The 143,006-nt window shown below is 42.9% G+C and overlaps 11 protein-coding genes, 1 long non-coding RNA gene and 1 pseudogene across 21 annotated transcripts in view; 6 read left to right on the top strand and 7 right to left on the bottom strand.

Annotated features, from left to right (window-relative positions):
* LOC311102437 (proline-rich membrane anchor 1-like) overlaps positions 1-10,550 on the bottom strand; it is a gene marked incomplete at both ends in the record, with an annotated part of 11,330 nt that extends 780 nt beyond the window's left edge. The window contains 3 exons of the mRNA XM_084143793.1: positions 4,368-4,494; positions 9,224-9,365; positions 10,368-10,550. Of these exons, the coding sequence (XP_083999919.1) occupies positions 4,368-4,494; positions 9,224-9,365; positions 10,368-10,550 (452 nt within the window). The remainder of the gene's footprint in view (positions 1-4,367; positions 4,495-9,223; positions 9,366-10,367) is intronic.
* A 16,586-nt stretch (positions 10,551-27,136) lies between these two features.
* Positions 27,137-27,970, top strand: LOC311102428 (protein FAM181A-like; the record flags this gene model as incomplete). Its single annotated transcript, XM_084143781.1, has 1 exon — positions 27,137-27,970. One exon carries the CDS (start codon positions 27,137-27,139, stop codon positions 27,968-27,970), a length of 834 nt encoding a protein of 277 aa, XP_083999907.1.
* A 565-nt stretch (positions 27,971-28,535) lies between these two features.
* Positions 28,536-32,554, bottom strand: LOC311102640 (ankyrin repeat and SOCS box protein 2-like). The gene is made up of 8 exons (XM_084144005.1): positions 32,345-32,554; positions 31,343-31,512; positions 31,049-31,204; positions 30,684-30,929; positions 30,316-30,487; positions 29,632-30,232; positions 29,358-29,511; positions 28,536-29,283 (listed from the first exon to the last, which is right to left on the bottom strand). The coding sequence occupies exons 1-8, from the start codon at positions 32,476-32,478 to the stop codon at positions 29,120-29,122; spliced, it is 1,797 nt and encodes a 598-aa protein (XP_084000131.1). The 5' UTR covers positions 32,479-32,554; the 3' UTR covers positions 28,536-29,119.
* A 2,462-nt stretch (positions 32,555-35,016) lies between these two features.
* Positions 35,017-43,130, top strand: ccdc197 (coiled-coil domain containing 197; the record flags this gene model as incomplete). Its single annotated transcript, XM_084144004.1, has 9 exons — positions 35,017-35,117; positions 35,398-35,440; positions 35,548-35,724; positions 36,325-36,482; positions 36,576-36,658; positions 36,866-37,038; positions 42,456-42,566; positions 42,644-42,754; positions 42,960-43,130. The coding sequence occupies 9 exons, from the start codon at positions 35,017-35,019 to the stop codon at positions 43,128-43,130; spliced, it is 1,128 nt and encodes a 375-aa protein (XP_084000130.1).
* Positions 43,131-43,803: 673 nt separating this feature from the next.
* LOC311102432 (ubiquitin thioesterase OTUB2-like) lies at positions 43,804-46,092 on the top strand. Its single transcript, XM_084143785.1, has 6 exons — positions 43,804-44,077; positions 44,201-44,278; positions 44,711-44,829; positions 44,966-45,050; positions 45,189-45,380; positions 45,706-46,092. Exons 1-6 carry the CDS (start codon positions 44,075-44,077, stop codon positions 45,913-45,915), a joined length of 687 nt encoding a protein of 228 aa, XP_083999911.1. The 5' UTR covers positions 43,804-44,074; the 3' UTR covers positions 45,916-46,092.
* A 1,537-nt stretch (positions 46,093-47,629) lies between these two features.
* ddx24 (DEAD (Asp-Glu-Ala-Asp) box helicase 24) lies at positions 47,630-52,120 on the bottom strand. Of its 2 annotated transcripts, none has more exons than XM_084143730.1 (8): positions 52,003-52,120; positions 49,969-51,428; positions 49,659-49,812; positions 48,838-49,350; positions 48,613-48,688; positions 48,335-48,523; positions 48,083-48,212; positions 47,630-47,972 (listed from the first exon to the last, which is right to left on the bottom strand). In XM_084143730.1, the coding sequence occupies exons 1-8, from the start codon at positions 52,023-52,025 to the stop codon at positions 47,740-47,742; spliced, it is 2,778 nt and encodes a 925-aa protein (XP_083999856.1). In that variant the 5' UTR covers positions 52,026-52,120; the 3' UTR covers positions 47,630-47,739. The 2 variants fall into 2 exon arrangements, with proteins under 2 accessions (XP_083999856.1, XP_083999857.1); XM_084143731.1 differs by having other exon boundaries at positions 51,941-52,052.
* A 198-nt stretch (positions 52,121-52,318) lies between these two features.
* Positions 52,319-54,447, bottom strand: serpina10b (serpin peptidase inhibitor, clade A (alpha-1 antiproteinase, antitrypsin), member 10b). Its single transcript, XM_084143783.1, has 5 exons — positions 54,385-54,447; positions 53,463-54,106; positions 52,969-53,245; positions 52,720-52,867; positions 52,319-52,597 (listed from the first exon to the last, which is right to left on the bottom strand). The coding sequence occupies exons 2-5, from the start codon at positions 54,055-54,057 to the stop codon at positions 52,406-52,408; spliced, it is 1,212 nt and encodes a 403-aa protein (XP_083999909.1). The 5' UTR covers positions 54,058-54,106; positions 54,385-54,447; the 3' UTR covers positions 52,319-52,405.
* Positions 54,448-54,617: 170 nt separating this feature from the next.
* atxn3 (ataxin 3) lies at positions 54,618-59,748 on the bottom strand (the record flags this gene model as incomplete). 7 transcript variants are annotated; one of them, XM_084143760.1, is made up of 11 exons in its annotated part: positions 59,517-59,748; positions 58,455-58,619; positions 58,310-58,354; positions 57,621-57,706; positions 57,431-57,497; positions 57,226-57,313; positions 56,995-57,130; positions 56,643-56,827; positions 56,295-56,451; positions 56,113-56,168; positions 54,618-55,998 (listed from the first exon to the last, which is right to left on the bottom strand). In XM_084143760.1, the coding sequence occupies exons 1-11, from the start codon at positions 59,604-59,606 to the stop codon at positions 55,946-55,948; spliced, it is 1,128 nt and encodes a 375-aa protein (XP_083999886.1). In that variant the 5' UTR covers positions 59,607-59,748. The 7 variants fall into 7 exon arrangements, with proteins under 7 accessions (XP_083999886.1, XP_083999887.1, XP_083999888.1 ...); XM_084143761.1 differs by having other exon boundaries at positions 56,295-56,445; XM_084143762.1 differs by having other exon boundaries at positions 56,658-56,827.
* Positions 59,749-59,782: 34 nt separating this feature from the next.
* LOC311102440 lies at positions 59,783-67,963 on the top strand. The gene is made up of 4 exons (XR_014610008.1): positions 59,783-59,860; positions 64,435-64,670; positions 66,861-66,939; positions 67,096-67,963. It is a non-coding gene; the product is annotated as an uncharacterized lncRNA (long non-coding RNA).
* A 7,156-nt stretch (positions 67,964-75,119) lies between these two features.
* On the top strand, positions 75,120-92,961 carry LOC311102637 (E3 ubiquitin-protein ligase UBR1-like; annotated as a pseudogene). Its single transcript has 24 exons — positions 75,120-75,149; positions 75,720-75,818; positions 75,914-75,960; positions 76,110-76,220; positions 80,622-80,721; positions 85,052-85,180; positions 85,604-85,757; positions 85,895-85,956; positions 86,135-86,245; positions 86,384-86,452; positions 86,870-86,971; positions 87,059-87,119; positions 87,881-88,005; positions 88,108-88,160; positions 89,871-89,957; positions 90,066-90,114; positions 90,243-90,397; positions 90,562-90,665; positions 90,818-90,957; positions 91,057-91,165; positions 91,317-91,373; positions 91,484-91,561; positions 91,667-91,837; positions 92,922-92,961. The product of its transcript is annotated as an E3 ubiquitin-protein ligase UBR1-like (transcript).
* Positions 92,962-97,295: 4,334 nt separating this feature from the next.
* Positions 97,296-99,063, bottom strand: LOC311102421 (photoreceptor outer segment membrane glycoprotein 2-like; the record flags this gene model as incomplete). Its single annotated transcript, XM_084143772.1, has 3 exons — positions 97,296-97,562; positions 98,066-98,312; positions 98,483-99,063. The coding sequence occupies 3 exons, from the start codon at positions 99,061-99,063 to the stop codon at positions 97,296-97,298; spliced, it is 1,095 nt and encodes a 364-aa protein (XP_083999898.1).
* A 30,741-nt stretch (positions 99,064-129,804) lies between these two features.
* On the top strand, positions 129,805-135,715 carry LOC311102436 (transmembrane protein 179-like). The gene is made up of 5 exons (XM_084143792.1): positions 129,805-130,133; positions 132,832-133,461; positions 134,289-134,426; positions 134,526-134,604; positions 134,775-135,715. The coding sequence occupies exons 2-5, from the start codon at positions 133,160-133,162 to the stop codon at positions 134,955-134,957; spliced, it is 702 nt and encodes a 233-aa protein (XP_083999918.1). The 5' UTR covers positions 129,805-130,133; positions 132,832-133,159; the 3' UTR covers positions 134,958-135,715.
* Positions 135,716-136,965: 1,250 nt separating this feature from the next.
* The window catches only part of LOC311102414 (uncharacterized protein), a 15,741-nt gene continuing 9,700 nt past the window's right edge, over positions 136,966-143,006 (bottom strand). For both annotated transcript variants that reach the window (XM_084143748.1, XM_084143749.1), the window contains 4 exons: positions 141,471-141,610; positions 140,096-140,277; positions 139,861-139,987; positions 136,966-138,538 (listed from right to left, as the gene is read on the bottom strand). In XM_084143748.1, the coding sequence (XP_083999874.1) occupies positions 138,333-138,538; positions 139,861-139,987; positions 140,096-140,277; positions 141,471-141,610 (655 nt within the window). In that variant the 3' untranslated portion in view covers positions 136,966-138,332. The remainder of the gene's footprint in view (positions 138,539-139,860; positions 139,988-140,095; positions 140,278-141,470; positions 141,611-143,006) is intronic.

The raw sequence follows: 143,006 nt of genomic DNA, 5'->3' as shown, positions 1-143,006 counted from the left end.
GAAAAACAAGCAGAAGCACATGATCCTCCACTGTTATTGGTCTGTGAAAAGCAGTATCCTTCAATGCAAGCCCCTTTCATGCATCCCTCAGTGCTTTTGTGGTTATTATATTTGTCCAGTGTACTGTGTCTTCTGTGCCGACCCCTTCAGCTGCTCTCCTCTACCCAGGCTTATGTAACCCAGAGACAGATCTGAATACAGTCAGTACAGTCATTGTCCCACTCATTACTGTACACTGCCTTCAGTGGCACAGAGGACCCTTAAGCTACATCTTAGCTCAGTTTCTCCTTCCCTCTCCTCCTAAAGCCACATCTGGCCAGTCTCACCTGATGGACAGTCATTCTCAGTCTAATCCACAAATGCTATGTCCACAACAAACCATTTTTGTACTTATGTATTGTATATTGTTTTTTTGTGGTTTGGCTTTTATATAAGCCCTTGGGCTTCCAACCACACCTGCACACTGTGTTTTATTACATTTTTTATCTGATTTGTTGTTTATCACTTATTTTCTTTGGTGCAAATAAACTTAAACTAAACAAATCATCATCCACAAATACTATGTCTTCTTGTAAAAAGATAATATTTAATCTCCATGGATTATACAAGCCATAACTGTATTGTATGAGTGATAGAAACTGTGTTAATGTCTCTGAACCCATTCACTCTTTCCAGTACTAACTTAGAGACACTTAACTTGGAGTATCTCATTAGTATAACTGAATAGTCACTAATGAGTACTCCGTAGCTTCCTTACTAGCTTCCTGTCTGGGGGTGACAGTTGGCTTCCTAAGTCTCAGGCAAGGTTACCCATCACACGAGACAGTGACAGTGACTCAGTGCACTTCCTATGTTTTGTTTTCTGTAAATGCCATCTGTAGGAGTGTGTCCTGTAGTGCCGGACTGTGGTGGTGGTGATGGCTACCCACAGACAGACGCCAGCCCTGCTGATAAACAGATGCTGTGTTCTCCCTCTGGGACCTGGGACAACCTGCCTGGGAGAGGAAACTGCCGGGCCCAAGGGTACCAACACATCCTGCTGGGACATGATTGGCTAGTGCTGGGGTATATGTGTATGTGTGTGTGTGCGTGCATGTGTTCATGATTGGAGGTAGCTAGGGGAGTTGGGATACACCAGACTTCCCCACTGCAGTCTCCACAGACCACTAAAGAGGTGTTTTAACATTCTCCAAAGGCACTGACCTAGTCTCTAGTCAATGATCATCAATGTTTTTCCAGCAGACCACCATAGAGGGCAGGGTGTTTGGGCCTCACAGCGACCTCTACCCAGGCCTTCAATAATAGATGTCATGCTGTTGACACGTGGCAGGTGGCTACACAACACTTCACAGGTCAGATTAATATTTCATATCAAAGCTGTGCAATCGCAGTACATGCCCCTGTTTGAAGTTTGGGGAAGGGATAATGTTGAGGTTGGGACATGTGTTGAGCTGTTTACAGTTACTCTCATCCCATCTGGACATTAGAGGAACAAGCTACTGTTCAGAGACCCCTCATATAGTGGTTTTCACTTTTCACTGTTTTGAAAGTGGTTGTGGTAATGAAATATCATAAAACCAGAATTGATAACATACTATGTAATATATTTATTACCACAACCACTTTCAAAACAGTGAAAAGTGAAAACCACTATATGAGGGTAGCTTCCTCGTGAAATCTTTCCCTAACTGAATGGTTATGGTGGATTTACCCTGAACACAAACTGTCCTGATTTGTCCTGTCCTGATTTGTCCAGATATCCCTGAGGAGCAAGTAGTTGAGGAAAAACCAGCACAGATTCATTAGTATGTTATCTTGTTTTGTTGTGGTGTTTAGACTCCCTGCATTGCTGACAGCATGGACTGCAGCATCATGTCTGTGGTTTGGATAGCACAGCACTGTCACGCAGCGTGTCTGAATCTTCCTCTCTATGCTCACTAACAGCAGCTCCCCTGATGCTATGAACCTAATTGAATTGAATTGGATGGAATGGGTTTCGTCCAACCTCATTCCCTCTGACAGACGACTGGCGGAATAAGATTACGAGACAAAAAAACAAAAGGTCAAATGTGTGCAGCCCGAGCTAAGGGACGGCCTGGGCTTGCAGAGATAGCTCATCTAGTGTCTGTGCTGCTGGGGCCTTGGCCACACTCCAGTGGATTTTCATTGGGAAAGCCCTGACCACTGAGGGGCTGGAAGGGCTATATATAACAGGCTCTGTTTTTCTCACTGACAAACCCTCTCTCACATTGTTATTGACAAAGACATCCAATTACTACGGTTTCACAGCTTTGGTAGACAACATCCTTATCTGTCCCTGTATCATTCATTTCTCTGGCTGTTTCTCTCGCACACTCAGTCAGAGAGGATGCATGATTATAGCGCCCATGACAAAGTTTCCTCAGACTGATTTCTCATTGGCTCAGGACTAATGAGTGTTCAATGTGGGCAGTCAGACTGGACCTTAAGAGTTTCTCCCTCCTCCCTCAGTCAGAGGGGATGGAGGCTTGGTGTGGCACAGAGTCTGCAGTCACAGAGCCCACTTCCATCAGAGTCTGCAGTCACAGAGCCCACTTCCATCAGAGTCTGCAGTCACAGAGCCCACTTCCATCAGATTCTGCAGTCACAGAGCCCACTTCCATCAGATTCTGCAGTCACAGAGCCCACTTCCATCAGATTCTGCAGTCACAGAGCCCACTTCCATCAGAGCTTCAGGACACGACCTGCTTGCATGTATAAAAGATGTGGCCTGCGACTGAATGACTGCGCAAATTAATTCATAAATAATGACTTGGGTTTGGGGCTACAGCGGCCCGTATTGCAACAACACTTCCCTGCCATCGCTGCATTAAATAAGGTGCCCCTTGGCTACAGAGGGGGCTGGAGAATTGCCATAATGAATTCCTGAGCCAACCGCCTATTAGTTCCACTGCCTGAACTTGCCTGTTTGACGTTTGAGAAAAGGAGAAATATTATCCTACTGAGGAAAGCCATATGTAGCATCCACTCTTTATACAGTTTTATGAATAACAATTTGATGTATTCAAATAATGTGCAGAAACGTGTCAACAGCTGTGTCTGTATGCATTTCTTTGCGCACATTTATATTTTCTTTAGTCACACTGTGCCTGTTAGCATGTGTTTATCATGCGTGTCTATGTCCAGCACCGTGCACAGTATGTGTGTGTTTAAGTGTCTGAACGCATGTGTCTGAGTGACACTCTGTGCTGCCTGAATGTCAGACAGGGAATTGGGTCTTGGTTGTGCTGCAGGCTAAAACCCCACATGGCCTTTCCTTTGATGAACCAATCCAAACAGTGGGAAACAGTATACATCATCACTACGACGAGAGGGACAGGTTCATGGCGTTCTCCGGTAACCCATATTGCCTTTACTTTCACAACCATTCAGCTGGTAACCTAAAAAGCTCTGAACAATTACACAATTCAAAATCAGCCCACTCCGAGAAATAGAACAGGGAATGTACAAAGTATTTCAACGTCTCGAACACTGCTGATAGAGACAGCTAACTATAGCACAGGTCTTTCAGATCAGTGGGTTATTCCCTGTAATATTATATATATTCATTTCAATCTAACTTGCTTTATTGTGATAGCTGCAATGCGTAACGCTATATATGATATACAGTACAGTATTAATGAGTGACAGTGTAATGACATTGCTCTAGGTGAATAAGTAAGTAAGTCGCTTGTGAGAGCCGGAACGGCTCATAGGAGTCAAATCAAATGAAATGTTATTTGCCACATGCGCCGAATACAACAGGTGTAGACATTACCGTGAAATGCTTACTTACAGCCCTTAACCAACAAGGCATTCATTTTTTTTTTATAAAAAAGTAAAATAAAACAACAACAAAAAAGTGTTGAGAAAAAAGAGCAGAAGTAAAATAAAATAACAGTAGGGAGGCTATATATACAGGGGGGTACCGGAGCCTATCTCCTGTTTCTCTAGCATGAGGTAGCTTGATGTACAAGTACACCCCTTGGACAGGACGCTAGTCTATCGCAGGGCCTTACCCCCAATCTATCTCTTTAATGCTGAATGCTGATCATTGAGTTATTCCTTGTAAGATTATATATATTCATTTCAATCTAACTTCCTTTATGGTGATAGCTGTATTGTGTAATATTATGTATGACATACAGTACAGTATTGATGAGTGCCAGTGTAATGACTCTTACAGTGTAAATTACAGTGTAATGATCTATTCCATTTCCCTGACCTTTGAACTCCCTTTGACCCAAAATACTTTTTTTGTGTATTCTGAATGGATGTAGGCTATAAGAATGTCACCACACAGTCTCTTCCATGCCAATCACATTGACATTGACAGCTAAACAACATACCTCTTTATGGCCTTGTAGCAGATGATCATGGCTGAAAGGAGGAAAACAACTGAGGCACAGCCCACCGTCCCAAGCACTATGATTTCCATCCACCATGGCCTCAACAGGGGCAGAGGGGACTCAACCACTGGGAGGGAAGGGGAGAAGGGGAGGGTAGGAGGTAGAGAGAGAGGGGAGGGTAGGTGGTAGAGAGAGAGGGGAGGGTAGGGGGTAGAGAGAGGGGGAGGGTCGGGGGTAGAGAGAGAGGGGAGGGTAGGGGGTAGAGAGAGGGGGAGGGTCGGGGGTAGAGAGAGGGGAAGGGTAGGGGGTAGAGAGAGGGGGAGAGTAGGGGTAGAGAGAGGGGGAGGGTAGGGGGTAGAGAGAGGGGGAGGGTAGGGGGTAGAGAGAGGGGAAGGTTAGGGGGTAGAGAGAGGGGGAGGGTAGGGGGTAGAGAGAGGGGGAGGGTAGGTGGTAGAGAGAGGGGGAGGGTAGGGGGTAGAGAGAGGGGGAGGGTGGGTAGAGGGTAGAGAGAGAGGGAGGGAGGGTAGGGGGTAGAGAGAGAGGGGGAGGGTATGGTAGGGAGAGGGGGAGGGTAGGGGGTAGAGAGAGGGGAAGGGTAGGGGGTAGAGAGAGGGGAAGGTTAGGGGGTAGAGAGAGGGGGAGGTTAGGGGGTAGAGAGAGAGAGGGAGGGAGGGTAGGGGGTAGAGAGAGAGGGGGAGGGGAGGGGTAGAGAGAGAGGGAGGGTAGGGGGTAGAGAGGGGGAAGGGTAGGTGGTAGAGAGAGGGGGAGGGTAGGGGGTAGAGAGAGGGGGAGGGTGGGTAGAGGGTAGAGAGAGAGAGGGAGGGAGGGTAGGGGGTAGAGAGAGGGAGGGTAGGGTAGGGAGAGGGGGAGGGTAGGGGGTAGAGAGAGGGGAAGGGTAGGGGTAGAGAGAGGGGGAGGGGAGGGGGTAGAGAGAGGGGAGGGTAGGGGGTAGAGAGAGGGGGAGGGTAGGGGGTATAGAGAGGGGGAGGGTAGGGGGTAGAGAGAGAGGGAGGGTAAGGGGTAGAGAGAGAGGGAGGGGAGGGGTAGAGAGAGGGGGGGGGGGGGGAGAGAGAGGGGAAGGGGAGGGGGAAGAGGGAGGGGAGGGGGAAGAGAGAGAGGGAGGGTAGGGGTTAGAGAGAGAGGGAGCGTGGACAAAGAGAGAAAAGACAAGTAGTTTCATTTTTCAAACAGCATTAGCATTCTAACAGCCTTAGCACTTGGCCGCTTATCGAGATTAGGTTATCATGCAAACTGATTTAGCCTAGATACTGTGTTTGTCCTATGTATTACATCATAAATGCTTCATAGACAGCCATCCTGTCTTAGGATAACATGATGAAAGCTCATCATTCATGCAGCCCAACCCCAGTCCATGTTGTAAATCAATTTGCTGATAAATTTTGTATTGATTCTCCGCAACATTATTATACCATTCCACCATAAAGCTCTGGGTCTGATTCGTCTCCTAAATCTGGGTAGCAGGGTGGTGCTCACCTGTTCTAAGGTTCAATGTTCAGAGATATCTAACCCTGCTCCATGAATCATTTAAAATGCAGTCAGTCTTTATTACAAAAGCACTCTGTGTCCAAACTGATTTCACCTGCAGGAGCACCATGTTCTGGTCACATTATGTCTGACTGAGGGTAGAACCATGTACAAGTACACATGCCAGGGACATTGTATTACACTCAGTGCAGCTTACAGTATCAAGAGCGCTCTCTCTCTCTCTCCCTCTCACTCTCTCTCTCTCACTCTCTCTCTCTTTAAAATCTATGTGGCACTGAAAATACTGCTCAGTTTGACAGGGGGGAGGTCCCCAGCAATAAGCATGTCTCATTCTGTCAGAGAGGGAATCCATTTTATTATATCTAAGTATGAAAACATGAACTGAACATACTGTAGCTCCCCAACCAACTGCTAAGAGTGTAGTGATGACTGTATTCTGGGTATAATAATCTAGATCAGGGATGGGCAACTTCATTTAAATTTGTAGGAACTCAGTCTCAACTTACTGTTCAGAGTTTGAATAGTAGAATACACGATATTTGGTAGTGCATTAGCAGTTTTTATCTTGTTATGTCAGTCACTGACACTCAATTAGCCCATGCAAAAAAAATATATATTGGTAAATTAGTCTAGCCAGCTATCTAAATTTGTAGTAATCATGGTCAAATTACTGACCGTGGGGCCCCCATTGATTTTGTTAATCACTCTCACTCAGATATCATATTAAAAACTGCAAACATTTCTCTCCACCTTATGGCAAAATGTATAGAATTGCAGGAAGTTAACTCTAAAACGTATATTTATTCTCTCCGCTGTCAAGAAGGCGGCCACTAAAATGTTTTGTTCACAAGGTGGGCCCAGCCCCCCCAACAAAATGTCACTTAGGGCCCCCAAAAGGTTACTGCATGTGTGGGTATGGATGTGGGTACGCAGACCCGCAAGCCACTTGCGGCCGTTCATGATGAGCTCAGATTTTTTGTGGCTCCACCTCCATCAAAGTTGCCCATCCCTGATCTAGTAACAGAGAGAAATGCAATAATCACATACATATGCATTTGGATTATAGTTATGTTGTGAACGAGAGGGAGGAATTGACTCCATGGTAACACATAACCCTTAGTAATGCTGTGGAATATTCCAACACTGCAGATTTATCCAGAGCAAATGACAAGGCATGTTTCTCCCCAGTACACCACGTCATGAGTCACTATGAATGTAAAATCTCCTCTGAGCCCAACTTCCGTTTTAATCCTACATTTTGTCAACGGCTGTAGGATTTAATTCAGTCGGGGTAAGGATCTACTTCATTGTGATAAAGATCTCTCATTTGAAGGGAATTCTGAGCCATTTTTAGAGCACAGACTCTTATTCAACACTGCCAATTTGCCTCATTTGAAACTTTTTGTAGATACAGTCTCTCTCATTGTCCCACTTTCATGCATACTTCATGCATATTCATGTTTTATTTTGGAATCAGCTCCCTTATGCATCTGGCACATACAAAAACACACAGATTTTACAGCAGCAATGATTACAGTTAAACCATTTAGAAAAGGAGTAGGCCTCTTATTTATTCACAAAACTCTCACTAAGGCCAGATTATACATGTTTTGCCTCCCTCCCAATACATAAATATAAATAAGTGCCTCCTTCCCAACCTACCATAGGCTATTATAAAAAGCTGCTATTTTCACATTTTACTCTAAGAAATACATATTTTTTTTGCTGGGGCCAAGAGGTTTTGCTTTGCAATTGTAATGGTTCTCTTCTTTTCAAACCACATAACAAATACAGAATGCCATGCTGCAATGTACAGTCAGAGAATCTCATAAAATGATTCAGAGAATCTACCATGCCAGCAGTCACACACAGAGGTATATAACCAAAGAAATAGAATAACATACATACAGACTGTGCATAACTCTCTAGATTCATAAACAGAGAATTACAATATGGTGAGAAGATACACAGCCAATACTAGACTGCAGACCAAGTTTGCACAAAAGACCCGGTGGAAGAGTCCTGTGTTCATGATGGACATCGTGGACTTGTAAATCAACAGGTGGCAGATAGGTTAGCTAAGTTAGAGACACAGTGGTCAATGAAAGCCCTATCTATCTATTCATAGATGCCTCACGTGGTGATGCAGGAGGAAAAGAGGCCCATCTGAGTTGACCAAACAGAGGAAATCATTTAAGCTGATTGATTGAACCCTTTCCACGGCTGTCTGTCGAGCATTTGATGATAGAGTGCTCCTCCATACTCTCAGCATGAAGTGTTCTGGCTGACTGATTTTCAACATTCTCAGTTGTGACCTGGGATGAGTGCACCATCAGCAATGCCTGTCCCATATTTCATAACTTCTCATTACAGTATTCATGACAACATACAAATCATATCAACTGTCATATTGACAAACTATCCTCCTTCCACCATTGCGATATCATATACTGATTCATATAGTTGATATAACTACTTTGTCAATGACAAGAATGTCACAGTTTCAGATCGGATACATATCTGATCATTAGTTAAGCACTGAAATATGTTGAAGGAGACATGGAAACCAGTAAGGCAAGAAAACTGCATGACAACAGACACACACACACGCACACACACGCACACACACACACACACACACACACACACACACACACACACACACACACACACACACACACACACACACACACACACACACACACACACACACACACACACACACACATACATACACATACATACACATACACATACACATACATACACACTCAGTGCCACCGGCTCGACTTTAAAACACAGAAGGAACTGCCGGGCCAGTTCATTAGCCCCCTTATCTGTATCAAAACCCTAATTTAATTAACTCATCTGCTTTTTATATCAGGGGGTCCCTCCAGGGGAAACCCAACCACTGAGCCCAGCAGGCAGATATTTCACAGGAAACTGGGAACTCCCCAAGGTCAAGCCAAGCATAAATTAGCCCTCTGTTCAGCTGTCAACATTCTGCCAGCTCTATCACACACTCGTAGTCTTCTCAGAAAAAAGCCTTTCTACATCAACACACAACACACTCTTCCACTACCTGGTTTTAAATTCTGCTCCCCCTAAGCCCCTGGCTCTTTTCTGAGAAGAAATACACTTTATTCCACTATAGATGCTCTGGTATAAGGCCACTGTACTGCAAAGTGCTAGCAAGACATTTAAAGTGAAAAGGTTTAGGTAGATACAGGCACTGGAAGTGAGGCAGTTGTGAGTGAAACAGGTGACAGTGAGACAGGATAGTGAGACAGGAGCGTGAAACAGCAGAGGCTGGTTGATGTGGTGTGATACAGGTGTGAGTTGAGCCTTACCTGTGGCCAACAGTAGCCGTGGGGGAGGTGGGGGAGGAGGTGGGGGAGGAAGGGGAGGGTAGCTTCTACACTGGCATGCCAGCTGGCAGTGTTCGCTCACTTTCTCAGTTACAGTCTGCGAGCATGACCTCTGGAGTTCACCCTTATGGACAAAGAGAAAGAGAGACAGAAAATAGATAAATAGTTTCACTATTCATTATGCATTCAAAAATATTAACTTTTATTATCCACCCTCAAATGGCATATTTCAGAATGTCTGCTTTTTTATCATTAAAAAAGGAGCGTGAGATGAGAGCGTAGAATGTTAATATACTGTAGTGTAGCCTACCTGCTACAATATGCACTGAGTAATTGTATCAGTGTATATAATGTCCTGCACCATCAGTGCTAGGGCATCAGCAAACTAGATCATCATGGTTTGTGGTTTGGAAACAGTAGTACACAAGATCATATCTCTCTACTATATTGCTTCTCTAGAAGCTGCATTCATAGACATACAGGATGGTATCATGTCTACGGATGCAACCCTCTCCCTCAGAGAAACCACCCACCACCAGAGTGGGCAGCAGGCTGCCCCTGAGGAGTGTGTGTGGGTGTACTTGGAAACTCGAGCAAATCATATTACACATGAACCCTGGCAACATCCCGCGCCTGCATAGCGACTCACTGTTCTCTGTAGGCAGTAGCATGGGCCAGGGGTTAGAATACTCATCCTCAACATCATATTCCAGATGGGAATCTATAGCTCACTATGTGCTACTTTCCAGGAGTCTACCGCTATCTGCCTGCGTGCGTGCGTGCGTGCGTATGTGTGTTCCAATCACCAATAGCCTACTTCACATGAAAACATTGCATCAATTGACTGGGAACTACAGCTGCTTACCACTAAAAACGTATCATAGTTGATGCAATTGTGTGAGAGTGCAGAAAGGCCACAGGCACCTCAATAAACATGGCATTGTGTGTTTAAAAAAATATATATATATTTGATATTACGTTACAAAAAGGTGACAAGAGCAGTTCACTCAACCAGGATCAATAGCCAGTATTATCAAAAACACAATACAGCCCCACTTAGATGTGTAATAACTCGCCATGCGTAAAATTACAAGAGTGTGTAGGCGCGCACGAACACCATACCTACCTGGCATGAGAGTAAAACCAACGAGAGAATGCAATGACCGAAGAGAAGAGGCCAAAAACTTAAAGTAAATGGTATTAGATCTTGGACCAGCATTCCTCCTGCGCTCTTCTCGAAGACACTAGACAGTGTAGCGAGTAAACAAGCACGGTATGCATAGGATTGGACCGTTTGGGAAATTCTCATCCACCCTATCCAAGTCGGCAGCGATATCTGTGACCGGCGTCTCCAGAAATAGTTTATGCCATATTCATTTTGCGCTTGAATTTCCGTTGTCGGTGGCATATGACAGACAAAGAAAGCAGGTGACCAAGCAATCCCAATATATAAAGTTATTTATCTGGGCACTCAAACGCAATCCGAATCACAGCGCTATAGGTCGATGTCCAGCGCTGCGAATCCAACCGATGCTCCCTTGCTCCGTGATGTGAGAACCGTAGACGGGCCATAGGCTACCTTACATTCTTGCTTGTCAACATGCATGAGTGAAAATACTCAAGCCATCGAAGTTGAAGCAAACGAAGAAGAAATATCATTAGAATGATTGTCCAACACAACTCCCCAAAATAGCTGCAGCCCCGTCACACATTTCCTCAACTTATTTACTAAATATTACTTAAAGGCTATTTACAAATATGTGCAACTCTTGAGAGCAGAGCAAAGGGTTAAACCGATGCATCCCTCTGCCTAAAGACTATAGATTAGGCGGGGAGCCTCACCGTACCATCGCGCATCCAGTGGAGTGCCCTTCCTTCCAGCGCAGTCATACTTGACTGCGAGTAGGCTATTCTCGAATCGCACGAACGGTAGGAAAAGTTGAACAGACGAGAGACGTTTACGGAGACATGTAGGTCGAAATGCCCAGTATGCAAGACGTATTATGTGTTACTAAAATCCGTGCCACTCGATTTAGTATATGTTACATTACGTTAGGTTACATTATTTGACCCGTTTAGTATGATATATTACGTTCGATAAGACAGTAGGTTACTTAAACTGACCATTAGCCTAACTCCAAACTCTAACCTTAACCCAACTAGTGTTAGCGACCTAGCTAATGTTAGCATTAGCGACCTAGCCACCTAGCTAATGTTATCCACAACAAATTGGAATTCATACCACATCATATGTATTGCAAAATGTAACATATTGTACGAATTCAATCAAATCAAATTTTATTGGTCACATTCTTTGTAAACAACAGGTGTAGACTAACTGAAATTATTATGGCCCTTCCCAACAATGCAGAGAGAGAGAAAAATAGAAATAATAGACAAATAAAAACAGAAGGAATACATACAACGATAACTGGGCTATATACACAGGGTACCAAGTCGATTTACAGGGGGGACGAGGTAATTGAGGTAGATATGTACATATCGGTAAGGATAAAGTGACTAGGCAACAGGATACTGTAATAAACAGTAGCAGCAGCTATGTGATGAGTCAAAAGAGTTAGTGCAAAAAGTGTCAATGTCCGGGTAGCTATTTGGTTAACAATTTCACTAACTATTTAGCAGTCTTATGGCTTGGGGGTAGAAGCTGTTCAGGGCCCTGTTGGTTCCAGATTAGGTGCATCGGTATCACTTGCCGTGCGGTAGCAGAGAGAACAGTCTATGACTTGGGTGGCTGTAGTCTTTGACCATTTTTAGGGCTTTCCTCTGACCACCTGGTATAGAGGTCCTGGATGGCAGAGAGCTCTGCCCCAGTGATGTACTGGGCAGTACGCATTACCCTCTGTAGCACTTTGCGGTCGGATGCCAAGCAGTTGCCATACCAAGCAGTCATGCAGCCAGTCAAGATGCTCTCAATGGTCCAGCTCTATAACTTTTTGAGAATCTGAGGGCCCATGCCTGATTATTTTCAGCCTCCTGAGGGGGAAGAGGCATTGCCGTGCCTTCTTCACGACTGTGTTGGTGTGTGTGGACCATGATAATTCCTTAGTGATGTGGACACCGGGGAACTTGAAGCTCTCGACCCGCTCCACTACATCACCGTCAATGTGGATGGGGGCGTGCTTAGCCCTCTGTCTCCTGTAGTCCACAATCAGCTCCTTGGTCTTGCTGATGTAGAGGGAGAGGTTGTTGTCCTGGCACCACACTGCCAGGTCACTGACCTCCTCCCTTATAGGTTGTCTCATCATCGTCGATGATCAGGCCAACCCCCGTCATGTCGTCAGCAAACTTAATGATAGTGTTGGAGTCGTGCGCGGCAACGCAGTCGTGGTTGAACAGGGAGTACAGGAGGAGACTAAGCACGCACACCTGAGGGGCCCCTGTGTTGAGGGTCAGCGTGGCGGATGTGTTATTGCCTACCCTCACCACCTGGGATAACCTGTACATGATATAAAGGATACATAAACTAAAAAGACTAAAACAGTTTCATGAGTTTCTGGGTTTGCCGTTAAGTAATTATAGCAATTTCAAAGTAACTCCAGTTGCAGAGGGAGGTGTTCAGTACCAGGGTCCTGAGCTTAGTGATGAGCTTAGAGGGCACTATGGTGTTGAACGCTGAGCTATAGTCAATGAACAGCATTCTCACATAGGTGTTCCTCTTGTCCAGGTGGGAGAGGGCAGTGTGGAGTGCAAAAGAGATTGCCTCACCTGTGTATCTGTTGGGGTGGTATGCAAATTGGAGTCGGTCCAGGTGTTGATGTGAGCCACATATGTGAGTGCTACGGGGCGAGTCATTTAGACAACATATCATACGAATTGTAATTCGTAAAATACCATACGTCCTACAATTCGTATTATATTGTACGACTGCTATTACATTGGTAGGCCAATGTAATGTAACCTAACATAATGTAACAAGTGATATTAAATGGAGTGGCATGGATTTTAGTAAAAAATAACATGTTTTGCTCTGAGACCAGGTTGGCCAATTGCAGACCCTACAGAGGGAACAGTAGGAGAGGAAAGTTGCATAACAATTTGAATGTGCATGCAGTCTTCTGTAAATAACAGGACACCGTTATCCATTGAGTCTATGTTTACAGTGTCTCTCTCGCGACCTCAGTGGACAAGCAAATGTGGTGCTCTCATTACATGCAGGTCTCTCCATATAATTCTCATCCTCTTCGCTTATCTCCCTGATCAGCACAGAGTGGAGATGATTTATGCAGACTAAAGGTCAATTACTTCTTCTAATTAGACAAGTCTACTCTAAACACTCTGCAGGGGAAAACACTGGCTAGCCTGATGTCAATTAACTCTTTAATATGATGTCTAGTCTACTTTCCTCACATCAGTACCCATTCATGTGCTAACTAAACATGATGGGGACAAGACTATGTATGGAGAGTAATAAAGGAATTTTGACTTTAATTTTTGGACCATGAATATAGGTATGACTACAGTGGGGGAAAAAAGTATTTAGTCAGCCACCAATTGTGCAAGTTCTCCCACATAAAAAGATGAGATAGGCCTGTAATTTTCATCATAGGTACACATCAACTATGACAGACAAAATGATAATTTTTATTTGCAAATGATGGTGGAAAATAAGTATTTGGTCAATAACAAAAGTTTCTCAATACTTTGTTATATACCCTTTGTTGGCAATGACACAGGTCAAACGTTTTCTGTAAGTCTTCACAAGGTTTTCACACACTGTTGCTGGTATTTTGGCCTATTCCTCCATGCAGATCTCCTCTAGAGCAGTGATGTTTTGGGGCTGTTGCTGGGCAACACGCACTTTCAACTCCCTCCAAAGATTTTCTATGGGGTTGAGAAAAAAAAGTATTTAGTCAGCCACCAATTGTGCAAGTTCTTCCACTTAAAAAGATGAGAGGCCTGTAATTTTCATCTTAGGTACACGTCAACTATGACAGACAAATAGAGAAAAAAAAATCCAGAAAATCACATTGTAGGATTTTTAATGAATTTATTTGCAAATTATGGTAGAAAATGAGTATTTGGTCACCTACAAACAAGCAAGATTTCTGGCTCTCACAGACCTGTAACTTCTTCTTTAAGAGGCTCCTCTGTCCTGCACTCGTTACCTGTATTAATGGCACCTGTTTGAACTTGTTATCAGTATAAAAGACACCTGTCCACAACCTCAAACAGTCACACTCCAAACTCCACTATGGCCAAGACCAAAGAGCTGTCAAAGGACACCAGAAACAAAATTGTAGACCTGCACCAGGCTGGGAAGACTGAATCTGCAATAGGTAAGCAGCTTGGTTTGAAGAAATCAACTGTGGAAGCAATTATTAGGAAATGGAAGACATACAAGACCACTGATAATCTCCCTCGATCTGGGGCTCCACGCAAGATCTCACCCCGTGGGGTCAAAATGATCACAAGAACGGTGAGCAAAAATCCCAGAACCACACGGGGGGACCTAGTGAATGACCTGCAGAGAGCTGGGACCAAAGTAACAAAGCCTACCATCAGTAACACACTACGCCGCCAGGGACTCAAATCCTGCAGTGCCAGACTGCTTAAGGCAGTACATGTCCAGGCCCATCTGAAGTTTGCTAGAGTGCATTTGGATGATCCAGAAGAGGATTGGGAGAATGTCATATGGTCAGATGAAACCAAAATATAACTTTTTGGTAAAAACTAAACTCGTCGTGTTTGGAGGACAAAGAATGCTGAGTTGCATCCAAAGAACACCATACCTACTGTGAAGCATGGGGGTGGAAACATCATGCTTTGGGGCTGTTTTTCTGCAAAGGGACCAGGACGACTGATCCGTGTAAAGGAAAGAATGAATGGGGCCATGTATCGTGAGATTTTGAGTGAAAACCTCCTTCCATCAGCAAGGGCATTGAAGATGAAACGTGGCTGGGTCTTTCAGCATGACAATGATCCCAAACACACCGCCCGGGCAACGAAGGAGTGGCTTCGTAAGAAGCATTTCAAGGTCCTGGAGTGGCCTAGCCAGTCTCCAGATCTCAACCCCATAGAAAATCTTTGGAGGGAGTTGAATGTCCGTGTTGCCCAGTGACAGCCCCAAAACATCACTGCTCTAGAGGAGATCTGCATGGAGGAATGGGCCAAAATACCAGCAACAGTGTGTGAAAACTTTGTGAAGACTTACAGAAAACGTTTGACCTGTGTCATTGCCAACAAAGGGTATATAGCAAAGTATTGAGAAACTTTTGTTATTGACCAAATACTTATTTTCCACCATCATTTGCAAATAAATTCATAAAAAATCCTACAATGTGATTTTCTGGAGAACATTTTTCTCAATTTGTCTGTCATAGTTGACGTGTACCTATGATGAAAATTACAGGCCTCTCATCTTTTTAAGTGGGAGAAATTGCACAATTGGTGGCTGTTACGGATACAGGTATCCTGTGTCTTTTTGTGTTTTTCCTCTCCTTCTGCCCTAATCACAGGTGTCCTGTATGTTCCTGATTGGTGGTCGTTGGGGTGTCTGCTGATTGCTGAGGTGGACCAATCAGTGGACATTCCTCTGCATTGCACCACCTGTTTCTGGTTTTTCAATCACACATCCCATTGTTTAAAAGCCGGTCAGTTGTGTTTGTTGTTAGAAGACTATTTTCCGTATGTGAGTATGGATACTGTGGTGTCCTGTGTTTTGTGTACTCACTAATTTGCTGGTTACTCTGTTTGGTAACTTTGTGTGTTTCTGGGAAAAGGGGAAGTTAAGCAAGCTGCCCTTGGGCATACATTACCCGTAGAAAGAAAACTGTCTATAAACACTAGTTAGATCTGAGCGGACCACCCACTGTATTTTGGTATGATTAGCAGTAGTTTAGCGGTTCTTGAGGCAGGCAAGATCAGTTTAGGGGTGTTTTACACTATTGTTTCATTTCTTGGGTCCTGCTCAGCCCTTTTTCCCAAACCTTTACCGTGTGTTCACAAATAAACATTTTATGTTTGACGGTAGTTTATGGTTGTCGTGTAGTTTTTGTTCTCCCTGTTCCATGTCACGATTCTAATTTGCATGATTTATGTTACGGGTCTCTTCTCCATCCACCCTAGACGTTTAAAGCCACGGGGTTCGTAACATAAAGTGGGGGCTCATCCGGGATCATTCTCATTGATACCCGTGCTACTCATGCAAATTAGTTAGTGTCTGGTTCAGTGTTGAGTTTGGCAGCTGTAACTAACTGGTTTTGTGTTCAGTATTCGACGGCTCGTGTTGCTAGTTTAGGATGGCTACTTTTGAGTTGGATGCATTTTTGGAAAACCCTACGTGGGAGGTTTTTGAGAATTGCCGTAGAGTGGATCTACAGGTTTTGGCTGACCACTTTTCTGTACCCATACCGAGGGGTTTAGTGAAAGCAGAAGTTAGGGAAGTAGTGTTAGAGATATTATTGAACGAGCGAGTGCTTGAATTACCGCCGCCTGCTGCTCCTGTAGGGGATGTGGTTGCTGCTCCTGTAAGCCCGTCGGTGTCTGAGGACGAGGCTAAGGCTCCAGCCACATTGCCCCGTTTTGACCCACTGTCCGACAGTGATGCTAGGATGGATGTCCGCTCGACACGGCTCCAAATGGAGGCGGAAGAGCGGGCACAAATCAGGCAAGACAAGCAGGAGACGCGTAAGATGGAACAGGAGACGCATAGGCTAGAGGCAGAACAGGAGACGCGTAAGATGGAACTGGAGATGCGTAAAATGGAACTGGAGGCAGAAACAGCGAGGTTAGTCTCTGCTCGTACTATGCCTACTAGTGAGCCATCCTCACCAGCTGTGTCGTCTGCTACGTTTGATATTAGTTGACAGATCACCTTGGTACCTGTGTTCAGGGAGTCAGAGGTTGATTCCTATTTCAGTGTTTTTGAACGTATTGCGGTAGCATTGAAATGGCCCGAAGAGGTATGGTGCCTATTACTGCAGTGTAAATTAAAAGGTAAAGCCCAAGAGGTTCTGTCAGCGCTACCTCTTGAAGACAGCTTGAATTATGACGTGGTCAAAGCTACTGTTCTTCGTGCCTATGAGCTTGTTCCTGAGGCATATCGACAGAGATTTAGGTCTCATAAAAAGTATCCTACTCAGACTTATGTGGAGTTTGCTAGAGACAAAGGAAATCTGTTTGACAAATGGCACAGTGCTAGTAAGGTAACTGATTTTAACTCTCTACGGGAGTTAATCTTGTTAGAAGAGTTTAAAAATTGCTTGCCCGAACGCATTGTAGTTTATCTGAACGAACAGAAAGTATCCTCACTGTCAGAAGCGTCTGTATTGGCAGACGAGTTTGTGTTGACGCATAAGAGCGTGTTTTCGGCTCGTACGGAGAGCAGGGCCGCGGACTTGCTAACTTTTAGTCCTAGTCGACCAGCAGTACATCCAGCACGCCAAAAAGATGTGCGTCACTGTTTCTATTGTCATAAGGTGGGACATTTGGTTAATGATTGCTTTCTGCTAAAACGCAAACAGGGGATGCCTCAGCACGCCAGGCCGCCAACGGGTGTTGGGCTGATTCGTACGGTTGTAGGGCCGGAATCAAGACAGAGACCTCATAGTGAATGTGGTTTGAAAGTCCCTGTCCCAGTCCCAGATCCCAGTTATGAACCGTTCATTTTTGAGGGGTTTGTTTCCATATCAGATCATATATGTTGCCAGTAAAAGGTGTGACATTTATAATGGGCAACGATATTGGCGGAGGAAAGGTGATACCCATATTGGAGGTATTGGATAAAAGTGACCAGTCTCTCTCCGACGAGCTGGCACAGGGTTATCCAGATGTGTTCCCCGCTTGTGCTGTCACACGTGCTCAAGCACGACAAGTGGGTGAAGTGATAGATTTGTCGAACACGATTCTATTCAGAGAGTGTGACCCAGAGGATAGTTCGGGTGCTACCTCTGGTAAGCTGGTGCAGTCTGACCAACAGCCCAGAGAAAGGAAGAAGGATGTGGAACTTGTTCCTGAGGCAATACAGTTACCAGTCACTCGTGAGCAGCTGATCGCAAACCAAAAGGTTGACATTAGCCTAGCTAAATGTTTTTCTAATGTTGTCTCAGAGGAGGAGCTAAAGAAGAAAAACATGGCATACTTCATTGATGGTAATCTCCTCATGCGTAAATGGACATCCCATGTTGACGCTGGCGGAGATTGGAATGCTGTTTACCAAATAGTGATTCCTACAGCCTTTCGACAAAATGTTTTATCCCTCGCTCATGATCACCCGTGGTCCGGACATCTGGGAGTCACCAAGACTTATGATCGAGTTTTGCGACATTTCTTTTGGCCTGGTTTAAAACAAGATGTGGCTCAGTTCTGTCGGACTTGCCACACCTGTCAAGTAAGTGGGAAACCGAACCAGGTTATTCCTCCCGCGCCTCTTTGTCCCATACCTGCCCTAGGTGAACCATTCGAACATGTGATGGTTGATTGTGTTGGACCATTACCAAAAACAAAATCTGGTAACCAGTTTATGTTGACGATTATGTGTGTGGCCACCAGGTACCCAGAGGCCATTCCTCTGCGAAGGATTACTGCTCCGGTGGTGAGTAAAGCGTTGATCAAATTCTTCTCAACTTTTGGGTTACCTAAGGTGATACAAACTGATCAGGGTACGAATTTCCTTTCTAAACCTTTCAAACAAGTGTTAAAATCCTTGTCAGTTACACACCGTGTGTCAAGCGCATATCACACAGAGTCTCAGGGTGCGCTTGAACGTTGGCATCAGACACTGAAGTCTATGCTCCGTAAATATTGCTTGGAATCTGAGAAGGATTGGGATGAGGGAGTTCCTCTAGTTTTGTTTGCTGTCCGTGAGACAGTACAGGAATCCTTAGGGTTCAGCCCAGCTGAACTGGTGTTTGGACACACCATGAGAGGACCTATGAAAGTCCTTAAGGATCAGTTTTTATCACAAGAGTTGTGTGTGAAAGAAAATGTGTTGGACTACGTTAGTCGCTTTCGTGAGCGCCTACATGGTGCCTGTGCTCTAGCAAAGGAAGCGCTGTCTTCCTCACAGAGACGGATGAAACGGCACTATGACACCCAGGCTGTTTCTCGTTCACTGCAGCCAGGTGACCAAGTTCTTGTATTGTTGCCGGTGCCAGGAGCGTCATTGTCAGCACGTTTCTCTGGTCCTTATGTAATTGAAAATAAACTAAGTGAAACTGACTACGTGATACAGACTCCTGATAGAAAATGCCAATCTCGTGTGTGCCACGTTAACATGTTGAAAACATACCACACCAGACCCGTCACTCAGATAGACAGTCCAGAGAAACTGGCCGAGTCGGCTGTCTCTATTGCTGCTACGGCTGTAGTGGGAGGTCATGTTAATGATGTGGACGGAGATGGTTTGGAGTTGCGCAATACTCAGCAGCAGTGTGCTAGATTGCCCAATTCAGAGATGCTGCTGTCTCTCCCGTCAAGCCTGATTCATTTAACGGACGGACAGTCAGATGATATTGTGAGACTATTACATGCACAAATGTGTTAGAACATGACATTAATGTTGGAAACGCTGCACCTATCAAGCAACATGCTTATCGTGTCAACGTCTCTAAAAGAAAGATAATGAGGGATGAGGTCGGTTATTTGCTAGAGAATAACCTGGCTATGCCAAGTTCAAGTCCTTGGAGTTCTCCGTGTATTCTGGTTCCTAAACCTGATGGGACATCCAGACTATGTACGGACTATCGGAAGGTAAATGCTGTCACAGTGCCCGACTCGTTTCCGTTACCCAGACTGGATGACTGTATTGATACTGTTGGTGCTTCTACTTATGTAACCAAACTAGATCTTCTAAAAGGTTACTGGCAGGTGCCGTTAACCTCACGTGCCTCCGACATCTCTGCCTTTGTGACCCCAGATCACTTTCTACAATATGCTGTCATGGCATTTGGGATGCGGAACGCACCAGCCACTTTCCAACGCCTGGTTAACACAGTATTGGCTGGAGTTCCTAATTGTAGTGCTTACCTTGATGATCTGGTAATTTATTCAACTGAGTGGTCTGATCATGTTAACACTCTAAGGGTAGTGTGTGAACGTCTAGCAGCCGCTTCTCTAACCCTGAACTTAGCAAAGTGCGAGTTTGGGAAGGCCACTGTTACTTATCTCGGTAAACAGGTCGGCCATGGTCAGGTGCGCCCTGTAGATGCCAAGGTCTCAGCTATAAATGCATTTCCCGCACCTACCACCAGAAGAGAGCTACGCCGCTTTTTAGGGATGGTTGGCTACTACTATCGTAGTTTCTGTAAAAATTTCTCTGCGGTAGTTGCTCTATTAACGGATTTGCTCAGTCCGGCGAGAAAATTTGTATGGTCTGAAGATTGTCGTACTGCTTTCAACACTGCTAAAGCACTCTTATGTAGAACTCCTGTTCTTGCTGCGCCAGATTTTAAACGACCGTTTAAACTGGAGGTAGATGCAAGTGCCAGAGGTGCTGGTGCTGTTCTACTGCAGCCGGACCAGAGTGGAGTGGACCATCCTGTCTGTTATTTTTCACGGAAATTTAACAAATGTCAGACAAACTATTCCACCATTGAACAAGAAGCTCTAGCTTTGTTGTTAGCTCTGCAGTACTTTGAAGTTTATGTTGGTTCCAGTGCATTACCAGTGATAGTGTATACTGACCATAACCCCTTAGTTTTTCTCCACCGGATGTACAACCAGAACCAACGCCTTATGCGTTGGGCACTTGTAGTGCAAAATTATAATTTGGAGATCCGCCACAAAAAGGGGTCGGATAATGTGTTGGCAGATGCTTTGTCTCGTGTTTAAAGAACTAGGTTTTTTTGTTTTGTTTGTTATCCCGTCAGGATGCTGTTGATCTTTTGAATTTTGTGTGTGTGTGATGGTACGTGTGTCGCAAACCATTGTGGTTTGCTCTTTTAAGGGTGGGAGTGTTACGGATACAGGTATCCTGTGTCTTTTTGTGTTTTTCCTCTCCTTCTGCCCTAATCACAGGTGTCCTGTATGTTCCTGATTGGTGGTCGTTGGGGTGTCTGCTGATTGCTGAGGTGGACCAATCAGTGGACATTCCTCTGCATTGCACCACCTGTTTCTGGTTTTTCAATCACACATCCCATTGTTTAAAAGCCGGTCAGTTGTGTTTGTTGTTAGAAGACTATTTTCCGTATGTGAGTATGGATACTGTGGTGTTTTGTGTACTCACTAATTTGCTGGTTACTCTGTTTGGTAACTTTGTGTGTTTCTGGGAAAAGGGGAAGTTAAGCAAGCTGCCCTTGGGCATACATTACCCGTAGAAAGAAAACTGTCTATAAACACTAGTTAGACCTGAGCGGACCACCCACTGTATTTTGGTATGATTAGCAGTAGTTTAGCGGTTCTTGAGGCAGGCAAGATCAGTTTAGGAGTGTTTTACACTATTGTTTCATTTCTTGGGTCCTGCTCAGCCCTTTTTCCCAAACCTTTACCGTGTGTTCACAAATAAACATTTTATGTTTGACGGTAGTTTATGGTTGTCGTGTAGTTTTTGTTCTCCCTGTTCCATGTCACGATTCTAATTTGCATGATTTATGTTACGGGTCTCTTCTCCATCCACCCTAGACGTTTAAAGCCACGGGGTTCGTAACAGTGGCTGACTAAATACTTTTTTCCCCCACTGTATATACACACACACACACACACACACACACACACACACACACACACATATATATATATACACACACACACACACAAATAACATATAAATATATATACATACACATATATATATACATATATACAGTGAGGGAAAAAAGTATTTGATCCCCTGCTGATTTTGTACGTTTGCCCACTGACAAAGAAATGATCAGTCTATCATTTTAATGGTAGGTTTATTTGAACAGTGAGAGACAGAATAACAACAACAAAATCCAGAAAAACGCATGTCAAAATTTTTTATAAATTGATTTGCATTTTAATGAGGGAAATACGTATTTGACCCCTCTGCAAAACATGACTTAGTACTTGGTGGCAAAACACTTGTTGGCAATCACAGAGGTCAGACGTTTCTTGTAGTTGGCCACCAGATTTGCACACATCTCAGGAGGGATTTTGTCCCACTCCTCTTTGCAGATCTTCTCCAAGTCATTAAGGTTTCGAGGATGACGTTTGGCAACTCAAACCTTCAGCTCCCTCCACAGATTTTCTATGGGATTAAGGTCTGGAGACTGGCTAGGCCACTCCAGGACCTTAATGTGCTTCTTCTTGAGCCACTACTTTGTTGCCTTGGCCATGTGTTTTGGGTCATTGTCATGCTGGAATACCCATCCACAACCCATTTTCTATGCCTTGGCTGAGGGAAGGAGGTTCTCACCCAAGATTTGACGGTACATGGCCCCGTCCATCGTCCCTTTGATGCGGTTAAGTTGTCCTGTCCCCTTAGCAGAAAAACATCCCCAAAGCATAATGTTTCCACCTCCATGTTTGACGGTGGGGATGGTGTTCTTGGGGTCATAGGCAGCATTCCTCCTCCTCCAAACACGGCGAGTTGAGTTGATGCCAAAGAGCTCCATTTTGGTCTCATCTGACCACAATACTTTCACCCAGTTCTCCTCTGAATCATTCAGATGTTCATTGGCAAACTTCAGACGGGCATGTATACGTGCTTTCTTGAGCAGGGGGACATTGCGGGCGCTGCAGGATTTCAGTCCTTCACGGCGTAGTGTGTTACCAATTGTTTTCTTGGTGACTATGGTCCCAGCTGCCTTGAGATCATTGACAAGATCCTCCCGTGTAGTTCTGGGCTGATTCCTCACCGTTTTCATGATCATTGCAACTCCACGATGTGAGATCTTGCATGGAGCCCCAGGCCGAGGGAGATTGACAGTTATTTTGTGTTTCTTCCATTTGCGAATAATCGCACCAATATACATCTGATTGATTGATTGCTTCTGTGGACAGGTGTCTTTTATACAGGTAACAAACTGAGATTAGGATTACTCCCTTTAAGAATGTTCTCCTAATCTCAGCTCGTTACCTGTATAAAAGACACCTGGGAGCCAGAAATCTTTCTGATTGAGAGGGGGTCAAATACTTATTTCCCTCATTAAAATGCAAATCAATTTATAACATTTTTTAGATGCATTTTTCTGGATTTGTTTGTGGTTATTCTGTCTCTCACTGTTCAAATAAACCTACCATTAAAATTATAGATTGATCATGTCTTTGTCAGTGGGCAAATGTACAAAATCAGCAGGGGATCAAATACTTTGTTCCCTCACTGTATATATAAATCTAATCAAGTCAAAGCACCGTTGTTATATGCCTATATGACAAGCAATCTGCTCATTATAAGGAGGAGGCCAGAGGGGAGGGTTGGCATTTAAGGATCTACTGACTAGTGCAGTATAAATTACAGAGCTCGCAGCCCTTTCTGTCATGAGATAAGTTGGACAAGACCTGGCATTTAAGAACGCTGTCGGCACCCAATCCAATTATCCAAGTTATTTTTGATGAAGATCAATTCAGTCAACAAGTATCCTGCAGCAATGCAATGCATTCTGTCTTGTGGGAAACAAAACATTTGTATTTTTCAAATGTTAGCCTTTTATAAAGCCTACAGTATATGTAACTGTATTTTGCTGCTATCAAATGAGCACGTCCAGAGAGGATTGCATTAAAGCTGATTACACATTGATGAATATTGGCACGAAAGTAAAAATACCTTTTCAGAGTCTGAAGTCTGAAGTGTTGGCATACACATGTCTTCTCTAGATGGTTTGAGTTCTCCTGAGGGAGCGGTTTAGTGGTTTTGCTCCTCCATCCTCTACTCCAGTCTATCCCTGCATTGATTAACTGACAAGAAAGAAGCTCTACATCATCCACTTCCTGTCTTGCTGACTCAATTTGATTCCAGCAACCACAGAACACCTGCCAGTGCCACAACACCATCCTTCATCCTTCACATCCACACGCTCCATAGAAACAAACATCACACAGAATTCAGGATAAGACCCTCTTGCTGTCTTTTGCTAATCAAGATAGATTGGTTATGTTTACCTTATTACAGTACCATACAGTATAGTATACAGTGTAGACTATAGAATGAAGTACTCATACCCACTAAAGACTTGCCATCTTGTGACAGGTCTTTCTTGTAAAATAGATGTTTTAAACCATTGGGATAACCTGTACATGATATAAAGGATACATAAACTAAAAAGACTAAAATGGTTTCATGAGTTTCTGGGTTTGCCCTTAAGTAATTATATCAATTTCAAAGTAACTACTGATATTTAATAATGTTCAATAACATCAAAATATGGTCCCTCAGTGTTATTATTTTAAACAAAGCTTTATACAGCGCTGACTTGTTTGTCCTCATTACTGCATTCTAGACTGTAGAGGTGTATTGCCATCTAGTGGCAGAGTTGATAATGTAAGAATAATGTGATTTACCCAAATACTGCATATTATTACTTGTGCATCAACACATGACAATTAGGGAGTTAAGTGGTTTGGGGGTTAAGTGGTTATAGAATTATACTAAAAACACCATGTAATATCATACAATATGTGTCAGGATATGATATCATTAACATAAATAACAAATGAATACAATGTTGATACTAAAGTAATTACAGCATTACTACATGTACAAATGTCATAATGTAAAGTGTTTGTTAGTGATGCTGGAGTGTGGAAGTACATCAGGCTGGAGTGTGTGAAGTGGATGTACCATATGCTAATGAGGGGGCTGGTGTAAGGCCCAGAGAGCAGGGCTGGCTGGGGATCAGAGGGCAAAGTGGAGTATTGTGCTGTCAACACAGTGACCGATTGGCAACCAAGAACCAGGGAGGTTGTTGTGGTTACGACGGTGATTGTGGTGTGTGTGTGTTTACAATCTGATCTGTCTACTAACATCAACACAAAGTTACAAGAGTACCGGTAATAAGTGTTATTACACAAGGATAAGAGCAAAAGTGTTTTACAGTGATTGACTTTGATTTGATTAGTGCTTCCTTTCCAGTCATATTTCTGATGAGATTCAGCACATTATTATTCTATAATCTACCCTGGCCTGTGTCCCATAACATACAATCTGAAATGGCTGACAAACCTCTCTTCCATCCATCTTACTCAAAATGGCATGAGGACAGGTACACATAGTGGGATTTATTGTTTACTGGTGCCACTATACTTCCTCTTTCTCGCTCTCAGTCACTTCAAAAGCACAGGAGTAGGGCGACAGGGGAGGGGTGCACCATTGTTAATTGGCCCTTTAAGAGGAACAGAGAGGTGAACAAAGAAGAAGAGAGGGGGACAGTAGGGTCCTGTTGCCTCTCCAAGGGTGAACAGCCCGAGCAGAGGACTAGTCAAGATACAGTATATGTGATTCACACATTATGGAGGTTATATATCCTGAGAGAAATAACAAGTTAGTATAGTATTAGTCATAAAACATGACATGCCTATAGAGCCATTGCATTGCAGGTGCAAACATTAAAATATATTCACTTTTAATATGACTCTGAGAAGTCAGTAAATATGAATATCACATGCCCTGCAGTCAGGGCTGAGGGCAGCAGAGCAGTATTGTGGTTATAGTCATGGGGTGTAGGTTACTTACCAGAAAAACTGTTGCCTCACATCTCATGCCACACTGATGCAAGAGATGGTGGTTCAATGGAACGATAGGTACTCTTTTTTTCTTCAATGAGGGGATGGACCTAAATTAGCATTTCACAAGTCCCCTTTTCCTCCTCTATTGCAACCTTCCCCGCAGAGCCCTTGCTTTCCCCGGGGATTGTCCTGTTTTTGGCACTTGTTGCCGTTGGCAGGGTGACAGTATTCGAGTGTGCAAACTTGTGCTATTGTCCGCGGGCCAGAAGGAGCCATGGAGACCCACTAATATGACACAGGAAAATGTTTGCTGATGGCAATTCTATGGGCTTTGTCTAACTCTTTCTCCTTCATGACGACTCGATTTAAGTCTCTAAATGTTTGACTACAAATGCAGGAGTGCTATCCAGCTCCTTTCCTTTTGTCCCGCGAGGTTTGAATGAGTAATTCAGCTTTTGTGTTGCTCGATTGAGGGGGCAAACAGAAAGACAAGATTCTTGAGCGCTCAAGCCCCCTTTCCATGGATATGTGCTCTTAAGATCCCCCTCCCCACCAAATCCTACATCTGACACCACTCTGGAAGGGGGGGGGGGGGGGGGGGGGTCTAGATCACAACAGTTGAAAGTAGCCAAACTAAAATTGTCTCACAGTGATGAAGCATGCCCATACCATTAACAGCCTATGTCAGACTAATCATGCACGGTAGTTCTTGGAGCATATTTAGAAGTTTGGATAAACTATTGTAAGGGTGTTCCATGAGCGCGCGGAAGACCGGGCAGAAATATTGCATCTATTAGCTGCTTTTCTTGGAGGATCTCCGTGACAACAATTTGCGATGGCAAAGAATTCAATACCGGGGGCTTGGAGGCTGATTGGGGTGCATTGTGAGGGGACTGAGGTCGCTGATTGGTTCAAGGAAAGCACCAACACTACACGCAGTTTATATTCATTCAACTTGTTGAAGCACTCAGACTGCTTCTGGGAGAGAGACAGGAATGAGAATCCTCAACAGGGGACATGGTAAGTTGTATTTGTGGTTATGAATGGATAACTTGCAACCTACGTGTTGTTAGGCTATGCGTAATTGTGTAATTACTGTTTTATTAGGCCATATGCGTAATTGTGTGATTATTGTGGTATTCCTCATGAACAACGAATAATGTGAGTATATTGAGTTCTAAATATTTTTATTACATTTCTTATAACTTATGATGCCATTTATTTTTTTTCTCAGATTTTAAAGATGAAGAATAATATAATTTGCATGGACTTTTTTGGTAGTAGGCCTATGGATTAAAATATTTGCACTGTAAAATGGCAAGTGCAGACAGTGAGGTGAAAACGTTACTGAACTTTGTAAACTTGGCATCCAGTGACATCAAGGCGGCTCTGGACAAATCAGCCCCTTGCAGGCGCTCTGTGGACCACAGGAAATACCTGCAGAAACAGCTCAAGCGTTTTTCTCAGAAATACGCTCGGATGCCCAGATGCCACACACACAGGTCCACGGAGTCTGGCATTGCCAAAGCCGTGGTGGACAAGTCCAGCGCGTATTCCTTGGAGACAATTCACCCGAGCATGACGTGCATCAATGAAAAAGGGGGTTCGGATGCGCAAGACGTGGAGAACGCAAGGATGGCTCAGAACCCAACTGTAGATAGTGATAACAGTAAGCAAGATCAGGTTCCCATGAGGAAACGTCAACTCCCTGCATCATTTTGGGAGGAACCCCGATTAGCCCAAACCAACGTAGACTCTTTGCAGTATGGATGGAAAAAGAGCCAAGGTGTGACAGGAATCAACGAGGTTGAAAAAAGAAAAAAAGCTCACGAGGAACCAACACCGACCTTGTTTCTCTCCAATCGACGCGGCTCTGTCGAGAAAGAACCGCTCAAACTGGACTTGGCCTCTCACAACGTCAATGTGTGCGGTTGCTGTCCGTTTCAGTACCACGGACACCACGTCTTCCAGAGTCACATAGTTGTTCCACAATCGGCTGTGGGACTCTGGGGGAAAGCCACAGTGGCTGAAACGGAAACACCGGACATGGCACACCGACATAAGAACTACACGCATGTCGTGGTCAAACCCATACCGACTAAACCCACGGTCCCGCCATCCATTTTCAGTGTGTTTGGGTTCATTTAAACACAATTACGGACGTATAAACATAGGTTAATAATTGCCTAAGCAATAATGAAGATGTAAATATGAAGTTGTTTAGTTCGCTATGCCGGTTATTTCTTATTTTAAACTTGGCATTTCTCTTTTTTTAAAGGGTAGTCAAAAGCACTTACTTTTCTTTCAAATTTCAGACCAAACATTTCTGCTTGGAATACTTGCACCTTTACCACTTGGGTTCCATAAAGTCTAATAGGAATTTATTATAAAATCATAGCACCGTCTCAAACTGAAAAATTTAGACTACTTCATCTTTCTAATTTTTAAAATGGAAGGGAACTTGTGTTGATATAGGAATGGAGTGACATTCGAGGTTGTCCATTCTTTTATTAATTGTGATAATCTATGCTAAAGGAGAGGTATACGGGTGTGTTGATTACCTCATGGTGTATATATTTCTTAAATACACTGGTTTAAAAATGAATTGATCGAAATTACTTGTAGTTCACTGGTGTTTGTCAACAAACGGTAAACACAGATATTTAGATTTTTTTTAGTTGGTTCCAACACCTTTTTCAATAGCCTACAGGATTCATACATTTTGGCACTGACATTTACAATATGTTACAACAACAACTCGACTATAATATACACTCATTACACTAGGTCTGTTGAAAACACACTTTCAAAACATATTACAAAATCAGTGCTGAATATCAACAAGTAAATTCCATCCAAGCAAGTACACTTCATAAAACATGACATTTTAGTCATTTAGCAGAAGCTCTTATCCAGAGCGACTTACAGTTAGTGAGTGCATACATTTTCCATACTGGCCCCCCAACATCACATTGATTGTCTCCCTTTGTTCGCTTGGGCCTAAACATCTGAATGACAGGTATTTTAAAAGCTTACTTTGAGTTCATTTGAGCTCAGTTTTGCTGCACTTCTTCAGGGGACTATCAACTGCTGTGCCTTTATCTATCATAATTCGTCAGGCCATCCACTCAGAACTGCAGCTCACTTCCACTCTATGTGCACACAACACACATTATTCTATGTGCACACGACACACACATTCTCCCCAATCATCACTACCCCATAAATACAGTAAAAAATAATCCTGTAAACTGGTAATATACTATAAGGCACAACACACAGGAACACTGACAAGCCTTATTTGCCATCAGGGCAGAAGTCATCAAAGCTGTGTCTGGTCAGGCTGAGGTACTGCAGCAGTCTATCTGGGAGGGGTAGGCTGTCCAGAGACCTGAGTCTGGACACACCCATCTGCTCACGGATCCTTAGCCTGCACAGGTGCATCAGTGGACGGGCTGACACTGAGGAAACAGTAGGGGACGCTGTGTTAGATTGTCCCACCTGTTTGTGTGTGTGTGTTCATTGATGTACTCACATGACTTGGTCTTGATGCTGGGCCATTCCTGCCGTCCATCCAGGAGCTTGGTGAGTCTGGCACACAGTTGAACATTACCAACGTAGTCCAGCAGTAAGTCTACGATGGGCCCTGCCCAGTTACGCACAGATGGTGATGAGATCAACTCACAAAACTAAGGGATATAAGAATGAACAGAAAGAAAAGATAATGAGCATCATGCCAAGAAGAAAAAAAGCTATTTATCAAGGTCCCAGAATAATCCTAATCACAACAGGAGCCTACTTTGCCTTACCTGTACTTTACTGGCAACAGGTCCTGTGCAGGTTAAAAGAGACATGTCATTGGTGGGCAGTACAGTGTTGATGTCGATGACTATGCTGCCCATGCTGTCCTGGGCTGGGTGTGGGCTGCAACCATAAGCACATCTGAAGTAGGCCCATGCATCACAGCCATTATCCAAAAGGCACTTGAGAAGAGGTAGGTTATTCATACAGAGTATGATAGCACCAGGGAAGGTGGTAGGACAGGATGGGATGCTGGTGTTAACGTCAGCCCCATGCTCCAGCAGTAGAGAGACAGTCCTGGTACAACCCTGTCTTACAGCTGCTAGTAGAGGGTTGACTGGGTCCAGGCTCAGATCAGCACCAGCTTTCAGTAACATTTCTACTGTCTTAGTGCTGCCATTGGAAATGGCAAAGTAGAGTGCTGTGGCGCAGTGATCCGAATACTGCATGGAGCGATTGTGGGATAGTGTGGCGTTGACATCGGCACCTGTCTTGAGCAGTATGGCTGTGACCATGTCCCGGTTGTGCTCTGCAGCCAGGTGGAGGGGGCTGATCCCGCTGTGGCGAACTCTGGCCCGACTGGTGACTGGGACAAGCAGGGACACAATACTGGAACAAGGGGACATTAGTACTGTACATAAGAGTAATACAAGAGAGACACGACAGGAGGAATATAGTGCACTCGTACATACTCATGGTGTCCATACTGAGCAGCAACGTGTAGAGGTAGGAGTCCTGTCTTGGTGGGTTTGTTGGCATCTGGGTTGTGAGAGAGTAGCAGCTCCACTATCTCCCTGTGGCCATTTTTACTGGCCTCATACAGGGCTGTAGCACCATCACACGTCTGCATGTTGATGTCAGCACCTGAGGAAAAAGAACACACCGTCAGTGACTTTGCAGAAAACTGAATGACTGTAATAAGAATGAATGTATCACCTCATTATTAGGAGTTTTCATTGTCTGTGTGAATAAGGTGATTACAGTAAAAAGCCATATAGCAGGGGTGTATTATAGGGCCAACCATGTCATCTGTTACAGCATTACACACACTGTAACCTACCTTTCCTAATGAGGTATCGCATGGCCTCTACACATCCTTGCTGGGCTGCTACTATGAGTGCTGTGATGCTGTAGGTATTGGGAGGGTTAATGGTGGCTCCTGCCCTAACTAGCATCTCACAGATCTCTACGTTGTCCCTGCACACTGCCTCGTGGAGGGCTGTCCAGCCCCGGTTACACCTCTGGTTCACTGTGGCACCGTATGACAGGATGAGGCTCACCATGTCCACGTTCTCCCACTCACACGCTGGAAGGCATCAAAGGACATTGGGTTAGACAGACTGGCAGAAGACACCATGCTTCAGTATAGGCCTACATATTCCTCAAAACCACTATCTCATGTTATAGCCACGTGGGGAGCTGTACCTTTGTATAGGGGAGTCTCTTTGTTCTTGCTGCTGATGTCAGGGTCTGCCCCTGCCTGTAGAAGGCATTGCACACAGGACAGTCGCTGACTGGAAACTGACAGGATTAGAGCAGTCTGTTCCTGGAGGGTGCGCTTGTCAACTGATCCTGGTTGGGCTGGAGTGGAAATAATATACACATAAACAAAATGCTTTAACATCCAGTCTATAATTCAACCCCAATTTAAGTTAGCGCCATTAACATAGGCAAGGGTTTGCATTTCAAGACTGTAAAAATGATGCTCTCAATGTGTACCTTTCAGCAGTGCCTTTATGCATTCAGCTTGGCCACAATGTGCAGCCTCATGCAAAGGTATCCATCCTTCTTTGTTCTCTTTCATCAGGCTGAGTGGTGCAGCCACTGACAGCTCTTTCACAGCTTGAGCATCTCCTCTCTGGATGGCAAACACTATTGGATCTACATCCCTACAATGAAGAGGGAAGGCAAATGACTTGAAGAGAATGCAGAATGTAGGTTAATAGATGCAGGTTTATGATACCGAGTTCTCTCATAAATCTAGTTGTTAATATTTTTAAATAAAGAGTAGGCAAATCCGTGATTTTATTTTCCATAGTTTAGATATAATGGCAATAATGTATGGTCCTTGTAAATCAATAAATATTATAATTTATTATATAAAATATAAAAAAATTATAGACTGAAACAGGGATAGCCAGGGTTCAGCGGTGCTTTGAGATTATTTTAGGACGATATTGACATGTGAAGATATTGACATGTGAAGGCATCATCCGCCCAAACAGGCAAATTGCATCAGGATACTTTGGGCATCTGTTCTCCATCACCCCGTTAGTTTTTATTATAACATTTGCCAACTGGCAGGTGTTTTTATATTTTGGTACACTTCAAATAGGTGTTATATTAATTTGAATGGAATTTTCAATAACTTTAATGTAAAAAATGCCCATGGTTATTTTAACAAAATTATTAACCCAACTCCATTCGTAAAAAAGTGAAATGATGGCTTCTTCACCATACAGTATTTGTGCAAACATGCTGACAGCATGGAAATCTTAACACTATGAGCATAAGTGCCTATTGCCTAAGCCTTGAAAACTACATCTTTATAATAGCCTACCACATAATGATGCTCTTCAGAGAGTTTGATGCCTATGGCTACTGTATATCCCACCATATAGTGAGTGATAGGGGCTCAGAAGTTTATTTAAATTATCTTGGTTGAAACTATATTAAATAAAATGAATACATACAGGACATATCTTCTTTGTAAGGACTCACCTTAAGATCTTGATGGATGAAGGGATTGTAGGCAGAGTCTGATAGTTAGCTATGTCTGCGTTATCTTCAATATTTAGTCTATGGCATAGTGTTATGGACAGGCTGGCTGGGATGGTCACATTGGTGGTCACCATATTGCCCTAAACAACTAGGTTACCCAGCACTTCCCTGTTGTCCTCATAGCCCAGTGATGAGCATGTTGGTCCTCGAGTTGCAACACATGGACCTGGAAGGAAGTTGACAGGATGAATGAATTCATCATAAAACTAAATATTCCTCTCAGTCATCAAACATAGAATTGAGAATTTCCATTTAAAATCCTGCAGTCATGAAATAAGAAGGGAGAGATGATTAATGAAAGAGGTGGCATGCAAAATCAAAGGCAGCAAATGGTAAATCCTGGAACAAATGATGTACACATACAGTCATATAAGTTTTCCGCATGTGGAGTAACCTAAGAGCCAGGCACTCCTTTTGCGAGAGAGAACAGCTATCTGTGCTGCCAGACTAGGGAGCAAGCAGCCCCAGCAGTGGTGATGCCTTTTAAGGGCATGTTTAGCTTTGTTTGGTTCCACTTGATTCCGCTGCTATTATTAAAGGCCTCTCTGGCTTGAGGGCTTACATGGCTATGGCAGAGGTTATGAAGGAGTATTACAATCATACACACAACAGCTTGAATTACAGTCCCTGGTGATAACATCTGTAAAACTTTTGTGACACATAAGATAAATCACTCAGTGAAAATAAAATAAACAGTCAACATCCAGAAATAACAAGATTAGCTCTACAAAAACGAAATTTTCAAATCTATTGGGGGGAGTAAATAGCCTTCTCCAGTATATAAAAAATGATTTCAGACAAAGGCTAGAACATATTTATAGATAAACTATAATAAAATATTATGCAGTAAATGCTGAACTTCTCTATCTTTGAATTCCCAAAGCTCTATCTGACAGTCTCAGAATAGCATTCCTACTCAAGAGCACCCAAAAGCATATCTCCAATATCTGTTAGTAGACAATAACACTGGTTGAGGCTGTGGGTTCATTGGGACTGATTGCTATTTCCTGTCTAACTGTCAAGTCTTGACAGTCAAGTAAATGTGTCTTGGTCTGGTTAAGATCCAATGTCATACCATTACATCTTATAACATGACACCACCACTGTAACCAGCATAATGTTTACTTCTGAAGAGTGAGAAAATCCTGGTTTTAAGTTGTAAGACATGTAACTATTACTGCCTTTCTGAACAACAGGTTTATCAACATATCTCCTTAAAACAGGCTTAGCAACTTGCTAAATTATATTTTCAGAAAATTGCAGCGAATCAGCTGTTGACAGTTAAAATAAAATAAATACGCCATTTAGCAGACGCTTTTATCCAAAGCGACTTACAGTCATGCGTGCATACATTTTTGTGTATGGGTGGTCCCGGGGATCGAACCCACTACCTTGGCGTTACAAGCGCCGTGCTCTACCAGCTGAGCTACAGTTAGACACTGTTGGAAACGTTTGAGGTGCAGATTATAAACTACCCATTTCAACCCAAAATGGTATTAATTTGACACTTTGTTTAATTGAAACTGTAGCCTACGGACTTGGCTGAAATAAAATATTTCATTTTTGGTGTCAAATGAACTCAGCCTGGTCTCAGACTAGACAACATAGTAAACATAAATCCCAAAACACTAAAATCATTAGTATGATATGTTACCTTTAGTATGGTTATATATGACAGATAGTTACTTAAAGCAAAAATGAAAGGAGGGTGGTTGGTCGGGTGGGTTTATAATGCGAACGTCTAGCAACCCAAAGGTTGCGAGTTTGAATCTCATCACAGACAACTTTAGCATTTTAGGTAATTAGCAACTTTTCAACTACTTAGCAGGTTAGCTAATCTAACTCTAACCCTTTTAGCTAACCATTCCCCTAACCTTAACCCCTAGCCTAGCTAACGTTAGCCACCTAGCTAGAATTCGTAACATATTGTACGTTTTGCAAATTCGTAACATATAATACGAAATGGGTGATGGACATCCACAAATTAATCCACACCATACGAAATGTAACATACCATACTAAATGGAGTCTCGGATTTACATACAGAATAATACGAAATGCTCTGAGACCAGGTTGATGAACTAGATCCAGTCCTACTCATCTGCAAAATTATCTGAAGTCGATACAGAATCAAGAAAAATGCTGGCGCCAATCAAGTAGGCTGGATACCTTACAATTACTGACAATTCATGCAGATATCTATATATTTAAAATGAAATGTGTAAGAATTGTTCTATTTAGATTGAGACAAAGTTTATGATCTGTTTGCAATGTCAGTCTTAATAATTTATAAAGGCTACTGCCTTTTGTGGAGTACCTTTCACTTGCTTTCCATCTGTGAAATAGAATGCCTCCCGGGCAGTTGCTATGACAACCGAGAAACGAATCCGCTCGCATTCCCTCTCGCCTCCCCCCTGGTTGCTCGGCAACATTTAACACAAGTTCAGGAGAACACCCAATCCGGAAGACCTTTGTTGCTCTCTTGTTCGTGTGCACGGAACAATTCTTTCAGGAACACAACAACTGCTGCGTTTTATAATATTATTGGAGTTCTGTTTCTCTCTCAAGGATCATACCTATTTTATAAAATAAAAGTTGCAACGCCTAAAAATATGGAGACTCTTCCTTGTATAAATAAAGATGATCCTCGTCTAAGGCTGAAAGTGGAGAATAGAATGAAAAACATTTTCGTAACGCAATTTGAGGAAACTAGGTATGTTACAAACAACATTTATAATTTTATGCATTATGAACGATAATTATAGCACATCTGTTCACCTTCTGTTTTGCAAATCTTTTGGGCCACAATCATTATGTCTTGATACATTTTAATCGAATAATCATATCGTAGGTCCATGACAATTGGATGCATCATGATTTGCATTTTAAATATATTGCACAATTATGCAGCTCAAGTTTAGTTTGCAATGGACTACCAATTTCAGCACTACATTGCCATTAAACGCTTGAATTATATATTTCCCCTGACATAGAGAAGAATATGAAAATGTCAATCACATACCGGTTATAACAGAGGTAAGTAGTCCTAATTATATTTTATTTGAACACAAAACATAGGCCAGTGTCTTGGTGTAGATACATTTGATGTGCATCATTCTTATGACCAGTGATTTCCCATGTAGACCGCTAGCAGAGTCCTGGAGACAGGAGTGAACACATTACAGAGAACCCTTGTCCTGAAGAAGCAGGTGGAGGTGGATGAAGTGGATAGGCAGCTGACACAGAAACGGCAGGAATTCAAAGGCCGCATGCAGGCCCTTGCACAGAGGAGGGCAGAGCTAGAGCTAAAACAGCAGGCGGTAAGTTACATTTAAGCAATAAGGCCTGAGAGGGTGTGGTATATGGCCAATATACCACGGCTAAGGGCTGTTCTTATTCACGACGCAACGCGGCGTGCTAGGACACAGCCCTTATCCGTGGTATATTGGCCATATATCACAAACCCCCGAGGTGCCTTATTGCTATTATAAACTGGTTACCAATGTAATTAGAGCAGTAAAAATAAATGTTTTGTCATACTAGACAAGTCAGTTAAGAACAAATTCTTATTTACAATGACGGCCTACACCGGCCAAACCCGGACGACGCTGGGCCAATGGTGCGCCGCCCAAGGGACTCCCAATCACGGCCGGTTGTGGAATCGAACCAGGGTGTCTGTAGTGATGCCTTAAGCACTGAGATGCAGTACCTTAGACCGCTGCGCCACTCAGCGTTCAAGGCTCGAACGACCCAGTTTATAATACACAATTCCCGATGAGCTAAGGCATTTCAATACCATGGACAGGTGAAATGATACAGATACTGTATAGGTTTAACATAGAACCAAGATATACAGTAGTGACCTGCTTATGTGTACATCATCTCTTGACTCTTTTCCTTGGGTTTATGATTTCATCCAGACTAAAGACAGAGCTAAGAAATTTGAGAAGTTTGTTGAGGACAATGAAGTGAAGCGCCGTCGGGCCCTGAAGAAGTACCAGGTAGCGAGGACGCAGAACGATCTGAAGCAGAACGAGAAAGAGGAGCTCACTGAACAGCTGGAAAAACTGCAGGCCAGGTGAATGGGAGCTGGATTTTGGATTGGGAAACTTCTTGCCCAAATACTTGTTGGTCACACTTCACCTGATATATTTTTTCCCAATCCTTACAGGCAGCAGTATTTAAAGGACAGGGTGACCATGTATAAAATGTACGAAGACTACATGATGAAAATGTTAGATTTCCTCCCGGAGAGTAAGTTCATGTTTCTCTTAGTTGAATATATTTTCTTAGTTAATTCTCTTAGTTGAATCAATACCTGGATCTAGAAAACTATTGTTTGGTCGAAATGTTGAGAAATTGTATTTTTGCCTCCAACAAATAAACATAAAATGACATAGTGTTGGTTGTGAGGTACAATACAATAAGGAAGTTTGTTTCTTAACCTGGCTGTGAATGTAGATTACCTGGAGTATGGGGCAGACTCCCTGGTGATGCCCATCATCCGGCGCCATGAGACCCTGTCCCTCACCCATCAGGACCTGGTGGAGCGCCTGGGCCAGCTGGTGGAGGAGCTGGAGCAGGGCCAGCGTAGCCTGGACAGCCTGAAGCAGGAGCACAACACCAACAAGCTGGTCAGACATACACATACATGCTTAGAAATACATGAACAGTACTTTCAGAAAATATTCATACCTCTTGACTTTTTCCACAGTTTGTTGTGTTACAGTCTGAATATAACATTGATTAAATTGAGATTTTGTGTCACTGGCCTACACACAGTACCCCGTAATGTCAAAGTGGAAATGTATTAAAAATGAAAAGCTGAAATGTCTTGAGTCAATAAGTATTCAATCCCTTTGTTATGGCAAGCCTCAATAAATTCAGAAGTAAATATTCGCTTAACAAGCCACATATTAAGTTGCATGGACTATAATAGTGTTTAACATGATTCTTGAATGACTACCTCATCTCTGTACCCCACACATACAATTATCTGTAAAGTCCCTCAGATGACAGAGTGAAAAGAAGGAAGCCTGTACAGAATAAAAATATTCCTAAAAATGCATCCTGTTTGCAATAAGGCACTAAAGTAAAACTGCAAAAATAAATTAACTTTATGTCCTGAATAAAAGGGTTATGTTTGGGGCAAATCACAGAGATTGAACAGTCGCTGAGATTATATGATGTATTTGGTAATCAATGCAAAATAGGCTACTTTGATGAATAGCCTATATAGCCTATAGATCAGATCAAGGACCCAAGCGACAACACTTCCCCCACGGCTGCGGAAGGAATGATACGGCATGTCTCAATTTTCAGATATAAGTACACTACATGACCAAAGGTATGTGGACACCTGCTCGTCGAACATCTCATTCCAAAATCATGGGCATTAATATGGAGTTGGTCCCACCTTTTCTGATATAACAGCCTCCACTCTTCTGGGAAGGCTTTCCACTAGATGTTGGAACATTGTTGCGGGGACTTGCTTCTATTCAGCCACAAGAGCATTAGTGAGGTCGGGCACTGATGTTGGGCAATTAGGCCTGGCACTCAGTCGGCGTTCCAATTCATCAGGTGTTTGATGGGGTTGAGGTCAGGGCTCTGTGCAGGCATGTCAAGTTATTCCACACCAATCTCGACAAACTACTTCTGTATGGAACTCGCTTTGTGCACTGGGGCGTTGTCATGCTGAAACAGGAAAGGGCCTTCCCCAAACTGTTGCCACAAAGTTGGAAGCACAGAATCATCTATAATATAATTGTATGCTGTAGCATTAAGATTTCCCTTCACTGGAACTAAGGGAACTGGCCCGAACCATGAAAAACAGCCCCAGACCATTATTCCTCCTCCACCAAACTTTACAGTTGGCACTATACATTGGGGCAGGTAGCATTCTCCTGGCATCTGCCAAACCCAGATTCGTCCGTTGGACTGCCAGATGGTGAAGCGTGATTCATCACTCCAGAGAACGCGTTTCCACTGCTCCAGAGTCCAAAATTCTAAAATGTGACAAAAAATCAAAATTTAATCCATTTAAAATTCAGTCTGTAACACAACAAAATGTGGAAAAAGTCAAGGGGTGTGAATACTTTCGGAAGGCACTGTAATTGACTATACACTGAGTATACCAAATATTAGGAACGCCTGCCTAACGCTTCGATCACACCGACTGCTTAATTGCATTTTGGTACACCAGAAGTACATTAATTTCCAATGGAACGCTGCGTTTTCCTTGCAGCATTGCGTTGCAGAGGCAGTTGCAGTGCGTTCTATGTGGTGCATACGTTGTTGACAGATATGGTAGCAGAAGGTGAATGTTGAACTTTTGTTGCACACGTATCTAGATGATGCTGCATGCTATTTTGTGCAATGACGCAGTCGGTGTGTTCAAAGCGTAATATTGAGTTGCACTCCCCCTTTTGCCCTCAGAACAGCTTCAATTCCTCAGGGCATGGACTCTACAAGGTGTCGAAAGCGTTCAACAGGGATGCTGGCCCATGTTGACGCCAATGCTTCCCACAGTTGTGTCAAATTGGCTGGATGTCCTTTGGGTGGTGGACCATTCTTGATACACATGGGAAACTATTGAGCGTGAAAAACCCAGCAGCGTTGCAGTTCTTGACTCAAACCAATGCGCCTGGCGCCTACTACCATACCCCTTCAAAGGCACTTCAATCTTTTGTCTTTCCCATTCACCCTCTGAATGGCACACATACACAATCCATGTCTCAAGGCTTAAAAATCCTTCTTTAACCAGTCTCCTCTTCATCTACACTGATTGAAGTGGATTTAACAAGTGACATCAATAAGGGATCATAGCTTTCACCTGGATTCACCTGGTCAGTCTGTCATGGAAAGAGCAGGTGTTCTTAATGTTTTGTATACAATGTATAAGGCCTCTGACATTGTTTAATTTATGTATTTTTCTTAAAACCTGTGTTCCTGGCTATGAACTTTGCTAAATATGCATTTTAAATGTATAATCCAACTTCCGTATATGTTTGCACAATTTTAAAAGTACAAAAATATATATATCATAATTTGTGTCTGTGTAGAGCTTGTAGTAAGCTTTATCCAGGTCTGTGCCCAAACAGTTTGAGCTTCTACTTCTAAAAATCCACCTTTCCAGAAATAAGTCTCTCACTGTTGCCACTTGCTACAGACCCCCCTCAGCCCCGAGCTGTGCCCTGGACACCATATGGGAAATGATTGCCCCTCATCTATCTTCTTTGTTCATACTGCTTGGTGACCTAAACTGGGATAGGCCAACCTACAATCTAAACTAGATGCCCTCAAACTCACACAAATGATCAACGAACCTACCAGGTACAACCCTAAATCTGTAAACATGGGCACCCTCATAGATATTATCCTGACAAATTGACCCTCTAAATACAACTCCGCTGTCTTCAACCAGGATCTCAGCGATCACTGCCTGCGTCCGTAATGGGTCCGTGGTCAAACGACCACCCCTCATCACTGTCAAACGCTCCCTAAAACACTTTAGCGAGCAAGCCTTTCTAATTGACCTGGCCCGGGTATCCTGGATGGATATTGACCTCATTCCGTCAGTAGAGGATGCCTGGTTGTTCTTTAAAAATGCTTTCCTCTCAATCTTAAATAAGCATGCCCCATTCAAAAAATTCAGAACTAAGAACAGATATAGCCCCTGGTTCTCCTCAGACTTGACTGCCCTTGACCAGCACAAAAACATCCTGTGGCATACTGCATTAGCATCGAACAGCACCCGCGGTATCCAACTTTTCAGGGAAGTCAGGAACCAATATACACAATCAGTTAAGGAAAGCAAAGGCTAGCTTTTTCAAACAGAATTTTTGCATCCTGTAGCACTAACTCCAAAAGGTTTTGGGACACTGTAAAGTCCATGGAGAATAAGAGCACCTCCTCCCAACTGCCCACTGCACTGAGGCTAGGAAACACTGTCACCACCGATACATCTATAATAATCGAGAATTTCAACATGCATTTTGCTACGGCTGGCCATGCTTTCCACCTGGCTACCACTACCCCGGCCACCGGCTCTGCACCCTCCGCTGCAACTTGCCCATGCCCCCCCCCCCCCCCGCTTCTCCTTCACACAAATTCAGACAGCTGATGTTCTGAAAGAGCTGAAAAATCTGGACCCCTACAAATCAGCTGGGCTAGACAATCTGGACCCTTTCTTTCTAAAATTAGCCACCAAAATTGTCGCAACCCCTATTACTAGCATCTGAGATCCCCAGAGATTGGAAAGCTGCTGCGGTCATCCCCCTCTTCAAAGAGGGTGACACTCTAGATCCAAACTGTTACAGCCCTATATCAATCCTGCCCTGCCTTTCGAAAGTATTTGAAAGCCAAGTTAACAAACAGATCACCGACCATTTTGAATCCCACCGTACCTTCTCCGCTATGCAATCCGGTTTCCGAGCTGGTCATGGGTGCATCATTTAGGACCTCAAGGTCCTAAATTATATTATAACCGCGATCGATAAAATACAGTACTGCGCAGCCGTCTTCATCTACCTGGCCAAAGCTTTCGACTCTGTCAACCACCGCATTCTTATTGGCAGACTAAATAGCCTTGGTTTCTCAAATGACTGCCTCGCCTGGTTCACCAACTACTTCTCAGATAGAGTTCAATGTGTCAAATCGGAGGGCCTGTTGTCTGGACCTCTGGCAGTCTCTATGGGGGTGCCACAGGGTTCAATTCTCAGACCGACTCTATTCTCTGTGTATATCAATGATGTCGCTCTTGCTGCTGGTGACGCCCGGATCCACCTCTATGCGGACGACACCATTTTGTATACATCTGGCCCTTCATTGGACACTGTGTTAACAAACCTCCAAAAGAGCTTCAACGCCATACAACACTCCTTCCGTAGCCTCCAACTGCTCTTAAACACTAGTAAAACTAAATGCATGCTCTTCAACCGAACGCTGCTTGCACCCGCCCACCCGACTAGAATCACTACTCTCTGCGGGTCTGACCTAGAGTATGTGGACAACTACAAATACCTAGGTGTCTGGTTAGACTGTAAACTCTCCTTCCAGACTCACATTAAGCATCTCCAATCAAAAGTTAGACCTAGAATCGGCTTCCTATTTCGCAACAAAGCCTCCTTCACTCATGCTGCCAAACATGCCCTCGTAAAACTGACTATCCTACCGATCCTTGACTTCGGCGATGTCATTTACAAAATAGCCTCCAACACTCTACTCAGAAAATTGGATGTAGTCTATCACAGTGCCATCCGTTTTGTCACCAAAGCCCAATATTCTACTCACCATTGTGACCTGTACGCTCTTGTTGGCTGGCCCTCACTACATATTCGTCGCCAAACCCACTGGCTCCAGGTCATCTATAAATCACTGCTAGGCAAATCCCTGCCTTATCTTAGCTCACTGGTCACCATAGCAACACCCACCCGTAGTCTGCGCTCCAGCAGGTATATCTCACTGGTCATCCCCAAAGCCAACACCTCCTTTGGCCGCCATTCCTTCCAGTTCTCTGCTGCCAATGACTGGAACGAACTGCAAAAATCTCTGAAGCTGGAGACTCTTATCTCCCTCACTAACTTTAAGCATCAGTTGTCAGAGCAGCTTACCGATCACTGCACCAGTACACTGAAAATCTGAAATTCGCCCACCCAACTACCTCATCCCCATATTGTTATTTATTTTGCTAATTTGCACCCCAGTATCTCTATTTGCACATCATCTTTTGCACATCTATCATTCCAGTGTTAATACGAAATTGTAACTATTTTGCACTATGGCCTATTTATTGCCTTACCTCCATAATTTACTACATTCGCACACACTGTATATATATATATATTTTCTGTTTTATTTTTGACTTTATGTTTTGTTTACCCCATATGTAACTCTGTGTTGTTGTTTTTAATCGCACTGCTTTGCTTTATCTTGGCCAGGTCGCAGTTGTAAATGAGAACTTGTTCTCAACTGGCTTACCTGGTTAAATAAAGGTTAAATAAAATAAATAAAAATAAAATAGACTGTGTTCTCTTCTCTCCCTCGGAGGCAGATGATGAACAGGGAGCTGTCTGAACTGCAGACCCAATGGGACAGAGCCAAGGAGAAGAACAACCAGACTGAGATGAAACTGATGATGCACCAAGGCCAGTCCAGAGACCAGGTCTGAGCACCACCACCATTTTACATTAATAACCAATAATAACGCCATAATAAACTCCCCTCCACCTCTCTTGTCAGGTTGAGGAAGTAGGTAGCCTGCTGATAGCTGTGAAGAACCTTGCAGAGCAGTGCTACTTACACCACTATGGGCCTCTGGAAGAGATAGACATGCTGACGATGATGGATATGGTAAAGGTAATGTCTAATTGCATTGTTATTAGTAATTACCTTGAATGAGTTCCCATTTGTTCTCATTTATAAAGTATACTTAGTTTATTTAGAATTTCTTATCCAGGATTTCTTCTGAAATCCAAATGTTGTATAGTGTAATCATATCAATTCCCCAAGCAAGATTGCAACTACAAATTCATTTTATTACTTACCATATTTACAGGAATACATTCTTGAGAGGGCAGACATCGTGATGAGAGCAACACGACTGATAGACTCAGGCTCTGCATTGACGAGTGCCACAGAGCACAGAGGATCACTGAAAAACATTAACAGTAAAACACAACTGAAGAGCACCAGCAAAACCAGTGGGAGGAGTGGACTGTCTAGTTGATCAATGCCGAATAGACCTTTTACGAGTTTGTGGAGAAACACACGAATACAACCATGCAAGTGTACGCACGCACGCACGCACATGCATACGGACAGAGTAAAGGGTGTGAGTGCAATATAAGGTACTTCCAACTTGTTGTTGTAATAGTGTTACAATAGTATCATTCTTTGTGGTGAAGTTAAAGTTGCTTATGAAGGAAATTGCTGTGGTTGTAATTCATTTGTACATGAATTTCTCATAAAGCCTAATATAAGATTGATGATTGAAAATTGTTAGGATGAATTCAAATATTCATTTTTTTTATTCCTTGATTTATTTAAAAATATTTTTTATAATGTTCATCTGACAAAATCTCTTTGAAATTATGAATAAAAACAGTTGAAGATGGGTTGTGGTTGTTGTTTTTAAACAATAAGATTGTTGAGTTCAATAGAAAAACATTTACCAAGTTGAGGGAAGTTCATATGATGGTCCTAATCCACCGAAGTTTGAAAATACTACAATGTACAAAGTAGGCCTACACAGACAAATCTAGGCCCACTTATGGATATTTCGGGGGGGGGTTCCTCTGTAACAAAAATAATCAATGTACCAAAGATACTGGTAACTAACCCTTTTGTCTGTGAATGTACTGTCCCTTTAAATACAAAGCACGTGGCAGTTCTAAATATCCGGTTGTTAGGTCATTGTTGTTGTTACTGTTGCTCGAAAATGAAAGAATTCTAGAATGTCTTTCGATGGTATATTTCATTCCACTGTTTGTTGCGTACAACAGAAGTATTTTGCCACGCGCTTATTAGCCTGCGAGACAGGAGGACAATTTGTGGAAACATTTAAATCAGTGTTTCTACTTAGCTATCCATGTTTATCTTAGTAGCATGCTAACCTAGCCTTTATGAAGGTGGACAGAAAATTATTTGACTACTCTTTGAGACGCCTCAAGTATGGTAATGTTATCTTTTAGCAACAAAACATTTTGAACGTAGGAATTAACAAAGCATTACTTTTTACTATTGTCAGTACACTATTTACAGACTTATATTAATTTAGCAAATGACTGTTCTTCACAGACGGACGCACGACAGTTTGTTTCAAGTAGAGAAGAAATATCTACATATCTGCTGGAGGTGGAAGCTGCAAAGTATCGGGTAATAATGCCAATTCATATAGCTAGATAGCCATTGCAAAAGGCTGACAAGAAAGAACATAATGTGAATGATGCTACCTACATACATAAAGCTTTACTTGTCTGCTGTGAGGTCTCTGACTTCTTTGGATAGATATTCCTTGGATATCCTGAAACAAATGTAATGAAATGACACTAAATCAGGAAACTGTAAAAAAGAAAGTGTTACCATTACATTTACATTTAAGTCATTTAGCAGACGCTCTTATCCAGAGCGACTTACAGGAGCAATTAGGGTTAAGTGCCTTGCTCAAGGCATACATTATATGGACTAATTAGTTAGTCAAATCAGATGTATTAAATAAAACATAAGACAGGCTGGTGAAATTAAATTACTTGTTACTGTTTTTGAATTTGTCAAATTCACAGACATCTCTTCTCTTCTGTTTTGAAGGACATTTGCAGCCAGTATAAGTACATGCGAAAAATCAGGGGAGATGGCAATTGCTTTTACAGAGCCCTATGCTTTGGACATCTGGAATCATTGTTACAAAATGACAGAGCTTTGCAAAGGTAAATTCCTTCCTATGCATAGCCTTCGCCATGTGCATTCGTAGAATGTTTTGGATTCCAAAATGTGCCTTTGCCTGTGTGTGGCTTTTCCACTTCCAAATAATGGAGGAATATGTATAATTTCTCTATTTCTCAGATTCAAAGAAACAGTGATACAAAGTGGCAGAGAGTTATTGGCTGCAGGCTTTGATGAGAGCTCTTTCAAAGACTTGCTCGACATGGTAAATTTACATTTATCTACCTTGGTACTATTTTCTAAAATCAAATATTGCATTTTCACAATAATAACCATCAGACTCATGTAATTGAAGCCTGTTGATTAATTACAAGGGTTAGTTATCGAACAGTTCATCTTTTAGTTTTTAGGTGTTCTGGAACAATGTGAAGCTGATGAGCATGGTGACACATTGCTCCAGCTCTTTAATGAGCAAACTACCTCTGACAGTATGGTGCAATACCTCAGGCTGCTCACCTCAGCCTACCTGCAAAACCATGCCGACTTCTTCAGCCACTTTGTGGAGGCACCCAGTCTCAAGGTTTACTGCACTCAGGTCAGTATGAGTTGCGCTCAATACCATATTGATGTCATCTCCTGTTTAATATGCTATGTAAGTGTGCCTGGTGCTGCTGATTTTCTCTGTAGACAATCAGACCTAGTCTCAAGGAGTTTCGCCACTCAAAACTAGTGTCTGAAAGTGTTTTGCTGCTCTCTAGTGGTGGTGCAATACATTGAAAGGAAATGGGGTGTATAGGGACCACTCATTGACATCACAATTTTTGGTAACTGATCAACCAATCAACATTTGTACTGACCACACAGCATTCTGTTTCTGCATGGGTAGATACTTACATAATGTCCATTCTTGACTTATCCAGGAAGTGGAAACCATGGCAATGGAGTGTGACCACGTAGATATCCTGGCTCTGTCGGAGGCCTTAGGAGTTAGCATCCACATTGCTTCCGTGGAGGGGGGAGACGGACAGCGTCTGGCCCACCACACCATTCCAGAGGGAACCGAGCCCTCCCTACACCTCCTCTACAAAACAGCCCACTATGACATTCTCTACCCACATCATTGCCATTGAGGGGGCTGATAAAGGACTCCACTTATCTCAGGTTTACAGGTAGTTTAGTGTTAAAATACATTATTAAGAAGAGTTTCTCAAACAAAACTGTTTTTAGCATTGTTTTGTAATATAAAGTGCATTCGGAAAGTATTCAGACCCCTTGACCTTTTCCACATTGTTACATTACAGCCTTATTCTAAAATTGATTAAATTAATGTCTCAATCTACATACAACATACAATACCCCATAATGACAAAGCGAAAACAGGTTTAGAAATGTTTGCAAACGTATTAAAAAAACTAAACAAATACTTTATTTATTCTGACGCTTTGCTATGGGACTCAAAATTGAGCTCAGGTGCATCCTGTTTCCATTGATCATCCTTGAGATGTTTCTACAACTTAATTGGAGTCCACCTGTGGTAAACTCAATTGATTGGACATGATTTGGAAAGGCACACACCTGTCTATATAAGGTCCCACATGACAGTGCATGGCAGAGCAAAAACCAAGCCGAGGTCAAAGGAATTGTCCGTAGAACTCCAAGACAGGATTGTGTTGAGGCACACATCTGGGGAAGGGTACCAAAAAATGTCTGCAACACAGTGGCCTCCATCATTCTTAAATGGAAGACGTTTGGAAACACCAAGACTCTTCCTAGAGCTGGCCGCCCGGCCAAACTGAGCAATCAGGGGGAAAAGGGCAATGGTCAGGGAGGTGACCAAGAACCCAATGGTCACTTTGACAGAGCTCCAGAGTTCCTCTATGGAGATGGGAAAACCTTCCAGAAGGACAACCATCTCTGCAACACTCCACCAATCAGGCCTTTATGGTAGAGTGGCCGGACGGAAGCCACTCTTCAGTAAAAGGCACATGACAGCCCGCTTGGAGTTTGCCAAAAGGCAGCTAAAGGACTCTCAGACCATGAAAAACAATATTCTCTGGTCTGATGAAACCAAGATTGAACTCATTGGCCTGAATGCCAAGCGTCACGTCTGGAGGAAACCTGGCACCATCCCTACGGTGAAGTATGGTGGTGGCAGGGAGACTAGTCAGGATTGAGGGAAAGATGAACGGAGCAGATCCTTGATGAAAACCTGCTCCAGAGCGCTCAGGACCTCAGACTGGGGAGAAGGTTCACCTTCCAACAGGACAACAACCCTAAGCACACAGCCAAGACAACGCAGGAGTGGCTTCGGGACAAGTCTCTGAATGTCCTTGAGTGGCCCAGCCAGAGCCCGGACTTGAACCCGATCGAACATCTCTAGAGAGACCTGAAAATAGCTGTGTAGCGACGCTCCCCATCCAACCTGACAGAGCTTGAGAGGATCTGTAGAGAATGGGAGAAACTCCCCAAATACAGGTGTGCCAAGCTTGTAGCGTCATACCCAAGAAGACTCGAGGCTGTAATCGCTGCCAAAGGTGCTTCAACAAAGTACTGAGTAAAGGGTCTGAATACTTATGTAAATGTAAATGTAATATTTCAGCTTTTTATAAATTTGATAACATTTCTAAAAACCTGTTTTTGCTTTATCATTGAGGTATTGTGTGTAGATTGATGAGGAAAACAACCAATTTAATCCATTTTAGAATGAGGCTGTAACGTAACAAAATGTGGAAAAAGTCAAGGGGTCTGAATACTTTCCGAATGCACTGTACAGTAAACTCACGCGGTAGACTCCGCTCCACTTTCTTGAATGCCCCCCCCCCAAAAAAAACAACACAACTGATATCTCTTAAAATCATTTTATGTGAAATGTTTACAATAATTGCACTGTATCTCAATTTATAAAAATTCAATCTCAGACATTCTAATTGAGACGACACTAATTTTTAACACTTCTACTGCTGTTTCTTTTGTTTCTGTATTTTCTTCTGATTGGAGACACTGGTCAAGGCCGTTTCCAAACCATGTAGGGGCATGTTGGGCAGGGAGAGCTTACCCATCTGTGTGGGGTACTTGGTCTTCATCACATTCTTGAATACAGGCTGAGAAATCAGGTGTTTCAGGTGCTTCTTCATGCCCTTCACCATCTTCTGCTGCTGCCTGTCGTCTTCCTCATCCTTCCTCCCCCCTGAAAAAACAAAATGTCACTGATCTATTGATGGAAGTCCCTTTTATGTCTGGGTTTCTCATGAGGCAACCTCCCACTCCTAGATAACTCATTTAATTATGTAGTCTTACCAAGCAAAACATCATCATCAAGATCCACCTCCAGAGCTTCTGCTGCTTGCTTAAACCAAGAGTTGTGCTGCTTCTCTCTGCTATTGTGGAATTCAATCTTCTCTATCTTCCTGGCCATGTTGACTCGCTCCTGTCAAGGCAGACAAAACATTGTACCATATTTCATATTATGAAAAATAAGTAAATATGTGCAGCTCCTAGCTCAGATTGACCATCATGTGATCAAATACAGGTGCCTGGCTAGGTGCCTACCTTGATGGCAGCCATGCACTTGCTCTGTATGGGAAACATGGGAACCTCCTCATCCTTTCCCAGAGCTCTGTAGATTTTCTTGAAGTTCATCATGTCATCTGGCCCAACCAGGAGCAAACTGAGACCCTCTTTGGTGGCTCGTGCTGTCCTACCACTGCGGTGGACATAAGTCTCTGACGTCCTTGGAACCTGGGACACACAAGAATGTTCTTAATTTAAGGAATAACTGTTAGAGACAAAGTATGACAGGAAGCCACCAAAGGTGTCAAAAGGCATACCTGGTAATGAATGACGTGTTGAACATTTGGAATGTCAAGCCCTCTTGCCGCCACATCAGTTGTCAGGAGCACACAGCTGTAAATATCAATGTGTACTATAGTTAAAATAGTTTATGGTACAGATGTATTTGCTGACCCACTCAAGGCTAATCCAATTCATAACTCAAAACCGATATGGATAATAACTAGCCTGCAGCATTTCCATGTACTTTTTCTACGCCTCACCTCTCCCTCTCAGCGAACCTCTCAAGGTTCTTTAGGCGCTGCTTCTGGTGCATGTTGGCATGCAGTGGCAGTGGAGTACGGTCCAAGATGACCAGCAGAGAGTTAAGCCGCTTGATGCAGTCAATACTGTTGGCAAACACCATAGTCCGGCCTGGATACTGGAGCAAGAAGTAGTACAGGAAGAAATCCTTCTCTTCCTTTTCACAGTGTATCCGTCTCTCAGTCAGGGTCTCGACTGTAGCCTCCTTCCGGGTCAGATCAATGACTTTAGGCTTGGACCTGATCCCCACTTTCTCCATAAGGACCTCCAGCTTGCTCCTCTGGTCCACCTTCTTGCCCTTCTTCTGTAGGACACGGGTGGGCAAGCTGTGGGCCATGGTCAGGGTGGCGGAGAACACAAATGTCTGCCTCTTTGGGTTGAACTGGACAGTGTTCAGCATCTCCAGCAGACTTTCCAGCTCAGCAAAATGGCCTCTTTCCACCATGCGGTCTGCTTCGTCAATGACTAGGCACCTATGAAGAAACATTTTTTTTTACTGATGCTTTACAATCATGACTGGTATGAAGCAAAAATGTTACTTTCCAGGCCAGATATGGACAAACATCTGCATTGAACATGCATTATACCAACTATTTAAACACACTACTGATTAAATTGACGCTACCAAAACAAATAGCTTCAGCTCACACCCTGACTTCCTGATTTCTTACTGTTTTTGTTTACTTGTATGTGCTGTGTACGTAATTCAGCTTTTAGTTGCCAAGTACGGCCTACATGTAATGTAATGTCATAAAACTACACTTTTTAAAAATGTATATACCTTAGCTGCCTTAGGTTCACCAGATGTGGATGCCTCTCTTTGATCATCTCCCACAGGCGTCCTGGAGTGGCAATGATGATCTCAGGTCTGCGTTTCAGCATCCTGATCTGTTTCTGCTGAGCCATTCCACCGACCACAATCGCTGTTTTTATACCTGTACACAGGAACAAATCAGTTGAATCTATTCATTTAAATAGGTTTGTGGAATCTCATTCAAATCTGATTCTTGAAAGCCCACACCTACTTCATGAATAGGGTAATCCCAATTTTTTTTATGAATCAGTGGCTTCTCACTGCCTTTAGCACTCACCAGTAAACTTAGCCACAGCATCAATGTGATGTTTCACCTGTACAGCCAGCTCCCTGGTCGGGCAGAGAACCAATCCTAACAATGGCTGTTTCTCACTGACTTTCAGAGTCTCTTCTTCTGCTGTGTTGTCAAATTCAAACTCCATATTCTCAATGACTTTGACGCACCCTATCTGTTCAGAGTCACTCTCATCCTCGTCCTCCTGATATATTTCTTCATCATTCTCCTCCTCCTCAATTGTTTTTTCGTCATCCTCAATTATTTCTTTGTCATCAGCAGCATCTTTGTCTTCCTCTGCTACATCTTCACTCCCCTGCTCTTGTGGATCTTCCTGCTCTGTGGTTTCCTCAGTGACCTCATTGCTGGTGTCAATGGAAATACATGTCTCAGTCTCTACAGATTCCTCCACTGTCGGCAGGTACAGGCTTTCCACCTGTGTTCCTGGCTCAGTCTGGCCATCTGTCGCCCCCTCACTTTCATCTGCTCCCTTCTTCCACTCCAGGATATGATGGATCATGGGGATGCCGAAAGACAGCGTCTTACCACTACCCGTCTCGGCTGCCCCAACAATGTCCATATGGTCTCTGATAGCAGGTGGCAATGCCAGAGCTTGAATGGCCGTGGGTGATCCGAACCCTAGACTGCTCAGTGCCTTCAACACTTGGTCAGGGACAAACAGATCCTTCCACGCTGTCACATCTGAGTTTTGGTCAGAACCAGAGCGTGCCGCGTTGGTCCAATTCTTTGCTTTCTTTTTGGAGAGTTTAGACACTTTGCCTTGAGGGGGTAACTCTGTCTGTGACTCTGGGACTGTCTGCTTTTCTACCTTTCTTTTCTTCCTCTTTTTGCCATCAGTCTTTGTATTGTTTGATTGTGGCTGAGCATCCTCAGGACACATAACAGCATCTTGTAAGACAGTTTCTTCAGGGGCTTTCTCCTCTTCCTCCTTGACCACAATGTTCTCTGAACCATTTTTAAGGTTTTGGACTTTGTCACTCACCTCCTCACTTTTCACTTTACTGTCCGCAGAAATGTCATCCTGTGTGGTTGGATCATTTTGTTGGGTTGTTTTCTTTTTATTCTTCTTCCTAGCTGGTTTTTCAGACGTTTCATTTTCGTAACTACCTCCCTCACATACCTCCTTTTGTTTCCCTCCATCCTTATCTCTCTCACTAGCCTTTCTTTTCTTAGCTTTTTTCTTTTCTTTTCTTTCTTTTCTCTTCTTTTTATATTTGTCTGCTTTAGCTTCTGCTTTAGCTTCTTCCTTGGCAGAGTCTATTAGGCGGTAGTCTGTCAGCTCCTCAAAACAGACCAGTCCCCCCATGCCCTCTTCTGAGAAGAGACTGGGGTCCAGTTCTACTGCTTTCCAGCTGCCCTTCACATGGATCCCCCGTTTGGCTGACTTCGTCCTAGAGAAAGGGCGCATATTTTTCATCTGACTCCCGTTGGGCTTCATTTTCCTATGAATAGATAACAGTTCCATTGTTAATATGATTAAGACTACATTCATGATCAACAGTAAAATGAACAGTTCTGTGTATTCCAATTGGATATTTTGATCTTAGTACAGTACAAGGAGCAAGCTAGATTGTTATAAAAAGTGTCCTTATACCAAAGCGTGTAGCTGAAGTAGCTAGCCATAAGCAAACTAGTTAGCTATGATGACAACAAACGCATCAGTTGTAGCTAGCAGCTATCGGTAGATAAAACCCCTTGGATTTCTGTATTCTAACTGGTACGTGCTATAGCTGATTAAAACAAATGGAATAAAGGGAACTATTCACTATCTAATTCACTGAAAGGTGTAGCCTAGCTAGCCAGTCTGACACATTAGATAGAAAAACATCAGCATGGTAGCTAGCTACTTTATAGCTGTCCACATGAAACACTCCGCACCACAAATGGATTAATATTCAATAAAGTTCCATGAAATATAGCTGCATAAAAAGATTGACAAATAAATATAAAGTACCTTTGACTGTTTACAGGAATTTCCTCTGATAAGAATTAATCACACGACTTGATTGGACTCACGTATGACACGAGGACGCAGCCATGGCACTTGTGATCACGTGGTTTGAAAAACTTTATTAGTAACCATTTAGTTTGAGCAGAGAGCAGTGTTGCTGGAATGTGAGTCTGAGGTGATGAAGACATTAACAAAGCAGATCTTACATATTATCTATGAAAAGGTTATCTATACTGTAACATTAATTGGACTCTAATGTTGGTCATATTTGCGTCATTTTTTAGATAATATGTGATTCATGCCTTTAATTTAAGGACTCAGGCAGGGTTGATATGTTCAGGTTGCTGTCTTTATATTAGGAAGATCACCAAACCAGTTGAATATCTGTTCACCTTTTAATACATACAAATGGAACATATTACATGTACAACACCTCTCCAGACACCAAATGCACAGTACTCATTACAGTCAGTTTTTGGTGGGGTCAATCACTCTGCCCATGAACAACAAGCTGTTAGTGACCTCATGGTAGATAAAAAAGAAGAAGGGTCGGTTGACGATGAAAGAAGAGGGTAAGGCGTATCCAGTTATGGTGCCTTCTGTGGCAGCGGCTGCAGTGGTGCCTCTCTCATCCACCTCGATCACTGCCTTGTGCAACACCTGTAACCACATTATCATTGCAATAATATGTTATTTGTTATTAATCCACAGTGTGTAATTTAATTGTATATTTCTCAATTGATCCAGATGGAAATTGGTTAAGGCCTGTTAATCCAACTGACCTCTGACACCTTCAGGCCTGGGTCTCTGCTCAACCTAGTGAGGTTAGCGGTGTCATGGAAGATACTGGATATACCCAAATCTTGAAGGATGTTGTGCATGGCGTAGGATTGCGCCATCTTGAATTTGGGCAGTTGAACTTCCAGTTTCCTGTGAAAAAACAGACAACTTTCATACAATACGGAACTCTTACAAAACCTATGCAATTTTGCAATGTTTCATCACAAAATACACTTGACTTTTCTATCTACATTTCTTTCAGGTTTTTGATCCAGCTGAGGAATCTCTCAGCTGTGATCTCGTCATCTATTGTGGTATAATCCAGGCCTTTGTTGGGTAGCAGAATAAGCATTGAAACGCCCTTCCGGTATGGTAGCTTCAGCACCTTGGCGTTCAGAGGAATGTCATCCATTGTGTAGAACTTATCCTCCATACTAAACATCATGGGCACCTGGACAATGTTGTAGTTGTCAATAAAGAAACGTTCATTTTCTGTGTGATTGGGGTTGAAGGGCATCTGCCATTCACCTAAATTCAAAATATGACAAAGCATATTTATTGGGAAGAAAATGTGTTAATGTGGTATTTTAGGCAATGCAATTTAACTTTGAATAAGATATACTGATGGGATGCAATTATGGTAGACCCAAGTCTAAACTAAACGTACTAACTAGTAAAATGTAATGTTTTTTAAGTGATATGGTAGAACTGCTTAAATCAGAGAATTCATGACATAGCTGCTCACCCTGAAAAAAAATGGTGTTGATGAGCATGAGTTTGGTAAGTGGATCCAAGTTAGAGACCACCTCCTTGACTTTGTTACCAGTCTTTCTCATGATGTAGTCATTGATCAGGGCAACGCTAGCTTTTCTATCTGCAAAGTCAACATTTTTGATGTCAGCGTTGAAGAATTTCTTGATCTGGTCACTGTAGTCTCTCTCTACCTCAAACGTTAGCCGGACGAAGAGGGCGGTGCTCTGGTCAAGTTTCAATGATCCATCTTGTGTGATGTTCCCTTGGAGTTGTTGGAAGAGTTCTGGAATTATATCTGGCTGGTTGTCCCGATCTAGGTGGGCCAGGTTGAGCCCCTTCAGTATCTGGTCTCGTGTGGGACCCTGTGCTGCCATGGAGAGGGTGGCAAAAGCTGTGGATATGCTCAGGGGTGAGAAAAATATGTTATTATCATGGTAACCAGCAATCTTCCTGTAGAGATTCATAGCAAAGTCCATGTTCTTGAAGGTCAGGTCTGTGATGTTGGGGCTCCGCTCTTGAGTTTGGTAGACAGGGGTGAGGGTGCAGACATAGGTCAGGAGGAAAAGGAGTTCCACCTTCATCATCATAGTTCTTTGGTGACTTATGTGATCCAACCTGCAATAGTACTTATAAGTCCTATGGGCAAATTGCAAGAGATAGGTTTGGTATCAATTACTAATGCATTGTATCAGGAATCATACACAAAGTAAACTGAGACAGAAACAATTTCAATTGAGTAATTTCAAAAGAAATGTCAGCCAATTTTGTTCGCTATTTAGGGGTTTTCAAAATCACAACTCTCAAATAAGATTGTCACATTTCAACAAAGCAACACTGTGTATCTTATCTAATAGACCTACTGTATATACATATATTATTACAAATAGTTATATACTTCTCAATAACAGACCTACCTTTCAGCTTGGGTATCAGCAAGATATGTCAAAACCCTCCATTTACTATTTGGGGAGACAAAGTGCAAGTGTGCCTTTAGGGTTATCTATTAACTATGGGCTAGGGTTACTCAAACTGTTAAAGTCTGTTATTTTGGTTGATTTAAAAATGAATTTGGTACTAACAATTAAAGTATACACGTTCAAAAGTGGGAATGATTAAACTCAAACAAATTAGGACAAGGATTTAATTAAACAATTCAGCCATGGTTATAGATCAATGAAGCAAGATTCCATAGACTTCAGTAAGAGCAAATATAATTTTATTCCTGGAAAGAAATGTTTTAGATACAGCAAAGGAATGAGAATGATGTAATAACATGGGGATGTGGAGTATAACAAACATCTGATTGTTTAGTGCCTATTGAAGAATGTAAAGAAGTGAAAATTATGCAATCATAAAAAACACAAAGCATTGCGGGATCACAACTGTAGTAACAATTTTGTTCTCTAATAAAACAAGAACACTTTCAAGAATCAAGAAGAGAATGAAATCATGAAATTAGCTGAGAAGTTAACTTTGAGCACATCTCAAACTCTACATGGGATATTACTGTACTGTAGTTCTATTTCTGTAGAGGCAAAAACATTTTTTAGGGGGGGTGTCGTGAAATACATGCTTTGAATTGGCACATCCGAACTGGCAAATTCCATGTAAACACAATAATTATAAATGACATTGTTCACTTTATTACTGTATTAAAAGTGTTTATCTATACATCTTCAAAAAACCAAATCAGTTTGTGAACCATGGTGGTGGCCTGGGTGCTTAATAAAATAGCTGTGGCAAGTCGGATCAGTCCTTTAAAATAACCCACACAACATATTGCTGTTTATATAACATGTTTCTTTTCATTATGCACTAATACAGCTAAAAATGAATTCACCTCACTACTGGATACCAATCTATTCTTTAATTCGTTTTTTGGGGGAAATGGTGACCTCTTACAAGACCCAAGTGAAAGAGAAGGTAAGAGACTATGATGGTCTCTATCAAACCTCTACATGATGGTCTCTATCAAACCTCTACCTCAATCGAACCAGTGGTCCCATGTAGCACTCCCATACTGAAGGCTAGAGGATTATCCTAGGTAATTCCTGGTTTCCTGTCTGTAACACACCTCACCATTGTGCCCATCTACCCCCCACCAAACACACCTCGGCACAGTAGGCGCCATTAAGACCCCTCCCAGAGGTAAATAACAAGCGTAGGAATAAAAAACAACAACACACAAATTAGACAAAGAAGGCGCTGTGGTAGAAAGGCCGTCACAGACTTGAGGCCCTCTTCCTGGCCTCAGCGTCACTTGTGTTAGATGAGACTCGCACTTTATTCTTTGTTGTTATTCTCTTCTCTACAACTTGTCAGCGAACTAGCCAAGAGAGCTGTGTAAACCTTCTGGCCGGCAATAATGTTCACTCATTGGAAGGGTTAGAGAAGGGGATGAGGTTTCCCCGTGATGGGGGTACCAGCCAAGGCAGGTAGTAGTCAACGTAGGCTTCTGCTGGACCTCCCTCCACCTTACTGGCTGCGTTTGGCTTGTGCATCCTCCTCTGTGGCAATCTTCCCGGATCCTGGAAAAGATTAGACAAGGGAGCATTCACTTTTTGGGTTTGAGTCTCAACCTATTAGCTCAATTCAAAGGGTAGTACTCAAAATATTACTGTATGTACTCATTTCCCCCATACCTGTGCTTTCTGTAGGTTGTTGAGGTGAAGTGGGCTTAGCCAGCTGTTGGGACTGTCTACATGGTAAACAGAGTGGATTTACAGGTTAGCGTTGCCCAGTCTAGGTATTTTTTATAACCACACACACAGCCATGCACACATGGACACAAACAGAAGAATATTCCAGAGGGTACAGCACTCACCTGTCAAAGTAGGCTTGTCTCCTCCTTCGCAGTTCCTCGGCTGAGAGTTTCTCACTCTGAGGTGTTCCTACTGCAGTACTCCCTGGTGCCTGGTCTGACGATGTTGTCTTGGCAATAAGCCCCCCTTTCGGCATTGAATTATCGCTCATTACTGGCCCTAGGCAGACAAAGACAAAATGACAGATATCAGTGTCAAGATACTTTTTTAAAAATCATATTGTCACACATGGTGCAAAATGCATAATGACTGTGTTAGTAGTCTGTTCATTTATACAGTTCTAAATCAGGAAATGTATCATGAATCGATTTAGTGTGTGATATTCTGGGTGATTTTTAACTGTTGCTTACCCAATACAGCCTTACCCTGCATGCTGAGCTGTATGGCCCTGCGAAGGTCAGCCTCTTCATCTTCCACCTCCATGTCCTGTCTACTCAGGGCCAGGGCCTTCCTCAGCTCCTCCTCATCCTCTTCCACCACACCCTCTTCCATGCCAGGGCCTGTCTCCAGCACACTACCCTGCCCTGATGATCTGCTGCTCAGGGTGAAAAGCATTGTGGGGGTTCATTCTCTCCCCTTAGAAAATACAAATGACTCTAGATGTTTAAGTTCGAGATGTTACATCAATCTGACAGTATGGGTGAATGGTGGTCATTTGTGATCTGGAGCCTACTCTCTGTAGGCCTACTCTTTCTCTCTTACCCCATGCCACTACTCGACTGAGCCTTGTCCTCTCCAATCAGCTTTGGTCTCTCTTGCTGCTGCACCTTCATGATCCCCAGTATCTGCTCTGCTTCACACTCTGGGAGATTTCCTCGGATCACAAATATGGAATACCCTGCAAAAAGACAGGCCTTCTTTGACCAACTAGCAAATCTGAGAAATCAACAGCACAAAAATTTAAACAAAATCACATATGTCAGGTTGTTTTACCTTCTTGTTGTAACTGTGCAAGGAAGAGAGCTAAGTATGTGTCTGATATCAGCTCTGGTCCAGTCAATAATGAATTCAAATTAAACCACTGCAATGACATATAGGGTTAAATCAAGAGGCTATATCATCTGTCCCAGACGGCTGAAGTTATATAAATTATTAAATTATATAAATTATACAAGTTTTTTAAAATCACAATTTATACCTGTTGCCCAAGTTTTCGTATTGTAAACCAGTGCTCCTTGTAGTTGCATATAAATGCCTTTTCATTTCTGAAACATGAGGACATTATTTCAATTGATGTGCCAAGAGGATATAGACCATCCAATACATTTGTAAGTAAAATTTCAAGGCAGGAACTTGAAGATTTGTATCACATCCAGTGTGATTTTTACATTGGGTTTATCATAAGCCTCTGGTACTCTCGACTGTTGAAGAGGGTCAGCTCCAAACCCCACACTGATAACGCATTGCTGATAACCTGATGGAGAAAATCACAGAATAGTGTTATCATGAGGTAATCTTGATATGCTGTTTATTTGTTTTATAGTTCTACTTTTTCATCCCTCAACCCCAATTATTATGATTATTATGTGTTCATTGGTTGCACTAATTCCACTGTTTATTTACATAACCTGGGGTACGTTCAGTTCGGTTCAGCGTTTGCTATGTTGAGTGACAGTTTGTACTGAACAACACGTTTCCCCAAAACGGTGGGCACCGTTCTTCAACAGCCTTTGTGGTACATTTGCTCCCATTTGATGGGTGTGGCTTGATCAATATGGGTGTGAAACCATTTGAAATTGCAAAACGTCGTGCAGAACACCATGCACAATCTTCCTCTGGGCCACCATAATTCTTCAACTGGTCGTTCAGTACAGTACCGTTTCCGTTGAATTAAACGTTGAACACCACACCCCTGGTTCAAGCATTCATTATGTAACCCTGAAGAAGGCACTGAATGCAGAACCGTTTGCGACTTTCTTTTTATATAGTGTTATCATAAGGATCAGGATACATTACTTATCAGATACATTTTTCATATATTTCAACTTATAATGCATGAGTTGGCTTTCTTACTCACTTGTATAGAAAAGAAACCACTGTCATCCATGTTACCAGATGGTTGCTGCAAATACATAAAAATTAAGAGCATTAGCTCACATTCTAAAAGCCAATAATAAACAACTGCATTATGTATCATAACAAGTCCAAGACCCCTCCCTTACCTGTAAAAACGTTCTGTACTCCTCACTACCCATACCACCCTCCGCCATCCTCATCCTTTCCTCCTCATCCAGTTGATGGGCAATGGACGATAGGTCAACGGGGGTAAAATACTCGCCTTGCAGAAGGTTGTTAAGACAATGCTGAGCACACAGGGAGCCCTCTTGCTGTAAATAAGAATAAATGCATAAATCAAACTTGTACCAGGCACTGCTAGAAAATGTGTCAACAGCAGCTACTTAGCTGGCTAGTTAGCTAGCTACAACGTACAAATAATTCGCACATTATTACCAGTTAAAAGTCGGTAACGTTAGTTGGCTAGTTATATAGGTAGGTTACACGATCTTCACATTTGACAAAATATGTTAACTAGAAACTGGGACAAATATAACTTATCAGCTAGCTAGCTATCAATAGCAATCGGTCTGGTAATAAGGCAAATCCCTCCAGCTACTTCAGATGTACTTTTGCGCAATTTAGCTAGCAAGCTAGTTTAAAACGAGCAGAATACACATTATGTGAACTTAATAATCGAAAGAAAACAGACAAGCTTACTTTCTCATGAAAGATAGACTCCATGTTTAAATGTACTGCTAAACATTACACTCTGACCTTCGACCATGCTGTGTTCAGGACGGAACAGCCAATCAGCTCTCAGTATTCGTTTGTTATTGTTTACACTAGCGAGATAGATTGTTGCGATACAGATAGCTATGAAGTAACACGAATATATATAACAAGACACGTCTTAGTGTAAAATCAGATAAATTAATACTACCTGTGTATTATATCTAGTTAGCATTTATTTAAATAAAAATGTTTGAGGCGAGGTCAGAGATATTAGAGAAAGGCAATGAATGGAGATAAGACCCCATTCAAAAGACTGTCTTTCAATAGCGTTCACGTTGTCATACTGCGTCACGCGGTTGCTAAACTAATCGTCATGCAATCCCCTTCTCAGAGTCAGGTTATTAGTCGATAAACCTGCCTATTTTCCTCGAAATTATGTAATGTCACGATTCTAATGCTATACGATATTACAGAAAATAAGTTAATTATCTCACATCTCGGGAAATATTTGTAATGTTGTACTTCTTGTTCACGAAATTCATGCTAATGTTGGGTTTTTGAGCTAGCACCCAATTGACTCCCATTCACTCCTTGAAGGAGTGCTCTCCTTGTCCCAGAATCGCCCAAACTGCACCACATAGATGACACATGGGCAACGTTCACAATTGGCGTTAATATGATTCCAATGGCGTTTCCCATCTCCTCAAAAGTATCTCTGGCCAGGTCGAGGACCAAAAAGAACTCCAGAGCCAGAACGTCTCCCTGGCAACAACAGTTTTACGGCATATGGAATATGGTGGAAGGTGGAAGAACGTTAAACGGGCAGGACCTCAGTAAGGTATGGTATATTTATGCTCTAAATGAAATTTGTATAGATTACACCAATGACTGTATATATGAAGGATTACACGCGTATTTAATTGTCACGTTCCATTTCATAATTTACTGAAGATATGGTTTCACACTCATATTTGAAAGGTGTTTTACTTGGTGGGCGCTCTACGCACCCCTCGCTAGCTTGCTAGCTAACTGCTGGCCACATTTGCTAGTTAACTAATGTTGCAATAACTATTTTGGTGGGCGTCACGTTAGATAGCTAGTTAGTAAAGATACGCTACATGACCAAAAGTATGTGGACACCTGCACCCTGAAGAAGGCACAGTGATGCTGAAACGTTGGTGTGTTTTTACCCAATACATTACTGGGAGGTTATACATATGGAGTGTGCGACTCTTTGGTTTTATAGCTTACAGTTTATTCACCGTTAGTCAGCACCTCTACACTAAATCATTTTCTCTGGGTGTGCGCCAGCTCATGCTTTTTATTAGACACCTGCTCATCGAACATCTCATTCCAAAATCATGGGCATTAATATGGATTTGGTCCCCCCCTTTGCTGCTATAACAGTCTCCACTCTTCTAGGAAGGCTTTCCACTAGATGTTGGAACATTTCTGTGGGGACTTGCTTCCATTCTGCCACAAGAACATTAGTGAGGTCGGGCACTGATGTTGGGCGATTAGGCCTGGCTCACAGTCTGCGTTCCAATTCATCCCAAAGGTGTTCGATGGGGTTGAGGTCAGGGCTCTGTGCAGGCCAGTCAAGTTCTTCCACACCAATCTCGACAAACCATTTCTGTATGGACCTCGCTTTGTGCACGGGGTCATTATCATGCTGAAACAGGAAAGGGCCTTTCCCGAACTGTTGCCAAAAAGTTGGAAACACAGAATCGTCTAGAATGTCATTGTATGCTGTAGCGTTAATATTTCCCTTCACCGGAACTAAGAGGCCTAGCCATGAAAAACAGCCTGTTATGATGAGTTTCTGGTATTGAGAAGTTCAAGATGCAATAATTTACTTAGACATTCTGTGGAGATTTTATACCAAGTATTTATTGGATCACGAGCCGTGGGTTCATCTAACAAACGGACATAGCTCTGCCCTTTGTCATTTGAACTGCCCCTACACACAAATCTCGACTCCTTTATACTCTTGGTTATCCTTCCTTTCACATACATCTGGCAACCATCATAGGCACTCCCTTTCTCTGTTGTTATTACCCTTTGCCCCAGGTCATTATATCCTTTCCATCAATCATACTACCATAAACATCACTAATCTCCTTTGACATAAGGAATGTAGACTTCATGGCCCCAAACCAATTATCTCGTAACTCTACCTCGGTCCTCACAATACTATGAAATTACATCATTACACAGCCCCAGACCATTATTCCTCCTCCACCAACCTTTACAGTTTGCACTATGCATTGGGGCAGGTAGCGTTCTCCTGGCATCCGCCAAACCCAGATTTGTCCGTCGGACTGCCAGATGGTGATGCGTGATTCATCACTCCAGAGAACGCGTTTCACTGCTCCGGAGTCCAATGGTGGCAAGCTTTACACCAGTCCAGCCGACGCTTGGCATTGCGCAAGGTGATCTTAGGCTTGTGTGCGGCTGCTCAGCCATGGAAATCCATTTCATGAAGCTCCCGACGAACAGTTATTGTGCTGACATTGCTCCCAGAGGCAGTTTGGAACTCGGTAGTGACTGTTGCAACCGAGGACAGACATTTTTATGCACTACGCGCTTCAGCACTTGGTGGTCCCGTTTTGTGAGCTTGTGTGGCCTACCAATTCGCGGCTGAACTGTTGTTACTCTTAGAGGTTTCCACTTCACAATAACAGCACTTACAGTTGACTGGGGCAGCTCTAGCAGGGCAGAAATTTGACGAACTGACTTGTTGGAAAGGTGGCATCCTATGACGATGCCACGTTGAAAGTAAGGCCAGTCTACTGCCAATGTTTGTCTATGGAGGTTGCATGGCTGTGTGCTCAATTTTTATACACCTGTCAGCAACGGATGTGGCTGAAATAGCCTAATCCACTCATTTGAAGGGGTGTCCACATACGTTTGTGTATATATAGATGTATGTCTGGTAATTGAATTGTGTTCACACAGCTAGCTAGTGAAGATGTTCTTATTGCTAGTTAGGTACGTTGTCACACAGCAATTGAGAATATTTGTTGTCAGGATCTGTGTTACTGTAGCTAGCTAGCTAACGTTAACTAATGTTATAGTTATCTGCTTGAGTGTGGTTTTTGGGTGCATGATGTCGAGGTTTGCTTCTGCACCAATGTAACTTAGCTAGCGTGAGTCTCCCGGTGTGTGTGTGTGCCTGTTAGCGTGAAATACGCTATGATCCCTTATTGATATCACTTGCTAAATCCACTTAAATCAGTGTAGATGAAGGGGAGGAGAGGGTTTAAATAAGGATTTTAAAGCCTTGAGACAATTGAGACATGGATTGTGTATGTGTGCCATTAAGAGGCTGAATGGGCAAGACAAAATATTTAAGTGTCTTTGAACGAGGTATGGTAGTAGGTGCCAGGCACACTGGTTTGTGTCAAGAACTGCAACGCTGCTGGGTTTTTCAAGCTCAACAGTTTCCTGTGTGCATCAAGAATGGTCCACCACCCAAAGGACATCCAGCCAACTTGACACAACTGTGGGTAGCATTTGGAGTCAACATGGGCCAGCATCCCTGTGGAATGCTTTCGACACCTTGCCCCGACGAATTGAGGCAGTTCAATATTGGCAGCTGTCCTTAATGTTTTGTACACTCAGTGTGTAATAAATAAATGTGTGTGTGTGTGTGTGCATGGCTACCACAGCACTACCATTCAAAAGTTTGGACACCTACTCATTCAAGGGTTTTTCTTTATTTTTACTATTTTTTACATTGTATAATAATAGTGAAGACATCAACACTATGAAATGACACATATGGAATCATGTAGTAACCAAAGAAGTGTTAAAAATATCAAAATATATTTTATATTTGAGATTCTTCAAATAGACACCCTTTGCCTTGATGACAGCTTTGCACACTCTTGGCATTCTCTCACCCAGCTTCATGAGGTGGTCACCTGGAATACATTTCAATTAACAGGTGTGCCTTGTTAAAAGTTAATTTGTGGAATTTCTTTCCTTCTTAATGCGTTTGAGCCAATCAGTTGTGTTGTGACAAGGTAGGGGGGGGGTAGCCCTATTTGGTAAAAGACCTAGTCCATTTTATGTCAAGAACAGCTCAAATAAGCAAAGAGAAACGACAGTCCATCATTACTTTAAGACATGAAGGTCAGTCAACATGAACAATTTCAAGAACTTTGAAAGTTTCTTAAAGTGCAGTCGCAAAAACCATCAAGCGCTATGATGAAACTGGCTCTCATGAAGACCACCACAGGAATGGAAGACTCAGAGTTACCTCTGCTGCATAGGATAAGTTCGTTAGAGTTACCAGCCTCAGAAATTGTAGCCCAAATAAATGCTTCACAGGGTTCAAGTAACAGACACATCTCAACATCAACTGTTCAGAGGGGACTTTGTGAATCAGGCCTTCATGGTCGAATTGCTGCAAAGAAACCACTACTAAAGGACACCAATAAGAAGAAGAGACTTGCTTGGGACAAGAAACACGAGCAATGGACATTAGACCGGTGGAAATGTGTCGTTTGGTCTGGAGTCCAAATTGGAAATATTTGGTTCCAACCGCCGTGTCTTTGTGAGATGCGGTGTGGTTGAACGGATGATCTCCGCATGTGTATTTCCCACCGTAAAGCGTGGAGGAGGAGGTGTTATGGTGTGGGGGTGCTTTGCTGGTGACACTGTCTGTGATTTATTTAGAATTCAAGGCACACTTAACCAGCATGGCTACCACAGCATTCTGCAGCAATACGCCATCCCATCTGGTTTGGGCTTAGTGGGACTATCATTTGTTTTTGAACAGGACAATGACCCAACACACCTCCAGGCTGTGTAAGGGCTATTTGACCAAGAAGGAGAGTGATGGAGTGCATCAGCAGATAACCTGGCCTCCACAATCCCCCGACCTCAACCCAATTGAGATGGTTTGGGATGAGTGCTTAGCATATGTGGGAACTCCTTCAAGACTGTTGGAAAAGTATTCCAGGTGAAGCTGGTTGAAAGAATGCCAAGAGTGTGCAAAGCTGTCATCAAGGCAAAGGGTGGCTATTTGAAGAGTCTTTGAATAAGATATATTTTGATTTAACACTTTTTTAGGTTATTACATGATTCCATATGTGTTATTTCATAGTTTTGATGTTTTCACTATTATTCTACAATGTAGAAAATAGTAAAAATGAGTAGGTGTGTCCAAACCTTTGACTGGTACTGTGTGTGTGTGTATGTATGTATTTATATATATATATATATATATATATATTTATATATATGTATATGTATATGTGTGTGTGTGTGTGTGTGTGTGTGTGTGTGTGTGTATAATAATATTTATTTATTTAAATGTTTTGTTGCCTTAAGTGGAAAGAGTCAGTATTGTGTGGTTTTACCTAACCCAGATGTTGCTCTCCTCCCTCCCCCTATGTCCTGAAGAGATGGCAGGATGCTGCGGACAGCGGGGCAGAGATGCTCCGGTACGTGGTAGAGCAGGTGCCACAGATCTACTGCCTGTAGGTGGAGTCCAACCCCCAGGAGGAGGAGGAGGTGATGCAGACCCGTCTCCTCCAGCCCTTGGAATGTTTCCTGTTCGAGGAGGACCCTCAGGCAGGCATGGAGAAGCTCCAGCAGGGCTGTGCCTCCAAGGAGGGGGAGACTGTCTACTCCTGCAGGTCAGAACCAGCCTACTGATTGTCATGCATCTATGCTCATTAAGACACCTGCTTATCAGACAGAGGTTTCATAACTCCTGAACCAACTCAGTCAGTAAGGTTATGGCATGTCAAGAAACAGAAATATGAAGAATCTGTTGACCTTATGAACGTACTAGGGCTGTGACGATACCAGTGTCGCAATATAGTTTTTCCATGGCAAAAATGAAAACACTAAGCAGACCACACTCTTTGGTCCTTTAAAAACCTTGTGTATTTAATATGTTGTGTGCTATAGCTTGGAAAATACATGTGTGACTCTAGATGACACTATTGATGTTTGTTTCCAACATTAAGGCTGTTTTCCTAAAGTTAAATCTGATTTGTGTTTTGTTTCCTTGCCACGATACTAACGAGTATCGCAATACTGGTTTCGTCCCGGCCCTAGAACGTACTGTAAGGTGACAACCTTTTTAGCCACCAGATTAGCTTTAGGCCTAGGTTCAATCAGATCGTGTGTTAACCAACGTTGGCCGACATCCGCATAGTAGGTGTTTTGACGGTGTTGGAGGTGTAACTACAGTATAAGCTGACATATCGGTGAGCGGCTGCTCTTGTGTGTCAAAAACCACTCCCTTCAAAACGGCACTCAAAAACGGCGCTAGAAAGTGTAGGCTTTATTGATGTTAGAAATAATGACTCTCTAATGTCAAACCATTGATGTTAGGCTAATGCATGTTTTCATGTTAAAGGAAAAATCCACCCAAAATCACTAATTCCTTTAATTTACCATGCTAAATAACACAAATGTGAGAACAATATTTTTTGTGAACAAACGTTTCATTTTGGTGTTATAAAATCATGTGAAAATCTGTTGCAGCTCAAGTCGACTACAAAATCCACAATGCAGTGCTCTCTAGGGGCTGGCTGGCTAGCTAGCAAACGTAGCTACACATAATAATACCAAAGACTATCAGCATGTAAAGTAGCTCGTTAGCTGTAAAATCGCCTGAAGAAACTGCACTATCAATTTCGTTAACAAAAAGTACAACATTACAAATCTTTTCCTAGCTGTGAGATAATTATCTTGCTATCTGTAATATCGTATAGCTTTGGAATCGTGACATTATACACTTTCGAGGAAAATAGGCACATTTCTCGACATATACACTGACTTTGAGAAGGGATTGCGTGATGATTAGCTTAGCAACCGCGTGACGAAACATCACAACGCGATTGGTCGACAGTCTGCTGGGTGGTGCGTTTTCCGTTCCTTCATTCATTGAATTGCTAATCTCCTTTCTATAATATCTCTGGCAACGGCACCATGCAATGCACCCTGTACTAAATTACACATTTCTCAAGGTAGGAATATTGCAAAAATATGATCAATGGCTCATTCGAGAGAAGACATCCTCCCGAGTTATGACATCGGCCAGTATTGAAATCTGACATGTATGATAGACGTTTTCATGATCTAAAAGTCGTATTCCTATTAACTTCCAGTGTAGTGAGAGCGACTTTATCACGGTGCTACGTCATACCGGCCGGATTTCTGCCTGCTTGAACGGCAATGACTCAAATACACGTGAAAATATGAAATGACCCAGGGAATCGATAGGACATCACTCAGCGATGCACAAAAACAATATAACATTCAAAATGGGTGAACCTTTCCTTTTTAATTTGGATGGGGGGGATTTATGCCTATCAGTCTAATTCGAATGTTTGAACTTATAACGTGGCCGCATTATAGTCTGGTGTTGTTTCGTTGCTATGGTAACGCGCCGAGACGCTTGTGGATTTGACTGCATTAACACAGTTCCACCTCCGATACCGCCTGCCAAAACAACGCTATGTGGATGTCAGTCTGATTGAATCTAGCCCTTAAGCTCTGAAGGTTAGTTTTTATTCTTAACTCTATTAATAATGCGCTTCAAAGATGTATGTAAATACATCAAAATAGTTTAGGCATGATTCGCTAAAGATGCAGTTCTAATATTAGCTAATAGGCTTACTTTTTTATCACCTCACACTACAACACCACAGTACTTAGCCTAACTGGCTGTAATTAATAGTTAATAAGTGGTCTCTGTATCAGGTTTTATTGTGTGACTGTGTGTGTGTGCATGTCTTTGAGCCAACTGTTGATGTGTGTGTGTGTGTGTGTGATTAAATTACGAATCTAACCTCCCTTGGGCCTAATTGCAGGGACTGTGCAATAGATTCCACATGCGTACTATGCATGGACTGCTTCCAGGACAGTGTGCATAAGGGCCATCGTTATAAAGTAGGTTCCCATTTTTCCTTTAAATGTTGTTGTTTTGGAAGGGTTTAGTGTTAATATAAGTGTTTTAAGTGGTAATAACATGTTGATAACATCTAAGTCTCTCCTGCTGTCCGTGTCCATCACTGATCCTCATTGATGTTTGTATGATTTTTCCAGATGCATGCTTCGTCAGGCGGGGGCTTCTGTGACTGTGGGGATTGGGAGGCCTGGAAGACTGGGCCCTGCTGTTCCAAACACGACCCGCATCTTCTTTTCCATTCCATGTTGATGACCTCAGTTTGCTTCTTTTCCTGTCTTGAGTTGGAGAATGCACGTGTCTGGGAAAGTGACGCTTGGGCAGCCTGCGTCACAAAACAAATTACAGCTGGAATGATAGAGGCAGAGGGAGGGTGGTTGCAGAGAGGCTTTATAGAAAATAAGGGGATGAGAAAAAGCCAGTCTAGTGATTATATCATTTGGTCCACTTATGTAATATTATCATTAATTAACAATGTTTCCATATCAACGTGGAATGGCTTTTGCTGATAAACTTAATAACAAACAATTAGGAATAGGCCTAAATGGAGGGGCATTCAAGTCATTGAACAGTGTAGGGAACAGTCATGCAACAAAAGGGGTTTAGTACTGATTACTTAGGACCTGTGCCCGGTTGCATAAAACATCTTACAGTAGGTCAATTTCCCCCTTATCTTTTCCCTTAAAGTTTCCTTAACTTTAAGTTAGGCGCACAACATATTTTAAGGCAAAATTTCCCCTTAAGTTAAGTGAAAAAGTTAAGGGTGCCCATGAGGTCCCTTAAGTGCTTCATTCAGTATGGATATCAATGTAAACAGCATTTGTGGAGGTGAACGTTGCTTTCCTCTGCCCTGGTTGCAAAAGGAAAACATCAAACAGTTAGCTAGGTGTATAACTAGCTAGCTGCTTAGCTAAACAATGAAAGGTAATCCATGGCTAGAAGGTAATTCATAGAAACAAGTTGAGAAAAAAGTAACTGAAATAAACATTTTATTATCTTCTAAATCAATTTGTTTATCCTGTCTTGAATGTAGAAGTTATATTTTGGGATCTCCCAAAATAAATGCATCTCTATGAGACATTCAGGCCTTGAATCAGGTAGCTCCCGAGTGGCGCAGTGGTCTAAGGCACTGCATCACAGTGCTAGCTGCGGCTCTGTCGTAGCCGGCCGCGACCGGGAGACCCATGGGGCGGCGCGCAATTGGCCCAGCGTCGTCCAGGGTAGGGGAGGGAATGGCCGGCAGGGATGTAGCTCAGTTGATAGAGCATGGCGTTTGCAACGCCAGGGTTGTGGGTTCGATTCCCACAGGGGGTATGAAAAAAAATAAAAATAAAAGTATAATAATAATGTGACTAACTGTAAGTCGCTCTGGATAAGAGCGTCTGCTAAATGACTAAAATGTAATGTAAATGTCTCCATGGTAACCAGAGACTCTTTCTACCATACATGCCTTCAAACTACTGTAAAACCCCTTAAGTATGCCCTTACCTAAGGACAACGTTTGAAGGATTCTATGCAACACCCTTAAACAATTCCCTTAGGTAACGGGAAATTATTCATTAAGGTAAATCCTTAAGGAAAATAAAATATGTTTTATGCAACCGGGGCCTGCTGTCTTGAATAAAGCCCAGGTGTTGTCTGTCTTTACTTACCCAGTGTGAGATTACTGTGCCTTCCTCTGATAAGATCAGGAGCGGTGAGCCAACACAAAAGGCCCCTGTGGCTCATTTGCGTTTTTCTGTAAACAGCAGGTGCCTCCATTGAAGGCTGGCCGCTGCCCTGTAGGCTGCTTTTTGTTTTACTGTCTGGATCTGAACATGTTTTGAATGAGCAGTGACACATCACATGACAACACTGTCTGGGTTTCAAACAAGGAAGCTCTCAGGCGGGGGATATCTAGCAGAGAATGGCGTTGCAATGGATAGCAGCCGTTTTATGGGCTCCTGACCAATTCTGCTATCGTAACATTTTTTGTAGAAAATGTTTCCGCCATCGTTTCCTTTGACTGAAAAGAGCTTCTGGACATCAGAAAACCAATCACTAACCTCGATTTGGATGAAGATTTCTACATAAAGGAGTTGGGAGCGTGTGACGTACTGCTCACCCCGGACCAGCCCCTAATCCCAGAGACTCAGAAATGATAAAGGCGTATACAGTGCCTTCGGAAAGTATTCAGACCCCTTGACTTTTTCCACATTTTGTTAGGTTACAGCCTTATTCTAAAATTGATTTAAATGTTTTTTCCCCTCGTCAATCTACACACAATACCCCATAATGACAAAGCAAAACTGGTTTGTAGAAATTTCTGCTAATTTCAACAACAAAAAAAGAAAGAAAAAACGGAAATATCACAATTACATGAGTTACCGCCACACCGGCAGTCACGAGTCATGAAGGCAGTCAAATTCCACATGACTGTGTAGTCACGGTAATTAGGCTTCTCCAAGCTCTGCAGCTGCTGCTGGTCATTAGTAGCCTACCAAACTTGCTAACTGCCTGGGACTCAGCACTCTATTGTCCCTCTAATCACTCTGACATCAATGCAAATTAGGCCTACTATATTTATTTCTCAACTTTCCTAATATTAAGCACATTGCTAATATTTACAACAGGAGTATAGCCTACCTGGCTGGCATGAAAATAAACCATGGGGAAAAGCGTCCTCCATTCGCTATTTAAGTGCATAGATGACATGTATTTTTCCCCGCTGCCCCTGTTTTGATACAGGTGCATGATAATGGTCCATTCTAAATCAAATCAAATCACACCTACTCATTCAAGGGTTTTTCTTTATTTTGACTATTTTCTACATTGTAGAATAATAGTGAAGACATCAAAATATGAACTAACACATATGGAATCATGTAGTAACCAAAAAAGTGTTAAACAAATCAAAATATATTTTATATTTGAGATTCTTCAAATAGCCACCCTTTGCCTTGATGACAGCTTTGCACACTCTTGGCATTCTCTCAACCAGCTTCACCTGTAATGCTTTTCCAACAGTCTTGAATGAGTTCCCACGTATGCTGAGGCATTGTTGGCTGCTTTTCCTTCACTCTGCTGTCCGACTCATCCCAAACCATCTCAATTGGGTTGAGGTTGGGGGATTGTGGAGGCCAGGTCATCTGATGCAGCACTCAATCTTGGTAAAATAGCCCTTACACAGCCTGGAGGTGTATTGGGTCATTGTCCTGTTCAAAAACAAATGACCCAAACCAGATGGGATTGCGTATCGCTGCAGAATGCTGTGGTAGCCATGCTGGTTAAGTGTGCCTTGAATTCTAACTAAATCACAGACCGTGTCACCAGCAAAGCACCCCCACACCATAACACCTCCTCCTCCATGCTATACGGTGGGAAATACACATGCGGAGATCATCTGTTCACCCACACCGCGTCTCACAAAGACACGGCGGTTGGAACCAAATATTTCCAATTTGGACTCCAGACCAAAGGATAAATTTCCACCGGTCTAATGTCCATTGCTCGTGTTTCTTGGCCCAAGCAAGTGTATTTATTTGGGCTGCAATTTCTGAGGCTGGTAACTCTAATTAACTTATCCTCTGCAGCAGAGGTAACTCTTGAGTCTTCCATTCCTGTGGCGGTCCTCATGAGAGCCAGTTTCATCATAGTGCTTCATGGTTTTTGTGAATGCACTTTTTAGAAACTTTAAAAGTTCTTGAAATGTTCGGTATTTTACTGACCTTCATGTCTTAAAGTAATGATGGACTGTTGTTTCTCTTTGCTTATTTGAGCTGTTCTTGCCATCATATGGACTTGGTCTTTTACAAAATAGGGCTATCTTCTGTACAGTCGTGGTCAAAAGTTTTGAGAATGACACAAATATTAATTTTAACAAAGTCTGCTGCCTCAGTTTTTATGATGGCAATTTGCATATACTCCAGAATGTTATGAAGAGTGATCAGATGAATTGCAATTAATTGCAAAGTCCCTCTTTGCCATGAAAATGAACTTAATCCCCAAAAAACATTTACACTGCATTTCAGCCCTGCCACAAAAGGACCAGCTGACATCATGTCAGTGATTCTCTCGTTAACACAGGTGGGAGTGTTGACGAGGACAAGGCTGGAGATCACTCTGTCATGCTGATTGAGTTAGAATAACAGACTGGAAGCTTTAAAAGGAGGGTGGTGCTTGAAATCATTGTTCTTCCTCTGTTAACCATTGTTACCTGCAAGGAAACACGTGCCGTCATCATTGCTTTGCACAAAAAGGGCTTCACAGGCAAGTATATTGCTGCTAGTAAGATTGCACCTAAATCAACCATTTATCAGATCATCAAGAACTTAAAGGAGAGAGGTTCAATTGTTGTGAAGAAGGCTTTAGGGCGGCCAAGATAGTCTCCTAAAGTTGATTCAGCTGCGGGATCGGGGCACCACCAGTGCAGAGCTTGCTCAGGAATGGCAGCAGGCAGGTGTGAGAGCATCTGCACGCACAGTGAGGCGAAGACTTTTGGAGGATGGCCTGGTGTCAAGTAGGGCAGCGAGGAAGCCACTTCTCTCCAAGAAAAACATCAGGGACAGACTGATATTCTGCAAAAGGTACAGGGATTGGACTGCTAAGGACTGGAGTAAAGTAATTTTCTCTGATGAATCCCCTTTCCGATTGTTTGGGGCATCCAGAAAAAAGTTTTTACGGAGAAGATAAGGTGAGCGCTACCATCAGTCCTGTGTCATGCCAACAGTAAAGCATCCTGAGACCATTCATGTGTGGGGTTGCTTCTCAGCCAAGGGAGTGGGCTCACTCACAATTTTGCCTAAGAACACAGCCATTAATAAAGAATGGTACCAACACATCCTCCGAGAGCAACTTCTCCCAACCATCCAAGAACAGTTTGGTGAAGAACAATGCATTTTCCAGCATGATGGAGCACCTTGCCATAAGGCAAAAGTGATAACTAAGTGGCTCGGGGAACAAAACATCAACATTTTGGGTCCATGGCCAGGAAACTCCCCAGACCTTAATCCCATTGAGAACTTGTGGTCGATCCTCAAGAGGCAGGTGGACAAACAAAAACCCACAAATTCTGACAAACTCCAAGCATTGATTATGCAAGAATGGAGTTAATTGACAGCATGCCAGAAGTTAATTGACAGCATGCCAGGGCGGATTGCAGAGGTCTTGAAAAAGAAGGGTCAACACTGCAAATATTGACTCTTTGCATAAATAATAATAATAATAATATGCCATTTAGCAGACGCTTTTATCCAAAGCGACTTACAGTCATGCGTGCATACAGTTTTGTGTATGGGTGGTCCCGGGGATCGAACCCACTACCTTGGCGTTACAAGTGCCGTGCTCTACCATAAACTTAATGTAATTGCACTCCACATTGTCGTTTCCCACAATAAGCTAAGGACCCTAGTACTAAACACCTCCCTCCGCAACTGGATACTGAACTTCCTGACGGGCTGCCCCCAGGTGATGAGGGTAGGCAATTACACATCCGCCATGCTGACCCTCAACATGCGGGCCCCTCAGGGGTGTGTGTTTAGTCCCCTCCTGTAGTCCCTGTTCACCCACGCCTGCATGGCCACGCACGACTCCAACACCATCATTAAGTTTGCCGATGGTGGTAAGTAGGCCTGATCACAGATGATGATGAGACAGCCTATAGGGTGGAGGTCAGAGCCCTGGCAGTGTGGTGCCAGGACAACAACCTCAACGTCAGCAAGACAAAGGAGCTGATCGTGGACAACAGGAAATGGAGGACCTAGCAAGCCCCCATTCACATTGATAGGGCTGTAGTGGAGTGGGTTGAGAGCTTCAAGTTCCTTGATGTCCAAATCACTAAGGATCTATCATGGTCCACACACACCATCACAGTCGTGAGGAGGGCACAACAACGCCTCTTCCATCTCAGGAGGCTGAAAAGATTTCTCAAGTTTTACAGCTGCGCCATAGAGAGAATCTTGACTGGCTGCATCACCGCTTGGTATGGCAACTGCTTGGCATCCGACTGCAAGGCGCTACAGAGGGTAGTGCGTACGGCCCAGTACATCACTGTGGCCGAGCTCCCTGCCATCCAGGACCTCTATACCAGGAGGTCAAAGGAAGGTACTTAAAATTGTCAAAGACTCCAGACACCCAAGTCATAGACTGTTCTCTCTGCTACCGCACGGCAATGACCCTGAAGAGCTTCTACTCCCAACGAGCCATAAGACTGCTTTTTTTGAATCATCACATACTGCTGCTACTGTTTATCTGTCACTTTATTCCTAGTTATATGTACATATCTACCTCAATTACCTCGTGCCCCTGCACATTGACTCGGTACTGGTAGCCAAGTTATCATTACTCATTGTGTATTTATTATTACTTTTATTATTACGTGTTTTACTTTTCTATTATTTCTGTATTTCTTTTTCTCTGCATTGTCAAGGGCCCGTAAGTAAGCATTTCACTTAGTCTACACACGTTGTTTACGAAGCAAGTGACAAATAAAATATGAGTGATAGATCCCATCCCCTTTTTTGACATGGTAGTGTGACATGTTGTCTAGAATAAACAGTACACTGCTTATTGTGGTTTTATATGTTAAAATATTTTTGCCTTGTTCTTAATGTAGCCTTGAAGCTACTATAAAGCAGTTACAGTGCATTAGGAAAGTATTCAGACCCCTTGACTTATTCCACATTGATACGTTACAGCCTTATTATAAAATAGTTTTTTCCCCCTCATCAATCTACACACAATACCCCATAATGACAAAGCAAAAACAATAATTTTTTTGTGTGCAAATTTATATTTAAAAAATATAAAACGTTTACATAGGTATTCAGACCCTTTACTCAGTACTTTGTTGAAGCAGCAATTACAGCCTAGAGTCTTCTTGGGTATGACGCTACAAGCTTGGCACACCTGTATTTGGGGAGTTTCTCCCATTCTTCTCTGCAGATCCTCTCAAGTTGGATGGGGAGCATCGCTGCACAGCTATTTTCAGGTCTTACCAGAGATGTTTGATCGGGTTCAAGTCCGGGCTCTGGCTGGGCCACTCATTTGTACATTTATGTAATTTAGCAGACGCTCTTATCCAGAGCAACTTACAGTTAGTACATACATTTTCATACTGGCCCCCCGTGGGAATCGAACCCACAACCCTGGCGTTGCAAACACCATGCTCTACCAACTGAGCTACACGGGACATTCAGAGACTTGTCCCGAAGCCACTCCTGCGTTGTCTTGGCTGTGTGCTTAGGGTCATTGTCCTGTTGGAAGGTGAACCTTCAACCCAGAATGTAGGTTTTAACTAATTAAACAACAAAGAATATGATCTACATGATCAGTCTCTGTGTGTAAAATGAAAAGTGGTTAATGGGAACCTAACTCCAATGCTATTTGTTGCCTAGACTTTACTGAAAATGACACTCAAGTCCAGAGAAAAACAATACATTAATTTTGCAGTTAGCATGACAGCCTTTATAATAGAACGCTTGTGACCACACACACGAGTGGCACAGCGGTCTAAGGCGCTGGATCTCAGTGCTACAGGGGTCACTACAGACCCTGGTTCGATTCCAGCCTGTATCACAACCCGCCGTGATTGGGAGTCCCATAGGGCTGCGCACAATTGGCCCAGCGTTGTCCGGGGTAGACCGTCATTGTAAATAAGAATTTGTTCTTAACTGACTTGCCTAGTTAAATAAAAAATAAACACATCTAAATATTGTACTTGGGAAAAAAACAAAACATCTTAAAGTAGAAATATAATGAAACAAACAGGCATTCTATTTTTATCTCTGTTATAGTGGCTACGATTATAGTGACCACTATAGTAGACATCGATCAAGTGCACAAGGCTATATATATATCTATGCTACACCTGGGATACCCCTTTTTATCCACCGTATTGAAAAAGTGAGAAAGAGGGAAAGTGTGTGGTGTTCCTTTCACCTCTATAGTGGCATCCACCTTAAACCAGGCCCAGCTCCAGCTCCACTTCATCCCTGAATCCACTTGTTTAACAAGCAACGCCTAATTGTCTCATTCTGAAAATTAACCACATACTGTAGAGGGAAAACATTAGTTAATAGATAGTAGTTAACTAGCTAACGGATAATTCGACCCAGCTTGCAAGATACTTAACAATGCTAACAATTGTTGTTCCACCACACTTGCTCCCTCACCTCAAACTTTCCAAATGCCGTTGTTTTTCGGTTACTTCTCCGTCGTCAGGCTTCTCACCTACCTCTTTGTTATCCTCTGACGCGCTGCTGTAACTGGCAAACTGCCTTTCTGCTCTCTTTCCAGAGCGCCCGCTAATGCCAGTATTGCTCCAAACGTGCATCACTTGTTCGCTTACAGCCACTATTGATCCATAGCCCCCCCCCCAAAAAAAAAACAAGTTTTCTCATCGGATCTATACGAATCACGTAGGTTACCTATTTTGGATTCAAAACGGCGAATTTTGTCGAAAGGTGACTAGTTTGCATCCCTCTATCTAAAGAAACACAGCAGAGACTTTCTTTATGAAATAAAAAAGTTTATCTTGTCAAAATTAAGAGGAACATTTGACTGAACATGAATTAGAGCCCACTAATTCATGTTCATCACAAAAGGAGGGCGTTGGAAATCTCTTTCCAGGTTCTGCCAAAAACCTAGTTCTGACAGTTTATAGCCTTTGTCAGAGCACTTTATTCTTCTGGGCTTTTGGAAAAAGATTTCCAAAATGTACATTACAGTTATGTGGCTAACCTTAACTGTACATGTCCCACCCCGCTGCCCTCTCTCTGTCTTTCAGCATTACTAGCAACTGCAGAAGGACTTCATCCTTGATGACCATGAGAGGAGCATATCCATCACAGCTCTATCTGTGCAGATCTTCACCGTACCCACTCTGGTGAGAGCTATGGCGATCGATTGTAATGTGAAGATTGTTTTTTCTTTGTCAGCCAGGCTCAGCTTACACCACTGTATCCTCTTCTCTGTGTTCAGGCCAGGCAGCTGATTGAGGAAGGGAATGTGATCAAGGTGATTGTCACGTGTAGCTCAGTTGGTAGAGCATAGCCAGGGTTGTGGGTTCGATTCCCACGGGGGGGCAGTATGAAAATGTATGCACTCACTAAACTGTAAGTCGCTCTGGATAAGAGTGTCTGCTAAATGACTAAAAATGTAAAAAATAAAATGTTGACACTATCATGGAGCTGCTCTGGGAGCAGCTGGATGCCAACCATTCTTTCCACTTCCAGGGATACAACTCAAACAAGTTCTTCCAGATCCAGGTGATCTTCCACAACCTGAGGTGGGTGTGACATACTACTCAGTCTCATCTCAGACATTAGGGATATGTCTCTTGTTGTAGCTGCCTGAGGCTTATAATAATAATAAATAATAATATGCCATTTAGCAGACGCTTTTATCCAAAGCGACTTACAGTCATGCGTGCATACATTTTTGTGTATGGGTGGTCCCGGGGATCGAACCCACTACCTTGGCGTTACAAGCGCCGTGCTCTACCAGCTGAGCTACTTATCTATAATTATGGGTTCAAACCTATTATTATGCTTAGATTTCCTTCCCCCTCTTGACATGGTCAAATAACTCAAGCACAGCTTGGTAACCTTTATTTTATTTTTTTGGCACACATATACTAGAGGTCATTAATAACTTGGTCAACTAGAATGGCACCGATTGGCTTAAAGGTGGCACTGTTATAAGCGGTCTCACTCAAACCCTCAAATCCACAGCCCCGTTTCACCTACAGTCGTGGTCAAAAGTTTTTAGAATGACACAAATCCTAATTTTCACAAAGTCTGCTGCCTCAGTTTTGATGATGGCAATTTGCATATACTCCAGAATGTCATGAAGAGTGATCAGATGAATTGCAATTAATTGCAAAGTCCCTCTTTACCATGAAACTGAACTTAATCCCCCAAAAACAGTTCCACTGCATTTCAGCCCTGCAACAAAAGGACCAGCTGCCATCATGTCAGTGATTCTCTCGTTAACACAGGTGAGAGTGTTGATGAGGACAAGGCTGGAGATCACTCTGTCATGCTGATTGAGTTAGAATAACAGACTGGAAGCTTTAAAAGGAGGGTGGTGCTTGAATTCATTGTTCTTCCTCTGTTAACCATGGTTACCTGCAAGGAAACACGTGCCATCATCATTGCTTTGCACAAAAATGGCTTCACAGGCAAGGATATTGCTGCTAGTAAGATTGCACCTAAATCAACCATTTATCGGATCATCAAGAACTTCAAGGAGAGAGGTTCAATTGTTGTGAAGAAGGCATCAAGAAAGTCCAGCAAGCACCAGGACCGTCTCCTAAAGTTGAATCAGCTGCGGGATCGGGGCACCACCAGTGCAGAGCTTGCTCAGTAATGGCAGCAGGCAGGTGTGAGAGCATCTGCACGCACAGTGAGGCGAAGACTTTTGGAGGATGGCCTGGTGTCAAGAAGGGCAGCAAAGAAGCCACTTCTCTCCAGGAAAAACATCAGGGACAGACTGATATTCTGCAAAAGGTACAGGGATTGGACTGCTGAGGACTGGGGTAAAGTCATTTTCTCTGATGAATCCCCTTTCCGATTGTTTGGGGCATCCGGAAAACACCTTGTCCGGAGAAGACAAGGTGAGCGCTACCATCAGTCCTGTGTCATGCCAACAGTAAAGCATCCTGAGACCATTCATGTGTGGGGTTGCTTCTCAGCCAAGGGAGTGGGCTCACTCACAATTTTGCCTAAGAACACAGCCATGAATAAAGAATGGTACCAACACATCCTCCGAGAGCAATTTCTCCCAACCATCCAAGAACAGTTTGGTGACGACCAATGCCTTTTCCAGCATGATGGAGCACCTTGCCATAAGGCAAAAGTGATAACTAAGTGGCTCGGGAACAAAACGTTGACATTTTGGGTCCATGGCCAGGAAACTTCCCAGACTTTAATCCCATTGAGAACTTGTGGTCGATCCTCAAGAGGCAGGTGGACAAACAAAAACCCACAAATTATAACAAACTCCAAGCATTGATTACGCAAGAATGGGCTGCCATCAGTCAGGATGTGGCCCAGAAGTTAATTGACAGCATACCAGGGCAGATTACAGAGGTCTTGAAAAAGAAGGGTCAATGTAAGGGATCGGGGGTTGGCTGGGTCTAGACAGAGTCTGACACTTCCCCGATCTACAGAGAGGGGGAGTCATCAGACTCGATCTGGTTCACCTGAGTTCTGAGCACACCTGTCAGTAATTAGTGTTCGATTTAAGGTGTGCTCAGAAGTTCAGTCGGTGCGAGGTATTGTTCCATTGTGACTTGCTAAGCGTTTTGTTCCGAGAGAGAGAGAGAGAGTTTGTTGTTTTTGATTACCCGTGTATCCGACCTGTGCCTTGTTGTTTGACTCCCCGTATTGCTTAATCCTCTGCTTGTCTACCCCAGTGATTACCGTTCTCTGATCCTGTGCCTGTGCCCTCGACTACGACTAAGCCCGCTCCCTTGGTACCTCTGCCTGTCTATGCCTGGCCCGGTTTTGACCACAGCCCGCCCGACCACGATTAAGCTATTCCCTTGTCTGTCCTCTAATAAAGCATCGCTATTCTGCGATTGGATCTTACCACTCTGTCCGAGTATTCATTACAGTCAACACTGCAAATATTGACTCTTTGCATAAACTTAATGTAATTGTCAATAAAAGCCTTTGACACTTATGGAATGCTTGTAATTATACTTCAGTATACCATAGTAACATCTGACAAAAATATCTCATAACACTGAAGCAGCGAACTTTGTGAAGACCAATACTTGTGTCATTCTCAAAACTTTTGACCACGACTGTAGAGACTTGAAACTTTTGTATGTAGGTGACTTTCCTCATGCTGAACAAATTTGTCTCAAGGACCCATAATGTCCGTCAGGATAGATTTTCTTCCATCTTGGACATTTTGGAAAACCTTTGAAAAACGTTTTCTCGTGAACCATAAGCAAATAACACCAAATTCTATATGTTGGACCATGGTCTATCTCTTAACTTAGTCTGAAAAGCTGAGAAAAGATTTTACGTGTCCATTTAAATCCTTTGTAAATCCACTTCACATTGGCCTTAACTTTTTCGGGTCATCAAAGACATTACCACAATGAAACATGTTAAGATTGGCATTGATATCTTCAAAAATGTGGTAACCATTAACAATTCACTTTCTTTGACTATGTATCGCTAATGCTTAAAATAATTTTAAAAAATCTTCTCATGGACTAAAAGTCCAATTCACTCCTAATTTGGTCTTTAGTCTCATCACAATAGTCCCTAAAGAGTTTGAGGAAATAACGTTGATGCGTTCAAAGATGGCCACACTATACTAGTAGATGCATATTAGCACAAACGCTTCTTCTCATGAACCATAAGACCTAATGACACCAATTTGAAATGTAGGCCCATGGTACATGTCTTAATTTAGTTTGAGAAAAGCTAAGGGATTGGTCAAAAGATGTCTGAGTTATTGTCAAATTAAAAATGAGATTTTATGTGCCCATTTATACCACTGTAAATCCACTCCACAGTGGCCTATCAACTTGAAACTTGTCATCGCTGTCATGGACGTCCCTAACATGAGCCACACTGAATTATTCTATCGGTGTTGATATCTCAAAAAAACAAGGAAACTATTAACAACTAATTCTTTGCATATGTAACACTAATGCCCAAAATCATCTGCAATCATCTTCTCCCCAAGAACCATATGTCAGATTCACTCCAGATTTTGTATTTAGACTCATTACATCAGTCTAATGGTTTTGAGAAAAAATTGTTGCGGCATTTAAATATCGCCGGACTTTACCTAAATATGCACGTTAGCACATATGCTAATGAAAAAAATACTTACAAAATCTTCTCATGAACCATAAATCAGATTAACTCCAGATTTGGTATACACTGAGTGTACAAAACATTAGGAACACCTTCCTAATATTGAGTTGCACCCCCTTTTTCCCCCAGAACAGCCTCAATTCGTCGGGGTATGGACTTTACAAGGTGTCGAAAGTTTTCCACAGGGATGCTGGCCCATGTTGAGTCCAATGCTTCCCACAGTTGTGTCAAGTTGGTTGGATGTCCTTTGGGTGGTGGAGCATTCTTGATACACACGGGAAAATGTTGAGTGTGAAAATCCCAATGGCATTGCAGTTCTTGACACACTCAAACCGGTGCGCCTGGCACCTACTACCATACCCCGTTCAAAGGCACTTAAATCTTTTGTCTTGTCCATTCACCCTCTGAATGGCACACATACACAATCGATGTCTAGATTTTCTCAATGCTTAAAAATCCTTATTTAACCTGTCTCCTCTCCTTCTTCTACACTGATTTAAGTGGATTTAACAGGTCATAGCTTTCACCTGGTCAGTCTGTCATGTTCCTAACTTTTTGTACACTCAGTGAATTAGGCTGTAATGAACTTGAGAATGATAAGTTGCTGCATTCAAAGTCGGCCACACTACCAATTTACAGCATTAGACTAAACTTCACAAGAGTCATCCTTGTGGTATTGAAACATAAACATGGTAATGCTTTCACTGATTGCATATAAAGGATGATAGTTCCTACATGATAGAGTGCTTGCTTTGTTATACAACTGATCTTGTCCTTTCTGTCATCCTGTGAACCCCATTCATTGCTGCTTGCAGCTATATTATGAATGTGTCCTTCTTCCACAGTTACATTCTGATCAGCAAGCCCTCGGTGTGGACTGAGGAGCTAAGGACCCAGTTCCTGGAGGGGTACAGTGTCTTCCTGGGGCTCCTCAACTGCATGCAGGTACACTCAGTCGTAGGGATGTAACGATTCACCAATGAGCATCGGTCCCCGATTCAAATGTTTAACATACAAGTGCATCGGTCGGCATACCCCAACCCGATCCAAATGTAGCATGCATCGGTCAGAAAATCGATTCAAACGTTACGAATCACCGCATTACAAACATTTGTTCTCTAATCAAACTGAATTGCACCGAAACGTTTCAAAATAAAAATAGCGTTTCTGTATGGTATCGGAGCCCATGTACAGTGCCTATAGAAAGTCTACACCCCCCTTGGATTTCATCACATTTTATTGTTAAAAGTGAGATTAAAATGAATTTAATTGTCATTTTTTGTCAACGATCTACACAAAATACTCTGTCAAAGTGGAAGAAGAATTAAAACACTAATATAACTTGATTAGATAAGTATTCACCACCCTGAGTCAATATACAGTGGGGAGAACAAGTATTTGATACACTGCCGATTTTGCAGGTTTTCCTACTTACAAAGCATGTAGAGGTCTGTCATTTTTATCATAGGTACACTTCAACTGTGAGAGACGGAATCTAAAACAAAAATCCAGAAAATCACATTGTATGATTTTTAAGTATTTGATTTGCATTTTATTGCATGACATAAGTATTTGATACATCAGAAAAGCAGAACTTAATATTTGGTACAGAAACCTTTGTTTGCAATTACAGAGATCATACGTTTCCTGTAGGTCTTGACCAGGTTTGCACACACTGCAGCAGGGATTTTAGCCCACTCCTCCATACAGACCTTCTCCAGATCCTTCAGGTTTTGGGGCTGTCGCTGGGCAATACAGACTTTCAGCTCCCTCCAAAGATTTTCTATTGGGTTCAGGTCTGGAGACTGGCTAGGCCACTCCAGGACCTTGAGATGCTTCTTACGGAGCCACTCCTTAGTTGCCCTGGCTGTGTGGTTCGGGTCGTTGTCATGCTGGAAGACCCAGCCACGACCCATCTTCAATGCTCTTACAGAGGGAAGGAGGTTGTTGGCCAAGATCTCGCGATACATGGCCCCATCCATCCTCCCCTCAATACGGTGCAGTCGTCCTGTCCCCTTTGCAGAAAAGCATCCCCAAAGAATGATGTTTCCACCTCCATGCTTCACGGTTGGGATGGTGTTCTTGGGGTTGTACTCATCCTTCTTCTTCCTCCAAACACGGTGAGTGGAGTTTAGACCAAAAAGCTCTATTTTTGTCTCATCAGACCACATGACCTTCTCCCATTCCTCCTCTGGATCATCCAGATGGTCATTGGCAAACTTCAGACGGGCCTGGACATGCGCTGGCTTGAGCAGGGGGACCTTGCGTGCGCTGCAGGATTTTAATCCATGACGACGTAGTGTGTTACTAATGGTTTTCTTTGAGACTGTGGTCCCAGCTCTCTTCAGGTCATTGACCAGGTCCTGCCGTGTAGTTCTGGGCTGATCCCTCACCTTCCTCATGATCATTGATGCCCCACGAGGTGAGATCTTGCATGGAGCCCCAGACCGAGGGTGATTGACCGTCATCTTGAACTTCTTCCATTTTCTAATAATTGCGCCAACAGTTGTTGCCTTCTCACCAAGCTGCTTGCCTATTGTCCTGTAGCCCATCCCAGCCTTGTGCAGGTCTACAATTTTATCCCTGATGTCCTTACACAGCTCTCTGGTCTTGGCCATTGTGGAGAGGTTGGAGTCTGTTTGATTGAGTGTGTGGACAGGTGTCTTTTATACAGGTAACGCGTTCAAACAGGTGCAGTTAATACAGGTAATGAGTGGAGAACATGAGGGTTTCTTAAAGAAAAACTAACATGTCTGTGAGAGCCTGAATTCTTACTGGTTGGTAGGTGATCAAATACTTATGTCATGCAATAAAATGCAAATTAATTACTTAAAAATCATACAATGTGATTTTCTGGATTTTTGTTTTAGATTCCGTCTCTCACAGTTGAAGTGTACCTATGATAAAAATTACAGACCTCTACATGCTTTGTAAGTAGGAAAACCTGAAAAATCGGCAGTGTATCAAATACTTGTTCTCCCCACTGTATGTTAGAAAAACACCTTTGGCAGCATTTACAGCTTTGAGTTTTCTTGGGTAAATCTCATAAGAGCTTTGCACACCTGTATTGTGCAATATTTGCACATTTATTATTTTCAAACTTCTTCAAGCTCTGTCAAGGTGTTGGGGATCATGGCTAGATAGGAATATTCAAGTCTTGACAAAAATGTGGCAAAACTGTAACTTGGCCACTCAGGAGCATTCACTGTATTCTGGGTAAGCAACTCCACTGTAGATTTGGTAGTGCTGAGCGATTAACCGAAATTCCTATAATTTTTCATTTTTTAAAGGACTAATTGACCAACATTGGTTCAATTATTTGAATTCCATTTTGTTCAGTATTTTTTCTGTGAGCGCAATGCGCACATTGCACAGTTTCTCTAGAGATAAATCAGCCTCAGCCTCAACTGTGCGATGTAATAGGGAGTTTTAGTTTCCAACAGGCCAATATTCTACATAGTTTAGCGCATAAAATGTGGTAATTAATTACAATGACCATAATCCATTGCACATCTACTTGTCCGGTCTGTTTCTTTTACGCCTGCTACAGAAAAGACAGAAGAATGCATAATCGTGAGGTGATATAGAGAGCAGCTGTTGCTTCGCGAAGTATCTCTACCTGAAAATACATTATCTAAGTGATTTGTTAGTTGGTATTCAGCAGTCATAAAACTAGAACTACAAAATAGTGATTTTGTCAGACAGCATAGGCAGCAGCTCTATAGAGATGAGATGATGACTTGGAATGAAATAATAGTCATATAAAACAAATGTAATATTTTATTAAAGTAAAGGAATGTAAATAAATGATGGTTATATAAGTGATCAACAGTAATGGGCAGTCACTACCATCGTGGGACTTTTTTTTATTAATTGTTTTATTCTGTGTTACAGCATTCAACCCATATAATGCATAGTGCTTTTAATGTTTAAAAAACAAAACAACAAAATATATATATATATTTTTTTAAATAATCAAACAAACTGAACCGACCTCAAAAAGTAATAAGCACTGAGCACTAAGATTTGGCTTTGTGTTGTAGGTTATTGTCCTGCTGAAAGGTGAATTCCTCTCTCAGTGTCTGGTGTAAAGCAGACTGAAGAAGGTTTTCCTCACATTTTGCCTGTGCTTAGCTCCATCCCGTTTCTTTTCATCCTGAAAAACTCCCCAGTGTTTGCTGATGTCAAGCATACCCATACCATGATGCAGCCACCACCATGCTTGAAAATACGGAGGCAGGCAGTTACTCAGTGATGTGTTGTCGTGGATTTGCCCCAAACACAAGGCTTTGCATTTAGGCCAAAAAGTGTATTTCTTGCCCTGTGTTTTTGCAGTATTACTTTAGTGCCTTGTTGCATACATATGCATGTTTTGGAATATTTTAATTCTGTATATTTTTGTTCTTCTTTTCACTCAGTAATTTCTGTCATTATTGTGGAGTCACTACAATGTTGTTGATCCATCCTCAGTTTTCTCCATCACAGCCATTGAACTCTGTAGTTGTTTTAAAACACCAGTGGCCTCATGGTGACATCCCTAAGCAGTTTCCTTCCTGTCCTCCAGCTCAGTTCAGAAGGACAACTGCATCATTGATGTGTCTGGGTGGTTTAATACATCATCCACAGCATAATTATAACCAGTCACTTCCCTTCTTTATGAGGCTTTTGAAAAGCTCCCTGGTCTTTGTAGTTGAATCTGTCATTGAAACTCAGTACTTGGCTCAGGGACCTTACAGATGTATGTATGGGGACAGAGGAAGGAGTAGTCATTCAAAAATCATGTCAACCCCTATTATTTCACACAGAGTGAATCCATATAACTTGTGTGATTTGTTAAGCCAAATTTGACTTCTGAACTATTTTAGGCTTGCCTAAACAAAGGGGGTGAATACTTATTCAACAACTATATTTGAGTTATAAATGTTTTATTCATTAAAACAAATAAAATAGAAAGCATTTTATTTTCACTTTGACATTATGGAGTATTTTGTGAAACCCCACTCCCCCCAAACCCCCCCCCCCCCAAATTAAATATATTTTTCAATCCCACTTTGTAATGCAACAAAATGTGAAAAAGGTTCAAGGGGGTGTAGACTTTCTATAGGCACTGTATCTAGATATGTGTTGAATAGTCTTGAAAGGGAAAGATCTCTACTCAGTGGCTTTACACTCTGGGGTAACTGTCTGGCATTAGGGCTTTTGTAATGACTTGCAGTCTTTGCCTCCATCATGGAATATCACCAGATATGTGTTATATACCAATGTTTTTTGGTAGGGTATGGAGGAGGTGAAGAGGCAGTTTGGTCAGCACATCGAGATCGAGCCTGAATGGGAGGCTGGGTTTTCTATCCAGAGACAGCTACGACACATCCTTGTCATGTTCCATGACTGGTGTTCATCTGATGTAAGTCCTCACGCAATGCTTTAAAAAAAAATCCCCAACAACCTCAAAATCTCTAATTTTACATTTAAGTCATTTAGCAGACGCTCTTATCCAGAGCGACTTACAAATTGGTGCATTCAACTTAGGATAGCCAGTGGAACAACCACCCTTTTTTAAATGTATTTTCTTTATGGGGGGGGGGTAGAAGGATTACTGTTATACTATTCCAGGTATTCCTTAAAGAGGTAGGGTTTCAAGTGTCTCCGGAAGGTGGTCAGTGACTCCGCTGTCCTGGCGTCGTGGGGGAGCTTGTTCCACCATTGGGGTGCCAGAGCAGCGAATAGCTTTGACTGGGCTGAATGGCTAAATGTGGAAGTGTATGTTGCTATGTACTTGACTGGGATATCTGCCCATGCCTTCAGGAGACAGTTCTCCTCCTTCAAGGAGTGCCACAGGGCGCTGATGCGCTGCAATAACCAACCCTTTCACAGCGAGTCCATAGACTACTACATGTGCAAACACATCCTCCATGTACGCCCCTACAAGGTGTCCCAGGAGCCTGTCAGCATACACCTGCCCATCTCCAGGGCGCTCGGTGGTAAGGAGAACCATACTGTCCAATTTGGACATTGCGCTATGTGTTGGGACAGTAGTTGTGGAAATTAAGATGGTGTTATGTTGGTGAAACAGCATGCATGTTGCTTATGCTGTCAGCCTGTTCCTTATGCTCTCTAGGCCTGTATGTACAGCTGTGTAGTACAGGGGCAGTCAAACGCCTCCACGAATATGTGGATCCAGTAAGTATCTGTGACAAGTGAAAACTCACTTTAAGTCATTCAGTCTGTTTTTTGTGTTTGATCTGTAGTAAGTCAGTAAGAATCAGCTTCGTATCGTCAGTCAGCATGTGCTGTGTTGTTTTGCTTGTGCACTGCAGACTATCTTCTTCCAACTGCTGTTGGGCCGTCTGTGTTACAGGAGAGCTGTGACTTCACCTGGTTTGCGGAGCACCCCCTGTGCTGTGTGGTGCTGGCTGCCCAGGTCTCAGCTGAGATGTGGCGCAGGAACGGCCTCTCGCTCGTCAGCCAGGTGATAGGCGGGATGGTTTTGATGGGCTTGTGGCGTCAACTGTTGCTAAACCCATAACTTTTCAGGGATTGATTTCACATTTTGTGATCGCTGTCATGTCAGTTAGTGTTTCAGTGTATGGTTATTTGTAATTTGCAGGTGTACTATTATCAGGATGTAAAATGCAGGGATGAGATGTTTGACAAGGATGTCATCATTTACATTACAGTCATTTAGCAGACACTCTTATCCAGAGCGACTTACATATTTATTTATATATATATATATATTTTTTTATACTGGAATCGAACCCACAACCCTGGCATTGCAAATGCCATGCTCTACCAACTGAGCTACATCCCTGCCGGCCATTCCCTCCCCTACCCTGGACGACGCTGGGCCAATTGTGCGCCGCCCCACGGGTCTCCCGGCCAGCTGCGACAGAGCCTGGATTCAAACCAGGATCTCTAGTGGCACAGCGATGCAGTGCCTTAGACCACTGCGCCACTCGGGAGGACTACAGGTTAGTGCTACAGGTTAGTGTTTAACAGCAGCAACATTGTCCTGCACTCACCTGCTTTTTATTCTATGGAGTCTCCTGACTACCAATACATGATTTAAGTCTCCTCTCAAAACTTTTTTCAGATTGCTGCTTCCAAAATGGACCCCAACCACTTCATCATGCTGATCTTGCAAAGATTTGAGCTCTTTGATGTGTTTAATGGAAGCCACTCAAGCAAAGACCAAGTAAGAGAGACCAATGACTATTGGTTCAAATAAATAATTATTACATTTAGGTAAAATGGTTAATAAAATACCAATCCTTCTGTACAGGAACTGCTGAAACAGTGGAATCGGTTAACAGAAGAGATGTTCTACCTCATCATCATTGTTGGTGCATCCCTAAGCTGCATTCTAAACAACATCTCTACTAAAGTAAATGTCTCTCCCGTGCTGGAGAACTCCTAGTGTATAGTTAGTAAGCTGACTGTGTATAGTGACATCACGTTGGCTAGATGATATAGCAGTTATCGATTATGTTGAGTCAATTGCACACAAGGTCCAACCGAAATTTGACTTCTGCTTTAAACCCAACCCATCCGAAAGACACACATACATATACAGGTTTTGGAGAGATGCGGGAGGCTGCCGCACTGCGTGCCCGGGGAGCTGTTGTTGTGGGGGTTAAGTGCCTTGCTCAAGGGAACAACGGCAGGCAATGGCATCTAGGATTTGATAGCTCACTTCCCACCAGTTCGGATTTGAACAGGCAATCCTCCGGTTGCTGGCTCGCACCTCTAACCGAGGTGGCGCAGTGGTCTAAGGCACTGCATCGCAGTGCTAACTGTGCCACTAGAGATCCTGGTTCGAATCCAGGCTCTGTCGCAGCCAGCCGCGACCGGGAGACTCATGGGCGGCGCACAATTGGCCCAGCGTCGTCCAGGGTAGGGGAGGGAATGGCCGGCAGGGATGTAGCTCAGTTGATAGAGCATGGCGTTTGCAACGCCAGGGTTGTGGGTTCAATTCCCACGGGGGGCCAGTATAAAAAAAAAAAACATTATTCACTAACTGTAAGTCGCTCTGGATAAGAGCGTCTGCTAAATGACTTAAATGTAAATGTAGGAGGGGGTCTCATTCTGTATGTCATGTCCCCAGGGGAACGGTATGTCCCAGGGATCAGTCAGGTGACCAAAGAGGATGTGACGATGAGGGAAGTGATCCATCTGCTGTGCATCGAGCCCATGGCTCATAGCAGCCTGGTCAAGGGCCTGCCGGAGAACGTGAGAACGTGGACCTATACTACACCTCTAAAGCACCAATACTGTTACCACTCCTTCCACCCTTTTATACTGCAACAATGTACTGTCTTTGTTTGTTTGTAGGAGATCCATGAAACTGACCTGGAAACTGTCATCCCAAAAGTTGCCACCTTCAAGTACAGTGGGGAAAAAAAGTATTTAGTCAGCCACATATTGTGCAAGTTCTCCCACTTAAAAAGATGAGAGGGGCCTGTAATTTTCATCATAGGTACACGTCAACTATGACAGACAAAATGAGAAAAAAAAATCCAGAAAATCACATTGTAGGATTTTTAATGAATTTATTTGCAAATTATGGTGGAAAATAAGTATTTGGTCAATAACAAAAGTTTCTCAATACTTTGTTATATACCCTTTGTTAGCAATGACACAGGTCAAACGTTTTCTGTAAGTCTTCACAAGGTTTTCACACACTGTTGCTGGTATTTTGGCCCATTCCTCCATGCAGATCTCCTCTAGAGCAGTGATGTTTTGGGGCTGTCGCTGGGCAACACAGACTTTCAACTCCCTCCAAAGATTTTCTATGGGGTTGAGATCTGGAGACTGGCTAGGCCACTCCAGGACCTTGAAATGCTTCCTACGAAGCCACTCCTTCGTTGCCCGGGCGGTGTGTTTGGGATCATTGTCATGCTGAAAGACCCAGCCACGTTTCATCTTCAATGCCCTTGCTGATGGAAGGAGGTTTTCACTCAAAATCTCACGATACATGGCCCCATTCATTCTTTCCTTTACACGGATCAGTCGTCTTGGTCCCTTTGCAGAAAAACAGCCCCAAAGCATGATGTTTCCACCCCCATGCTTCACAGTAGGTATGGTGTTCTTTGGATGAAACTCAGCATTCTTTGTCCTCCAAACACGACGAGTTGAGTTTTTACCAAAAAGTTCTATTTTGGTTTCATCTGACCATATGACATTCTCCCAATCCTCTTCTGGATCATCCAAATGCACTCTAGCAAACTTCAGACGGGCCTGGACATGTACTGGCTTAAGCAGGGGGACACGTCTGGCACTGCATGATTTGAGTCCCTGGCGGCGTAGTGTGTTACTGATGGTAGGCTTTGTTACTTTGGTCCCAGCTCTCTGCAAGTCATTCACTAGGTCCCCCTGTGTGGTTCTGGGATTTTTGCTCACTGTTCTTGTGATCATTTTGACCCCACGGGGTGAGATCTTGCGTGGAGCCCCAGATCGAGGGAGATTATCAGTGGTCTTGTATGTCTTCCATTTCCTAATAATTGCTCCCACAATTGATTTCTTCAAACCAAGCTGCTTACCTATTGCAGATGTAGTCTTCCCAGCCTGGTGCAGGTCTACAATTTTGTTTCTGGTGTCCTTTGACAGCTCTTTGGTCTTGGCCATAGTTGAGTTTGGAGTGTGACTGTTTGAGGTTGTGGACAGGTGTCTTTTATACTGATAACAAGTTCAAACAGGTGCCATTAATACAGGTAACGAGTGGAGGACAGAGGAGCCTCTTAAAGAAGAAGTTACAGGTCTGTGAGAGCCAGAAATATTGCTTGTTTGTAGGTGACCAAATACTTATTTTCCACCATAATTTGCAAATCAATTCATAAAAAATCCTACAATGTGATTTTCTTGATTTTTTTTCTCAATTTGTCTGTCATAGTTGACGTGTACCTATGATGAAAATTACAGGCCTCTCTCATCTTTTTATGTGGGAGAACTTGGTGGCTGACTAAATACTTTTTTCCCCCACTGTAAGTGTAACACTAAGGTCATCTTGACCATAATGATACAAATAATAACATTTTTTTCAAAAGATAATTAAGTTTGAGGAGCTTTTTCACTGACTTGTTGATCCTCCTATTTAGGAAGCCAGGTGTGTCAGGCCACGGCTTGTATGAAGTGAAAAAGGAGTGCCTGTCAGAATTCACTATTCTAAATCTCAGCATAGCAAGGTACGATTGTACACACACATTATATTTGTTTTTCCAAAGCAGTTTTTTGCCTTGGCTGCTGGCATTTGCAAATGTGTAAGCTTGTGACCTCACCTCTCTGTGCTCCAGGCAGAAGATGCTCAGAAGAAGAGAAGAACTCAGGAGGGCAGTGACAAAGGTGAGATGGAACTGATCATCGTACTTTAATAGAATGGAACACAGTGTTATTATGAGCCAATCCCTGTAGGTGATTCCCTATTTACTTATGATTCAACACGGTCTCTCCCTGTCTCTGTCCATGCCCAGCCCTGCGTCCCCCCGTCCCCCTTCCTTTTTGCCCAGCCTTCTCCAGCATAGTGCGTCTGCTCTGCTGTGACATCCTCGTCCACATCCTCAGACAAGTCCTGCAGAGAGCTGTGGAGGACCGGGCCACCTACTGGACAGAGGCCATGATCCAGAGGGTACCTTTCTCTCTCTCTGTGTCTCTCTCTCACTCTCTCTCTCTCTCTGTGTCTCTCTCTCACTCTGTCTCTCACTCTGTCTCTCACTCTGTCGCTCTGTGTGTGTGTGTCCCCCTCCTCTCCTTTTTATATGAACCACCTGTAAAAGTGTGTGCTCCCCTCAGGCCCTGCACCTTATAGGCCAGGGGCTGTTGGAGGAGAAGACGCAGCTGGGAGCCAGCCCTGTGGAGGGGGTCACCTTTGACTTCAGCCTCAAGGCTCGCAGTGAGTGTGCTAGATATTACTTTTTGGTTGCAAATATTGATCACTTGGATGGTTTTGTATTGAGTCTTGGTATATGACATTTTCTGTTTCTCTACTCTCTCAGAGATCGTCTCAGAGCATGGCAAATCTGTGTTCCACCTCCTGTCCAAGATGAAGGTCCAGGCTGTCAGAAGTGTCTGGGAGCTCTGTGGCAGACAGGATGAGGAGAGGGGTCACGCCCTTCCTGCGCTGCGCTGCCCTCTTCTTCAATTGTGTTACAGGGGTGCCCCCTCCAGAGGAGCTCTCCAGTACTACAGGTAGGTAGCTCAGGGCTCTGACTGTTGTGGTGTGTATGGGGATTGAATACATGTTTCTTTGAGGGTTTTACTGAACCACTTATGCTGTCTCTGCTGCAGTTACCTCTCAAGGCCAGGTGGAGGCGCTGTGTATTTATCTGGCATTACCCACCAATGTGTTCCAGCTCTCCCAAGAGCACCATGGAACTGTCTCTCCTTTATTACAGAGGTAATCCCAATAACCTGTTAGTCACAACCAAAGTACATTGGAATGAATGGGGCATTTATACATCTTTAACTGATGTTCTTATTATCAGATTTCTAGTGTGGTAGCTAATTGTACTATATGTGATATTTAACTGATGGCCTCTGTCTCTCAGATGGTGTGGCCACCCAGCTGTAACCAAAGCCCTAAAAGGGGAAATGCAGACTATCAGGTAAACTCAAAATATCTTTGCCACTGAATGGAAAATATTTGGGATTTTATTCCATTCTTCCCTTTTATCCAGTATGAATAACTGAATCTTTGATAACATGAATATTGCAGGTATCCCAGGAAAAGGAATCGGTTAATTGAGCTTCCTGCGGATTACAGCGCGCTCCTCAATCAAGCCAGTCACTTTCAGTAAGTAGACACCACTGACTTGGATTATCATAAACTGAATGATGGGATAGTTGGTGTGTTCCAGTGGAGACTGAGTCCTCTCTCTCTCTCTGCCCTCGTGTCTAGGTGTCCTAACTCCACAGATGATGAGAGGAAGCACCCCACCCTGTGCCTGTTCTGTGGGACCATCCTGTGCTCCCAGAGCACCTGCTGTCAGAACCAGCTGGACAGGGAGAAGGTGGGCGCCTGCACCGCTCACGCTGCCACCTGTGGGGCCGGAGTGGGCATGTTCCTCAGGTGGGTTGGGGCCAAGTGCTCCTGTGGGGACAGGGTGGGCATGTGGTTAAACATGTTCAAATGTTCACTATTTTACTGTGAACATTGCTGTTTGTAATCTGAATGCTTTTGAACATTGGCTCTTGGTGCACATAATACTTGTTTATTTTGCCTCTGAAAACATTATCAAATATAGTAGCAATTCAATGTATGTCTAAAAGCACTTTAGAATTATAATGACAAAACATTTTCAATTCATGTACATGAAGTCTTCTATACATGGCATCAGAAGATATCTTCAGTCTTTGCTGAAATTCCCTATTTTGCCAACCTGATACAGTCATTAGATGCTTTTCTGTCTTAACTGTGAAAATGATATTCAAATAGATCATACTGTAGCTAATTGGGACAAAAAGCTTCAAACCAGCAACACTAAATATATTCTGTACACATGACTAATCTAACAAGTAAATAAGAGCACATCACTACTACATTAGTATTTAAGACAATTATGTATATTTTATGGGCGAATACATGAAAAATAATCATCGCTATAATAATACACTTGATATTTGTACATCAAACTTTTCAGGAAAATGAAGTTGTTTTGTGCATATACTGTATGGTTTTGTTTTTTCCGCATTTGCATTGCTTGGCATTGCTGGATGATAACCAGGCTGTCTGAATAAAGATACTATTGTCTAGATGAGTTATTGTGCCCTCTGTGTCTGACTGGGAATAAGAACAGAAATACTGTGATTGTTCATCAGTTTCCACTTACTCTTTAGTGTCTGAAAGGAGAGTTGATCACAAAAAAAAAGTACTTATGTCTTATCAACACCGTCAGGTCATTGACTTGCACATTGACATCAAATCCCATTTCCCTATTATTCAGTGCCCTTAACTCATGTTTCCTACAATAATTACCTAAATGTATAATGAGCACTTTACTACTAAGCTCTAATAACTACTCTTCCTGGCAGCACTTGACTGTTGGAAGTATTTATACTGCAGCTATAATACTGTTGATCGTTGCTCAGCACCTGTGCTGTATAATATATCAGACTTGCTAAAATGACTTTCCTCTCACTGTTTCATTCCACAGCGAATCAAGGCTGACAGAGAACCTGTATAGTTTTGCTTAAAGACTGAAATAAGGTAGCTGCCTCTTTCATACCTCATTCAAGATAGCATATTGTGTTGATTGTTAGTATCTGTAGTGCTCAGTAGTTTAGATTGAGAGCCTTAAGTAGTCTTGTGTGTGTCTGCCTATAATAGGATGTGTGTATCCACCGATTGGAGGTGAGATGTAAATGTGAAATCCCATTCGGACACAGATTAGGGGTAATCCTTAGGACAATTCTGCTATTGCTTAGAAATCTCAATCTTGGTCGTCACTCACTAATATGCATACAAACTTGCTGCATAGGACCAGTGGCGGCTCCTGAAAAAATTCTCAGGGGGGACAATTTTTCTGATGATTTAGGTGACCTACACACATTTTTAAAAAGATATGTCCAGCAACAACATGAAGACAGGGGCAGCATATAAGTCAATACCAGAAGCATTTATTGACTGATCTCAAAAGTGTTGGCTTACAAAATCAAAATAAGTTATCACAGTAAAAATAATCAAGGGTGTTCTTTCACATTCCTCAACACTGCATAAACAATATGCATTTCCATAAACAAATGAAATATCAGCTGAAAATACAGCATCTTGGTATTTGTTCAGATTGCAGGATCAACAAGAGCTTTTACCACATTTTTTGCCTCATGGTTGAATTGGAAATATGTGCACCTGAGCATAATTCACAACAAGTAAGCAGGAGCTTTTGATAGAGGCTACTGAAAACATTGATGCAAGTTATTGGTAATAAGACATTTTTATAGACTTCCATATTCTGCCCTCTTGTATAGATTTGTGAAAATGAACAGTGATAGACATTTTGCCTGAAAACAGAATTTGAAAGTAATTTCTAGAAATGGTAAACACAGCTATCTGTATGGCTTTGTAAAAATGAACAACCATATTCTGGCCAATTGTATAGATTTGTAAATATGAACAACCATATTCTGGCCAATTGTATAGATTTGTAAAAATGAACATGAACAGATTATTTTTTTAAAAACTTTTTTTTAAATGAAAAATAACTATTTTAAACAACATCAACTGTGAACTGATTTGGGCGTGTGTGTGTTAAAGAGACAGACAGGGAGGGACAAAGAGAGAGAGAGGCTACATTACTTGTACTGAAACTGTTCTCTTCTCTGTTTCAATACAGCAAAGCGTTCAATGACTTTCTCATTGAAATCAGGCATGCTGAGGACTAGTTCCCTCTCCATGGAAAGCATGGCCAGTGCATTCAGACGTTCCTGGCCCATTGAATTTCGCAGGAATGTCTTAACTCGTGTCAAAGTTGAGAAACATCTCTCAGCTTCAGCTGTTGTCATGGGAGTAGTTATGAGGATGTTCAACAGAGTCACAGTCTCAGAGAACGTATCCTGGAGGTTGTAGCTCATGAGAACCTGGTACAGTGCCAGTGCACCACAGCATCCCTTGAATTCAGGATTCTCATAGATCAGAGATAGTTCTGTCTTGAGCTTTGCCTTGCTCAGCATGGGGTATGCATTCACAGTGGCATTCAGAGCCTCATCAGGAAATGAATGGCAGTACCTTTCAAACATGTCTGCTTGCAGTAAGGTAGCACTCACAAGGTGGCCAGAGAAAGAGAACCTTTCTTTGGTGTGATCCAGGATGGTGTTGCAGACCTCTTCAGACAGCCTCTGCTTCTCCTCTTCTCTCAAAGCTGTTCTGGGTCTTTTGGCTCCTGTTGCTTCTTGCAGCTGCTGTTGAGAGGAGTCCCTGAAGGCAAACAGACCAATGTGTTTGTTGGCTTTGTACAGTATTGTTGTCTATGTGATGCACAGGTATATGCAATGTATCCATGTATAGTACAAATACTTCAGTTCCACTTAAAATGGGCAGGGATGCATAAAGTCTTTAGTGTTTAAGTTAGCCTTTGTGTCTCACATAGCCTGGATGTTCAGCACAGTATACAGTGGTGCTCATAAGCTTATGATCCCATGCTAAAGTTGACTAAAAAGAGGAATAAAAAAGAAAAGAAAATTGGTGTCCTTAAAGGTTGGATTTTCCAACTTTTTTAATTAAGTCATTAAGATCAATTTCCAAAAGATGATTTTTTTATTTTTTTATTCCTCTTTTTAGTCAACTTTAGAATGTGTTCACACACTTATGAGCACCACTGTACAGTACACATAGTATATAAAATAAGCTAGATTACACCACTGGCCATATATAATGAGAATAATGTAATTTCAAACACAAATGCAGTCTCCTTTCATGCATACATTTTCAAATAAAGCTCTGCTTTGAGAAAGATCGAATGATATTGTTTAATCTTACCTTATGGCCTGCACACTGCTTGTGAAGCTGTCGAGGGCACGTTTGATAAAGACAGCATCGATGTCCTTCTTCTGTAGCTTCTGGTACAGAATGTCGACGTGGGGCATGATTTTGTGAAAAAGCCGCAGGAAAAAAATAAAATCTTCATCATGTAGCATCCTCACGTAGCCAGATGCCTCTCTCACGGTGGGCTGGTAGCAGAAAACTGCATTAGCTACATCGCAGCCTGCTAGCCAGATTTTTCGTTCATACCAATTTTTGGAAAATCCTCGGGTGTAGGACTTTCCCCCTTTAGTAGAAACCTGTTGAATTATTAAATTTGGTCTGGGAGGTCCTAATTGTTTCGTTGCCAATTTATCTTGATTTGTTCGCCGACAAAAAGGAACTTCTTTCAAAGAGACAATCGAGTTGCACTGAAGGCTAGCCATTTTGACAGTAGTAGTGAATTGATTGATGAGGCTACCCGCTCTTTTCTTAGTTACGTTCATGGTTATGTTACGTATGACGAAAGCGCGTAAGTGCAAGCCCTCAGAAACCCATAGAGATTGTATTGAAAGCTCTGATATTTGAAAAAAAATGATTTTACATTAGAGGCTATGAGAGACTTCTGGGCGATTTTCAACCTGACTGAAATCGCCCCAAAACGGGCGGGGACATTTGAAGCACGACTTTAGCCTGATTGGACATTTAGTGGCAGATCAGACGTCTAGATTAGAACACTGATAACTACTGTTGCCGTGATATAATTGATTAGAAAAAAAATCCCTTTCTTTTCCCGTTTGGCAGTGCGTCGCCCATATCGCCCTAATGAACACACCGCCCCTGCATAGGACTACTTTATTGTACAAGTTCATCACATCTCATGGAAAGAAAAGAAAGACTTGGTGTTTTATTTCTGAGTACAGTAGAAAAATGGCAGCAGTGATATTTATTTTAAGTGTCAACACTTGTGTGCTTGGTCTTCACATTTCTCCTACAGAATGTGTCTTACCAGTCATTAACACTCTTGAGAGAAACAATCTGCTACTGAACAAATCCAGTGAGCAACTATCAGCAAAACCTTGATAACTGTATAAGTTCCTAAAGGATTTTGCATTTATAAGCTTCTATTTACTCTTTCCCTTAGGATTTCCATCTGTCTATCCCACAAACGCCTCCAACTCACATGCATCCTTCCCCTGTTGTCATATTTGTAAGATTTCTTGAAGGCTTGGTTATAACAGTGAGTAAGACATGCTGAGTTGCATTGGTCTATAGCTGTAGAAAACTAGAGTGAATATTTATAAAAGCCTATATAGGTATTTTATCAAGACTCAGTACACATTTAATTGCCATGTTTTTCTACAAGTTTGTCCCATTACTGTGGGAAAAGGTCTGCATATTTTCATCTAGACCAATGTCCCTATCATTACGTTCAGGCTGAGGCACATTAAATGTAGTTAGGAAGTTGGGAAGTGACTGACTGTTTGCTTTGTTTTATGTGCAAAATGACCATTTTATATCTGTGCTATTTCAGTTGAAAAGTCTCTAGATCTATTGAGAGAATAATATGTTTGACCTAAATGCAGTTCTGTAGACGCTTGTCAATGAAGTTGAAGGCAGAATAACACAGTTTGGCTTTCACTCTTAAATTAATTTGATTATGGGTATATGAAAAGAAGGTAACAAGGTGATGATGGCATAGAATTGATGACACATTGATTTTGTTTGTATGCTCTTGCTAAACAATCTCTGTTATACATTTCCATGTTATATATTATGATAGTGTTCTGTACCAATCTGCTATGGGATGTCTCTTTTGCAAACACATTTGCATACTGTCATATCACTAACTCCCCCCTGTAATGGCAGTCCTCCCTTTCACGAACATTGCTCGGTTTGCCACATTGCTCAGTCCTATGCCGCCACAATTCCATGTTTCTTTCAGGCAAGCTTTTATGTAGCTTTTATTGCTCGAAGGGCAGTTCCTGTCCTTTAGACAAACTGTGCCTGGTCCCTCACCTTTTGAGGGCTCTGTGGAGTGGACTATTTAAGGTAAGTGTCTGAGCAGGGGTCAACTGGCCACAGGTATCTGTTTTGGGGGCAGGTTGTCTGGTCCATAGTAGGCTGTGGAGGGGACATCGATGTTGGGGTCGCCATTGTTGGCTGTGTCAATCTGGTTGCACTTCCCCAAGCTCTTTATGATGTTGAAGTTGGATCTGGCTGTCTCCACAAAGCTGTTCTCCAGGAGCCAGCCGTCGGACTCTGAGTCTGGGTCTCCCTGTCTCAGCACGTTCTCCAGGGATGTCTGGAGGTAACGCACCCCCGTCAGCACCGACAGCTACAACAGGAAACAAACATTACTGAGGAAATCCCTAGACTATGTAATATAACTTTTGTTTATCATTTATAGTGGACCAGAGTAAAATATGTGCGTCCCAGAAGTAGCTGAGGTTTGGGATGTGTATTTTGGGACAGTTCCATGTGACCCAGTAGAGGACAAAGGGTGTGTCCACACAAAGCTGAGCATGGATAACCCGGAGCCAATGTCACAAAAGAGATTTAGTGTGGGATTAGGGAGCATGCAAAGTGAATGAACAATACTATTATCACGCTAAGGGGAGGATAAAGGGCATGGGAGTTAGACCAGAAGCCCTGATCACTTCCCTGCAAGGACAAGGTGTCATAGACAGAATACTGCAATGTAGCTTGAGTTATTTATGATTAGTGGTTTGCTGAGTCTAAATAACGGGAGTGGTTGTATGTCAGATAAAAGTCCCAGGCACCATGCTTACTTCTATTCAAACCACATCAGTCTGTTTGTAAGGACACCCATATGCCTACCTCAAACAGCCAGATGATGAGGAAGGTGAGGCCGATGGACTGCATGATGTGGGTGTAGTACTCCAGCAGGGCCTGGCGGCAGCCTTTCCTCCACAAGTTGAGCTCCTCTGTCTGGTATTCATAGTTGAAGTGGGCTGAGCTGTTGGTGATCTGGTGCTGGATGCAGGGCCGTGGTGAGTTAATGTTACAGCAGCTGAAGGGAACCCCGTCCATCAGGTATTTCCCTTCCACGTTACTCCTCAGCCGGCTGGAGACATAGAGAGGGAAAAGGGAGAGACCGAGACAGAGGGTTGATCACTTGGGGCATCTAGAGCCTCAAAAATTCAAGAACCCTAAGATCATAGTATACATGGGCCCAGAGCTCAGCTCTGTGTCTGATCTGGCAGGTAGGGTATTACTATTCTAGTCTGTACTTACTCCACAACCTCCCTGCGGGACATGTCCAGGTAGCGGTTGCTGATCCACTGGATCTGGAACCAGTCTCTGAAGCCGAAGTTGCCGCAGCACTGGAACTGGATCTGCAGCAGGTCCACAGTGCGCTTCAGGAAGCAGCGGCCTGGTGTGTCCGTGTCCTTATAATAGCGCATGGCATCCTGCAGACCCAGGTCCAGAGCCTCCTCCAGCTCACTGCGCATGCCGTAGCACATGAGAGCCCCCACCAGGATGCAGAAGGTGAAGAAGAAGGTGCAGATGATGTAGGGCAGCATCAGTAGCTTCCAACGCAGGAACTTAGTGGTGTCCGCACAGTCGTAGCAGATCTTCCCGCCCAGGAAATTGATGCCACAGGCGATGAGGCCTGTGGCGATGAGCATGTTGGGGACGTAGTGGAGGTCCCTCTCTGCCATAAGCTCCCAGCGCTTGTTGATCTCCACCTTTAGGAAGAGCCCCAGGCTAAACAGAATCATCCCCGTCACCACGGAAACCCAGTTGAGGATCCACAGCACCTGGGCAAGCTTGTCCCTGTTGGTCTTGGTGAATTTGACTTTCAGCACGGCCATCTTAGATTTGTTTGATTAGTTTTATCCAATATCCTGGTAGGATGCTGGATAGGGGAGAGGATAGAGGTAGGGGAAGGAGTAAGAGGCACAAGGGGCTATGGAGGGATAAAGGGAGGGGCCAGGGTTGTGGATGGGAGGTTTCCACATGCCCTCACATAAGCAGCTTAGTTCAGTGATTATAATCAATTTCTTGAGTAGGGGTCTCCTATTTATAAGTGTTGGCAGTCCTGCACCATGAGGTATGATCAAACATAATAATGAATATGATCTGAATCACTGCATGAACATTTTCTCATACAGTAGCTTTTACACAAATATAAAAAATGACCAAATTGGATAATGCACACCTCTGGACTATGTCACCTCTGCTGAACCAACCATCAACACAAGACAGTGTGCATTACCACAATAATTTGCTAAGCATTTAATCTGAAGAAATATAATGGAATAAACTAAAAGACTAGACTAGAAAATTCAACAAAAAAACATTACATTGAAGACCATAGACCAAAAGATCTGAACAGCAGCATTCAGTGGGACCTACCTTCTCTTAGCAGCATTCACAGTGTCCATCTGATCTGTCTCCCATCTCTGTTTAGGGGTTTGTTTTGCTCTTCATTGACAGACATCCTAAGACTTGGCCTGAAGAGACGCAAGCCGTAGTGGCACAGAAGGAGTAGACAGACACCCGCCTGCATCAGCATCAGAGTGAGTCTGCTGGCCAAGCCCCCTGACCCTCCTAATAATCCCCTCTAATCAGGCCTATAGGATTTATATGTACCTTCTGCCACCTGCACAAATCTGACTGACTTCAGCACCACAAAGAGTTGTATTGGCCATGGGTCCTGTGTCTGTGTGTGTGTGTGTGTGTGTGTGTCTGGACGGACAAATATTTTTTTATTTTCTCAAATACTAAAATATTAATAGCCTATTGCATTTACACTACACAGTGCTCTGCTATTATTTTTGTTAAACGGAGCCTTCACTGAAACAAGGGAAACAAGGTCACTTGTAAACTCATATAGTGGCAGAGATTATGAAAAAAAATAACATAAGAAAAGTTGGGGTTTACAGGGCAGTGTGTGTATATGTATGTGTGTGCTTCTAGTATTGTGTCCAGTGAGCCCTCTTCTGGGTCTGTGAGTCTCCATTCCTGAAACAGGTTGAGGCCAAGTAAGGCAACACATCAAGGCTAAATCAGTTTGTGATGACAAGTGTTATTCCCACAATATCAAAGAGGACAATATTAAACTCATAAGAAAATACTGAAAATGAGTCAGATTGTTTGATAATATGCCTTAATGTGATCAAGTGACTAAAGATTGTGCTACCCTCTAGTGCTTTGGTGACACTATGTATGCTTCAGGGGGGAAAGTAAATGGGCCAAGAAACAGTTAACACAGAATCAAAAGCTCCAAATACCTTAATACAATCTTCTTTATCCTCATGGTGTAATTGTATTTGCAACAAAACACTTTCACCTACCCCTCCCCTCCCCTCACACACTATCTCCTATTCCTGTCACTTTCTCTTCCTCTCTGTCTCTCACGGGCACGTCCATACACATCCACACAACCAATCAGCCAATCTCGAGTGAGATTAAGATTACTAGATTACCATGGCCCAAAGGAGTTTGTGTAAGAGGAGAGTTCTACTGTGGACACACACTGGACAAGTCAGCACATCCACAGGGAGAGAGATGACCTGATCCCTGAGTGGAAAGGGAGCACCGGATACTGTGGCAGGTAAGTGCTGGAGACCACAGCTTCTGATCACATATTAGTTCTGTGGTAAAATGGGCTATTACTTCGCTGTATCTGTTGTACTTGGATCTGATCATGGATATCATAGGCATGAATAGTAGCCCTTCAGGCTTTACGGCACTGCAAGTTAACTACGTTCTTATAATATAATATGCCATTTAGCAGACGCTTTTATCCAAAGCGACTTACAGTCATGCGTGCATACATTTTTTTTGTGTATGGGTGGTCCCGGGGATCGAACCCACTACCCTGGCGTTACAAGCACCGTGCTCTACCAGCTGAGCTACAGAGGCCCACCATCTTAAAGCCATATCCAAAACATTGGTCTTCAATTCTGTAAAGTGATGTATAAATACATGTTATGCTGTATTGTACTTTATCTAAATACAGTTGAAGTCAGAAGTTTACATACACCTTAGCCAAATACATTTAAACTCAGTTTTTCACCGTTTCTGACATTTAATCCTAGTAAAAATTCCCTGTTTTAGGTCAGTTAGGATCACCACTTTATTTTAAGAATGTGTAATGTCAGAATAATAGGAGAGAGTTTTCTGCTTTTATTTATTTCATCACATTCCCAGTGGGTCAGAAGTTTACATACACTCAATTAGTATTTGGTAGCATTGCCTTTAAATTGTTTAACTTGGGTCAAACGTTTTCGGATAGCCTTCCACAAGCTTCCCACAATAAATTGGGTGAATTTTAGCCCATTCCTCCTGACAGAGCTGGTGTAACTGAGTCAGGTTTGTAGGCCTCCTTGCTCGCACACGCTTTTTCAGTTCTGCCCACAAATGTTCTATAGGATTGAGGTCAGGGCTTTGTGAAGGCCACTCCAATACCTTGACTTTGTTGTCCTTAAGCCATTTTGCCACAACTTTGGAAGTATGCTTGGGGTCATTGTCCATTTGGAAGACCCATTTGCGACCAAGCTTTAACTTCCTGACTGATGTCTTGAGATGTTGCTTCAATACATCCACATAATTTTCCTTCCTCATGATGCCATCTATTTTGTGAAGTGCACCAGTCCCTCCTGCAGCAAAGCACCCCCACAGCATGATGCTGCCACCCCCGTGCTTCACGGTTGGGATGGTGTTCTTCGGCTTGCAAGCAACCCCCTTTTTCCTCCAAACATAACGATGTTCATTATGGCCAAACAGTTCTATTTTTTCTTTCATCAGACCAGAGGACATTTCTCCAAAAAGTATGATCTTTGTCCCCATGTGCAGTTGCAAACCGTAGTCTGGCTTTTTTATGGCGGTTTTGGAGCAGTGGCTTCTTCCTTGCTAAGCGGCCTTTCAGGTTATGTCGACATAGGACTCGTTTTTACTGTGGATGTAGATTCTTTTGTACCTGTTTCCTCCAGCATCTTCACAAGGTCCTTTGCTGTTGTTCTGGGATTGATTTGCACTTTTCGCACCAAAGTACGTTCATCTCTAGGAGACAGAATGCGTCTCCTTCCTGTGCGGTATGACGGCTGCGTGGTCCCATGGTGTTTACACTTGCGTACTATTGTTTGTACAGATGAACGTGGTACATACAGGCATTTGGAAATTGCTCCCAAGGATGAACCAGACTTGTGGAGGTCTACAATTTTTTTTCTGAGGTCTTGGCTGATTTCCTTTGATTTTCACATGATGTCAAGCAAAGAGGCACTGAGTTTGAAGGTAGGCCTTGCAATACATCCACAGGTACACCTCCAATTGACTCAGATTATGTGAATTAGCCTATCAGAAGCTTCTAAAGCCATGACATAATTTTCTGGAATTCTCCAAGCTGTTTAAAGGCACAGTCAACTTAGTGTATGTAAACTTCTGACCCACTGGAATTGTGATACAGTGAATTATAAGTGAAATAATCTGTCTGTAAACAATTGTTGGAAAAATTACTAGTGTCATGCACAAAGTAGATGTCCTAACTGACTTGCCAAAACTATAGTTTGTTAACAAGAAATGTGTGGAGTGGTTGAAAAATGAGTTTTAATGACTCCAACCTAAGTGTATGTAAACTTCTGACTTCAACTGTACCAATTATCCTCTGATGCCTGTGGTTTGTAGTTCAATATAGCAACATTACTTATTGTTGATGTATTCAATGCATTTCTTTGGAATAGGTTTATAACCAACTATGGATATGAGGGATTATGTTCAGTAACGCTCCCGACAGAGAATCCATTGACTGCAAATTACTGTCTGCATGACTTCAGCCTCAATACATTGAACAGGAGCTGCTAATTGCATTCGTACACAAAGTTATTCATCCAGAACTTTAATTTGACCAGAAAAGGGATTTGAGAACATGTCCTCCTTTACAACATTGACCTACTGTATGTGTTTGGTACATTCACCGTTGACCTCCAACTGTAGGGTGTGAGTGGACATAACAGCAGGACCAGTGGACACAGGCTTTGGCCAGCAACAACGTGAGGGCCATCCTCCGCTGGCTACACAGCCTCTCAGCTGAAGGTCAGAGCACTGGACTGGCAATATGAAACAATACGCAGCACACTTAAATTACTGTGTCTTAGAATGGCTAGATACTGCAACACACTGTAATTCTTCTATGATCATCAATAGTTACATTTCATGTCAGTTCATGCCGCATTTGATAATGTCATGACATTCATTTGTCTCATTCCATTCACCTGTCTGTCTCTCAGTGGGAGATGCTGATGTGGAGGACAGCCTCGCTTCTTTTAGCAGCTGGGTCCAGACGACGGCTGAAGTTTCAAAGAAGGAGTTACTCACCCTATGTAAGCAGATATACACCAGCACCAGCCATCCCAAACAGACCCCAATGTTATTGATCCCAGCTCTTTTCACGGCTGTATTCCTGAGGTCTTCTCCTGTCACCTCTCTCTGGGTCGCCCTCTCCCCTCCCCTCCCTTCCCCTGTCTCCAGGCTTCAGCCGCTGCCAGGGCCTGTGGATGTTCCTGGACCACAGCTGCTTCACCAGGGTGCACCTTCTGCTGCAGCGGCTGAGGAACCTGCTGATTCTGGCCCAGTGGGGGAGGAGGCATGGTACAGTACTACTCCAACCACGACTCTCACAATGATCAGATTGTTGTATAAATGATATCAACTTGCTAGTTTGTTTAGTACAATGAGCTTACCTAGACACCTAGTTCTAACATATGGGACGGGTGTAACAATATGGGGACATATGGTGAAAAGAGGATTGGAATTGTCGTTTCTACAAAGAGAGCTGTTTTCTGATTGAATGGTGGCTGTCTCTCCTTTGTGTGTGTGTATGTAGGTTTGGGGATCCCATGTGTGGTCTGCAGGGTCGACTGTGGCTCCTCAGCAGTGAGGCAGGACTGCTGGAATCGGGAATGCAGAGCTCTGAAGCAGCACATCTGGCTGGGTCGGCTGGTACAATGGTGGGGCATCACCGGACTCCTGCCCAAGTACCCTCGTAAGGATGCATACGTTAATATTACACACACAGTCAAACTTTACAAACCGGTCACACTTTACATCACAGAGTTGTTATTACTGTGTAACTATTCTTATAAGTACAGTGTAACAAGTGTTGTATGTTGTAGTATTGTAGTGTTACGGTTAGGGTTATAGCTAGGGTTAGGGTTATTGATACGGTTAGGGTTGGCGCTTTAGCTGTAAGTACAATGTATTACCAGTCTAGGATTAGGGTTAGTCTATAGTATTTACATATACACTGACTCTTCCTCTCCTCCTCTCAGATGCTCAAGAAATAAAGTGGATCTCTCAGATGTGGAGAGAGATAGACCAGAACCACCGCAGGGCTTGCCTCCACACTCCTGGGTAACTCTTAAATCACTGATAGGCAGTCTGTCTCTCGCTCTCTTTCTGTCTTCCTCCTTTACTGCCTAATCTTTCTTTCTTGATCGATTCTCCACATCTCCCTTTTCCTCTCCCTCTATTTGATTAGTCTGGAGGAGGAGGGAAGGGAAAGGTGGAATTCATTGATCCAGGGTATGGTGGCTCAGATGGACAAACAACACAGGCCCATATGGACTTCTGAGGACTGCACCGACCAGGGGTACCCGCCCCTTAACCTGCAGGCTTTGCTGAAACTGGTTCTGGTGCCTTGCATTGACAACATGTCTGTTCAGGCTATTGTATCCAACCATGGAGAATCCATAAAGTGTCCTCAAAGGTATGACTGTGTTAATATGACTGTCATGTGAACTGAAATTAATATACAGTATTCTTGATCATGTAAACTACACTTAACACAGTCTGTGCACAGCTCATGTACTTCATCCTGGACATGGCCAATTTTCTACAGTGCAAAAATGACCTCCTGCAGTCCTTTTGCCATGCCTTCACCATCCCACCCAGCTTCTCACAGCAGATCCGGGCCTTCTGGTTGCTCGACCATGGACAGTTATCAGTATGTTACTCTGACCTCTGTGACCAGTGTCACAGTACCATTTAGTCCATTGGTGTACATTGAGTGTACAAAACATCCCTATGACAGTGAAAGAGCCACTTCCTAATATTGAGTTGAACCCCCCCTTTTGGCCTCAGAACAGACTCAATTCGTCAGGGCATGGACTTTACAAGGTGTCGAAAGTATTCCACAGGGATGCTGGCCCCTGTTGACTCCAATGCTTCCCACAGTTGTGTCAAGTTGACTGGATGTCCTTTGGGTGGTGGACCATTCTTGATACACACGAGAAACTGATGAGCGTGAAAAATCTAGCAGCGTTGCAGTTCTTGACACAAACCGGTGCGCCTCTGAATGGCACACATACACAATCCATGTCTCAAAGCTTAAAAATCCTTCTTTAACCTGTCTCCTCCCCTTCATCTACGCTGATTGAAGTGGAGTTAACAGGTGACATCAATAAGGGATCATAGCTTTCACCTGGATTCACCTGGTCAGTCTGTCATGGAAAGAGCATGTGTTCTTAATGTTTTGTACACTCAGTATACATGCCTTCTAGCATGGTTCAACAGAGCCAAAATGGGGGTTAGAGTGTCCTATGGCTACACACAAAGGGTTCTCCGGCTGTCCCCATAGAATAAACCCTTTTGGTTCGAAGTAGAACCCTTTTTGGTTCCAGGTTCCATGTAGAAGGGGTTCTACACGGAACCCAAAAGGGTTCTACCTGGAACCAAAAAGGTTTCTTCAAAGGGTTCTCCTATGGGGACAGCCGAAGAACCCTTTAAGGTTCTAGATAGCACCTTCTTTTTCTAAGAGTGTATGTCATTACATCTGTGTAGGGCTCAATGGAGCTGCTGCTGAGCCCCAGGTCTGAACCACCCTGGTTCTCCTGGCAGCACCGCTGCATCATCCACAGCCTGCTGAGGAGAAAGCAGCTCCACTTGGCGCTGAAGTATCTATAGTGGACCAGACCAGCCACAGAGAGCCCCCACGACCTTAAGCTCTCTGTGGATGTACTCCTACAGAACAGGTATAGATACACAAGGATATACTATACTGCATAGACTACTGTACCATATACAGTTTCTCTATATGGCTTACGGTTTTCATATTCAATCTAGTTTTCTCTGCCCCTCAGCCATGTCTCAGATGCCTGGGCCCTCCTAAAGAAAGGTCACACAGGAAGTGATGACATGGTCAGGTACTTCCTCAATGGATGTGAGGCTTGGCCTATGTGTGGAGGCTTCAGACTGCATGGAAGCAGTATGGAAGGTGACCCCTTTTGTAACACATATCATAATAGACATGTAAATACATATAGGCATATACAGTACATGCAGTGTGTTTATGTCAGTAATTTTCTATTGAAAAACTGTACCTTTATTAGGATGTAGGCCATTGTACTAATCAGTCGGAGGAGACTGAGAGTCAGTGTGGAGTAGATGGGCTTCCTCAGCGTAAGAGGACCACAGGGATCCCTATGACAGTGAAAGAGCCAGGTACAGATATATCATCATCACTATCAAGTATTCTGAAAGTCATTGAAATGTTGTGAATTGCAGGGGTTCCAATTCGTCCGTTCTCTGCCCTGCAGAATCAGTCTCAGAACAGCAACACTCTCTCTCCAGAGGATTGGATCAGACTCCTCAGGGAATCTATGATTGAACTTAGACAACCCCAGCCAACTGTGAGGTACAGTCAATAAAATATGACCCCACAAATGTTGTTCCCAATGCTGTCGGAAGCTGAGTCTGACCACCCAGGCCCTGAGGCACCTCCTCCCTGGCACCTCCCCAGTGGATATGATGACTGACAGGCTGGTAGAGCAGGGAGACACAGAGCCACCTAATGATGACCTGCCTCTTATTGCTGAGGTACTTTATTACTGTGGTTCTGTCTGAGAGTGAGTGTGCTGAGGAATAATACTTGGGAAATTATGATTATTAAAATATGCATTTCTTTGTCTCAATGCAGGAGAAACACTGGACCCCGGCACACCTCTCCTCTCAATCCCAGTCCAAGGAGAGCTCTGAATCGATGTTCTCTTTCACCTCTGCCTCCTCTCTGCCCCCTCTGAGATGGGGTGTCCCATATGTGTATGGAAGCACAGTGATGCTGCAGCAGATCTCCTCCCTCCTTAGTGATGGAGGAGGGTATGACAGCCCATCCCCCCAGCAGACATACTCCACCCAGGCTGCCCTGACCTGCCTTGGACACTAGAGGGCGCCACAGACCCTGTCTCCTTACATTTACATGTACATTTACATTGTAGTCATTTAGCAGATGCTCTTATCCAGAGCGACTTACAGTTAGTGAGTGCATACATTTTTCATACTAGCCCCCCGTGGGAATCGAACTCACAACCCTGGCGTTGCATGCGCCATGCTCTACCAACTGAGCAACAGCCTCAGTAAAGACAGCATGAATGTGGACGAGCTGGTGTTCTCCACTGAGTGTGAGTTCAGACGCACCAACTGGAGCTGTTTGATACTCAAGATTTAAGTTGTCGGCTCTTTTTGAAAGAAAGTTCTTTGAGTATTACCCCAACAGAACATTTTCTGGTCATCTGAGTTCTTGAAAGTGTGTGTTTTTTTGTTTCTTTTGTAATGTTTCCATTAGAGGGAGTGGAGGAGATCATGACCTGTGATATACCAGGAGACTACGTCTTCATTGTGGAAGAGGAGGCCGTTCCCCCTGTAGATGTAACATTAGACAGAAGGTGACCCCTCTCAATCCTTACATTTACACAATGGCTATGTTTACTTTATCATTTCAACAGACTGATTAGTCCATTATTCCACTATTTTTTGTGGCCAGCATTGTGTTATAAAGTACAGTAAGATCAGGACATGTTCTTTATGTGATCATTTGTTTGTCAGGCATAGTCTGAGCAGACTAAACCTCCATCCTCAGTTCTATAGTAATGAGGACAACCAATCAGTGCCCTCTGTTTCTGAGATCCAAGTGGAGAGTCACAACTTCCTGACACCTGACTATGGTGTGTTTCAAGTGTTACTACACTCTCAGTGTTGTGGCTGTGTTTTCACAATAGCTGCTGTATATACTGTATGACTTGACTGAGAGATAATTAAATAATTAGCCCTTCAACTAAATTACCTTTGTTCATGATAATCCAGATAAAATGGACTACTTCAAAGAAGTGACTGAGGAAATCATTCATTCACCAAATGTGACTGACGTGTGGTGCGTCATACCTGGAGGGGACAAATCAGAGAACCTCCTCCCCCAGAGCTCCCCCTTCTCTGGGGCTGCTGCTGCCTCATCTCGCTGCTTCCTGGAGCTGGAGCCCTTACAGGTGACAGACCTCTCTACTGTCCAATTACATACTGTACATACTATGCAGACCACCTACAGTATGGCCATCTGGGTTTCTCCGGGACTCCCAGGATGCAGTTGACCAACCAGAGATCCTGACATCCTGTGCCCTCACGGAGACCACCCAGGACCTGCTCTCTTAGCTCCACCAAACGTTCTGTTCTATAGAGGAGCTGGGAAATGCAGGACCCAGTGGCTGAGATACAGAGAGAGGCTCTACCCTGGAGGGGGAACAGGACAGTGGGGGCTCTGGGAGGTACATCAGGCCCTTCTCTCTCCAGGACTCCTCCCTGCTCATCCCCCGTCGAAGGTCTGTACGCTCCAGACAGCTACAGATCCCTGGAGTCCCCCTGTCCCGCAGGACCAGCCCAGCCCCAGCCGCAACCCCCCAGCTCAGCCCCTCCTCAGCCCCAGAGACATCCAGAGAAAGGTTACCTGGAGGGGAGAAGGCCTCGCACAAGGATGAGGCAGCATGCTTCAGGAGCACCCCAGAGGATAGGCTGGGCACTGTAAGCTGGGCAGCTGGTGGAAACAAGCTCTGGAGACCCGGAGGTCATCCAGTGGCCTACTGCCTGCCATAGAGCAGGTATCCACCATCTCAAAAGGTAGTGTGTTTGTTTTTTACTGTATGTTTATGTGCAAATCAATAATGTTGTGTGCTTCATAGTGCAGACTCCACATGTGCACTATTTTATCTTAGTTTATCTTATAATGGATCAATTTTTTTTTATTTAACCTTTATTTAACTAGGCAAGTCAGTTAAGAACAAATTCTTATTTACAATGACGGCCTACACCGGCCAAACCCAGACGATGCTGGGCCAATTGTGCGCCGCCCTATAGGACTCCCAATCACGGCCGGTTGTGATACAGCCTGGAATCGAACCAGGGGGTCTGTAGTGACGCCTCAAGCACTGAGATGCAGTGCCTTAGACCGCTGCGCCACTCGGGAGCCCGTAAGTATATCTTGGGAACCCACAAGTATATCTTACATTTAGAAAACCCATTTAGTGTCACAGCTACCAAAGGTCAAATAATTAATAGTTCGTAATTTTGCACAGATTTGCCGATATAAAAATGCTAATTATTTATTGATATAAATACAGATGGTGTGTGTTTGTGTATGAGTTTATATTGAAGAATAAATGACTCTAGTAACCTCTTCCTTTGTCATTGTGATGGGGAACATTAAGAGAGTTGCCCTTTAGAACATTAGATTGATGGAGCATTAGAAACAGCAGCAGCAGCAGCCCAGGAAGGAAACTTGTGTTGTTTGTCACATCTGGCTGGAGACTGTACAGTGAGTGCCTCTCTTCAGAGTAAATGTGTGTGTGTGTACGTGCATGGGTGTGTGTGTGTGTGCGCGTGAGTGCATGCAATGCGTGCTTGTGTGTGTGTGTGGCCATTGCTGGCCTGTTGCTGTTACTCAGTGGGGAGTCTGTGCCCGGAGTGGGACTCAAGTGCATGTACTGGGGGGCAGGGGGTGATGAAGGATGAAGTGCAGAGAGGAGGTGGTGTACTGTAATGTCAGACCAGGACTCTCAACCTTGTCACAGTTACTCATCCATGACCCCCACCCCTTGCTCTCCCTGGTAGGGATCTGCCACTGGTGATACCCAGAGCAGATGGAGCTCTGCTGGGCCTTGCTGATCACCGCTGGGCTGGGACAGTGAAGGCTGCTGAGGGGAGGACGGCTCATAATAATGGCCGGAACGGCGCAAATGGAATGGCATCAACACATAGAAACCATGTGTTTGATGTATTTGATACCATTCCACCAATTCCGCTCCAGCCATTACCCATTAAGGTGCTACCAACCTCCTGTGGCCTGGGGGAACCACGGCCCCACACACCACACTGATGCCCTGCCTCATCACTGGGACCAGGGCTTAAGAGACTAACACACAGCAGGGGCCAAATGTGGCATTTAATTAAAGCTCAGTTTGTTTCAGAAAAGAGGTGGCCCTGATATCTGTTCTAGGTCCATTTTCTTACCTCTTGTGTCTCAGGAAATGACTTTTATTCATCCACAGAAAAGAGGGGCTCTCTCGTTCCTGGGCGACCCTACTCCAACAGTCTGGTCAGCTTCCAGGAGTCTCCAACCAAGCAGAGAGGAGACAAGCGGGAGGTCAAATAGGTACAGGTTATTGCTATGTGGTCACTGGTCTTACATGGAGGGTGTCAGTATGGAGAGAAATGTGCTCCGGTTTGCCAATGGAGGGCAGTGTTGTCCCAGCTTGGAGGTTTTTATTTTGTCTCTGATTTGAATGATCTCATACCTACCCCCAATGTGCCCATCCCAGCATGTATCCTTTCCCTTCCCTTCCCTTCCCCCCCTCCCTTGCCCCTGTCACAACCTCCTCATCTTTCCTAATGCAGAACCAGTAATGTCATCTAAAGATGGTGAAATCATATTTTGGCTTACGTTTTTTAAAGATGTTACATTTAATTGGTAATGAATAGAATCTTACATGATTTAACTACTGAAGTCAACCTCACCACCTTGATGCTGCAGGTTCTACATTTACTTTGTGTTACTCTGACAAAAGTTGCAGAATGCTTTCTTGGCTCTGTCAAATCTCTTTGTCTAATGCGTTGATGGAGCTCACAGTCTCACAGACATCTTGATGTCAGCAGTGGATGTACAGCATGTGTACTGTAATGTTGCTACACTGATACGATTAGGCAGTTGTTCAATTGAGATTGAATTTGGTAATTGTTTAATTGGGATGTAATTATCTTATTGTTTGGTTGGAGTCATGTGAACCATATGGAGCCTGGCAGGTGAAATGTTATTACATAAATGTAATTCATGATGACCTAGACGATGATTATACAGTACCTTTGGGAATGGTGTATGGACCGTCTATGTGAATGGTTGATGTTTTTTGGCATATTGAATGCTAATATTGTACAATGCTAAATTAGTACCCATCATAAAAGACACTGACTTCTAATACATTACCAAAAAAACAGCTTATATTGATGTTATAAAGATATTAGTACCTGGATGTTTTTTTCCATGTTTTATTAAATGTTCCCTCTTTGTTTGGCCACAAATCTGTATTCCAGTCTGGTGGGTGATCTGATAATCTATCTAGGCCCTGGCTCCACCTGTGGCAGACAGAGAGAACAAAAGTGTTTGGGGTTTGATAAATTGGCAGATTGGAAGATATTGATGACAAATGTGTCTACACAAGTCATACTAAGCAGCATATTATCGAACCATCTTCCATTAAAACAGCAGCAGCTATGGATAATCAGAGTGCAGGATGACCATTAACATGTGGTCGTTAATGTAAAACATACATTTGGAATGTTAATGTCCTTTATGACATCATGATCAGATTGGTTATGCTGAAACAAGGTTGGGATGTTCATCAACAAATGAGCAATTGAAAAGTATCTTTGTCATTTTGCTAGGCAGATGCAAAGACATTACTGTAAGATTTTAGCTTGTTGATCAACTTGTGTGCATCATTATTAAAATGTTGATGTCTCTATGGAGAGAGGCAGGCTGAATAAAGATAGTTAGTTGTGTGGTGGTGACACATGCAGGAGATTTACAGGGAGATGAATGGCCTCTATTAGAAACATTTAATCAGTGCCTGGGCCCTGTGGTTTCAGTCACCCTCAACCCCTGGGGAAAGATTAATGGCCACAGGATATTTCATCGCCACTCCATTTCCCAACTCAGGATATGAGGGCCTAATTGTGTCTGTTTGCTGCTGTTCTGTTGTTGGCAGAGAAAGTGGAGCCGGTGGGTCAGAGGGGTTCTGGGAAGTTGCCCCACCAGCGGGCGGAGCAGGGCGTGGCGGGCCAACAGGGAGCCAGGGTGAAGAGGGGGAAATGTGTGAAGAGGGCATAATGACATCACACACATTAACCATCTATACTGTAGTACTGTAGAGTGATGAACAATCAGTGTCTCTGTGTAAGATCTAAATTGTCAAAATACTGTATAGTGCTACAGAGATTCAAAGTATCGTGGTTACTTCGGAAACTACGCTCACGGAAATACAAATGCATAAAACCCCACTAACCGCTCATTCGGATTAGAAATGAAACATGTACTTATGTGTAGCTGTCCTCGATAGTTGAGTTGATGATGTAGGACTCTGGTTTGCCCACCAGAGATCCCAATGTCCTTGGTAGAGTTTCTGGTCGTAGTGGTGGTTAGGTTTTATACCTGAGTAGAAAAGGGGGCGTTTCATCATGTTTGTGCTCATTTGGGCGTGGCCACTGACTGAGAACAAATCAATATGTAAACAATCATCTCATCTAGAATGCTAAAATCACATTGTTATCTTCACAAAAGTATTATTATATGTAATCATTCGTTTTATACAACAATTAGATGCAAACCTCATAACTGGGAAGTGTACACCCCCAGAGATACAGTTATGTTGTTCCACCGTCTTTAATGACATCACAACATAGTAACGAATTTGACATGATTGTTCTTTAATTCGCCACTGACCATTTCCCACATTCTTTGAAGTATGAATATTGTTTCATTATCCACTTTTGGATGTTGGAGTTTTGGCGGGAAGAATCTCTGTGTTAACAAAGGGGTCCTTTCTCCCAATACTTCATGGCAAGGAAGAGAAAGTCTGCACAGTATTTACAACCGGTCATAAAACTGGCCCCCAGGAGAGGGGTTTTCAAACCTTTGCCTAGCCGGCATCTTTGATCCTCAACCCATGAGGGCAAGTTATGACAGTCCCCCTCTGGTGGTTCAATCTTGGTATTATTATGCAAGTTCCAACCCACCATAAAAAGGACCCCGGGATGTCCTGGTTGTTGATCATCGTTGCGGTCCCCCTCTGGTGGTTTACCTTGGGAGGATCTCTGCAAGCTGCAGGTCACCACAAGAATGGCCAGGGGATGTCCTGGTTGGGGATCGCCGTTGCGGTCCCCCTCTGGTGATTTACCTTGGGAGGATCTCTGCAAGCTGCAAGCCACCACAAGAATGGCCAGGGGATGTCCTTGTTGGGCATCGCTGTTCCGGACCCGTCATCTGGTCGTCCAGGCTGGTAGATCTGGGAAGTAACTTAGGCAGATGTTAACAATGCACACACACACACTCACGAAATACATAATTACATTTATTTCCTAAGTGAGCGGCGCTGTGGCACTAACTGATGGTTGTATGGGGAACTTGTTTATGGCATCACTTCGTAAGTGTCAGAGAAAATGAAACAAAATGTGTCAGAGAAAATGAAACAAAATGAATAAGAGCATAAACAAAAGAGACACAAAATATAGTTACCTCACCTTAATCATCTAATTGGACTGTATTCTATATATACATCCACGGTCTTGGCTAAATGATTCTATCATGGCATTGTCTCTAATGTCATGTCTAGGGTTTTCCCACTTAGTGGTGTGTTGCTTAGGCACTATCCTAAGTTGATAACTACATGATACATGACAGTCTACAGGGATGACCTATGGACTTCTGGGGAGAAACTGGTGAGGTCGGTAGCTGTAGAATCAAAGGCCTCAGGGTACATTTTCAACTTTACCCAGGCTGGTGTGTTGCTCGGACCCTTAAGTGATCCTAGCATAAATCCTCATTAAATGTTCCGTTGTACATGTGCGTTTATGCTTACACAAGCGCGCATGCCAAGGGAAAGAAAACCAAGTATCCTGGTAGGCTGCAACCTGTTCAGAACGAGTCTGACGTCGTCAGATAATTTCCATGTCAATGACTGGAGGTCAGTAAGAATCGGTGCCGACCTCAAGCTATATGCCAAGGGGACCTGTAGTGGTTTTACTACAAGTCAATGTGTTTTACACAATTGTAGTGGCAATAGGTAGGAAGGAGTCTATTTCATAGCTATGTTATCCACGGAGGAGCTAACCTCACGACGGAAGTACTGTATAAGCACTGAACCAGTCGTACGTGGTGTGATCATGGTTCATGACTTCTAATAACTTTCTTCCTGAATGGAGGGTTCTATTTATTAGTGGCATGTGTGTTAACCATCAGAAGAGTGTTTTGGGAGATTCCCTTCCACGTGTTGCAATCTGAGTGACAACTAACTCCCCTGTTGCTGTTGTCAAGAGCAATTTGACTTGTTAGATCTCTAACCTTCTTACTGATTGTAGCTGGACTGACTGTAGCTGGTATTGTTACTGGTACTCAAGGGGACCAGCTATCCTACCGATGTATTCTGAAATGCTATCCTACCAGAATACCTGATTAGAGCATTTTACTAGTTGCACTGTAGTTGAACTACACATGGCAAGGAACGATTATCGTTGCCATTTGTTTTGGAAGTGGAAAGTCCACTGAACTTATTTAACCACCAGTGTGGTACACCTCAGTGATATCTCAGATGTGTTCTAAGGTTATCCCTGTCGAGGGGCTTGTCCGCTCCTCTCTGTTCTCATGGGGAAGTTTACAACTAGATTTGTTTCCTGCTCTGGCGGTCTCTTACAGTGTTGCTCGTAGTCTTGACCCCCCCACCGGCCTCGATGAGGCTCATCATGGGTCTGGGTCGGACCCTTTGTACGAGTTGTCAGCAGCTGCATGGTTAGTAGATTGGCTGTAACCATTCAACCAAATCTCCTGGTGTTTGTGTTTGAAAATGCTCAGTGGCTGTCATGGCCTGTCAGTCACCACAGCGTCTGCGTGTGGCGACTGTTCCAGTACCTGCGAACTGAGACAAGGATATCTTTCTGCAATATGGCACAGTATTTCACCAGTGGGAATCATCGGGTCAGTTGTGGGGCTGACGCCGTTAGTTTCATTGTAAGGGGTTTCAGTCCCCCTCAAAGCGGAAAACACTCTGCACGTCGATGCTTTTATTCCTGAGACGGCCGCAGTGCTTGCAGAAGTGTCCGTAGGACAAGAGAAGTTAATCTCAGCTACAGTATCGCATGACTCCAAGGAGGAGGGAAGTGGCTCATTCACAGAGACTGCTGGTTTGAAATCATGAAAGGACTGGTCAATCAGGTTTGCTGATTGAATGTGACGAGATATCGTAATATCTCCTTGGGTCAGATGCTGCACAGAGAAGTTTCGAGACATATTTTTCGAAAGGGGTTCTTTTGATAGATGCTCTTTGTGGATGACTGTGTCGCAGTCAGCGGTAGGAGACGACAGTAGGGTCATTGGAGACGGCACGGTTGCCTGTGAACATACTTGCTTGGTCTTCCAATCCATCAGTGGGATCAACCGATCCGTCAAGTCTACTCCGAGTAGCAGGGGTTCACTTTCGAGGCTGGTAACATACACCGGGTGAACAAGCGATACGTCTTGGAAGTGTAGTTTCACCATGAGTCGCATTGTGAGAGGCGAGGTTGTCTGGGTGAAACCTCAAAGTGAAATATCGCATTGTTCCGTTTTCAACAAACATTTAGCTGGGTTCAAAGCCCTTTTGAGATCATTGAACAACGTTTGAGAGATTAGCGAAATTGTTGAGCCCGAATCAATTAGCGCATGACAGGTTAAGCAGTCCTCCAGGACTGTTTCCAGGTATGGGCTGTTTGAGTCGCTTTTTGTGGTCATATTCCCCACAAAGTGGAGTGGTCGTTCGCAATGACGTGATGTATCATTTCTGTTCATGGTGAAAAACAGATTGACTTATTAGGTTTTGAGTGGAATTGGCTCTTGCGATGTGTTTGACCTTTTTCTTTGCAACATTTATAACAGAGACTATAGACAAAGCTTGTGGGCTTGTGTCTTGATCGAGCGGGCCCTGGATAGGGTCTGGAGTGAGAGTGGGAGTAATTTAATTGTTAATGTCCTTGCTAAGGGTGTTAATTCTGGCTGACCTGTTGTCCAGCAATTCCATGTCTAGTCATAGTGACTTGTCTTTTTGCTGTTTATCAAATTCTTTCCACTTCTTTATTTCTCTTAACAGAGCTTTTAGCGAGTATTGGCGTATGCTTCGGTCGTCATTGAACCCTTTTGCACCCTTGTTACCCTTGTGCTCTGACACTTTGGGTGGATTGGGTGCAGGAACGTAGCGATCCGGTCGATTGTAGCGGTAGTCGTTTCTCTGGCGACGTACTTTACAGTTATTTAGACCATGCTGGGTATTGGTATCGTGGTTTTGTGGTAGAAACCGTTGTTGTACGTCATCTCTTGACGCTTCAATACCTGATAATGCACCCTCTAACTGGAGTGAGTGCTCCTGTTCAAACTCCAAAATCGAGATGTCAGGGCTCTTAGCACTGCACACTTTTGATGCCTCAAAAGCTGTGCTCGCAAGCTCTCGGAGTTCTGAGATTGGCAAACCAACGTGGGCTGTAGGGCCCAAGTAGGTAATGAAGTTGGGATACATGTTTGAAATAAATATTTGTTTGAATGGTAACAGCTCTTCCATTCCTGTTTCAGTGAGTAGGCCAAAGTAAGCTGAACGAAGCCTATGAAAGTAAGCTTGTGGGTGTTCATTCCGAGCTTGCTTGACAGTGTTAGCCAGTGAGCTGTCGTGTTTGCGAGTCACAGAACCACTGAATTCTATTTTCAAAGCTGTGGCAAGTTTAGCGTAGTCATTTTGCACGTGTTGCTGTTGGAGATGAATGAACCTTGTCACGTGTCTATTCGATGTTTGCTTCAACAAGTAAAGCCTGTCAGCACCCGTTGCATTCGGGTAGCCATTAAAGGCGTCCTCTATGTCTACTAGGAACGTCTCAGTGTCGTTTGGCTTACCTGGAACAGGGTCAAAGGTGTGGATGTTTTTGACGAGTTTGTCAAGGCGTTCTGTGCCAAGTGCGTGGGGAGGGTTGGCTTCATCTTGTGGGGAATTGTGGGCCGAAAGGCCAAGAGGAGAAGCGAAGCTTTGGCTTTGTTGGCGAGGAGGCACCATATTACCCTGTGCAGAATGGCCAAGAGGGGAAGACTGAGGGACATCTGCGAGAGGCAAAGTCTGAAACCTTCTGTCGTCTTCACTCCTTTGTGTACCGAGCTCCGGTTGCGAGCTTGGTTGCTTGACTGGGTAGTCACGCTGTAGCGCGTGACTGTTCAGGAATTCCTCCAGATGGTACCAAAGGGTGGTATTCTGCTGCATGGCAGAGTCCACTTGGGCGCTTAGAGTACTTATTTCAAACATGTCAGTGTCGCACTTGCTCCGTTCGGCCTCATACTTATCTGACATGGTTTGCAGGTAGAGGGCTTGAGCACGGAGCGAGAGATTCAGTGATGAGATTTCCTCCGCTTGCTTAGAAATCAATATTTCCATCTTCATCACTTGAATTCTCACATCATTCATTTGGTCAGTGACTTCAATGATTTTCGCCAATTTGTCATCCAAGTTGGTCATTGTGTTCATTAACTGATCATCTTTGGTGTGCAGCATTTGGACTAGAACATTATTGCTTTGAGTAATGTTCATCAAAACTGCATGTATTGTAATCAAATTGTGCACTCCTGTTTATAGATAAGTCGTCAGATTGATCTAGTTTGGTGTGGACTTCGTCGTATTTCGTTTTTGCTAAATCAAGTTGTTCTTGTAGAAGACGATTTTGTTCCTGTAGAAGACGATTTTGTTGAAGAGTTTGTGCTCGTTCGTCGTCATACATTTTTGCAATTACTTTTAATTGTTCCGTTTTCAAACGCAGTTCCACAGCTAGCAACAGTTTTCCCTTTTCTGATTTTGTCATTAGTTTCCCGGTTCTCTCCACCTGTCCCTTCATGTCTACCGTTTCTTGCTCGTGCTTCTGCTGTGCACTGCGGTATTGGACCGATGCCAATCTCAGATCGGAAGACATCAGGGCTAAACTGGAGATAACCTTTACAAGGCCTGCGCCCGATGGTTGATTTTTGAGAGCGTTTGTCGCAATTTCTGTTGTTTTCCCGCTAATGGCATAGTTAGGGTTGGTATCGCTGCTGAGGTCAGCGATCAATCCTTTTATGGGTGAGGGTTCACTAATTAGCGGGAGAGTGGGGACCACCCACTCTGATAGCTTGCACATTATTTATTTAAAAAATAAAATAATAATCAAAGTTTGGGATTTGAGTAGTTGGAAGCTGCAAAAACGATTTTAATCTATTTATAGACGTTTATGAACCATCAATACTGCATCAGTAATGTGGGAGTTGGACGTGAATTAATTTGCAAAAGCAAATTGAATTGATTAATCAATGATAATGATTAATCATACCTGGATAGGCTATCTGGGAATTAAACTTTAATTAACCTGAAAGTGTTGCTTTATCTTGGTTAATATGGAAATGTTCGAATTGTCTCCTTTGTTGAACCAAATCAATTTGGTAATATTTATGACTGTTATTTACCGAATCAACTAACTATGTTTAATTGTCACTCGATTAAACTAAACATGTAACAATTAACTCATTAGGAATTTGGGGCACCATGGAAGAAGTTGTTTAATGAGTTACCATCTCCCGAATTAAACTCTGAGAAGATATATATGTTATATATCGATAACAGTCACTTATTAAATAATTACCTCTTATCAGTCTCATTCTGAACGTTGCATAATCCTTGAACCTGCAAGAACCCTAACATTATTGTTGAATCAGCAATACACTTACTTATTTATTTACTAACTAACTAAATATTAACACAATACAAACACACACACACACATAGGCTATTGATTACTAACGTAATACAATGAAAACAGGTCCCTAGTGGACTGGACTAACAATAGCATGAATGCTTGGGTAGAAGGAGGGTCAGAGTGGAAGGGAGAGACAGAGATTCAAACTATCGTGGTTACTTTGGAAACTACGCTCACGGAAATACAAGTGCTTAAAACCCCACTAACCGCTCATTCGGATTAGAAATGCAACATGTATTTACGTGTAGCTGTCCTCGATAGTTGAGTTGATGATGTAGGACTCTGGTTTGCCCACCAGAAATCCCAATGTCCTTGGTAGAGTTTCTGGTCGTAGTGGTGGTTAGAATGGATACTTCAGCGTACCCTGTAGTTCGTAGAGTTGATCTGTTACAATAGATACTTCAGATGTACCAGCAGTTGTCGGAGAGAGATTGTCCTTCCCAACTCGTGTCTTTAGTGAAAGTTCTCTAGACGACTATACATGCTGCAGACTGAGATGATAAGGTCTAGTGCATTGTCTTCTTCTTCACCTCGTGTAGAGGTTGAGAGTTTCAGAGTTTCTCCATTTCAAACGTGTGGACTAACGTCTCACGTTTTCTGGTCTTTCTGGTCTAACCATTTTGTAACATGTAGCTTCAGCTTCACGCTTCCTGGTCTGGTAGAAATTCAACCATTTGCAACATCCGCCTTATACCGTAATCTGCTTGGTCTTCCTTTGGTAATGGAGTTGTAGTTTTAAACCATTTTGTAACGTTTAGCTCAAGCTTCACGTCTGCTGGTCTGAGGTGAATTTTGTCACGAAGGGTTTTATACCTGAGTAGAAAAGGGGGCGTTTCATCATGTTTGTGCTCATTTGGGCATGGCCACTGACTGAGAACAAATCAATATGTAAACAATCATCTCATCTAGAATGCTAAAATCACATTGTTATCTTCACAAAAGTATTATTATACTTAATCATTCATTTTATACAACAATTAGATGCAAACCTCATAACTAGGAAGTGTACACCCCCAGAGATACAGTTATGTTGTTCCACCGTCTTTAATGACATCACAACATATTAATTTCCCACATTCTTTGAAGTATGAATATTGTTTCATTATCCACTTTTGGATGTTGGAGTTTTGGCGGGAAGAATCTCTGTGTTAACAAAGTGGTCCTTTCTCCCAATACTTAATGGCAAGGAAGAGGAAGTCTGCATGGTATTTACGACCGGTCATAAAACTGGCCCCTAGCCGGCATCTTTGATCCTCAACCCATGAGGGAAAGTCATGACACACATGACGTGTTTTAACCTCTAAAAATATTCCAATCTGAGCACGGTGGTGATCATCACCATGGATATCATGGATGGCCTCTGGTCCAGTGACCCTGCTATACCACATAACCTCTACTGTCACCTCTCATCATCACCTCACCATCTGACTGGTCAGATTTGTTGTGACAGGTCCTGATTCCTTTGGCGACCTTTCCCCTCCTATAGGCTGCTGGTCTGATCTCTTCACACCCTCCTCTTTACCACACACACCAGAAACAGCTCATCAATAGTCAATCTCTCAGTAATTATTTATAAGGGTTCAATGATTGAATAGCCTACTTATTGAACCCAGTGGATTCTGTGACACGTACTGTATGTATTGTCTCAATGATCTGACTAGATGCAAGGTCATTTGGACTGACTAAGAATAAAGATACACTCTGGAATAACTATTTCTAAAAGCACCAAATGGTGTCCTAGGATATCTGTTGTCAGTTAACTGTTGTCAGTTTTCCCCCTTTTAAAAAAAGGATGTGTGCCTTGCTGCTATTCCAACTCATGAAAAATGGATGACCTCACAATGCTAACTGCTGCTGCCCATTTCTCTTCACATTTGCACAGTGCCCTGGGATTGCATTTAGGTTATTATCCCTCCCCCCTCTCGATTTGGGAGGTGGAGAGGGTTGAATAACTTAACACACATTTCAGCTTGACACACTTCTGCTTGGGGTCTCCCTTGGTTCTCCCGTCCACGATCAGGGCCCCCACACACACAGCATTATTCAGAGAGGTGTGTGTGTGCTAGTGTGTTTGCGTGTGTGTTACCTTCTGGAGTTGTTGGGCCTCCCAGCATGACCTCACCAGGTGTGACAACTCTGATACCCAGTTGGTGGAAGGGCCGGAGGCACAGGGCCAGCTGGTGTTTTGGATGCTTTAGTTTACACCTCAGCAATCATGACTGGGATTGTCTGCTCTGTTTAATGTTTTTGAAATCCAAAAAGCCTTTCATATAATAGAATATCTTAATCCACATTTTACAGCGTAAAGAAAAAAGCATTGTATAGTAATTCATGATATGAGCGCAAATAAAGTGGAAATATTCAAGGGACAAAAACCTGTCTGGAAATAATGATGCTCAAAAACATATCAGGACACGCAGTCTTGGAATGAAATCCATTTTCTGACCACACTCATCCAATAACTCACACTGAAAACTGATAACAATCGTGGAAAGCTGGGCTCTGCACTGCAACAAAATGACACATAAATCATGTGCAGCGCAGACAAGACTAAAAAGCCCAACCAAACATGATGGATACAAATGTCTGCCTGATGTTTGTAAACCGTTCTTATAAATATTTGTCTGTGTGCGACTGGAGGCACGCTCTGGCGATGAATACTTACTAATGCAACATTTCTCCATGTGAGCCCTCTTTCTGACCCCTATTATGTACTTTCTATTGCTACTTAATCTCTGTCCTCATCATCTTCAAAACGAGCGTCCTTAACCTTCCTCCAGTGTAGATTAATATACATTAGGTGGTTGCTAAAGAATATTCCACTGAATATATTTAGCACAATAATATAAAATTACCTCAGATACAGATACAACGGCTGCTACTTTCCATAATATGGAAATATACACTGAGTGTACAAAACATTGCTCTTTCCATGACATAGACTGACCAGGTGAATCCAGGTGAATGCTATGATCCCTTATTGATGTCACTTGTTAAATCCACTTCAATCAGTGTAAATGAAGGGGAGGAGACAGGTTAAAGAAGGATTTTTAAGCCTTGAGACAATTCAGACATGGATTGTGTATGTGTGCCATTCAGAGGGTGAATGGGCAAGACAAAAATGCGGGGTATGGTAGTACGTGCCAGGCAGGCGCACCGGTTTGTCAGGAACTGCAACGCTGATGGGTTTTTCACGCTCAATAGCTTCCCATGTGTATCAACAATAGTCCACCACCCAAAGGACATCCAGCCAACTTAACACAACTGTGGGAAGTATCAGAGTCAACATGGGCCAGCATGCCTGTGGAACGCTTTCGTCACCTTGTAGAGTCCATGCCACAACGAATTGAGGGGGGGGGGGGGGGGGGGGGGGGGGGGGGGGGGGGGGGGTACCTAAACAATGTAGTTTCATGGGCATCCTACCTGATGTTCAGTGGAGTGAAGGAAAAGGCAAGACAGTGGTTAAGACCAGAGAGCAGGCAGATTATCAGGTACCATGCCCACTGGAGGGCAGTGTCTGTGGCAGGGACATGGAACTGACTGGGTGGCTGAGAAGGAGAGGGATGGAGCGAAGGGGAGGGAGAAGTACCTGGGTTTACTGTACACCAGATGGCTTCACTGTAGCATGACCAATGGGTCTGACAGTTACCTACGCCTCCTTGAGAGCTGTCACCACGTATCAGGAAACCATCACTCTTATGTGTGTGTGTGTGTCTGTGCATGCATGCATTTGTGGGTGCACATGAGTGTGAATGTGCAGCATGTACTGTTCCCTTGACTGCAATGCTACTGTGACCAAACCAAACCACATGACAAATGGCACTTTCTTAGGTTGAATATGTTATTAGAGGTCCAGTCATCTAGGAAACCATGCATGCCAAATTAATGCAAATTGAGTTGTACAGGGCCTTATATTACATTTTTGTAGGTTAGGCCTACTTTCAATGGAAAAAAATAGTATTATTAAAGCGATAATTATCAAGTGAATTAACATCAATGATGAGTAGGTAACTTTTTTTGGGATAATTTAGGCTACTTGGGGGGAATTCTGACGCAAGTTAAGCACGCGTAAATGGAACATAATTCCTTTTGTATGCACTTTTCTCTGTATGCGTATTCTGACCTTGAATTTAAGCATGAGAATAGCATGCTATTCAACCGCTATTCGTTTGGGGTGTTGATCTAATAAATGAAGGTGTGGCGGAGATGTGTCTACAGATAATCCTTATTCTGACTTTGACTTAATTCCCTCATAATTCCACCACCTTTACCCATGATGAAACAATGAATAAGGTCGAGCAACCTGTCGGTTCCAAGTGGAACAACATCTACTTTCTTTTTTCGATAGAAATAACACCATTCTCCATGCACTGTAATTTACAAATTGATAAGAGCTATTGAAAAGAGCTAGGTAAATTAGTAAACCATTTGGATAAGGGGATTGTAAATATAAATTACAATTGTTTTAGATCAACTTTACCTTATGATTGCTGGAGACAAATGTGAAACCAGTCATATGGCAGCAAACTGAAGCATATCAACATATCCCCTTTTCCACAGGGAAGTTTATGAAATGCTGGCCTTATAACTTGCAGGGGTGAAATTTGGAGACCCAAGCCAAAGGCATCTGTAGCAATGCACAAATGATAGTATAGCACCAAACCTCCGAGTTGATTTATGATTTCTAGAATGTTTTAATTATATGTCCAGACTTTTCACTGTATTTTATACAATTTGTATCATGTTAAATATTAGCCACTATTGGTAGCCACCGTCAGTTATACCCACATACATTTATAACTGTCACTTTAATGTTAGTTTCCTTACATTTTGAAATAACACATATGGAATCATGTAGAAACCAAAAAAGTGTTAAACAAATTAAAATATATTTTATATTTGAGATTCTTCAAATAGCCACCCTTTGCCTTGATGACAGCTTTGCACACTCTTGGCATTCTCTCAACCAGCTTCACCTGGAATGCTTTTCCAACAGTCTTGAAGGAGTTCCCACATATGCTGAGCACTTGTTGGCTGCTTTTCCTTCACTCTGCGGTCCAACTCATCCGAAACAATCTCAATTTGGTTGAGGTCGGGGGATTGTGGAGGCCAGGTCATCTGATACAGCACTCCATCACTCTCCTTCTTGGTAAAATAGCCCTTACACAGCCTGGAGGTGTGATAGGTCATTGTCTTGTTGATAAACAAATGATAGTCTCACTAAGCCCAAACCAGATGGGATGGCGTATCGCTGCAGAATGCTGTGGTAGCCATGCTGGTTAAGTGTGCCTTGAATTCGAAATAAATCACAGACAGTGTCACCAGCAAAGCAACCCCACACCATAACACCTCCTCCTCCATGCTTTACGGTGGGAAATACACATGCGGAGATCATCCGTTCACCACACTGCGTCTCACAAAGACATGGCGGTTGGAACCAAAAATCTCCAATTTGGACTCCAGACCAAAGGACACATTTCCACCGGTCTAATGTCCATTGCTCGTGTTTCTTGGCCCAAGCAAGTCTCTTCTTCTTATTGGTGTCCTTTAGTAGTGGTTTCTTTGCAGCGATTCGACCATGAAGGCCTGATTCACACAGTCTTCTCCTGAACAGTTGCTGTTGAGAATGAGATGTGTCTGTTACATGAACTCTGAGGCATTTATTTGGGCTGCAATTTCTGAGGCTGGTAACTCTAATGAACTTATCCTCTGCAGCAGAGGTAACTCTGGGTCTTCCATTCATGTGGAGGTCCTCATGAGAGCCAGTTTCATCATAGCACTTGATGGTTTTAGCGACTGCACATCAAAGTTCTTGAAATGTTCCATATTGACTGACCTTCATGCCTTAAGGTAATGATGGACTGTCGTTTCTCTTTGCTTATTTGAGCTGTTCTTGCCATAATATGGACTTGGTATTTTACCAAATACAGTTGAAGTCGGAAGTTTACATACACCTTAGCCAAATACATTTAAACTCAGTTTTTCACAATTCCTGACATTTAATCCTAGTAAGAATTCCCTGTCTTAGGTCAGTTAGGATCACCACTTTATTTTAAGAATGTGAAATGTTAGAATAATAGTAGAGAGAATGATTTATTTCAGCTTTTATTTCTTTCATCACATTATTTTCATCACATTCCCAGTGGGTCAGAAGTTTACATACTCTCAATTAGTATTTGGTAGCATTGCCTTTAAATTGTTTAACTTAGGTCAAAAGTTTCGGGTAGCCTTCCACAAGCTTCCCACATTAAGTTGGGTGAATTTTGGCCCATTCCTCCTGACAGAGCTGGTGTAACTGAGTCAGGTTTGTAGGCCTCCTTGCTCGCACACGCTTTTTCAGTTCTGCACAAATGTTCTATAGGATTGAGGTCAGGGCTTTGTGATGGCCACTCCAATACCTTGACTTTGTTGTCCTTAAGCCATTTTGCCACAACTTTGGAAGTATGCTTGGGGTCATTGTCCATTTGGAAGACCCATTTGCGACCAAGCTTTAACTTCCTGACTGATGTCTTGAGATGTTGCTTCAATATATCCACATAATTGTCCTTCCTCATGATGCCATCTATTTTGTGAAGTGCACCAGTCCCTCCTGCAGCAAAGCACCCCCACAGCATGATGCTGCCACCCCCGTTCTTCACGTTTGGGATGGTGTTCTTTGGCTTGCAAGCACCCCCCTTTTCCTCCAAACATAACAATGGTCATTATGGCCGAACAGTTCTATTTTTGTTTCATCAGACCAGAGGACATTACTCAAAAAAGTACGATCTTTGTCCCCATGTGCAGTTGCAAACCATAGTCTGTCTTTTTTATGGCGGTTTTGGAGCAGTGGCTTCTTCCTTGCCGAGCGGCCTTTCAGGTTATGTCGATATAGAACTTGGTTTACTGTGGATATAGATTATTTTGTACCCGTTTCCTCCAGCATCTTCACAATGTCCTTTGCTGAGTGGTATGATGGCTGCATGGTCCCATGGTGTTTATACTTGCATACTATTGTTTGTACAGATGAACGTGGTACCTTAAGGCATTTGGAAATAGCTCCCAAGGATGAACCAGTCTTGTGGAGGTCTACAATTTTCTTTCTGAGGTCTTGGCTGATTTCTTTTGATTTTCCCATGATGTCAAGCAAAGAGGCACTGAGTTTGAAGGTAGGCCTTGAAATACATCCACAGGTACACCTCCAATTGACTCAAATGATGTCAATTAGCCTATCAGAAGCTTCTAAAGCCATGACATCATTTTCTGGAATTTTCCAAGCTGTTTAAAGGCAACGTCAACTTAGTGTATGTAAACTTTTGACCCACTGGCATTGTGATACAGTGAATTATAAGTGAAATAATCTGTCTGTAAACAATTGTTGGTATAATGACTTGTGTCATGCACAAAGTAGATGTCCTAACCGACTTGCCAAAACTATAGTTTGTTAACAAGAAATTTGTGGAGTGGTTGAAAAACTAGTTTTAATGACTCGAACCTAAGTGTATGTAAACTTCCGACTTCAACTGTATCTTCTGTATACCCCCCCCCCCCCCCCCACCTTATCACAACACAACTGATTGGCTCAAACACATTAAGAAGGAAAGAAATTCCATAAATTAACTTTTAACAAGGCACACCTGTTAATTGAAATGCATTCCAGGTGACTACCTCATGAAGCTGGTTGATAGAATGCCAAGAGTGTTTACCACTTTACTTTACTACATGATTCCATATGTGTTATTTCATAGTTTTGATGTCTTCACTATTATTCTACAATGTACTTTTTTTTTTTTTTAACCCTTGAATGAGTAGGTCTTCTAAAACTTTTGACCGGTAGTGTATATTTACAAAAGAATTGATGCAGACAATTACATTGATAGAAGCCACAATCTGCAATATTAAAGCTGGCTGATCATGTGTGAGCGTGAGCACGCAAAATGTATATTTCTATGGGCACAAGCACTGTTCATGACACAATCGGTTCACACCCCTCTTGTTGGTGTAGAGAACATTTAGCAAGTTTAAAGCTTATTTCCTGCAATGCTACACATTTTGTCATGGGGTGCAAAGAACATTTTGCAGTTTTAAAGTAAATTTTCTTGCAATTCTATACATTTTGCGATGCCTAACATGTATTCATATGATATTTAAGTGACAAAAAAATTACAACAACATCTATGGGCTTTAAAACCTAAATAAACAAATGTTAGCTGACATGGGCTAGTTGATCTGGACATTTCTGACAAGTTATAAATACACTACAGGACCAAAGGTATGTGGACACCTGCTTGTCAAACAGCTCATTCCAAAATCATGGGCATTAATATGAAGTTGGTCCCCCCTTTGCTGCTATAACAGCCACAAGAGCATTAGTGAGGTCGGGCACTGATGTTGGGCTATTAGGCCTGGCTCGCAGTCGGCGTTCCAATTCATCCCAAAGACGTTCGATGGGGTTAAGGTCAGGGCTCTGTGCAGGCCACTCCAGAGTCCAATGGCGGCGAGCTTTACACCACTCCAGCCGACGCTTGGTATTACGCATGGTGACCTAATTTCATGAAGCTTCCAGAGGCAGTTTGGAACTCGGTAGTGAGTGTTACAACCGAGGACAGATGATTTTTATGCGCTACGCGCTTCAGCACTCGGTGGTTCTGTGATCTTTTGTGGCCTTCCACTTCGTAGCTGAGCTGTTGTTGCTCCTAGACGTTTCCACTTCACAATAACAGCACTTACAGTTGACCGTGGCAGCTCTAGCAGGGCAGAAATTTGACGAACTGACTTGTTGGAAAGGTGGCATCCTATGACGGTGCCACGTTGAAAGTCAATGAGCTCTTCAGTAAGGCCATTCTACTGCATATTTATGTCTATAGAGATTGCATGGCTGTGTGCATGATTTTATACACCTGTCAGCAACGGTGTGGCTGAAATAGCCGAATCCACTAATTTGAAGTGGTGTCCACATACTTTTGTATTTATAGTGTAGCTCTCTAAGGTATGTAATGACTAACATGACAAGAGGAACTGATTATGCACTACCCAATTTCGAAATTGCACCTTGTGAAAAACTATTACAACTTTCAAGAGTAAGTTTAAAGCCGGACTAAGTTTAAAGCCGGGACCCCTCGCGCCTCCCATAGGGGGCACGCCCCACAGTTTGGGAACCACTGATTTAGGACACATAGCCTATTTGAATCATTATAGAACGCAGACCATATAGTAGCAGTTTAAACCTGGAGCCTGGCGCATGGTTCACTCCGACTGGACCGTTGTCATCACAGTTCCATGATAATCAGGATTATCAGCATAGGGTTTCACAACGCAAGACCAGATGGAGGAGAGCCTACTGTAGTGATGGAGAAACAAAGCTTCCTGAAGCATTGAGGTTTTCCTGCCAATTGTGTCGAAAATAGGTTCATTACTCGAGGCTTTGATCAACACAGTGTACACTAGTGGCACCAGCTGGTCAAAATAATTTAGAGCAGCCAAATTGTTATAGATGACGTCCCACAGCTTTTTAGTCTCTACCAAACCAATACAGTTTCCACTAGTTACCACAGACACAAAGTCAAAATTGGCTATATCATACAAATTCATGAAAGCAAACATTTGCTTTTGGTCTTAATTTAAGGTTAGGGTTAGGCATACGGTTAGCAGTGTGGTTAGGGTTAGGGTTAGGTTTAAACTCACATTTTAAGAAGAGAAAATGTGGCTGTGGCAACTAGTGATGACCAACCAATACAGGTGGCTGTTTGACGAAACAAAGCTTCGGACATCATTGATCACGTGCTTCTGATAAAGCGATACAGGCAAAGGCACACTGCTTGGAAGTACACTGCCTACGGTTACTACAAGCTCCACCTAGTTGATCTACATGCGTGCATGTGGGTGGAGTGGGAAATTTGGAGTAGCGGATACCTTTTGGTAACATGATATCCTTGCCGGTCCCATTCTCATTCACAAGGGGGCGATAGCAACATTTTTATTTTTGTCTTTTCATTTTGTAAACAACAAGGAAGAATCACCTTCCCTTGCTAGTAGTAGCCAGCCAGTAGCTATCTGGCAGCCTGGCTAGCTGGCTTTAGCCTGGCTAAAAACATAGCAAGCTAGCTAGCCTTTTTAGCTTCCCACAAAAAATATGCCCTATGCAAATATTCTTATACTTGCTGGTGTAACCTAAAACATCCCAGTTTGATATGCTACTTGTATATTTATTCCCATATCAGCTAAAAATAGAACGTCATGTTTTGGTTGCGGTCACATGGCTAGCTAGTTGGCTACAGCAGGTTCTACTATTTCACAATAGCCTGTAGTCACTAGTTATTAGTGCTTCTAAACAAAATACCTTTTTGGGTGGATTCTTGGGTTTCTGATAAAGAAATGTGTGAGTGAGATATTACTAAAATGTCACACCCTCAGTTAAACTAATAATGTATAACTAATTAGTAGACTAGAGCTTAGAGAATTAATCAAATGTGTTTATATCCCAGCAAGAGTATAGACTGGTTCCCAAAACACAGGGAAAGGGGAATGAAAGGCTTGCAGGATATTGTGAGGAGGCGATAACTAAGGAATGCAGCCTATGATAAGAACATGTGTGTGTGTGTGTGTGTGTGTGTGTGTGTGTGTGACCTGATGGTCAGGAGAGCAGTTTTCCAGTGGAAAACTACAGGCCGCCTAAAGAGGGGTGGGATTTTTCCTCTGACGTGTGCGTATAAATATATTGTACAACCATTTTGTTTCAGAGCGCTCTCATTAATAAATATGCTGACCATTGCAGGATTGAGTCTTTGTTTAATTTATTTAAACTAAGAGATTTACAACCTTTTGGGAATTATTCCGAGATTTAAGAAGTAGTTGACTTCAACCATTGAGATAACAAAATTCTCGTGACAGCTTGGTTCTTTCGAGCCGGATATCAATACCCGTCCTCTGTCGTTCCGGGGGACACCGAAAACCGTGCACGGGCAGATGATACATCCGTATAGACAAAGTCCTGCCCTCTGAAATTGGGGGTTCAAATACAGGCCGGTGACAACCTGGAAACGACAGAAACGGTGACGATATCCAACCAAAATTGAGCTGCAAAAATAAGGTCAGTAATCTTTATTCATTGGATTTTGGGGGAATTTAACTGTAACCTGCAGTAAGGATTTATGGAGTTTAAATTTGCTGTAGTGAGGTTCCGTCAATAATCCACAAAGGGATCGACATCCCGGTAGCCCGTTTTTAGACGTTTATCTAGAGAAAACCCAATGTGCCAGTATTCTACATAAATATAAGACGGGGGGGCGGGTGTAAGATCAAAAAGTCTAAGTACAAACTCCACGTCATGAAATTGGGGCCGTAATTTGTCTAAGTACAAACTCCAAGTTGCCGATAGTGTTAACCAATAATCTTGTGTGAGACTTAATATTTGCTCAAAAGTCACATCTAAGAATAAATTCCAAAGAAAGGGACTAAAATAGGTTGCGTGAGAAAGAATGGTTGTCCCATCCGTTTCATGAAACTGGGGTCTTAAAACACTCTGGGTTACAGGTTGAATAATTGAAATGGTTAATTACAAAAGTTGATCATAATATTTGCTCAAAAGTTGCACCTAATAATAAGTCCAAAGGAGAATAATTATTGAGTGAATTATTACAAGATTTATGAAGTCCAGGGATAGGAGAAACCTCCATTATGTGACCAGGTGGAGGGAGAGGTATGGTTTTGAGGGACGTCTGGACGCAGATAAACTCTAATCCATGCTTAAACAGATGCATAAGGTGTGTAAAGGGAGAAGAGAGAGAGAGCGAGTGGAAGGGCTAGATACAGCCAAGGTGTGGCTCTCGGAGCCTCGAAAGAGAGAGGAGGGTGAGAGACAGAAAAATAAAGTTAGAAAGGAAGGTCTAAAACAGAACCCACAGCTCCCCCTGTAGAACGGTCTGGATCCAGATTATACCCCTAAATAAATTATGTTTTTGCTTTGACATTATGGGGTATTGTGTGTAGATTGATGAGGGAAAAAAAACAATTTAATCAATTTTTGAATAAGGCTGTAAAGTAACAAAATGAGGAAAAAGTCAAGGGGTCAGAATATTTAGCAAATGCACTATGGCCTATAGATCATGTCAAGGAACCAAGTGACTGGTCTCAATCTCCAGGTGGAAGAAAACTGTGTCAAATGCCAGAGCGTATTACAAGGAGCCACCTCTTGTAACAAAAAATTATATTGCAACACTGCAATCGGCCCAGTCTATATTCTCTGTAGAGGCCTTTAGCGATTTCTATGCATGCCTTGGAGCATTAAACATAGGATCACTAGAGCCTCTCATCAGAGATCACATTTATTTTGGGAGATTGCAAAATATGACCTTTTCATTCAAGACAAGAGAAACATATGGTTTCAGGTGATAAAACATGTTTTGTTTAGTTACTTTTTCCTCAACTTATACCTTACAAATACCTAGGTGTCTGGTTAGACCGTAAACTCTCCTTCCAGACTCACATTAAGCATCTCCAATCCAATGTTAAATCTAGAATCTGCTTCCTATTTCGCAACAAAGCCTGCTTCACTCATGCTGCTAAACATGTCCTCGTAAAACTGACTATCCTACCGATCCTTGACTTCGGCGATGTAATTTACAAAATAGCTTCCAACACTCTACTCAGCAAATTGGATGTAGTCTATCACAGTGCCATCCGTTTTGTCACCAAAGCCCCATATACTACCCACCATTGTGACCTGTAAGCTCGCGTTGGCTGGCCCTCACTACATATTCGTTGCCAAACCCACTGGTCCAGGTCATCTATAAATCACTTCTAGGCAAATCCCCGCCTTATCTTAGATCATTGGTCACCATAGCAACTCCCACCCGTAGTATGAGCTCCAGCAGGTATATCTCACTGGTCATCCCCAAAGCCAACACCTCCTTTAGCCGCCATTCCTTCCAGTTCTCTGCTGCAAATTACTGGAACGAACTGCAAAAATCTCTGAAGCTGGAGACACTTATCTCCCTCACTAACTTTAAGCATCAGTTGTCAGAGCAGCTTACCGATCACTGCACCTGTACACAGCCCATCTGTAATTAGCCCACCCAACTACCTCATCCCCATATTGTTATTTACATTGTTATTTATTTTGCTCATTTGCACCCCAGTATCTCTATTTGCACATCATCTTCTGCACATCTATCATTCCAGTGTTAATACTAAATTGTAATTATTTTGCACTATGGCCTATTTATTGCCTTACCTCCATAACTTACTACATTTGCACACACTGTATATAGATTTTCTATTGTGTTATTGACTGTACGTTTTGTTTATTCCATATGTAACTCTGTGTTGTTGTTGTTTTTATCGCACTGCTTTGCTTTATCTTGGCCAGGTCGCAGTTAAAATGAGAACTTGTTCTCAACTGGTTTACCTGGTTAAATATAGGTTAAATAAAAATAAATAAAAAATAAACGTGTTTCTCTAACTTTATAGCATTGTCAAGCTAGTTTGCGGAGCAGCTAGCTAGCTAAAAGCTAGGCTAGGTTGAAGAGACCACTGTAGCTAGCGACCCGCACCTAATAGTTATCATCAAAAACAATTACCATCACAATAAACTTAAACGGGAGGCAACAATCATATAATAGAATTGGCTTAACAGCCAATGTGTATTAACATTATTTAACATTACTAGTACTCAGTTATAGGAATGGATAATTGTTTACAACTTGCTAGCCATCCCATAAGGCCATTACCAAAAACCACATATTTCTATCTTCTTCTGTGGTTTTGCTAACTTCCTGTTTTTTTTACAGACTCTGGCTGGACTGAAGACCACACAAAGTTTAGAAAAATTGTAAGTATGCGGTGGTGGTCTTGCAACAGAGCCTTCAATGGCAAGGGGGCATTGCGATTCCACTCCGTTGTCAACGTCCACATTGAAATGAATGACATCCTTTGCAATGTACATCCGTTGCAATGTAAAGGAGTGCTTATGGTTAATGGGAACAAGGCTTTGTCTGAATCGGGCCCATTAAGACTGCAGCTCCAGCGGGAATGATGCTGATGCTGCGTCCACGCTCAAGTGTCTCTACTGCGCAGTCGCCGATGCAACAAACGCAGTGAGAGAAAGGAGATGGGATAATGGCCCTCGATAATTTAATTTTCGGACAATGCATCCTCTATTTTTTGGCGTTTGTGCTTGGTTTTATTGCCGTAGTGGCTCTCTCCGAAAACACGGAGGATTTTCATGGAAAATGCTTGCTTTTCACGCGTGGTATGTGGCAGAATGAGAACATTACAGTCTCAAAGCAGCGCTTTATCATTGAGGAGTGGGGACCGGAGTCTTCCTGCAGTTTCATCACTTTTGTCGGGATAGCATCTCTCATCCTGTCCGCAGTGCAGTCATGGAGACTGCTGTTGTTTCTTTTCAAAGGCCACGACGAGTGAGTGTCCTAATCACTTGTGGTTGTTGTGTTTTCATTTGCATGTTTTCTTCGTGTTTTTTCTATCTGAATGATTTAAATAGAGAAAAAGAGATGGGGTGTGATTCAAGTAGCCCATGCCCATCCACTTCCACACCCGAATGATCAGTGATGCTGCTTGATTAAATACAGCAAAAATCAATTCCGTTAGCCTTTCATTCATTTGCTTTTTCTGAGGTCTACAGATCTAGGCCCCATAAAACAAAAACCTTATGTTTCGCTGCTTCGCTCCATAATCAATATGTTCAATCAGCCGAGGGAAGAAATGCCATTTTCTGCCTTTCAACCGAGGTGCAATCACAGAAACTGCATTTATGGATAGGCCTTATATAATGATTAGGCGTCTGCAATCTTTATAAAACAGTTTTGCTACTGTGCAATGCAGAGGTTTTCATTAGTCTGTCGTTGTTTCTTTCTGACATAGGGTGGACAGGTTAATCTATCCATCCACTTAAAAAACATGTATCTAAAACTAAGAATGAATGAATTCTTGGCATAAAGGTACACCACCAATCTCTTTATATTGGTCATATTGTCCATTAGAATGCAACATAGTCACAGTTAAATTAAAACCTACAGTATCACTCATGCATTTGACAAGATGGTTGGATCAAGAGTCTTAAAAAACACCACAATCTCCACAGATATCATCTAACCAAGTCCAATACATACACTAGGGAAGTGTGCCAGGGATGGTAATGACAGAAAAATTATATTATTGAAACTGTGTCTTACATTCTCTCTCTCGCTTTCTATCTTGCTCTTTCACTCTCTCTCTGTGAGTGCAGTTCCCTATTCAATGCCTTCCTGAATCTGGTGATCAGCTCCTTGGTGGTGTTCACAGTGTTCCTCTCCAGTACCATCATCAGTGTGGGCTTCAACCTGTGGTGTGACGCCATCACAGAGGGGGGGAGCATGCCCAGCAGGTGAGGCTCATGACCCCTTCCTCAACTCACACTGTCTCACATGGCTCTTGGACAGTCCGGAGAGTTCTTTTCCTAAACTAACTTTGTCTTGTATCTCAGCTGTGAGGACCTGCAGGACACTGATCTGGAGTTAGGACTGGACAACTCCTCGTTCTATGACCAGTTTGCCATTGCCCAGGTAAGGGTCAGACGTATGTATAGTGTCATACACTGTGTTGATATCTTAGACTGTACCGGGGACTTATTAAAAAATGTGCAATGAACTTGGAAACCCCCAGCTCTTGTTGAAATCTGTGAGGCTATGTAATATCTGTTAAACATTCCCCCTCCCCCGTCTCTGCTGTGCAGTTTGGTCTGTGGGCAGCGTGGCTGACGTGGCTGGGCATCACAGTCATGGCCTTCCTCAAGGTCTACCACAACTACCGCCAGGAGGACCTTCTGGACAGTCTTATCCACGAGAAGGAGCTGCTGCTGGGACACTCGTCCCGCCTGGGCTCCGATGCCAACCAGTTGAAGAGTGGCATGATCTAACACCCAGAGGGCACGTGCACATTAGTGACACATATCCTCCTATCCTACCCCAACTGCCATAATAGATAAGCCAGCCCCTGTCAATCTACACTGAGTGTACAACATATTAGGAACAGCTTCCTAATATTGAGTTGCACCCCCCTTTGCCCTCAGAACAGCCTCAATTTGTCGGGGCATGGACTCTACAAGGTGTCGAAAGCGTTCCACAGGGATGCTGGCCCATGTTAATTCCAATGCTTCCCATGGTTGTGTTAAGTTGGCTGGATGTCCTTTGGATGGTGGACCATTCTTGATGCACACAGGAAACTGTTGAGCGTGAAAACCCCATTAGCGTTGCAGTTCTTGATACAAACCGGTGCGCCTGGCACCTACAACCATACTTAAATATTTTGTCTTGCCCATTCACCCTCTGGATGGCACACAGACACAATCCATGTCTCAATTGTCTCACGGCTTAAAAATCCTTCTTGAACCTGTATCCCCCCCTTCATCTACACTGATTGAAGTGGATTTAACAGGTGACATCAGTCAATAAGGGATCATAGCTTTCACCTTGATTCACCTGGTAAGTCTATGTCATGAAAGAGCAGGTGTTCTTAATGTTTTGTACACTCAGTGTATATATAATCAAATGAAATCCATTAACTGTGATTAGAGTGCATGGTTATGCCTTGCTTGGACATACTCCTCTTCAGATATATGTTGCCTGATTTTCCAGTTGAAAACGCTGCTGTTGACAGTAAAGCGCTGTAGTGTAAAGAGGTTCCGGCTGTATTGTGGAGCTGATTCAATCCATTTTGTCCACTTGCTATATTAATATTTGATAATGAGTTACTGCTGACATGTCTTCCCCTTCAAGGCAACACGCTGGAGCGTAAATGAGCTCAGAGAATCAAGGCCATTTAATGAGGATAGAGATGGTGCATTGAGATTTATTTTGACCATGATTTCCCATTTAGCTGCACATAGATGATGACTCACACAGGGTGGTTAAAGGACGGTTCAATTGAATCATATTTTCTTTGTTTTCATTTTTTGCATGTACTGTGTGTATGTAGACAGTGTGAGCAGGCTGTAGTTTTTTTGTGTTGGGCAATATATTTTTTAGTAACAATCTAATACATTTATGATAGGCTTTAAGTAATGTGTGAATTATTTGCATGCATGCAGCAACAAAGTATGATGTGTGATTTTCAGTCTATTATACATTATCTACAATTACCAAACATTATTTTCCAAAAAGGAAAACTGTACTTTGTAAGAACTTTGTCAATGAACTTTCCTTAAACTGACTGGAACAGATCTCAGGATGAAATGCCTGAAAGTCACATAAGTAGCTGAATCAGTCTATCTGTTCATCCTGATAATCAGAAAAGCTCAGGCTGGCCCCTCCTTTTTTATTTGACACAATCTTCACGCAATTTTTTTTTTGACAGTGAGTGAGAAATCTGTAACATAGACGGGATGACACATTATCCAAGGCCAGTTCTGTGTTGTTGTGCGTGAGGAAATGTAGCCTGCAGTGAGTGTGGAAAGATGGATCATCATTTTATTGCACACATGCTCACTCACTCACTCACTCACACACACACACACACACACACACACAAACAAATCCAAACGCATATTAAACTATAAAAAGCTAGTCACCACCCTCACTGACTTTGGTATGCAATGACAGTTTTATTTAAAATAATTCAATTAAATAAAAAAGATAGAAACTAAGAAATCATTCTAAAAGGCACTTCTTTCAAAGTGACCACATACAGATTGTCAGCAGTGAAATGCAGCTACTAACCAAAATGTGCAGATACAGGCCATGTTTACTTGCTAGGTATTTGTATTGCTAATGACAGTAGTTCCCCTTGAGAGTGCAGAGAAAACCTTCAGTCTCAGTATCTCTTCCATTCAGACATTGGTTGCATCGTATTGCTCAGATTTTTCCAACACTGACTCTTTCCTATAGTTGTGTTCCCTGAAAGCTGTATAAAGAATATGTATTATTGGAAACAATGTATTGTGTTTTATTGCTCAGATTGACATGTACAGTATATGATAAACATCACATTGCCCTTTAAAGCTTTACCCATTTAAAGAAGTGACTCAATTTCTATATTTTCAATATTTGAATGGTGCCAATTACTGAAGGTCCCACAGTGATGATTCAATTAGTGTCATAATGTTGCTACATCTTACCGTAGACCATTGGACCGTACATTTAATGTACATTCCTTTTATTTACTTTGTATCATAAACATTTGCTCTAATTTAAAGTTAGTTTCAATCCCCAAATAATCCCCAGCTTTAAAAGCGTTTGACATGAAGATTCAAACCTGAATATCGGATCAATCAAATAGAAATGTAACAAAAGCCCTTTCAAAATGTACTGTAAAGAAAATAAAAGTATTTGATATTTGAGTAGATGCAGATATGCAGTATAGAATAAATAAATAACATTTAGAGGATATTACTTGTGGAATTTTAGCATTTACCAAGAGGTACACTGTCAAAATCATAATCAGTCATTGAATTTGAGTACATTCCCAGGAAAGAGAGCATTCATATTATTGTGCTGAAGTTGTCGTCTTTGTCCAACTGGGATCACAGCATTGATCTGACCTAAAAATGGTCAGACTGCAGTATTTATGCTGTAAAAGCAAGATGGCTTTGTCAATCAATTTGCTAGTTCAACCTGTCACTGTGAATTGAAGCAGTCCTGTGTCTGTTTCAGCTATCCTTTTTAAAAAGGTGGTCACATTGTGCTTGACTCAATCCATAATCCTTATCTTAGACAGTAAGAGTGTTTTTTGCCAATTCAAAGCAGTTTTTCACATTTTCTACATTCAATTATGTTCAATATCAAGGCGTAATATTGTGATAGTCCTTACTATACGGTATATACACATTCATATCTGTAGTAATATTTTAAGTACACAAAATGACAGAGTATTGTAATAAAATAAATACAATTGATTTTACATTCCATGAAACATTTACTCACATACAATAGATTGCGTCAAGAATGGAAAATGTAAATTATTGTAGCAATTAAGTGAGCATAACCAGTGAGCGTCAACATTGCTGATGTGCAAAACGTCTTATCGACAAAACAAACATGACAGCATACCCACCACCTATGTACATACAGTGTACAGGCATGGAGGATACATACTGTATCTCTGGGATTATACATTTCTCCATATATGGGTGTGACCGTAGCAGTAGGGGTGCACATCTCAACACCATAGATAGATAGTCAGTGTGTATGACTGAGGTGTGCTTGTGGACCAGGCTGGGTAAGGACACCTTAAGGGGCATATAATGAGGAGGAGAGTGAATTCAGTGCTCCACGTCTCCCCCTCTGGTGGGTCCCAGTCACTGCATGGTTAGCCAGATCCAGCAGCCCCACAGCAGCTGTTTAATGTGTATCAGGTAGACAGCCAGTGAGGCCTCCAGCTCCTCACAAACACGCTGTGGGCGCCGGCGGTCCGTGCTGTACATGGCCACGCCCAGCAGTAACATCAGCAGGAACAAGCAGGTGAACAGGGCCAGGTGGGGGCGTGGTGGTGACGTGTCATAGGCTGTGAACCAAAAGAGACCAACAACAAACTGTTGAATGATTTATCATTTGTAAAGGCTTATCCAGTCTGCCCATTCAGGAGTGAGGGGAATGGCATCTTCCTGATGTCAATTTGAATTTTCATTTTTTATTATTAGCTAGAGGCCTGCTTTTTTGTGTTTTTGGTTATGGCTCTTTTTAAACTGTATAAAAAGTGCCATACACCAGATACTGGACTGGAATATGCAATATCAAAAGTGGGTACAAATGGCCAGTTTGTTTTGCATGGTCCGGTGCCCCGGGTGGGTGGAGATTTCACTTAATGTGCAAACTCCACCCACCCGGGGCACCGGGCCATGCAAAACGAACTTGCTGGAGGGAGGAATACCCATGCATCACAGTACAATATTAAAATGTCTATGATGGGCATATTTTCACATGAATCACCACACAACAGTATTCCATACACAGGTTTACTATAACAAGTCAGTAATGACCAGTCAGTGAAGGTGACACTTGCTTCATGCTCTTAGTAAGTTAATAATTGGGACCACTCTCAGACAGACTTACCAACTAAACAGTCATAGTATGGAATGTCTGCGAAACCGATAGATAAGAAACAAGTAAATAACAGCTTCACATTGCACCTAGACATCTGACTGTAGACAACAGTACACACATGCCTGGTGGTGTACAGCTACAGTGGATGGCTGCACCTAATTAGCTATCTCTGTGTCACAGATTGTATGCTGACTACTTTGCATGCATAATTCATCAAGAAGTGTAAATCACTTGCTCATGTTTGTTCTTTTTCTAAATTCAGCATTAAATTAAATACTACGGTATCCTCAAGGGACAGTGTTTTACGATCTAATCACAGGACTTTACTGTATCTTGTTCATTTTCTTTTACAGCTAAGCCATAACAATACAGACCCCTCTGAGAGGTACATTGCCCCATAGAGAATTAGGAGAACAGTAGATTTAGCAGTATATCTCACCAATTTATTACTAAGCATTGTTATATAGATTTTGATGTAGTGAGTGTTTAATTCTCCAAAACCCAGTGGAATAGAGCTGAGTCAGTCCAATGATAAATGTGTTTCTTGTTTCTGCAGACCAAGGCCTCCCAGTGCAGTAAAGAAGTCAGAGTGATTGGGTAGAAGTGAGAATGCACCAGAGGGCAGCACTCTCCATCAGCTATGGTCTGACACACACACACTTTATCTCTCCTCGGCTCATTACATGCACTGAATGGGCTCAGACTTTTAAAGTTAGGACAGATCTAGTCCTCATGGCCTCCATATGTTTGGTATTTGATCTCTTATCCTGCTGTCTCTCTCACCATGCACAGTGGTCTCAGGCTCCCGGAACCGGACCCGCCGCTCGCCTTTCCGTCTGTGGCTGGGCTCTGAGTCTGATCCTGAGCCAGACCTCTTCAGTATGGACGTGGGGATTTTACCGTTGGTGACCTTAGGAGAGGGTGAGATATCATTAGAAGTGAGGACACAATGGACACCAGTTTTGAGTACATTTCCGTGACTGGAAAAAAAAACGTCTTCTTAACAAAAGTGTGTCACCTTGGGTTTTGGTGTGTCATCCAGTAGGCTGGGGTCTTTCCTGTGCCAGACCTCGGAGTGTTTCTCCCGATGGGAATGGGAATGGGAGTGGGAATGGGGAAGACCGTTGTTGAGTTTGTCTCTGAAGGACTCGGCAGCAGCAAACCTCTTGGACAGTGCTGACACACACTGGCCCAGGGAGTCTAAGGGGTTAACCATGAGTAAACAGTCTCTAACTGCCAATGGAACCTGGAGTCAAGGTACAAGGTACATGCAGACAAATACTGGGTAGATAGATGAAAGTTCAAAATACAAAAACAAACATTTCTGTGTTGACTCCATCATGGCCATGCACACAGTTACAAAGCAATACACTAGCTTTGTGTTATGACAGCTGTGCAATAGAATGAATAAGCAACATGTAGACCATCCAACTATCAATAAAGGAATTTATAGGAGGCGTGCAGTACACACCCATAATGACAACTCTATGACAGCCATTTTAAGTCACAGAGAAATCACGCTTTGTGTATGAAACAAAGTTAAGGTTACACAGAGAGCAAACAGAGTCATTTGAATGAAACGTGTACCCTGACAGTGACCTGGCTTATATTGCAAACACAAACTGTGTCCTTGCTTCGCTGTTCTCTGTATTTATTTACAAATGTATTTTACCTAGGATTTGGCCAAGAAGGTCAACTGGAATGAATAACAACGTACGATGTGAACTGTTGTCTTAGCAACCCAGGTTCTACATTACCTGCTCTACTGAACACCCCAGCCTTTGGAAGCTGACTCAACAGTTGATCTTAACATCTAGGGCACATTTTACCCCGTGCAGACCTCTCTTCCCTTAAAACGCCAACTTTGGGAAACGATAGAAAATGCATCTTCCTCTTCATGCAAGCGAAGCATGAGCACAACATTACAGTGGCCTCAAACTGTCAAATTCGCAATAAGTATTTTCTGTTCAGCTCTATATAAAACCACTTTGATGTCCAACAGCACAGTGAGTGTGTTTATTAATGTAACATTTCCTTGAGCTGACATCGTACAGTACGAAGGCTAACTGAAATTCTGTAAGCCACTTACAGTGCGGCGTGTGAGCTGAAGCAAAGAGGTTAAGTTGTTCTTGGGCTTGTCATGCCACTGGAGAGTGCTTTGTGTAAACGTGGTGACAAGGTCTACACTACATCACCTCTCAGTGTACAGTTTTAACCACAAACTATCAAATATAAAAACTCTTCCTCTGCCTGTGTGCTGTAAGGAAGGAGGCTTGTATGTCATACTGACAGTACAGTACATGCTGTCACACTCAGCCATGTAGTAACACTCATGACCATTTCAGTATGTCTATAGCTTTTCGGTCTTTACTCAGCATGGCTATGGCTTTTACCTGAGTATTCTGTCTTGCCGATCTCTGCGTAGACGGTGGCCAGCAGCTCCAGACTCCTGTCTGTGATGGGGTGGTCATTGCCAAAGGCCCTCTGATGGATCTTAGTGGCTTTCCCACTGTACTCTAAAGCAAGATGAGGTCTGAAAGACAAAGGACAGGAACACAGAGATAAGTAACATTTTATGGATTATTTTGTATCAGTAGTTCACAGTCCTTCCTGTTTTGATCTATGCCACATTGTATACTCATAATACTTTAACTAGAAAAAGCAGTTCATGTCATTCCAAATAATCAATCTGGGCTTGGATTTGGGCTGAAATCTATCTGGTCTGGCACCCTTGGTTAATTTAAGCCCACAAATAAGTCCTTTCAGTGAGGACAACAATGGTTGACCTTAATCAAGCTTAGTGGGGCGTGCTGCATTGTCAGGTGTGCGGATCGATGTCGGTGTTTGGAGCCGAGCAGCATGACAAATCCAAACACGCGTGGGCTGAGCTGTGATTAGATTTGGAGCAACGAGGCTGGGCCGACAGGGCTGTGGGCTCAGGGCCAGAGACCCAACCTTATGAAGCCAGTGGAAACGTCCAGGGCCTGCCAACTGCCAAGCGGCTGCCCTCATCCTGGCTCCAGGGTGAATTACAGACGTTATGGCCCCCACAGGTTGGTTTACTCTGCACCCTTCCACGGCTATCCCCCTCTGGAACAGAGCTAAGTGGGCATAGCATGACATGACAGATTCCAACTCTCTATATCTGTATCTGCCTGCGGCTAACACCACACAAGGTCATTCATCACCCTCATGTGTAGCCATAGATGAGAGCAAGCCCTTCTTCCCTTCAATTAGTAATGGCCAGGTGTCCTTTTGCACTGTTTAGAACGTCCTTTGAGGACATCCTATCGCCAAAGTATAGCGAAGCCCTTCAACGGCCGAATGACTTCCTCCCACAGCGTTGAAAGATTCAGGAAGCACCATAACTCGCTGTCCACAAGAGAAGATGGGGGCTGGTGACTACTACAGCCCGTTATACGAGTCAAAATAAAGTTTCTGTCCATTTCTTCCGGTTCTCTCTTAATAGTTCACGAATTCTAGCTAGCTGGCTAACGTTAGCTAGACTAGGAGTTAGGGTTAGGGGTTAGGGTTAAGGTTAGTGAACTAGCTAGCCATTTCACACCGGTTACAAAGGCACTGTAAACTTTAGGCCTAATAGCATTGTGCTAGAGACCCTGAACTAAAAGTATAGTACAAGAATGAGATCAAACAGCAGAAACCAACTAGTGCTTGTTTTCCCAGAAACCCAAGACCCTGGGTACAGCCAAAAACAATCTCTACAATCTCATTCAAGATTAACCAGCTTCCTCACTTAATCCAACCATTACACACCTCTCCCTATGCATGTCTCAATTGTCTCAGGGCTTAAAAATCCTTCTTTAACCTGTCTCCTCTCCTTCATCTACTCACTGATTGAAGTGGATTTAACAAGGGACATCAATAAGGGATCATAGCATTCACCTGGATTCACCTGGTCAGTATATAAC

The sequence above is a fragment of the Coregonus lavaretus genome, assembly GCF_964263955.1.
Source record: "Coregonus lavaretus genome assembly, chromosome: 27".
Lineage (NCBI taxonomy): Eukaryota > Metazoa > Chordata > Actinopteri > Salmoniformes > Salmonidae > Coregonus > Coregonus lavaretus.
Note: the sequence above shows the minus strand (reverse complement) of the source record. Positions and strands in the feature narration are given on the sequence as shown.

Excerpts from the sequence above, each read along its gene's own strand:
- ddx24 (XM_084143730.1), bottom strand. The coding sequence starts at position 52,025 with ATGGCTGCGTCCTCGTGTCATAC. Across the intron at positions 49,813-49,968 it reads TGCTGTGGCTAAGTTTACTG|GTATAAAAACAGCGATTGTG; the intron begins GTGAGTGCTAAA and ends TCCTGTGTACAG. Across the intron at positions 48,689-48,837 it reads AGGTTCGCTGAGAGGGAGAG|CTGTGTGCTCCTGACAACTG; the intron begins GTGAGGCGTAGA and ends TGATATTTACAG.
- LOC311102436 (XM_084143792.1), top strand. The coding sequence starts at position 133,160 with ATGGCCCTCGATAATTTAATTTTCGGACAATGCATCCTCTATTTTTTG. Across the intron at positions 134,427-134,525 it reads GGGGGGAGCATGCCCAGCAG|CTGTGAGGACCTGCAGGACA; the intron begins GTGAGGCTCATG and ends CTTGTATCTCAG. Across the intron at positions 134,605-134,774 it reads ACCAGTTTGCCATTGCCCAG|TTTGGTCTGTGGGCAGCGTG; the intron begins GTAAGGGTCAGA and ends TCTGCTGTGCAG.
- LOC311102640 (XM_084144005.1), bottom strand. The coding sequence starts at position 32,478 with ATGGTGACCACCAATGTGACCATCCCAGCCAGCCTGTCCATAACACTA. Across the intron at positions 30,930-31,048 it reads AGAGACTCCCCTATACAAAG|CGTGTGAGTGGGAGAACGTG; the intron begins GTACAGCTCCCC and ends GATGCCTTCCAG. Across the intron at positions 29,512-29,631 it reads CTGTTGCCAGTAAAGTACAG|TTTTGTGAGTTGATCTCATC; the intron begins GTAAGGCAAAGT and ends TATATCCCTTAG.
- LOC311102432 (XM_084143785.1), top strand. Across the intron at positions 44,279-44,710 it reads TGGAAGCTGCAAAGTATCGG|GACATTTGCAGCCAGTATAA; the intron begins GTAATAATGCCA and ends TCTGTTTTGAAG. Across the intron at positions 45,051-45,188 it reads TCAAAGACTTGCTCGACATG|TTTTTAGGTGTTCTGGAACA; the intron begins GTAAATTTACAT and ends TTCATCTTTTAG.
- serpina10b (XM_084143783.1), bottom strand. The coding sequence starts at position 54,057 with ATGATGATGAAGGTGGAACTCCTTTTCCTCCTGACCTATGTCTGCACC. Across the intron at positions 53,246-53,462 it reads CAACACCATTTTTTTTCAGG|GTGAATGGCAGATGCCCTTC; the intron begins GTGAGCAGCTAT and ends TTTTGAATTTAG. Across the intron at positions 52,868-52,968 it reads ATCAAAAACCTGAAAGAAAT|GAAACTGGAAGTTCAACTGC; the intron begins GTAGATAGAAAA and ends GTTTTTTCACAG.